This window comes from Oncorhynchus kisutch, linkage group LG30 (assembly GCF_002021735.2).
Source record: "Oncorhynchus kisutch isolate 150728-3 linkage group LG30, Okis_V2, whole genome shotgun sequence".
NCBI classification, from domain to species: domain Eukaryota; kingdom Metazoa; phylum Chordata; class Actinopteri; order Salmoniformes; family Salmonidae; genus Oncorhynchus; species Oncorhynchus kisutch.
Genome location: NC_034203.2, coordinates 27,039,394 through 27,183,572, shown reverse-complemented (window position 1 = coordinate 27,183,572; position 144,179 = coordinate 27,039,394). Strand labels below are relative to the sequence as shown.

Here is a 144,179-nt window from a genome sequence, read left to right as displayed (position 1 = left end):
GTAATTGGCTGAGCTGTGTGGGCGGAGGTTGCGGTACAGCATGGTCTGGATGGAGGAGCGTAGCTCCCACAGCAGCTCCCATGTCTGGACAGACAGCTCACAGCGTACCAGCGACCGCCCCGGGAACGCCACCTCCACACGGTCACCATTCACTGAGAGAGGCAGGAGAGTGTTAAAGAGAGGAAACAAGGAAATATCCCTTTTCCACTATTTGACTGGATTCTAACATCCTTTATAACAATTCCACTCAATAGTCATTGGTATCGATAAAGCTAGTGAGGCCCTCAATGACATATCTGTAGCGTCAGTGCAAGTCTACGTGCAGTAGTTGGTGAATGGTGAGATCTCTACAGTACCAGCAGTTTAATGCCACTCTAGGATTCATAAAATGTTACTGAATTGAATTATACCTCTCTCAGTGATGTCACAGTCGGTGAGCAGCAGTAGGGCGAGGGGGTGGGCTGCTGAGGAGTCTCTGATGAAGACGTTACCGTTGGACTTGATTGCACTGAAGAAGGTCAGCCAGCGACTGGGGAACTGCTCCTCTCCCCTGGAATAAGACAAGATTGGGTTCTTAATAAGCACACACACACTATATGTGGACACCCTTCAAATTAGTGGATTCAGCTATTTCAGCCACACCCATTGCTGACAGGTGTATAAAATCGAGCACACAGCCATGCAATTGGCAGTAGAATGGCATTGGCACTGATAGGATGGTACCTTTACAACAAGTCCGTTGGTCAAATGTCTGCCCTTCTAGATCAGCCCCGCTCAACTGTAACTGCTGTTATTGTGAAGTGGAAATGTCTAGGAGCAACAACGGCTCAGCCGCAATGTGGTAGGCCACACAAGCTAACAGAACCGGACTGCCGAGTGCTGAAGTGCGTAAAAATGGTCTGCCCTCGGTTGCAACACCCACTACCGAGTTCCAAACTGCCTCTGGATGCAACGTCAGTACAATAACTGTTCGTTGGGAGCTTCGTGAAATGGGTTTCCATGGCCGAGCAGCCGCACACAAGGCTAAGATCACTATGAGCAATGCCAAGCGTCGGCTGGAGTGGTGTAAAGCTCACCACCATTGGACACGCGTTCTCTGGAGTAATGAATCACGCTTCAGCATCTGGCAGTCTGACGGACGACTAGGTTTGGGGGATGCCAGGAGAACGCTACCTACCCGAATGCATAGTGCCAAATGTAAAGTTTGGTGGAGGAGGAATAATGGTCTGGCGCTGTTGTCATGGTTCGGGCTTGGCCTCTTAGTTCCAGTGAAGGGAAAACTTTACGTTACAGCATACAATGACATTCTAGGCGACTCTGTGAATCCAACTTTGTGGCAACAGTTTGGGGAAGGCCCTTTCCTGTTTTAGCATGACAATGCCCCTGTGCACAAAGCGAGCTCCATACAGAAATGATTTGTCGAGATTGGTGTGGAAGAACTTGACTGGCCTGCACAGAGCCCTGACCTCAACGAACACTTTTTGGGATGAAATGGAAAACCGACTGCGAGCCAGGCCTAACCACAAAACATCAGTGCTGACCTCACTAATGGTCTTGAGACTGAATGGAAGCAAATCCCCGCAGAAATGTTCCAACATCTAGTGGAAAGCCTTCCCAGAAGAGTGGAGGCTGTTATAGCAGCAAAGGGTGGGTGTCCACGTACACTACATGACCAAAAGTACGTGCCCAGACACAGAGCAATCACATCGTAACTAGAGGTCGACCGATTATGATTTTTCAACGCCAATACCGATAATTGGAGGACCAAAAAAGCCGATACCAATTAAAATCGGACGATATTTTAAAAATGTATTTGTAATAATGACAATTACAAGAATACTGAATATTTTAATATAAATACATCAATAAAATCAATGTAGCCTCAAATAAATAATAAACATCTTCAACACCTGCATGGCTTGGATTTCTGTACAGCACTTTGAGATACCAGCTGATGTACGAAGGGCTACATAAATAAATTTGATTTGAATTTGGTTTAAATAATGCAAAAACAAAGTGTTGGAGAAGAAAGTAAAAGTGCAATATGTGCTATGTAAGAAAGCTAACGTTTCAGTTCCTTGCTCAGAACATATGAAAGCTGGTGGTTCCTTTTAACACGAGTCTTCAATATTCCCAGGTAAGAAGTTTTAGGTTGTATTTATTAATAGGAATTATAGGACTATTCCCCTCTACACCATTTGTATTTCATTAACCTTTGACTATTAGATGTTCTTATAGGCACTTTAGTATTGCCAGTGCAACAGTATAGCTTCCGTCCCTCTCCTCGCTCCTACCTGGGCTCAAATCAGCAACACAACGACAACAGCCACCATCGAAGCAGCGTTACCCATGCAGAGCAAGGGGAACAACTACTAGAAGACTCAGAGCGCACGCTAACTAGCTAGCCATTTCACTTCGGTTACACCAGCCTCATCTCGGGAGTTGATAGGCTTGAAGTCATAAACAGCGCAATGCTTGACGCACAACGAAGAGCTGCTGGCAAAAGGCACTAAAGTGCTGTTTGAATTCATGTTTACGCGTCTGCCTCTGCCTACCACCGCTCAGTCAGATTATATGCAACACAGAACACGCTAGATAATATCTAGTAATATCGTCAACCATGTGTAGTTAACTAGTGATTTTAATTGATTGTTTTTTTATAAGATAAGTTTAATGCTAGCTAGCAACTTACCTTGCTTACTGCATTCGCGTCTCCTTGTGGAGTGCAACGAGAGAGAGGTAGGTCGTTATTGCGTTGGACTAGTTAACTGTAAGGTTGCAAAATTGGATCCCCCGAGCTGACGTGAAAATCTGTCGTTTTGCCCCTGAATGAGGCAGTTAACCCACCGTTCCTAGACCATCATTGAAAATAAGAATGTATTCTTAACTGACTTGTGTAGTTAAAAAAATAAGGTATAAATAAAATTTAAAAACATTTTAAATAAAGAAAATCAGCAAATTGGCGCCCAAAAATACAGATTTCTGATTGTTATGAAAACTTGAAACCGGCCCTAATTAATCGGCCATTCCGATTAATCGGTCGACATCTAATCGTAACACACACACTAAGAGCCAATTTATGCTTGATGCGAAAATGCGGTAGGAGACTCCATATGTGATGCATTGTGTGATGCAATTGCGGAGGCATGCAGAGGTCAAAATGAGCTCCGTACTGCATCGCCGAGTGCAACTCTAATTTTATAACAATGCAGAGGGCTCCGTAACTACCTGCCCTCCAGAACACCTACACCAGCCAATGTCACAGAAAGGCCATAAAGATCATCAAGGACAACAACCACCCGAGCCACTGCCTGTTCACCCCGTTATCATCCAGAAGGCGAGGTCAGTACAGGTGCATCAAAGCTGGGACCGAGAGACTGAAAAACAGCTTCTATCTCAAGGCCATCAGACTGTTAAAACAGCCACCACTAACATTGAGTGGCTGCTGCCATACATGGAAAAAATGTATCACTCGTCACTTTAAACAATGCCACTTAATATAATGTTTACATACCCTACATTACTAATCTCATATACTGTACTCGATACCATCTACTGCATCTTGCCGATGCCGTTCTGTACCATCACCCATTCATATATCTTTATGTACATATTCTTCATCCCTTTACACTTGTGTGTATAAGGTAGCTGTTGTGAAATTGTTAGGTTAGATTACTCGTTGGTTATTACTGCATTGTCGGAACTAGAAGCACAAGCATTTCGCTACACTTGCATTAACATCTGCTAACCACGTGAATGTGACCAATAAAACTTGATTTGATATAGGTCCGCATTAACATGTTTGGTTGACGGTAGGTGGGGGCGGGAGGTCCTGTATAAACACAAACTCACTTCCTTGACAACTTCCTTCACAACAGCTCTGCTCCACAAAGCGCAAGAAGTATGAACGCCCTGACTTCTGCAGAGGCCGTAACACCGTAAACGTTGCACGGCCAATGCAGACGTCAGATTGACCATGCAGCGCTTAACACACACCTGTTGACGGAGGAGCGGTGTATGAGCACTGGGCCACTCTGCGTACGGAAGGACAGGCTGTTGGGGCGGAAGCGACCTTTGGTCACTGCTCCCCTTTTCACCTGAGGCACAGAAACATAACAAGTGAGTCACGATGCTGAGTGCATAGTTTAAGCTATAGGAACCCGCAGACAGTCATTCTTCTGTTTGAGATTTAGATGTGTACCTGTATGAGGTTGGGGTAGAGTCCGGCCAGCAGCACAGCCTTGACCAGCTCGTCCTGGTGGCTGTGTTGGTTGTAGAGGGAGGAGGATCTCTGGCAGTCAGCTGAACGCTCCACCAGCCCAGCCTCAAGGAGGTTCTCACTGAACTGGGAAGTCAGACCTGGAACACACAAGACATCAATGATTAATAAAAACGTATGAAAATATATGGAATATGAATATCTATGGGAGACACTCAACAACCTGGGTCAGCCGGAGAACTGACTGAACAAATGACGAGGGCACGGAGTTTTACCTGGTCAGGTCACAAGGTAAGGAAAAACCCGACAGCCAGGAGTTTACCCAATGTCTCTGTCTCTCTCACCATTGATGAAGCGCAGGCCGGCTCCAGACAGTGTGTATCTGTTCAAGTAGTCCTGTCTGGTCTCTCTGTCCCTCTCTTGCTGAACACTCCTCCAGCCCAACACGGCTCGACTGAACACCAGGTAATCACTGTAGCTTGAACCTCCCAGGTCTTCCTTAGCCTGGAGGGAAGGAAGTAGAAAGAGAGAGGGAGAGAGATGGAGGGGAAGAAAATATTGATAAAATGTGACAGAAAATCAACTAGTGTAAATCAAAATAAAAGACTAACTTAGATCATAAATAACAGGTAAATGCTGAAATGACCAGCAGACATTTACACTGCAATAGAAATGTGAACTTTGCAGGTTGTTATGGATCTATAATTAAAACTGCCCAAGTGGACGTGGACTGAGTCAGTGTCTGACCTTAGAGACCAGGGCTCTGTTCTGCATGCTGTTGTGGAAAGGGTCTCTGGTGAGACAGGCTGTGACTGACAGCAGGGGCAGGACACAGCGGAACAGAGCAGCAAGCACCAGCACCTTCCCCAGGCGCGGGTCACAGGACAGACAGGCTACTCTCTCCCCCAGGGGAGTCAGGGCCTCTGTCTTGTCCAGAACACCTAGGGAGAGGGAGGGGAGAGGAGTACTAAGAACAAAACACCAGTAACACACACACTTATACTTGGCCTTTTGAATGATTTGTAAATCCCAACTGAAACAATGTGGATGAAAATGTTTTTCATCATGTGAAGACAGATCATTAGAGAGTCTCACCAATCTCTTGCAGGTTGCGAACAGCATCAGTCACAGCCTCTCGCTCTGGGCTGTCCAACACCTGCGATAAGAAATCCACTGCCTGGAGAGACCCACCAAGGGAACATCAATGTGTGACTACATGCAGAGACCTCACAATTACATTGACTGGCTCTTACACACCCCTACATCGTTCCTCTGTCAAATCCCTTCACCTTGCAGTGGGGGCTGTGGATCTTGGCCTGTACCACCAGGCTCTCCAGAGGGGTGCGTAGGATCTCAGGCACAGGGAAGGTCGTCATTGATTCCAGGCGTTGCCGTGGGAACAGGTGGTAGGCATGTCCGGGCTGGCATCGCCCCGCCCTCCCTCTACGCTGAGTGACGTTGGAGCGCGAGATCCAGACTGTGTCTAGACATGACACCTGGGGACCAGCAAGACAGAGGTTTGCAACACCACACTAGTATATTATAGCCAATCACCAGTTGTATTTGCGAACCCCAGCGTGGCGGCTCCTGTAAGTACTAGGAATGTTTTCCATACACAATCTTAAAAAATTGGGAACAGGGATTTTTTAGGAGAGCAATATTGTCCTCTATTGAGGTGCTTTAAGATACCGTTTCTGCATTAATGGCTATATTATCTATTCACTGTGACAGTGCCAGAAGTGACCGTCACCTACCTTGGTCCGTGTGTCGTAGTTCTGCTCCTTCTGAGATCCCGCGTTTACTACGTGAACAATGTCGTCGATGGTGATAGAGGTCTCAGCGATGTTGGTGGCCAGGACGATCTTCCTCCGGCCCTCAGGAGGGCGCTGGAACACGGTCTGCTGGTCACCCACCGACATACTTGAGTGTACTGGAAAGAGAGAACATGGGGTCACTAATATAAGAATATTTTGAAGATAAATAAACAGAGTTTGAGAGGATGCGAGGACAAGAGTACCAAACTAAATATAGTACTAATGGTTAATAGGGAATTGTAAATAGGAGTTGGGTCTCAGTTCAACAGCGGTTTAGAATCTCTGGAATGTCACTCCTGAACTCAGAGCTGCGTGTACCATGTCCTCTACATTGAGTCGGGGGCAGGATACTTGTTATTTGGCCAAGTTGTACTGCAAGGACTTCTGATTGGTCAACCCCAGGCTAGGGTGGGGGGATTTAAATGGCATCCTGTTCCTTCGTTCAGTGGGGAAAAGCTGAGAATAGGGGAGACTGAACATCTACCTCCCAGCATTACATCTTGATTTATCCTCTCTAAATAAACCTATTTTTCTCCCCCTGATTTGCTTTGGAGTTTGTTTATTGAAGAATAACAAATTGCTAACACTGACATACTTGAGTGTACTGGACAGACAGAGGAGGAGCAGAGACATTACTTTATTATAATCCAGTCTCAAGACCGTTGCTTGTGCACTACATTTGAATTAGGTTCAGAATTCTTTCCTTACTATGTCACATTGTGATCTGACCAGGAATAATACAGGTAGCATGTTGTGAATGGGCAGCAGGACAGAAACCAAAGGCAGACCCCTTATCCAGTCCTTACATGGTAGGATCATTTGAGAGCCAGACTGGAAGGTTGGCTTCTCCTCTAGTCTCTTCTGGACAGCCTTAATGTCCTGCCAACCTGGTAGGAAACACAGAACTGCACCTGTAAGAGAAATCATCAATGAATTAATCAACCATCAGTTGGATCAGACCTTAGCTTAACAGACATGGAGAGACAAGGGGAACAAAGAGTAAAACTAGGAGTGTTAAACTGTTGGTTACCTGGCTCTCCCTGTCTGTGGATGTGCTCTATCACATTAGCTACTAAGTCCAGGTCTGGCGTGGCATCATCCTTCTCCTAAAAAACATAGAAACACAGTCAATTTATGAACAAACATATACACTACCGTTCAAAAGTTTGGGGTCACTTAGAAATGTCCACGTTATTGAAAGGAAACGGCAGATTTTTTATGGAAAATCTACATAGGCGTACAGGCGCCCATTATCAGCAACCATCACTCCTGTGTTCCAATGGCACGTTGTGTTAGCTAATCCAAGTTTATTATTTTAAAAGGCTAATTGATCATTAGAAAACCTTTTTGCAATTATGTTAGCACAGCTGACAACTGTTGTTCTGATTTAACGAAGCAATAAAACTAGCCTCCTTTAGACTAGTTGAGTATCTGGAGCATCAGCATTTGTGGGTTCGATTACAGGCTCAAAACGGCCAGAAACAAAGAACTTTCTTCTGAAACTCGTCAATCTATTCCATGCGAGAAATTGCAAAGAAACTGAAGATCTCGTACAACGCTGTGTACTACTCCCTTCACAGAACAGCGCAAAGTGACCCCAAATTTTTGAACGGTAGTGTACATATGAAAGAAAACAGGCAGGAATGTAAAAGCGCCGTCAATTATTGAAAAACTACTAACGTCCACCCCTCAGCAGTTATCACCTTACTCACCCGCCCCTGCAGGTCTGTCCTTGCCGGGGGTAGCGGTGGTCTCCCCATCTCCCTAAGGACCTCCTCCAGGTACCGATCCCTGACAGGGTGCATGAACCCGGGAACACTGACCACGGGGCAGCCCCCGAAGTACTGTGCCAGCCTCTGGTTGTCCCCTGTGGCGCTCATCAGCACGACACGGAGGTTGGGGTTGTCCCTTAGGGCGGGTCGCAGCAGGGCCAGCAGCAGGTCCGTATTGACGTCCCTCTCGTGGACCTCATCTACCACCACATGGCTAACCCCCCTTAGGGAGGCGTTACCCTGCAGCTTCCTCAGTAACACCCCCACCGTCAGGAAGAGAAGGGCCCCACCGCTGTGCTCCGGGGGACGGCTCTCCAGACGCACCTAGAGGGTGGGGGGGTCATGGGAGAGTGAGTGACAGCGCGAATGTCCAATGAACGAGAGAAGCTGACCTACAGTAGAGGGAGTCACAGCTCAAATGTTAGTAGGGCGGGACGATACCACTATCGCAAAAAAAATGGCAAAAACGTAAACACGAAGCAGACCGAACTCTTCGGTCTTTTAAAATCTTGCTGTCTGTAAAATATTGTGTGCTACAGCTTGGAAAATAAATACATGTGACTGAATGACAACATAATGTTGCGTTTCCAACATCAGGGCCATGTTCCTAGAGGTTAAATCCAATTCATGTTATGTTTCCTTGCCAGGATACTAACGAGTATTGCAATAATGGTATTGTACCGGCCCTAATGGTTAGTTAGTGAGTGATTCTGGTGACAACAGCATTTGATCTAATTATAAACAGCATGCTCCCTGTAACTCACCTGATACCCTACAGAGCGTTTGAGGGCGGGGCCCATCTCGTGGGCAACACGGTGAGCCACTGACACAGCGCTAATCCTCCGAGGTTGGGTGACCAAGATGTTACACTCCGCTCCATCCCCGCCCCGCACACGCCCCTCCAGAAGGAAGCGCGGGATACGCGTTGTCTTGCCACATCCCGTCTCCCCAGCAACCACGATGACCCTGGAGGACTCCACCGCTGACACAACGCGTTCCCGGTGGTTGTCGACCGGGAGCTCCACCCCCAGGCCAGGCCCTGCCCTCTCCCACTCCTCCTGTAGGTCGGAGCTCAGCTGCTCGGCCTCCTGGGTAGAGAGGGGCCGGTATGGCCTGCCTGTGATGGCGTCTGTGACGAGGTCCTCTTCCTCCTCTTCGTCCTGCTGGTTCAACCTTTGCTGGCTTCTCTCCTCCTCCTCCTCCCACAGCTTCTGCATCTCTGTCGCCACTGGATACTGGACAATTCAAGACATGAGCACAAACAGAGGCAATGAAGTAAATTCCTGGCCAATGTCGTTAGCTACACAGCCTGATTTTCCAGTGTTGATGATGAAGGATAACCAACCTGTGTGAGGTATTCTCTGGTGCTATGCTCCAAGTACTCGGGTATCTCCAGATGGCAGGGCTGTCTGTCTCTCTGCCCCGCCTCACGCATCTCCTCCTTGTGGTACTTAGCATGGGTCAGAGGTTGGTTGTCCTCATCTAGCAGCTCCATTTCCTGGAGAGAGTATAGACAAAGTTGAGCACCAAACGGAACAAAATGGATGCAATAAGACACCTATAGTTGTATTCCTTTGGAAAATATGTTGTAACATAAACGTTCACTTCCATGCCTTAATGAACACAACCCTGGTATGGGAACGCATGTGTGAAAACAGAATCTAACAGACATATTATAAACAAATGCATGATTCATTCTCTGTGCTCTTTCATCTGTGGTCCTCACCTTCAGTTTGAGACAGGCCAGTGCAGCAGCTCTCCTCTCTGCCTCGACTCTGCGAAGAGCCGAGGCCACAAACGTAATCTCCTCTGGCCATCGCATGGTCAGCTCACACCTCTTCATCTTACCGCCCACCGTCTTGTACTGTACCAGCTCCTGTAGAGGAGAACGGGAGAGTGAGTGACAGTTCAGAGATGAGTGACTTAGCTTAGGACAGGTTGTATGATAGCTTATAACAAGTGTTATGACAGGCTGCATTATGGCACATGTTGGACCTATAGGAGACAGAGACAGTTACTGACCCTGAATCTGTTGGAGGACGTGGCCACCTGGATGACCCTGGTCAGCAGAGCTTTAGGATTTACGAACATGGAAAGAGCCTGGGAGAGCTCAGAATTCTCCTCGGGTGCCCTGTATACACTGACATGTGCAGCACAATAAACCAAACCATGAACTAAAAAGTGAATCGGGCCCCCTGCAAAATCAGCAAAGTATAAGCCATAATACATTGGTAATGAGTAGGATCCATAGTAACAGGAGGATTGTAATACCTTGATTGTATGCAAGGTTCCAAGGATCCATTCTGGAGGTCTCTTCTAGGCACATGGACATCTGTCCACCGACACTCCAGGTCCTGTAAGGCTGACAGTGGTGGTCCTCGCCCTCGTCCCACACTCCTCCTGGCCACCTGATTGTCTGGACCCAGCACACCCATCTCCTGCAGAGATGAGAGGGAGAGAAAGAAGTGAGAGACACTGACGAAAGCAATGCACAATACTCCTGGTACAAAGTGAGACAGGTCCTGCTGTAAGTATTTAAGGGCAGGGCTTTTCTCTTACCCTCAGCTTGTGACAGGCAGCAGCAGCAGCGTATCGTTCAGCATCAATCTTCTTGCGAGCAAAGCCCTCCACCTCCATCTTGCTGGGCCAGAGGAGTGTGACAGTGGCTCTCTGAAAACAGACACGTATAGCAACAGTGAAACAATTCTTAGACAATGGACTTTGTTTGGGAAAAGGCATCATCTGTCAAACAAGATGTGTTGCAATCACAGGTGGCTGGTGGCACCTTAATTGCGGAGGACCCGCTCATGGTAACAGCTAGAACGGTATCAATCACATCAAACACTTAAAAATATATATATTTTTAAATGTAACCTTTATTTAACTGGGCAAGTCAGTTAAGAACAAATTCTTATTTACAAAGATGGCCTACACAGGCCAAACCCGGACAACACTGGGCCAATTGTGTGCCACCCTATGGGACTCCAAATCACGGCCGGTTGTGATACAGCCTGGATTCAAAACAGGATGTCTTTAGTGACGCCTTTAACATTGAGACGCAGTGCCTTAGACTGCTGCGGCAATCAGAATTTCCATGTTCCATTCACTCCATTCCAGCCATTATTATGAGCCATCCTCCCCTCACCAGCCTCCTGTGGTTGCAATAGTCCACCTAATGCCTTGTCTCTCTGACCTTGAGACCCCCATCCTCTGTGCAATGGTACTGGATGTGTTGGGAGAGGTCAGACACCCCAAGCGACCGGGATATGGTGGTAAACAGCAGGCTCTTCGGTTCAGGGAACTCTTTCAGCAGCTCACTACCTGATATGAATGATGAAAGACGGAGGTCAATTACTCAGCTAGCTATCTTGACAACTTAGCAAGATATCATTGTCATACAACTTGAAATAGAGACATGTAGATAACTAGCTAATTACAATGTAAGCAACTTTTCGGTCAGTAAGCTAGCTAGCTTTTAATGATGATTACTTCTGAACGTATGTCTCAAGGTGCTTTTTCCGGCTTGGACCTAGCACCAGTCAAATCAATTCAACAGCATTTCTCACTCACCCCGTCTTGTCTGGCCCGCTGAGGCTGCAGTGTCCTGATTGCTCTTGGCTTTTGTCTTGTACCACCGGACCCGATTGTAATTGTGTCCAATTGTGTTCCCTGTATCCAAAGATTTCCCAAGGTTACACAACGCTCTGAGTCGCACGAGTACTGAACCGGGCAGCGCCATGTTTGAAATACAAACGCCGGCTGCTTCGCACTTCCTTAGTGACAACACGAAATAGGTAATGACACGTGCATACACTGCCACCATCTGGCGTGGAGTGGAAAGGTGCCACTCCACAATACGTTACTGCTGTAAAGTGGCATTTTACAAACAAAAAATGATCATTAAGAAAGTACAGTTAGTTTCTATTCATTCATTAACTCATTTATTTATTTAACCAGACAAGTTCTTAGAAGACCCCCTTAAAATTGCCCATAAGGCAATGCCAATGGACCTTAAATGACCATTGTCTTAAATGCCCACATGGCAATTATTATTACAGTTAGAAAATGACTGTATGATGCCAATCAGTCTTCAATGTGATGCCACCTGTCAGACACTGATAAGCAGCTGGAGAGTGGATGGACTCATCCCAGCCAGGGGTGGCAGGTAGCCTAGTGGTTAACGCATTGGGCCAGTAACCGAAAGGTTGCTAGATTGAATTCCTGAGCTGCCAAGGTAAAAATCTGTCATTCTGCCCCTGAACAAGGCAGTTCCCAGACAACCCACTGTTCATAGGCCATCATTGTAAATAATAATTTATTCTTAACTGACTTGCCTAGTTAAATAAAGGTTGAATATAAATCAAAAGGCCTGGTGATTAGAGGTTGTTGTGGGTATATAATGGTCTATGAGCTCAGACAATATACCCTTGACTGATGGAACTGACTCTTGTTTTAGGTGATTAGGCATTAGAACTATATTTTTAAACTGTTCATTCAAAAAGATGTAACAGAAAATGTACAGTGCCTTGCGAAAGTATTCGGCCCCCTTGAACTTTGCGACCTTTTGCCACATTTCAGGCTTCAAACATAAAGATATAAAACAATTTTTTTGTGAAGAATCAACAACAAGTGGGACACAATCATGAAGTGGAACGACATTTATTGGATATTTCAAACTTTTTTAACAAATCAAAAACTGAAAATTGGGCGTGCAAAATTATTCAGCCCCTTTACTTTCAGTGCAGCAAACTCTCTCCAGAAGTTCAGTGAGGATCTCTGAATGATCCAATGTTGACCTAAATGACTAATGATGATAAATACAATCCACCTGTGTGTAATCAAGTCTCCGTATAAATGCACCTGCACTGTGATAGTCTCAGAGGTCCGTTAAAAGCGCAGAGAGCATCATGACGAACAAGGAACACACCAGGCAGGTCCGAGATACTGTTGTGAAGAAGTTTAAAGCCGGATTTGGATACAAAAAGATTTCCCAAGCTTTAAACATCCCAAGGAGCACTGTGCAAGCGATAATATTGAAATGGAAGGAGTATCAGACCACTGCAAATCTACCAAGACCTGGCCGTCTGTCACGTTTCTTCAAAATCGAACCCAGAAGCAGACCAGGACAAGGAGAGTAGGAAGAAGGTGAGTATTTATTTACAAGTTAATGTGAGTGGGTAGATACATCCAGGTGGCGTAGCGGGCAGCGGTGGTGAGTTGATGGGAGTAAATAGGTGGATCCAATGGGGAAGCGGAATCCTCCGATGACCAGGCGGGAATGGGGTAAATGATCCGGGTGAGTAATGTTCATGGCTAACGATCCGGCAGGGAATGGATGTCAGGTCAGAGCTTTTGAAGGGGAGAGGTGATGATCAGGACAGGTGTGCAGATTACTGATGGGATACAGGTGCGGGTGAACATCGATCTCCCAACAAGCTAATCTGCCCGGCAACCAGACAGGGTGCGTTCCAGGACACCGGAAACACACTCCAGGAGAGAAACACAGGCAAACACAGACTCAGGAAGCGGGGTTCGTGACAGTACCCCCCCTCCGACGAACGCCACCGGGCGGACTACCTAGAGCGCCAGGGTGGAGGCGGTAGAAGTCACGAAGCAGGTCGTCATCAAGGATCTGACGCCGAGGAATCCAACTCCTCTCCTCTGGACCATATCCTTCCCAATCCACGAGATATTGGAAACCTCGACCCCGCCGTCTGGAATCCATTATGCGGCGCACCGTGTAGGCAGGACCACCTCCGATCATCCGAGGAGGAGGAGGACGAGGAGGAGGGGGCAACAGAGGACTGATGAGAACCGGCTTGAGGCAGGAGACATGAAAAGTGGGGTGTACTCGAAGCGTTGCCGGCAATTTGAGTCGGACCACAACAGGGTTAATGATTCTCTCCACCACAAACGGACCAATGAACTTCGGTGACAGTTTCCTCGACTCAGTCCGTAGAGGAAGATCCCGTGTAGCCAACCAAACCTTATCTCCGATGGTGTAAGCGGGAGCAGGAATACGGCGACGATTCGCCTGGATCTGATACCGGTCAGAAACTCTAAGGAGAACCTTCCTGGCCCGATGCCAGGTCCGGTGGCAACGACGAATGTGGGCCTGGACAGAAGGAACCGAAAGATCCCTCTCCTGAGAAGGAAACAAGGGAGGTTGGTATCCGTACAGGCATTGGAAGGGGGACATCCCAGTGGCAGATGAAGGAAGGGTATTATGGGCATACTCGACCCAGGGTAATTGAGATGACCAAGAGGTGGGATCAGAGGAGACAAGACAACGCAGCGTGGACTCCATCTTCTGGTTGGCTCTCTCCGCCTGACCATTAGATTGTGGGTGAAATCCAGAAGTGAGACTGACTGTAGCTCCAATGGCCAAACAGAAGGATTTCCAGACAGCAGAGGTAAATTGAGGACCACGGTCAGAAACAATGTCACTGGGTAATCCGTGGACCCTGAAAACCTCCCTAACAAGGATCTCGGACGTCTCCGTGGCAGATGGAAGCTTGGAGAGAGGGACAAAATTAGCAAACTTGCTGAATCTGTCCAATGGTCAGAATGACCGTGTTCCCAACAGAAGGGGGCAATCCCGTGACAAAATCCAGGGCCAGATGCGACCAAGGTCGCCGAGGAATAGGTAGGGGGTGAAGAAGCCCAGAGCTGGGCCGATTGGTACTCTTGTTCTGAGCACAAACAGGACATGCGGCAACAAACCTCCGGGTATCTTCCCCCATGGCAGGCCACCAAAATCGTCTGCGCAGTAGCGCCATAGTCCGAGCAACGCCAGGGTGACAAGCTATCTTGCTGGCGTGGGACCACTGAAGAACAGCAGAACGGACCGACTCAGGCACGAACAACCGACCGGGTGGACCGTTACCGGGGCCGGGCTGCATCCGAAGGGCCGCCATCACATCCTCCTCAATCTTCCATGTAACGGCTCCCACGACAAGGTTCTGGGGAAGAATTGTCTCAGTCTTGGACCCACTCTCATCCGTCTTGGAGAACATCCGGGACAAGGCGTCCGCTTTGCCGTTCTTCGACCCAGGTCGGAACGTCAGGGAAAAATTGAAGCGTCCAAAAAACAAAGCCCACCTGGCCTGACGGGAGTTGAGACGTTTAGCCGATTGCACGTAAGCCAGATTCTTGTGGTCAGTCCAGACCACAAACGGTTGCTCCGCTCCCTCCAACCAGTGACGCCACTCCTCCAAGGCAAGCTTCACAGCGAGAAGCTCCCGGTTACCCACATCGTAGTTCCTCTCAGCTGGTGAAAGACGACAAGAGTAGAAGGCGCAGGGATGGAGTTTACCGTCAGTGGAGCTACGCTGGGACAGGATGGCGCCCACCCCCACATCAGACGCGTCCACCTCAACAACAAACTGACGGGAAGTGTCAGGTTGCGATAGAATCGGCGCGTTGGTGAATCGGCTCTTCAAGTTCAGAAATGCTCGGTCTGCCTCAGGAGTCCAACAGAATATTCTGGTGCAAGACGTCAGAGCAGTTAAAGGGGCGGTCACCCGGCTGTAATCACGGATAAACCTCCGATAGAAGTCCGCAAATCCCAGGAATCTCTGGAGCTGCAATCTCGTACCGGGCCGGGCCCAATCCCGAACCGCCCGAACCTTCTCTTGGTCCATCTTGATCTCACCCCTGGAGATGATGTACCCGAGGAAGGATGTAGTGTGGGCGTGAAAATCACACTTCTCTGCCTTCACAAACAGACGGTTCTCCAATAACCGCTGCAGAACCTGTTTAACATGCTGGATGTGGCTGGAAAGCTCCTTGGAGAAAATCAGGATGTCATCCAGGTAAACGAACACAAACAGACCGATCATATCCCTCAGCACGTCATTCACCAAACCTTGGAACACTGCTGGAGCGTTGGAAAGTCCAAACGGCATCACCTGGTACTCGAAATGTCCCATAGGTGTATTGAATCCAGTCAACCACTCGTCCCCCTCTTTGATCCGAACCAGATGATACGCATTGCGTAGATCAAGCTTCGTAAACACAGTAGCACCCTGTAAAGAATCGAAAGCGGAGCTCATCAAGGGCAAGGGGTACTTGTTTTTGACCGTAATATCATTCAACCCCCGATAATCAATACATGGTCGAAGAGAGCCATCCTTCTTACTCACAAAAAAAATCCAGCTCCCAGGGGTGATGATGAGGGACGAATGAGACCTGCAGCAAGAGACTCCTTTATGTAGGTCTCCAGGGCTTCCCGCTCAGGTCGAGAAATACTGTATAACCGTCCCTTGGGAAAGGCAGCTCCAGGGAACAGCTTAATTGTACAATCATAAGGTCGGTGGGGAGGAAGTGACTGAGCTTTCTGCTTACTGAACACCTCACCCAACTCATGATATGTTTCAGGAACCAGGGACAAATCAGGAGGAGCAGACTCACTGACCCGACTGGGGACAGCATGAGAACAGGCAGTCCTGAGGCAGTTAGCATGGCACTCAATGCTCCAACTAGTCACCTTACCAGTCACCCAATCGAACGAAGGATTGTGTTCTCTTAGCCAGGGGTATCCAAGAACCAGAGGAACATGGGGGGAAGGCAAAATGAAAAAAGAAATAACCTCTGAATGATTCCCCGACAACAACATCTTAACCGGTTCGGTCCTCATAGTGATCCGTGCCAGACTACTGCCGTTCAGAGTGGTTGCTTCAATGGCTTCCGGTAGTTGCTCCTTGGAAAGCCCCAGCTGTTCCACTAAGTCGGCATCAATAAAGCTGTCATCGGCACCTGAATCGATGAAAGCGTTAATCGCTAAACTCTGATTCTTATTTATGAGGGTAGCAGGAAAACGAGGTCTGACAGGGCTCTTGAGAGATTGAAACTGGCTCGCTAACAAACCTCCCAAACTTAACGAGCCGAGCAGTTTAACGGGCGCTGAGGACAAACGGAGATGTAATGTCCCGAGCTACCACAGTAGAGGCAGCTGTTGGTCTCACGTCTACGTTGGCGCTCGTCCTTAGTTAACCCATACCGCCCCACTTGCATAGGTTCAGGATCTGGCGGCAGGACTCCTCCACTAATCCCGTGTGAGGGAAAATGATCAACCCGTTCTGGTCCACTTCCTGACCCGAATGGTAACCGAGTCTCAGATTGATTAGATGGACCCCACTGCTTCTCCCTCCTTCTCTCTCGGACTCTATTATCTACCCGAATAGCTAAGGTAACCAAACTATCTAGGTCACTAGGCTGGATAGGAGATCAGCTCGTCCTTGAGTTGCTCCGACAACCCCTGGTAAAAAACCGCTTGTAGTGATTCCTCATTCCAACCACTCTCCACAGCCAATGTCCTGAATTCTATCACAAAGTCTGCCACACTGCAAGCTCCTTGGCGAAGAGTGAACAAACGTTTAGCTGCGTCCTTACCTCGGACTGGATGGTCAAAAAGCCTTCTCATCTCTCCCGTGAATTCCTGGTATGAAGCCATGCAGGTCTCCTGTCGTTCCCAAACAGCTGAAGCCCATTCCAGAGCTCTTCCACGCAGCAGTTCAATAACAAAGGCTATCCTAGCCTTGTCAGTGGCGTAAGAATGGGCTGCAGATCAAACACTAACCCACACTGCATAAGAAACGAACGGCATCTTCCCAAATCCCCTTCATATTTATCAGGCGTCGGTACCTTGGGTTCACGGAAGGAAACCGCATCAGACACGGCAGGTGAGATGGGTGAAACAGGTGGTGAATGAATCGCCGGCAAACTGAGCTGATCCTGGATCTGTGTCAAGCTAGCAGATAAATTCTGGATTGCACCCGCTATCTCCTGTAGCGCCGTCTTGTGTTGTCCCAGTGTCTTCCCCTGCTGGGTAATGGCATGGCAAACGGAATCCAGGTCCGCTGGGTTCATCCTTGGCCGGATCGTTCTGTCACGTTTCTTCAAAATCGAACCCAGAAGCAGACCAGGACAAGGAGAGTAGGAAGAAGGTGAGTATTTATTTACAAGTGAATGTGAGTGGGTAGATACATCCAGGTGGCGTAGCGGGCAGCGGTGGTGAGTTGATGGGAGTAAATAGGTGGATCCAATGGGGAAGCGGAATCCTCCGATGACCAGGCGGGAATGGGGTAAATGATCCGGGTGAGTAATGTTCATGGCTAACGATCCGGCAGGGAATGGATGTCAGGTCAGAGCTTTTGAAGGGGAGAGGTGATGATCAGGGCAGGTGTGCAGATTACTGATGGGATACAGGTGCGGGTGAACATCGATCTCCCAACAAGCTAATCTGCCCGGCAACCAGACAGGGTGCGTTCCAGGACACCGGAAACACACTCCAGGACAGAAACACAGGCAAACACAGACTCAGGAAGCGGGGTTCGTGACACCGTCCCTCTAAACTTTCAGCTCATACAAGGAGAAGACTGATCAGAGATGCAGCCAAGAGGCCCATGATGACTCTGGATGAACTGCAGAGATCTACAGCTGAGGTGGGAGACTCTGTCCATAGGACAACAATCAGTCGTATATTGCGCAAATCTGGCCTTTATGGAAGAGTGGCAAGAAGAAAGCCATTTCTTAAAGATATCCATAAAAAGTGTCGTTTAAAGTTTGCCACAAGCCACCTGGGAGACACACCAAACATGTGGAAGAAGGTGCTCTGGTCAGATGAAACCAAAATTGAACTTTTTGGCAACAATGCAAAACGTTATGTTTGGCGTAAAAGCAACACAGCTCATCACCCTGAACACACCATCCCCACTGTCAAACATGGTGGTGGCAGCATCATGGTTTGGGCCTGCTTTTCTTCAGCAGGGACAGGGAAGATGGTTAAAATTGATGGGAAGATGGATGGAGCCAAATACAGGACCATTCTGGAAGAAAACCTGATGGAGTCTGCAAAAGACCTGAGACTGGGACGGAGATTTCAAATCAAATCAAATTTTATTTGTCACATACACATGGTTAGCAGATGTTAATGCGAGTGTAGCGAAATGCTTGTGCTTCTAGTTCCGACAATGCAGTAATAACGAACAAGTAATCTAACTAACAATTCCAAAAAAACTACTGTCTTATACACAGTGTAAGGGGATAAGGAATATGTACATAAGGATATATGAATGAGTGATGGTACAGAGCAGCATAGGCAAGATACAGTAGATGATAGTACAGTATAACATATGAGATGAGTATGTAAACAAAGTGGCATAGTTAAAGTGGCTAGTGATACATGTATTACATAAGGATGCAGTCGATGATATAGAGTACAGTATATACGTATGCATATGAGATGAATAATGTAGAGTAAGTAACATTATATAAGGTAGCATTGTTTAAAGTGGCTAGTGATATATTTACATTTCCCATCAATTCCCATTATTAAAGTGGCTGGAGTTGAGTCAGTGTCATTGACAGTGTGTTGGCAGCAGCCACTCAATGTTAGTGGTGGCTGTTTAACAGTCTGATGGCCTTGAGATAGAAGCTGTTTTTCAGTCTCTCGGTCCCAGCTTTGATGCACCTGTACTGACCTCGCCTTCTGGATGACAGCGGGGTGAACAGGCAGTGGCTCGGGTGGTTGATGTCCTTGATGATCTTTATGGCCTTCCTGTAGCATCGGGTGGTGTAGGTGTCCTGGAGGGCAGGTAGTTTGCCCCCGGTGATGCGTTGTGCAGACCTCACTACCCTCTGGAGAGCCTTACGGTTGAGGGCGGTGCAGTTGCCATACCAGGCGGTGATACAGCCCGCCAGGATGCTCTCGATTGTGCATCTGTAGAAGTTTGTGAGTGCTTTTGGTGACAAGCCGAATTTCTTCAGCCTCCTGAGGTTGAAGAGGCGCTGCTGCGCCTTCTTCACGATGCTGTCTGTGTGAGTGGACCAATTCAGTTTGTCTGTGATGTGTATGCCAAGGAACTTAAAACTTGCTACCCTCTCCACTACTGTTCCATCGATGTGGATAGGGGGGTGTTCCTTCTGCTGTTTCCTGAAGTCCACAATCATCTCCTTAGTTTTGTTGACGTTGAGTGTGAGGTTATTTTCCTGACACCACACTCCGAGGGCCCTCACCTCCTCCCTGTAGGCCGTCTCGTCGTTGTTGGTAATCAAGCCTACCACTGTTGTGTCGTCCGCAAACTTGATGATTGAGTTGGAGGCGTGCGTGACCACGCAGTCGTGGGTAAACAGGGAGTACAGGAGAGGGCTCAGAACGCACCCTTGTGGGGCCCCAGTGTTGAGGATCAGCGGGGAGGAGATGTTGTTGCCTACCCTCACCACCTGGGGGCGGCCCGTCAGGAAGTCCAGTACCCAGTTGCACAGGGCGGGGTCGAGACCCAGGGTCTCGAGCTTGATGACGAGCTTGGAGGGTACTATGGTGTTGAATGCCGAGCTGTAGTCGATGAACAGCATTCTCACATAGGTATTCCTCTTGTGCAGATGGGTTAGGGCAGTGTGCAGTGTGGTTGAGATTGCATCGTCTGTGGACCTATTTGGGCGGTAAGCAAATTGGAGTGGGTCTAGGGTGTCAGGTAGGGTGGAGGTGATATGGTCCTTGACTAGTCTCTCAAAGCACTTCATGATGACGGATGTGAGTGCTACGGGGCGGTAGTCGTTTAGCTCAGTTACCTTAGCTTTCTTGGGAACAGGAACAATGGTGGCCCTCTTGAAGCATGTGGGAACAGCAGACTGGTATAGGGATTGATTGAATATGTCCGTAAACACACCGGCCAGCTGGTCTGCGCATGCTCTGAGGGCGCGGCTGGGGATGCCGTCTGGGCCTGCAGCCTTGCGAGGGTTAACACATTTAAATGTCTTACTCACCTCGGCTGCAGTGAAGGAGAGACCGCATGTTTTCATGGCAGGCCGTGTCAGTGGCACAGTATTGTCCTCAAAGCGGGCAAAAAAGTTATTTAGTCTGCCTGGGAGTAAGACATCCTGGTCCGTGACTGGGCTGGATTTCTTCCTGTAGTCCGTGATTGACTGTAGACCCTGCCACATGCCTCTTGTGTCTGAGCCGTTGAATTGAGATTCTACTTTGTCTCTGTACTGGCGCTTAGCTTGTTTGATAGCCTTGCGGAGGGAATAGCTGCACTGTTTGTATTCGGTCATGTTACCAGACACCTTGCCCTGATTAAAAGCAGTGGTTCGCGCTTTCAGTTTCACACGAATGCTGCCATCAATCCACGGTTTCTGGTTAGGGAATGTTTTAATCGTTGCTATGGGAACGACATCTTCAACGCACGTTCTAATGAACTCGCACACCGAATCAGCGTATTCGTCAATGTTGTTATCTGACGCAATACGAAACATCTCCCAGTCCACGTGATGGAAGCAGTCTTGGAGTGTGGAGTCAGGTTGGTCGGACCAGCGTTGGACAGACCTCAGCGTGGGAGCCTCTTGTTTTAGTTTCTGTCTGTAGGCAGGGATCAACAAAATGGAGTCGTGGTCAGCTTTTCCGAAAGGGGGGCGGGGCAGGGCCTTATATGCGTCGCGGAAGTTAGAGTAACAATGATCCAAGGTCTTTCCACCCCTGGTTGTGCAATCGATATGCTGATAAAATTTAGGGAGTCTTGTTTTCAGATTAGCCTTGTTAAAATCCCCAGCTACAATGAATGCAGCCTCGGATAAATTGTTTCCAGTTTGCAGAGAGTTAAATAAAGTTCGTTCAGAGCCATCGATGTGTCTGCTTGGGGGGGGATATATACGGCTGTGATTATAATCGAAGAGAATTCTCTTGGTAGATAATGCGGTCTACATTTGATTGTGAGGAATTCTAAATCAGGTGAACAGAAGGATTTGAGTTCCTGTATGTTTCTTTCATCACACCATGTCACGTTGGCCATAAGGCATACGCCCCACCCCTCTTCTTACCAGAAAGATGTTTGTTTCTGTCGGCGCGATGCGTGGAGAGTCAGTGTCATTGACAGTGTGTTGGCAGCAGCCACTCAATGTTAGTGGTGGCTGTTTAACAGTCTGATGGCCTTGAGATAGAAGCTGCATCTACAATGGAATGGTTAAAAAATAAACATATCCAGGTGTTAGAATGGCCAAGTCAAAGTCCAGACCTGAATCCAATCGAAACTCTGTGGAAAGAACTGAAAACTGCTGTTCACAAATGCTCTCCATCCAACCTCACTGAGCTCGAGCTGTTTTGCAAGGAGGAATGGGAAAACATTTCAGTCTCTCGATGTGCAAAACTGATAGAGACATACCCCAAGCGACTTACAGCTGTAATCGCAGCAAAAGGTGGCGCTACAAAGTATTAACTTAAGGGGGCTGAATAATTTTGCACGCCCAATTTTTCAGTTTTTGATTTGTTAAAAAAGTTTGAAATATCCAATAAATGTCGTTCCACTTCATGATTGTGTCCCACTTGTTGTTGATTCTTCACAAAAAAATACAGTTTTATATCTTTATGTTTGAAGCCTAAAATGTGGCAAAAGGTCGCAAAGTTCAAGGGGGCCGAATACTTTCGCAAGGCACTGTACTAGGGCACACCGCCTCAGTGCCAACAGTATAATTCTGGTTCATAGGCACATTATTACTGCATACAATAACTGTAGGATCAACAGATGCATTCAGGGCAGTTAGGGGGACATTGTAAATTAAGTTACTTACAATGTGTCTACCAACGCTCCTGGGATAATGTACATATGCTCCAGCATTATGACAACTCAGCGACACATTGGTAGGGATTAGTTGAGCTTGTTTTGGGTCATTGATAAGTCATTATCTCAATGCAGCCTTGAAATGTGTGGAGTCCAGGAGTTAAGATGATTTGGATGGACTCCGTCATTCCTGTAGACCATCTTCTGTTTCCAAAAGCTGTCGAAGTTATCTATAAAAGTAATTCCAATAGAGTTACAGTAATCTTTTAGCCAGGTGTGTATTGCCAGTAACCTGCTGGATATTTCACACCTGCAGCCCAATGATGGTATAGGACCTGAAATGACTGGCAGCTTTTTGGAATCCTTCAGTGCTAAAATCAGTTATTTAAAATCAATTTTCAGAAGTTTTGAGCTAGCCCTCCTGATGCCGTTTGACCCCACATGGACCACGACAGCATCAGGTCCCGGCATTTGTCGAAGAATGATCGGAAACAGCCTTGTAATGTCCTGTACTCGTGCTCCAGGATAGCACAGGGTTTTTGCCTCGGAAACCAAGATATTTCTTCAAATCAAATCAAATCAAATTTATTTGTCACGTACACATGGTTAGCAGATGTTAATGCGAGTGTAGCGAAATGCTTGTGCTTCTAGTTCCAACAATGCAGTAATAACGAACAAGTAATCTAACTAACAATTCCAAAAAAAACTACTGTCTTATACACAGTGTAAGGGGATAAAGAATATGTACATAAGGATATATGAATGAGTGATGGTACAGAGCAGCATAGGCAAGATACAGTAGATGATATCGAGTACAGTATATACATATGAGATGAGTATGTAAACCAAGTGGCATAGTTAAAGTGGCTAGTGATACATGTATTACATAAGGATGCAGTCGATGATATAGAGTACAGTATCTACGTATGCATATGAGATGAATAATGTAGGGTAAGTAACATTATATAAGGTAGCATTGTTTAAAGTGGCTAGTGATATATTTACATCATTTCCCATCAATTCCCATGATTAAAGTGGCTGGAGTAGAGTCAGTGGCATTGACAGTGTGTTGGCAGTAGCCACTCAATGTTAGTGGTGGCTGTTTAACAGTCTGATGGCCTTGAGATAGAAGCTGTTTTTCAGTCTCTCGGTCCCAGCTTTGATGCACCTGTACTGACCTCGCCTTCTGGATGACAGCGGGGTGAACAGGCAGTGGCTCGGGTGGTTGATGTCCTTGATGATCTTTATGGCCTTCCTGTAGCATCGGGTGGTGTAGGTGTCCTGGAGGGCAGGTAGTTTGCCCCCGGTGATGCGTTGTGCAGACCTCACTACCCTCTGGAGAGCCTTACGGTTGAGGGCGGTGCAGTTGCCATACCAGGCGGTGATACAGCCCGCCAGGATGCTCTCGATTGTGCATCTGTAGAAGTTTGTGAGTGCTTTTGGTGACAAGCCGAATTTCTTCAGCCTCCTGAGGTTGAAGAGGCGCTGCTGCGCCTTCTTCACGATGCTGTCTGTGTGAGTGGACCAATTCAGTTTGTCTGTGATGTGTATGCCGAGGAACTTAAAACTTGCTACCCTCTCCACTACTGTTCCATCGATGTGGATGGGGGGGTGTTCCCTCTGCTGTTTCCTGAAGTCCACAATCATCTCCTTAGTTTTGTTGACGTTGAGTGTGAGGTTATTTTCCTGACACCACACTCCGAGGGCCCTCACCTCCTCCCTGTAGGCCGTCTCGTCGTTGTTGGTAATCAAGCCTACCACTGTTGTGTCGTCCGCAAACTTGATGATTGAGTTGGAGGCGTGCGTGGCCACGCAGTCGTGGGTGAACAGGGAGTACAGGAGAGGGCTCAGAACGCACCCTTGTGGGGCCCCAGTGTTGAGGATCAGCGGGGAGGAGATGTTGTTGCCTACCCTCACCACCTGGGGGCGGCCCGTCAGGAAGTCCAGTACCCAGTTGCACAGGGCGGGGTCGAGACCCAGGGTCTCGAGCTTGATGACGAGCTTGGAGGGTACTATGGTGTTGAATGCCGAGCTGTAGTCGATGAACAGCATTCTCACATAGGTATTCCTCTTGTCCAGATGGGTTAGGGCAGTGTGCAGTGTGGTTGAGATTGCATCGTCTGTGGACCTATTTGGGCGGTAAGCAAATTGGAGTGGGTCAAGGGTGTCAGGTAGGGTGGAGGTGATATGGTCCTTGACTAGTCTCTCAAAGCACTTCATGATGACGGATGTGAGTGCTACGGGGCGGTAGTCGTTTAGCTCAGTTACCTCAGCTTTCTTGGGAACAGGAACAATGGTGGCCCTCTTGAAGCATGTGGGAACAGCAGACTGGTATAGGGATTGGTTGAATATGTCCGTAAACACACCGGCCAGCTGGTCTGCGCATGCTCTGAGGGCGCGGCTGGGGATGCCGTCTGGGCCTGCAGCCTTGCGAGGGTTAACACGTTTAAATGTCTTACTCACTTCGGCTGCAGTGAAGGAGAGACCGCATGTTTTCGTTGCAGGCCGTGTCAGTGGCACTGTATTGTCCTCAAAGCGGGCAAAAAAGTTGTTTAGTCTGCCTGGGAGCAAGACATCCTGGTCCGTGACTGGGCTGGGTTTCTTCCTGTAGTCCGTGATTGACTGTAGACCCTGCCACATGCCTCTTGTGTCTGAGCCGTTGAATTGAGATTCTACTTTGTCTCTGTACTGGCGCTTAGCTTGTTTGATAGCCTTGCGGAGGGAATAGCTGCGCTGTTTGTATTCAGTCATGTTACCAGACACCTTGCCCTGATTAAAAGCAGTGGTTCGCGCCTTCAGTTCCACACGAATGCTGCCATCAATCCACGGTTTCTGGTTGGGGAATGTTTTAATCGTTGCTATGGGAACGACATCTTCAACGCACGTTCTAATGAACTCGCACACCGAATCAGCGTATTCGTCAATGTTGTTGGCTGACGCAATACGAAACATCTCCCAGTCCACGTGATGGAAGCAGTCTTGGAGTGTGGAGTCAGCTTGGTCGGACCAGCGTTGGACAGACCTCAGCGTGGGAGCTTCTTGTTTTAGTTTCTGTCTGTAGGCAGGGATCAACAAAATGGAGTCGTGGTCAGCTTTTCCGAAAGGGGGGCGGGGCAGGGCCTTATATGCGTCGCGGAAGTTAGAGTAACAATGATCCAGGGTCTTTCCACCCCTGGTTGCGCAATCGATATGCTGATAAAATTTAGGGAGTCTTGTTTTCAGATTAGCCTTGTTAAAATCCCCAGCTACAATGAATGCAGCCTCCGGATAAATCGTTTCCAGTTTGCAGAGAGTTAAATAAAGTTCGTTCAGAGCCATCGATGTGTCTGCTTGGGGGGGGATATATACGGCTGTGATTATAATCGAAGAGAATTCTCTTGGTAGATAATGCGGTCTACATTTGATTGTGAGGAATTCTAAATCAGGTGAACAGAAGGATTTGAGTTCCTGTATGTTTCTTTCATCACACCATGTCACGTTGGCCATAAGGCATACGCCCCCGCCCCTCTTCTTACCAGAAAGATGTTCGTTTCTGTCCGCGCGATGCGTGGAGAAACCCGCTGGCTGCACCGCTTCGGATTGCGTCTCTCCGGTGAGCCACGTTTCCGTGAAGCAAAGAACATTACAGTCTCTGATGTCCCTCTGGAATGCTACCCTTGCTCGGATTTCATCAACCTTGTTGTCAAGAGACTGGACATTGGCAAGAAGAATGCTAGGGAGTGGTGCACGATGTTACAATAGATCTGCCGATGACGAAAGCATGTTACTGTTTACAGCCATGTTTGGGGTTGCCACTTATTCTTAAGTTTCTCTTGAGTCATTGTTCCCCACCTGCGGACTTAGGCTCATCACGGATAACTGGGTCATGACAGATGCACACTGCATTACGTGAGTCCAGCATGCAACATGCCATTAAATTGGCTGTAGGATTTATATCAAATATAGTAACATACTAGGCATCTGAGGAGTAAACCCAAACAGATTGAACACCCATATATATCCTGGTGGTATATGAAACCCTTCCAAAGACTGTTTTCATATTGTTCTCCTAATGTTACCAAAGGAACACTCTTGCATACCCACCAATCTCAAGGCCACAGCACAAGAAACACTAACACTGATACTCTTTCTGTACCTCAGCCAGGATGTGGCACTGTAAAGCTATAGGCTCGCACGTCAAAGGGGGAAAAGCAACAAGACAGTTAGCTACACTGAACAAAAATATAAATGTAACATCCAACAATTTCAAAGATTTTATATGAGGAAATCAGTCAATTGAAATAAATTCATTAGGTCCTATCTATGGTTTTCTCATGACTGGGAATACAGATGTGCATCTGTTGGTCGCAGATACATTTAAAAAAAAAGGTGGGGTCCTGGATCAAGAAACCAGTCAGTATCTGGTGTTACTATTGCCTCATACAGTGCGACATCTCCTTCGCATAGAGTTGATCAGGCTATTGACTGTGGACTGTGGAATGTTGTCCCACTCCTCTTCAATGGCTGTACAAAGTTGCTGGATATTGGCAGGAACTGGAACACGCTGCCGTACAAGTCGATCCAGAACATCCCAAACATGCTCAATCGGTGACATGTCTGGTGAATATGCAGGGCATGGGAGAACTGGGACATGTTCAGCTTCCAGGAATTGTGAACAGATCCTTGCGACACGGGCCTCTGCATTATCATGCTGAAACATGAGGTGACGGCGGTGGATGAATGGCACAACAATGGGCTTCAGGATCTCGTCACGGTATCCCTGTGCATTCAAATTGCCATTGATAAAATGCAATTGTGTTCATTGTCTGTAGCTATTGCCTGCCCATAACATAACCCCACGGCCACGATGGGACACTGTTCACAACATTGACATCATCAAACCACTCGCCCACACAACGCCATACACGCTGTCTGCCCGGTACAGTTGAAATGGGGATTCATCCGTGAAGAGCACACTTCTCCAGCAGCCATCGAAGGTGAGCATTTGCCCACAGAAGTCAGCTACGACGTCAAACTGCAGTTAGGTCAAGACCCTGTTGAGGATGACGAGGAGGCAGATGAGCTTCCCTGAGACGGTTTCTGGAAGTTTGTGCAAACCCCCAGTTTCATCAGCTGTCCGGGTGGCTGGTCTCAGACGATTCCACAGGTGAAGAGGTGGGATGTGGAGGTCCTGGCCTGACGTGGTTACACATGGTCTGCGGTTATGAGGCTGATTGGACGTACTGCCAAATTCTCTAAAACGACATTGGAGGGGAGATTATAGTAGAAAAATGTACATTCATTTCTCTGGCAACAGCTCTGATGGACATTCCTGCATTCAGCATGCCAATTGCACACTCCCTCAAAACATCTGTGGCATTGTGTTGTGTGACAAAACTGCACATTTTAGAGTGGCCTTTTATTGTCCCCAGCACCAGGTGCACCTGTGTACTGATCATGTTGTTCAATCAACTTCTTGATATGCCACACCTGGATGGATTATCTTGGCAAAGGAGAAATGCTCACTAACAGGGATGTAGACACATTTGTGCACATTTTATAGAAATCAGCTTTTTGTACATATAGAACTTTTCTGGGATCTTTCATTTTAGCTCAAGAAATATGGGACCAACACTTTACATTTATGTTCAGTGTAGAAACATTAACTTTAATTCAAAATACAATATGATTTCTGGATGTCTTTCTCATCTGTGTGCTTCCATCTGTTCTGATCCAGGTTGCACATGTACAGACTGATCCTGGTGGAGCATGACATGAAGACAAAGGAAGGCTATGAGCAGTCCATCATAGCGGAAAAGATGATCTGCCATCCTGACTGAAATTATAATCGTCTTCTGTGGGTAAGAAAGAGCCATACAAGGACCTCATGATTTGCTCAGACATTCAGTATAGTGCAAACTGTTTCTAATAAAAATAGGTCTGTAAACTTTAGAGATATCACCACTGTGTCATTGGGAATAGTGACTAACCTAAGTCACTTTCATAGACATGCAGCTGAATAAGGAATGGCAGAAAGTGTTAACATAATAGAGACACACGTGATCATATACAAATGTAAGCAAAGTTTGAAATTGTTTTAGTCAAACATTCTAGATGTTATTAACTCAACTATTGACAATGTACAGTACATTTTTGTGTGATTTATGTATGCAGTAGCATCAGACATACTTCAGATTATTTTCAATGTGGCTACTTGCATCTTTCTATCTCCTCCACCCTGGTCTTTTTGTGTCTCCCCAGGATTACTCAGATGGGCACCTGAACTGTCAGGGTAGAGATGGTAGGTGGTACATCCAGGGGGGTTACCAGCTTTGTGAATGGTAAAGGCTGCAACACCACCCAAAAACCTACTGTCTTCACCCACAGTGGTTCTTTAATTCCCTGGATCAGTCAGGTGAGTTAGGACTCATCATTTATGAGGCCTCAGGCCTAGGCTGTGTAGCTGCTGAATAAGATCACATAGTTGAAATAATGGCACCTGAGACCTTGTAGGGATTAACTGACTGTACCATGGTGCAGCAGAACTGGTGCAACACATGGATGGTTAAGTGAGTTGGTGTAAAACAAGTGGTAATGCATGAGATTAATGTAATTTATCTTTCATTTGTAGACAATGGCTCAAAACAGAATAAACCTCCCATATACACTGAGTGTACAAAACATTAGGAACATGCTCTTTCCATGACAGATTGACCAGGTGAGACCAGGTGAAAGCTATAATTCCTTATTTATGTCACTTGTTAAATCCACTTCAATCAGTGTAGATGAAGGGGAGGAAACAAGTTAAATAAAGTTTTTTAAGCCTTGAGACAATTGAGACTGATTGATTGGGTACGCTATTCAGAGGGACATTTGGGCAAGAAACGATTTAAGTGTCTTTGAACGGGGTATGGTAGTAGGTGCCAGGAGCACCAGTTTGAGTAGGTCAAGAACTGCAACGCTGCGGTGTTATTCACACTCAACAGTTTCCTGTGTGTATCAAGAATGGTCCAGCACCCAAAGGAAATCCAGACAACTTGACACAACTGTGGGAAGCATTGAAGTCAACATCACAGGGCCAGCGTCCCTGTGGAATGCTTTCAACACCTTGTAGAGTCCATGCCCTTATGAATTGAGGCTGTTCTGAGGGCAAAAGGGGGTGCAACTCAATATTAGGAAGGTGTTCCTAATTCTGTGTACACTCAGTAAGTCCTAAATGATAAAATGTATTATAATAGAAAAGGTGCTAATTACTGTCCCTCTGTTTATTTATAAGTCTATTGAACAAAATATATCAACATAATGGTAACAATCTACAATACAAGATTACATTTATTTAACAAAGTGATATCATTGAACTCAAAATTGGTCTTATACTTAAGTGTTCTATTCGTGTTAGATCCAGCAGCATTTTCAGAGGTCCTCATAGCACAAAAATGGATCTTTAGCATTATAACCCTCACAGTAACCTTCACCTCAGATGCCAGAGGTCATGGGTCAACCTCAAAGGTTATAGGTCAGAGGGGTTCCAGGTGAAGAAGTCCATTCCCCGGAGCTCCTCAGGCAGGTAGTCCTGCTCCACAGGGGCACTGAAGGCAGGGTTGTACTTGTAGCCCTCAGCGTAGCCCAGGTCCTTCATGAGCTTGGTGGGGGCGTTGCGAAGGTGCAGGGGAACAGAGGGTAGGGGGCCCTTATGGTTCCTCAGACTGGCCTTCACGTTACCGTACGCCTTGTAGACTTCTACCGACTTAGGAGCCCTGGCCAGGTACACCACACACTGAGCCAAGATCACCTGAGGGTGGGAGGGAAGGAGTGAGGGGAGGAAAGGGAGTAGAGGGAGAATTACCTTTATTAGTGTTTTGATATGGCCAAATATCAAAAGGCATACCGGATACCATGGTCAGAAAATAAGGAGTTCCTCAGGTAAAATCCAATGTCTCTCTTTATTGTATCCACAACATAACAAAGAGCTGATATTTAACAGAGGCAGATGTAAGGACAACTCTTGGTTGCCCTTGGTGACAAGATTTAAGTCTCACCTCACACTCTGGCATCCCAATGAAGTGGCAGGCCTGGAAGGCAGATACAGCCTGAGGAAGGGCGGAGGGATCTGCCATACCTGAACAAAAGGGACAGGACATCCAGTCAGAACACACCATAACCTTGTCTAGGCCTTTGAGTTGTAAGGGAAGACTCCTTCCATGGCTCTGACAGGTGCAGACCAACAGAAAATAGACTCTGCATACAAATGTCAGGGCAAAAATAAGATTAGTCTGGGATGATACCAAAGACGCTAGATCATGTTTGTTGACAATAGTTTGGTACAGGTAATTAGTGCTTGACCAACATGTTTTTATAAAAAGCACATTCTCCTCCTTACAGTGTTTTCTGAGGTTGCGCCAATGCAATGGTTAATGTAATTGGGTCAATATCTGATTAAAACAATGGTTTGATGTAAACCTAGACGCATCACACACCCACGTCTTCACTAGAGAAGCGGACTAGTCTGCGAGCCACGTACAAGGGGTCCTCTCCTCCCTCCAGCATGCGGCCCAGCCAGTAGAGGGAAGCGTTCTCGTGGGAGCCCCTCATTGATTTGTGCAGCGCTGAGATGCAGTTATAGTGCTCCTCACCTTTATGTAACAAACAACAAAGTAGGGTTGGATGGGTGGGAAAATGACCATGTAGATCTAGAGAGAAATAGAAATGCATAGAAATACACTATATACAAAAGTATGTGGACGCCCCTTCAAATTAGTGGATTAGGCTATTTCAGCCACACCCGTTGCTGACAGGTGTATAAAATCAAGCACAAACACATGCAATCCCCATAGACAAAAATTGGCAGTAGAATGGCTGTAGAATTACTGAAGAACTCAGTGACTTTCAACTTGGCACCCTCATATATTAATGCCCATGATTTTTGGAATGAGACGTTTCGAGGAGTTGGTGTCCACATACTTTTGGTCATGTAGTGTACATATAATGTAGTGGACAAAAGGAGGGGAGGGAAGGGGTTAAGGTGGGGCGGGGATGAAGAAAAATAAGGGATCCAAAAATATATAAATAATACAAATGATTGTCTTGTTTTAGTTACACAAGGCCATATGTTTCTTATAATGTTTCTCCCTGGACTGGCAGACCTGGGTTCAAATACTATTATGATTTTTCGGGGCACAATGTAAACAATGAAATAGTCCTAAAAGTACAAACCCCTTGCCCCATCTGGCACTCCTGGCAAAATTCAATCAAATGCTCAAAGTAGCCTATTTGTAAGAGAAAAAAAGAAAGTATTTTATTCTTCTGATCCCTAGTGATCCATGGGAGGGGGGGGTGTGTTGCCAAGCTGCCCCTACGGTTTTCCATCCATCTCCCTCCAGTCCACACCCACATCAAATCAAATCAAATTTATTTATATAGCCCTTCGTACATCAGCTGATATCTCAAAGTGCTGTACAGAAACCCAGCCTAAAACCCCAAACAGCAAGCAATGCAGGTGTAGAAGCACGGTGGCTAGGAAAAACTCCCTAGAAAGGCCAAAACCTAGGAAGAAACCTAGAGAGGACATTCCATCCATCAAGCAGAGATAGTTGCTACTCAGAGTGACATGAGGCCTAAATTGGCCAGAGCTTCACTGGCAACTTTCCAAGGCAAAGAATAATAAACAAAAGTTACTGGTTAACTGTAGAGGGCTTAGAAACAAATCCAGACCAATGCCTGCTTGACACAAGTCATTTGTTTTTAGTTTCATAGATAAAAAAATGGCTTCATCAAAATATCTTTCACACTAACAAAACTTAAAAGAGCAGATCAGTTCACACAACAGAATAGTGGTGGAGGTCTACATGTCTTCTCTTGTGGACAGATTCTCATGAACATGAAACAACGAGAATCTGTCAAGGCTCACGTAGAATGTGACCACAAGCAGCAGTTGTTCCTGGTTTGGGGTTTTTGGCATGGATTATTTGGAGAAATCAGGATTGGGCAAAGGCGGTGAGCTTAAACTGGTACGTGGGTTGTCAAGCCTGTGTGAGGATAATGGTTTTCGTTTGCGAGTGAGGAGACTTTGCTTCCTTCCTTTACACAAAAAGGTAATCACAATTGTTATCGGCATTCCCTTCCAGATGTAAAACAGTAAATGACAAACTTTCGCGAAATAATTGTACTTCCGGGTAACTGAGATTAGTCTACATGCAATGATGTGAATGAATTTCATCACAGTTTTTTTTTAGGACAAAACATTAAATAGAGTAAATGTAGAGTTAGGCCTATAGCTGGTAAAACCATCTATCCTGGGTGTCTAGCTAGTTGACATAACAGTTAAGAGGCTGCTGGGCTGGGTCTAGGCTATATTTATGTTCCTGCTGTATAGTTGATGTACATTAATAATTTCTGGGGCATCTTCAGAGGAAATTCCGGTTAGATTTTAAATTTGGCTAGCTCCTTTAACCCCATAGGCTTAATTAGGTTTTGGATTCTCTCTGGAGGCCTCAGTCTCCCCAGACCAATTAACCCACCATTGCGGTGATGTTCTAGCCTGGTCCTGTCTGTTTGACCCGTCTTAGCATCATTGTAAGGTGTGACAATATGAGTTGACAAGACAGCACTAAACAGGACTGGGACCAGGCTAGTGAGGGTCTATCCCTTGCTTCCAGTGGGCAATGTCCCATTATGAGACAGGTTCGAATTAGGACGGCTATGTGTCATTTGTCACTCAGGTAGTCCCTCTTTCACCTCTCTCCACGATGGATAACTCCCCCACCTCAACCCTCCATATCCCATCCCACCTCCCGAGGCATTAGCCCACCTCCCGAGGCATTAGCCCACCTCCCGAGGCATTAGCCCACCTCCCGAGGCATTAGCCCACCTCCCGAGGCATTGGCCCACCTCCCGAGGCATTGGCCCACCTCCCGAAGAATTAGCCCACCTCCCGAGGAATTAGCCCACCTCCCGAGGAATTAGCCCACCTCCCGAGGAATTAGCCCACCTCCCGAGGCATTAGTGTGTTGACACAGCTATTTTGGATAAGGCTTCATCCACCTGGAGGCCTCCTTCAGCACCCAAAATAGGACACACGGAAACAAGGCAGGCGTCCTGTAAATCAACCAGGCCATGGAGGATGATGGAGCTCAGGGGGTCTCATAATAAATTGCCACGCCAGCTGGCACAAACTTTTCAAGCCCATGGCAGACAGCCCTCTGTCCCTGGTGGTGTGTTGGCAGCAGCAGTCAGAGTCAAAGGGTCCCCAGGATCCCCCCAAAAACCCATGTATCCTCTCATTTGCAAAAGAGCCATACACTCTATGGCATGTTTGAAGTGGTTGATCCATTTACTAGTAAAATCCTGAGAAGTTTGACAGGCAAGTGTTGAGAGGGAAAATACCAGGAATTTTGAGAAGACTCCTCTACCCATCCTCCACTGAGGTTGACAGAAAAAGTAAAGCTGAGAACCAGAGGTTAAAAGAAACTGGGATCAAGTCCCTTCACCTTGACTTTTCAGACACTAATGCACATAATAAGAGTTTTGATGGGTACTACATACTCTACGACCACACCAAAGAGTCTATCAATCTCCTAAGTGTCCTCTGACTAACATATTCTGGATATTCATTGATTCCAGTAAGATGACGCTGACAACAACCAGTCCATGCTTCTAAAGCATCAATCAAATGCAGTGAGCCACAATAGCACTTGGCAGGCTGGCACCACGGTGACATCACTTGTGCAGTCACTGTCTGAGGGTTTTAACCTAATTAGCACTAGCCGTCTGGCCTGAGTCAGCTAATGTAGGGCATATTGAAAGAGTCTACTGTACGTATTAGAGGGCAAATTGTTCTTTGGCTGGATCTGGCTGCATTTCTCAGACTCAGAGCAAAGGGGAAGTTAGCTCTACCAATAGGACCATCGCATTCACCATTTCACAAGAGACCTCTGAAATACACCTAAACTATTCACAGGTCCATTCCCATGAGCTGACAGACAGGCTGCTTGGGTTATTATCTCTGGGCTGCTGCTGTGGAGCCAACCAGACAGGATGTCACCACTCTGTAATTATCAAATTGAATCATGACAAGTAACATAATTTGTCATCGACATTTTTAAATGTCTGTCAGTCCAGTGAGGGGCAGTGTAAAAGAACATCCTAGAAAAATGTCAAATGTCCACTGACTACAGCTGAATCAATTGAAAATAATGTACTCTAATGTTATGGTTGAACCATTGAGGAGCATCAAGATCATCAGTATGCTGGAGTTTCAATTTAGTGTACAGTTTTTCTCCATGCACCTGTTAGTATGATACTCCTATACTCTTTTCTATTGAACCATTGGACTCACCTGCTTTGTCATAGAGGATATGGGACCTCTGAAGGCCCTCCTTCACATGCTCCTCCTGCACCACAATGTCATGTGGGGTACTGCCAGATCCTGATTGGCCAGGACGGGCTGCACCCACCCGGGCCTGGACAGCCAGCTGGAGTCCGTTGAGCCCCGCCCGGGCGTCGCCGTCACACAGGTGGGCTATGGTGTCCAGAGCCTTCTGCTCAATATAGACCTTTGGTCTACAAAACATGAAAACAGAAACGCATTCAATAATAACAAATAAGAAATGTTTAGCTCCGATTATATTAGGCCTAAATGGCACAGAGAAAAGTGACAATAACTGTGTCTTTTTGCTATACTGCACTTAGAAGCGTTTTCATCCAACATCAAATAGAGACCTTGCTGCTCAGAATTTGACTCCTGCAAACAGGGTGCTATGGTTTTTGGATGATCCTCCAGATCCCCCAGCCAACTACCTAATCGTTCATCCCCAGATCCAAACGGTTGACCCTGATGAAAAGCAACCGGTACGACGCCACACTTCGAGACCCTCTCACAGCGGCAGGCCCCCCCTGATGTATGGTGACATAAACCAGACCCACACGAGGGGCACTCTTCAATTTAGCCAAGGCATGATGGGCAGTGTCCTTGTACCAGCATCTGGTCTAATACCATGTGTCGTTCTCAAATAATCCCATCTCTAAAACAAGTACACAACAGAGACTTGATCGAGTTGGCCACTAGTGATGGAACAAAAAAAATGTGATAGTTACATATCAGGCAGATATATCGTATTGTTTTGACAATATCACAATATTATTTTTGCGCTAGTTGGCTGAACCGGCACCAAAATAAAATGACAGTACTGAATCGCAATACATATAGAATCATAATACATATTGCTTCGGCACCTAAGTATTGTGATAATATCGTAACGTGAGAGCTCTGGCAATTCACAGCCCTATTGGCCACTAAGGTGACAAATAAACAACACCTTACCAAAAACCACATTATGGAGTCAGCAGGGGAGCATCTTTATTGGACTTGGCCTGGGTGATAATGTCATTGCAGGAGCTGGAGAGAAGTTAGCCTGAGTGTTCTTCTGGTCTGGGTGTCAGGTTAGACAGTCAGGACAGTGTTGAGCCGACAGTCCTGTGACAACATGAGAACTAACGGGGAGAGTGGAACGTGGTCCCTGGTCCCCGGGCGATGCAAACACCCTCCACCAGCTCCAAGTGGGTCAGGACATGTAAACGTCTCTTGTTACCGATACCGACCCCCTTAATACTGATCCACATAACTCAAACCTAACCCACCATGCCAGGGACTTGCCACCTGAAAAACGCATAATTCTTGACTAGAATTTCAGTTTATTGAGTGGCCTCCAGAAACCTAATCATAACTAAATTTATCCATTTAATTTGGCATATATTCTAGTCGACATGTGTAATCATCTATCAAGTTGATTTATAAAGTTCATCTTTATAATCATTTGAGGTACCGGGAGGGTTACCGTTACGGTGACCGTATTATTAAGTGCATAGATCTATCTCGAGACATGATAATGGTCCATTCTAAATCAAAACAAATATCACACATATATTATTTGGTTTATGTAAAGACAAGATGAAATAAAGTATTGTCTGATGGGTGACAATATTAGCCGATCACTTGTGAATGATATATTATCACTTTTGAATGATGCCTAGCGTGAGGCAAGAAACATGCATAATTGCATTTGCGGTCACTTTTGACAATGGTGTTTTCCCGCTAATAGAACATTCGCTCTTACAGCCTACTGCCGTGTGCACATTGCTGCGATTAGAATGTGAAGAAATAGCCTAATAGTTTATCAACATTTTAAGCTAAATGTTCTGATCTGTGGCATCAGCCTCATTGCGTAAAAAATATATATTTTTAATGCTAATGGTTGTATTAATTTGGGATCAATCACGTCCCACAACTGTCCCAGACTATGTTTGGAATAATTATTTATTGCACAGAATAGATCAACTTTAGGACTATGGGGGATAGTAGATTGACATAGGCTAGTGCTTTTTCTGTTCGTTAGGCCTACTCATCTTGTTGGCTGACGAAAAGTAAATGTGGACAGTAAATGTGGACACCTCGGAATTGGATAAGGACACGCGCAGTTGCGTCCCGATGTGTCGGTCTTCACTTTTAGCTTGTGGGAAAGACCCGATCAGGTGATGGAGAGCCATGTGAGTGAGGTGCTTCGGGGCGCGCAGCACTCAGGGAGAAGGGAATTACAAGTATTATATTCAGCCCAAAGGCACAACAGCCACTGGCCGCAAAAGCCATGGGATTTTTTAGGGGGCATTACATCCACACAAATGCCGGCAGGAAATTTGAGGCATTATCAAGTGCTTGTCAAATTGTGAATGAGAGACTGTTGAAGTGTGTACAGCCGGTGCAAAAAACTAAGCAGAGCTCAAGCCTTTCAAGAAACTTTTTTCACATCATCATTAGTCACATCATGCAGTCTTAGAATGTATTGCAAATCTAAACATATAACCCAATGTTTGTAGAACAACTAAAGTTACATTAATACCACTAAATTAAGCATATAGGAGAACCTATTTCTTTGATAACCACAACACAGAATAGCCGCATGTGTGCACTCCCTCAAATCGTTTCTATTTTATACAGCTTTGTTCAATTGCATTCTTCATACTATAAAATCTAAAATAATGCCACGAAATTCAAAGCAAATATTGTCTGCTAAATGAACTAGTGTAGCCCACAGCCATATGGCATAGCCAGATCAGGACCTAACATAAGGACATCTCTGAGTATCCTATTCTGTTCTTCTGAAATAGACTACATGTTTCTTTAGACCTGTCTAAAATAAAATAAAAACTGGTTATATTGTGAAGGTGTAGGCATGGATTTATTATACTTTAAAAAATGTAGATGTTTCAAAGTTCTGCGGCTTGTAGGCTACATGTGGAATCCATACTGGTACCTGGCAGTTATTTGCTTGACAATCACAGACTGACAAAATGTTGTGACCGCCACAGCCCTAGGTACCAGTGTGCTGATTCTGATCCATGAGCCTAAATGAAACAATAGATCTATTTAGTAAATACCTGCGGGTAGATTAATAAAATATACTGTTTCAATGTTGACATTTAAGCCACTAAGTGTGACATCTGAACCGCATGCCATAGCTATGTGACACCAACAGCTCATTGGATACCCTACAAACCTTTCAATTCTATTCATGACTTTTGGCATACAATTAAATGATGTGAGGAGGGTGATAAGGGAGGGCACATACTAAACTAGTCTCATCTAGCTGTCCCAGTGGGACCTTCCTGTGAAACATACAGCCAAACATGCCTGTCTCCTCCCTTGGCTTGGACTCCAGACAAGACGATAGCCCCTTTTTAATTTGATAGGGGTGAGAGAGTAAAGTCAGGGCTGAGACCATTTTTTGCTGATGCAGTGTGGAAAATGTCTGGTTTAAATGTTCCTTGGAACAAATGAATAGTTTGATAAATTTGACAGAACAAGATCGGATGTAAAGATGTGATGTAATAGAAAGGGTTGGTCCACCTGAGCGTAAAGATCTGTACACAACCAAAGAGCATTTCACTCCATGGCTTGCATCTGTACCAAGATCTTTAAACACAAATATAACATCTAATGTTAGCTCAATCACCACCACCACTCAATCACACCCATGTTGACCATGAAGGCTTTCTGCCATGAATCTGGTACTGTTAAAACTGAGCCCTCATCTGCTGCCAGCAGTTAACAGCTGTCTCACTTAAACAGGCTAGGCTATACCGACACACTCCCCTACACCTCTGTCAACAGAGAGAGAAACAGATAGAGGAGAGAAAGGAGAGAGAGAAAAAGAGAAAAAGGAGAGCGCGAGCGAGAGGTTACTAGTTCATTTAGCAGACAAGATTTGCTTAGAATTCCATGGCATTATAGTATATTATTTTAGAATATGAAGAATACAATTGAACAAAGCTGAATAAAATAGAAAGGATATTTTCTCCAAGAGAGAAAGAGAGAGAAAGGATAGCGAGCGAGTGAGTGAGAGAGAGGAGAGAAAGGAGAGAGAAAAAGAGAAAGAGGGAGGAGAGAGAGAGGGAGGAGAATAAGGAGAGAGAGAGAGAGAACACAACTGCCAGGGCTGTCTGCCTATAGTCAGGCCTGCCAGGCCATAAATGACCTAAAGGAAAACATTTTAAGGTGGGCACGGAGTAGAGAGAGGACGTCCCCCTCGACCAATCAGGATTCAGGAATCCTAGACTTAAGGATGACGTGTCTACACGGCACGTTCCGTGATAACAAGGCGCTCATTCCGAGAGGAGGGGGTATCAGCTACTTACTCTGATCTGAGCTCGGTTGGGTCTAACTCGTCTTGATCTATGCGGTCGCTGAGATCTTCTCCCAGTACACTGATCCCCAGCGTAGCGACGGCCCTGAGCAGGATCAACCCCATTGCCTCCACAGACAGCTTGTCCAGAACCAGGACCCTGCACCTGCTAAGCAGAGCCGCGTTCACCTGGAACGAAGGGTTCTCCGTGGTTGCCCCGATCAGAGTCACTGTCCCACACTCCACATGAGGGAGGAAGGTATCCTACATACAGGCAGACAACAAGAGACATAGAAAGAGAGTGAAGAGAGACATGGGAAGAAAAGAGAAGAAGGTGTTGAGCATCCCAAAAGTGGTTCAATATCAAGGGTGAGTCACAGGGCTTTGATTACCTGTGCATGAAATACCATTTGCACTATACCTCACTGTACATTGGTTTAATAGGGTAGCTGTGTAAAAGCATTATAGGGTACATGGTTAAAATACAAATCTATCTCACGCATGCGCTATGATGGCTATGTTTTCCCTCTTAGCACCGCTTTAGCCCGAGCACGGTGTAGAGAGTCGGCCCTGGCTCTAACTGCCTGTTAATTGTTATCAGAATTTACACAGACACAATATTTATTATATTTTTATTTTACCTTTATTTAACCAGGCAAGTCAGTTAAGAACATATTCTTATTTTCAATGACGGCCTAGGAACAGTGGGTTAACTGTCTGATCAGGGGCAGAGTGACAGATTTGTACCTTGTCAGCTCGGGGATTTGCACTTGCAACCTTCCGGTTACTAGTCCAACGCTCTAACCACTAGGCTACCCTGCCTCCCCTATAAAAGGGTCGTCCTGTGCCAGTGAGGCTGCCGCCTTCATGGGGCGGCAGCGTAGCCTAGTGGTTAGAGCGTTGGACTAGTAACCGGAAGGTTGCGAGTTCAAACCCCCGAGCTGACAAGGTACAAATCTGTCGTTCTGCCCCTGAACAGGCAGTTAACCCACTGTTCCCAGGCCGTCATTGAAAATAAGAACATGTTCTTAACTGACTTGCCTGGTTAAATTAAGGTAAAAATTAAATTAAAATTAAATTCATATTACACTACACAAAATGAAGACAGTAACTGATAAGGATATTTATTGCTATTTCCAGAGTGATACTTGTTTACTATGTTATTGTTACTATAGTTTGTTAAACTTTGTAGGTATATTAAAACAATTGTGGCATGCTGTACGAAGCAATTATTTCAGATCGGATTTTCTATCAAAACCCATCTGTCCATTATAGTGCTGAGCGATTAGTTCTTTATAAGGTTGGTTCGGTTTCGGTTCGATTATAACTTTTTTTTAAAGACATTAACTGCACCATGCATTATGTGGGTTGAATGCTGTAACACAGAATAAGATCATTAATAAAAGCCCCATGATGCTAGTCACTGCTCTTACTGCTTATCACTTACTAACCATCATTTACTCACATTACTTTAATAAAATATTTCAGTTGTGTATAATACATTTGATGACTTTATTTCATTCCAAGTCATCATCTCATCTCTATAGAGCTGATGCCTACGCTGTCTGACAAAATCACTATCTCAGTAGTTCTTACTAAAGGTATACTTTTGACTGCTAAATACCAAATATAAATCACTTAGATCATATATTGAGAAGTAACTACTCTCAATCGCTCTTGATCGAGCGCTCTTATGTCTCTTCTCTCCGTCTCTGTGTCTGCCACATACAGACCGGACAAGTAGTTGGCTCAATGCATTATGCTCATTGTAGTTAATTACCATGTTTTCAGTGCTAAACTATGTAAATATTGGCCTGTTGGAAACTACAACTACATCGGACAGTTCAGGCTGGATCTGATTTATCTCTTGAAAAACAGAACGAAATGGAATTCATATATTTGAACCAAAAAAAAAAAAAAAATTCAGTTAATCATTCAGCACTAGTCCATTATGTTACATTTAGGACTAAATATGTTTTAGTCGATATGTACTGGTCAGGGATGTGGACCACAGATGCAGATTAAGTACACACCATGTTACTACAATGGTGTGTGGGTACTGTTACACAATGGTGTGGAGTTGTGAAAGAAAAGAATGGCCACTATCATTCAACATAAATCTGAAGCGTTATCTTGGCAAGTTAGGTGATGTGATACCATATTCTAATAGTAGAATTATGCAAACAATCTCTCTCTCAAATGGCTTCAGGGAATCTGATTGAGATGCTACTCTAAAAAAAGAATATTTCCAAGAATCTGTGGTAGATACAAAGAGGGTGGATAATGGGTATTGTTTGGGATCTATTTAGTCTATTTTGGGATCATGGGATGGATATTCCTATACTAGTGTGGTTGAGACCGCGCAGACAGACTAGCATGATAGCCAATCACAAGTGTACAGAGATTTCTGACAAATGTGTGGCTGTAGCTAGGCAAGGGCAACTAAATAATTTGGCCTACAACTCCATGGAGTACACTACTCATTATGAAAAATGTGATAAGACATAAGATGAGTGAAATTAGACCTACACATTTTCATAAAAATAAATGTCATCACCCTTTGTCATTATTATTGGCTGAAACCTGAGCCCAATTCTTCTTATTGGCTGGAGCACTTTGGTTGTTATTACCTGTTGTGACTTGTTGAAGCGATGGATCTCATCTATAAAGAGGATGGTCTTCCTCTTCATCAGTTTTAACTCATTCTGGGCCTTCTTAATGACCTCTCGCACCTCATTGGTGGATGTGCTGGTGGCAGAGAGAGAAACGAAGCGGGCCGTGCCCCTCTTCTTATTGCCGCTGGCTATGATGTGGGCCAGGGTGGTCTGGAAGGAAGGACAGAGATACATAAACGTAAGAGTTCATAGTGACACCATATCTAATTCTTAGAATTCTTATCCATCTGAATACTTGTCTCGTTCAAAATATGATTACTACTAATGATGAAGATAGATACATAACATGATTCCCTCTTATGTGTAGGGCCCTATGTGAAACTTATTTTTCTTCATTAAATCCTTGGGAATGCAGGCAGGCACCTAAAATCATGCATCTACTGATCCCGCTGCGTGCCACTGTCACAGCATTTCCATCTGTATTTTAAAGGCCTATAATGCATTTTCCAGTCCCTATAATCCACAGATGGAACCAAGTCCCCTGGTCCCTGCCTAGAAGACCCTGAAGACAAATTCATAAATCTAGCCTCCACTGTAAATCCTGGAGTCCAGCTCCATAAATCTCATGAAAACTGACCCATGACACCAGGGGGGCTGACAAAGAGAGTCAGCGAGAAAGGGAAAGTGTTAAGAGGCATGCTGTTATGGTGGCCAGTCAAGTCAGAGGTAGCTGGCCTATTATGGCGTTAACAGTGCAGATAACGCAAGACTCCAGCCAGTATCTAGGCCTAATGGGAGAATTTCAAGCAGTTCCAATTATGTGACTGCCATCCGTGGGCATTGCAATAATCACATGAACTCAGTCAATCATCATCAAAAAACTGCAGAAATGGCCTTATCTTTAGGCTTAACGTTATGTAGGCACTGGGCATATGCCCTATTGTTACATTCCAAGGCTGCTGCAAGGTCTTCCCTGCCCACAGGGGTCTCGTGTTCTTGAGCAACGACGACCTCAGGGGGATGGTTGGTTGAAATCAATATTTGTCTGCTTTATAGATTATTTTTCTAACAAGCTGCAACTGAGCAACACTAATTGGTCTGGTCTAAAAATAAAAAAAATGGCGCTGATGCTGATATGAGAAGTTGCTGTTGCTGCTGTTGTCAGTCCCACTTCTTCTTCGATGAATTTCACCTGTGGTTGGCATCCAATAAATGTTGCATTCCTGTCACCTACCAGACTGGAATACAACTCCATAATACTTTGCTGAAAAAAAGCATATTTTTAAAATACCCTACCATCTAACACAACACTCACAAAATATATATATATATATAAAAATAATACTCCACTATTTAACCCCTGTGTGGTGTTTGGGTCTGTGGGCCCATTTTCAATGTTTACAAAAATAAAAATGATACAATTAATACTTTTTTCAAACTGAGACTCATTGACCTTGGCTAATTTTCTGTGAAGAACATGTAAAATAACACATTTTCACACTGTGCACTCCCCTACACATTAATATTACATATGTGGTGTTCAGGTCCACTGGACCTGAGGGTAATAAAAGTGTGGGAAAGTGTGTGTGTGGGTGAAAACAAGTAAAAATTAAACAAAAATGTTTGCTGTGTGCCTTCAATCTGTTTTCCTCCTCTCTGGGCCTGCTGTTTCAACATAGCACCAAGAACCTGTCTGTTTCCCTGCCAGTCGCCCTCTTTTCTCACTCTTTACCCTTTGTAGTGTGTGAAACTACACAATGTCTTGTGAGAGAGAACATGCATAATGTTATTACAATATATTATTTTAATACATTGTAAATATTATTTCCCCAAACTCTACCCCAACCAGGTGCAAATTGGGGGAGGGACACAACAAATAAATAGCTTTGCATATGTGGCTACTTAACACAATCAATCAGTATGGCAAAAATTATCTCTGCTCAGAGGGCCTTAGACATTTTTTAGCAGAGAGAGAAGCTAGTGTGAAAGAATTTTGAATTTTGTCCCTGTCAATTCGGAGTCTGACAGGGAGTTGGATGAAGAGGATGAGACTGACAATAAGCCACCCCCACATTCCCAGTTGGTCAGAAGTTTACATACAATCAATTAGTATTTGTTAGCATTGACTTTAAATTGTTTAACTTGGGTAAAACGTTTTGGGTAGCCTTCCAAGTTGGGTGAATTTTGGCCAATTCCTCATGACAGAGCTGGTGAGTCAGGTTGAGTCAGGTTTGTTAGCCTCCTTGCTCTCACATGCTTTTTCAGTTCTGCTCACAAGTTTTCTATAGGATTGAGGTCAGGGTGTTGTGATGGCCACTCCAATACCTTGACTTTGTTGTCCTTAAGCCAACAACTTTGCCACAACTTTGGAAATATGCTTGGGGTCATTGTCCATTTGGAAGACCCATTTGCGACCAAGCTTTAACTTCCTGACTGATGTCTTGAGATGTTGCTTCAATATATCCACATAATTTTCTTTCCTCATGATGCCATCTATTTTGTGAAGTGCACCAGTCCCTCCTGCAGCAAAGCACCCCCACAACATGATGCTGCCACCCCCATGCTTCACGGTTGGGATGGTGTTCTTTGGCTGGCAAGTCTCCCCCGTTTTCCTCCAAACATAACAATGGTCATTATAGCCAAACAGTTCTATTTTTGTTTCATCAGACCAGAGGACATTTCTCCAAAAAGTATCATCTTTGTCCCCATGTGCAGCTGCAAACGGTAGGCTTTTTTATGGCGGTTTTGGAGCAGTGGCTTCTTCCTTGCTGAGTGGCCTTTCAGGTTATGTCGATATAGGACTCGTTTTACTGTGGATATAGATTAGAGGTCGACCGATTATGATTTTTCAACGCCGATACCGATTATTGGAGGACCAAAAAAGCCGATACCGATTAATCGGCCAATATATATATTTTTATTTGTAATAATGACAATTACAACAATACTGAATTAACACTTATTTTAACCTCTAGTGACACCCCATCCCGTGAACGGGACCGTTGTCACCATCTGACACTAATTAGCATAACACAACGGACATAAATATTACTAGAAAATATTCCTATTCATGAAAATCACAAGTGAAATATATTGAGACACAGCTTAGCCTTTTGTTAATCACCCTGTCATTTCAGATTTTCCAAATATGCTTTACAGCCAAAGCTAGACAAGCATTTGTGTAAGTTTATCGATAGCCTAGCATAGCATTTTGTCCAGCTAGCAGCAGGTAACTTGGTCACGGAAATCAGAAAAGCAATCAAATTAAATCGTTTACCTTTGATGAGATTCGGATGTTTTCACTCACGAGACTCCCAGTTAGATAGCAAATGTTCCTTTTTTCCAAAAATATTATTTTTGTAGGCGAAATAGCTCCGTTTGTTCTTCACGTTTGGCTGAGAAATCGCCCGGAAATTGCAGTCACGAAAACTGTGAAGAATATTCCCAATTTTCTCCATAATGTCGACAGAAACATGGCAAACGTTGTTTATAATCAATCCTCAAGGTGTTTTTCAAATATCTATTCGATAATATATCCATCGGGACAATTCGTTTTTCAGTAGGACCGATTGGAGTAATGGCTACCTCTGTATTTTACGCGAGAATCTCTCTGGGAGCATCAGGTGACCACTTGCGCAATATAGCCGCCTACGGGTATTCTTCAACATAATTTATTTGTATTTTTTTTTACCTTTATTTAACTAGGCAAGTCAGTTAAGAACAAATTCTTATTTTCAATGGTGGCCTAGGAATGGTGGGTTAACTGCCTGTTCAGGGACAGAACGACAGATTTGTTCCTTGTCAGCTCGGGATTTGATCTTGCAACCTTCCAGTTACTAGTCCAACGCTCTAACCACCTGCCTTACATTGCACTCCACGAGGAGCCTGTGTGGCAGGCTGACTACCTGTTACGCGAGTGCAGCAAGAAGCCAAGGTAAGATGCTAGCTAGCGTTAAACTTATCTTATAAAAAACAATCAATCTTAACATAATCACTAGTTAACTACACATGGTTGATGATATTACTAGTTTATCTAGCGTGTCCTGCGTTGCATATAATCGATGCGGTGCCTGTTAATTTCTCATCGAATCGAGGCGTACTTTGCCAAACGGGTGATGATTTAACAAGCACATTCGCGAAGAAAGCACTGTCTTTGCACCAATGTGTACCTAACCATAAACATCAATGCCTTTCTTAAAATCAATACACAAGTGTATATATTTTTAAACCTGCATATTTAGTTAATATTGCCTGCTAAGATGAATTTATTTTAACTTGGGAAATTGTCACTTCTCTTGCGTTCTGTGCAAGCAGTCGGGGTATATGCAGCAGTTTGGGCCGCCTGGCTCGTTGCTAACTGTGTGAAGACCATTTATTCCTAACAAAGACCGTAATTAATTTGCCAGAATTAACATTGAAGGTTGTACAATGTTACAGCAATATTTAGATTTAGGCATGCCACCCATTAGATAAAATACAGAACGGTTCAGTATTTCACTGAATGAATAAACTTTTTGTTTTCGAAATCATAGTTTCTGGATTTGACCATATTAATGACCTAAGTCTCGTATTTCTGTGTGTTATTATGCTATAATTAAGTCTATGATTTGTCTGACTGAACGGTGGTAGGCAGCAGCAGGCTCGAAAGCATTCAGTCAAACAGCACATTCGTGCGTTTGCCAGCAGCTCTTTGCTGTGCTTCAAGCATTGAGCTGTTTATGACTTCAAGCCTATCAACTCCCAAGATTAGGCTGGTGTAACCGATGTGAAATGGCTAGCTAGTTAGTGGGGTGCGCGCTGATAGCGTTTCAATTGGTGATGGAAACAGGTGGCTGTAGACAGTGAGCGTCATAGCGTCATTTCCGGTCACAACTTGCAAACTTGTTTACGTGCTGCTATGCGGTCTGTTGCCAACCGTACTTTGCTACCTGACAACTTTACGGTTTTTACTTTTAATTAACGTTTATATTTTTAATTTTTCCCTCACTCAACGTTTTTTCCGTTCAACTTTTTCACTCCGGACGTTTTATCTGGACATAGTTCATCAGGACTTCCAACAGCCGAAGCTAAGTAGTAACATTAACATGATGCCTTCTAATTGCAGTCGCTGTACTCATAATATAAAGGAGAACGATCGCCTTATGGCGAGGATAGCTGTGCTGCAAGTCCAGCTTCAGATGCAATCGTTAGGCAAGGGTAATTTCAGTGTGCAACCAGTAAGTACAGCATCTGTGCCACCAGTAAGTACAGATAGTAACGTTAGTATAAATCCCCTTGCACGGTCCCCGAAGCCGGACAACTTTCTCATAGCTTCTGGAGGGAAATGCTGTAGGAATGCTCAACCGGTGTCGCTCATTCAGCCGACAGAAACTTTCAACCGGTTCTCCCCATTAAGCAGCGAGTCAGAGGCCGAGCCTTGAGTATTTGTCTCTGGCCCCTTCCCAGTTAGGGGGAGTGATGAGCTCTACAGCAGTCTCACAACTCAATCGCTGGTTGAAAACTGTTTTCTGCCGCTGCCAAAAGATAGAATTTGTAGATAATTGGCCCTCTTTCTGGGACTCAACCACAAACAGGACCAAGCCTGGCCTGTTGAGTAGTGACGGACTCCATCCTAGCTGGAGGGGTGCTCTCATCTTATCTACGAACATAGACAGGGCTCTAACTCCCCTAGCTCCACAATGAAATAGGGTGCAGGCCAGGCAGCAGGCAGTTAACCAGCCTGCCCGCACAGTGGAGTCTGCCACTAGCACAGTCAGTGTAGTCAGCTCAGCTATCCCCATTGAGACCATGTCTGTGCCTCGACCTAGGTTGGGCAAAACTTAACATGGCGGTGTTTGCCTTAGCAATCTCCTCACTAAAATAAAGACCTCCTCCATTCCTGCCATTATTGAAAGAGTGTGTGATACCTCACATCTCAAAATAGGGCTACTTAGTGTTAGATCCCTCACTTCAAAGGCAGTTATAGTCAATGAACTATAATGTTGACTGATCATAATGTTGATGTGATTGGCCTGACTGAAACATGGCTTAAGCCTGATGAATTTACTGTGTTAAATGAGGTCTCACCTCCTGGTTACACCAGTGACCATATCCCCCATGCAACCTGCAAAGGCGGAGGTGTTACTAACATTTACGATAGCAAATGTCCATTTACAAAAAAACAAACACCGTTTTCGTCTTTTGAGCTTCTAGTCATGAAATCTATGCAGCCTACTCAATCACTTTTTATAGCTACGGTTCACAGGCCTCCTGGGCCATATACAGCGTTCCTCACTGAGTTCCCTGAATTCCTATCGGACCTTGTAGTCATATCAGATAATATTCTAATTTTTGGTGACTTTAATATTCACATGGAAAAGTCCACAGACCCACTCCAAAAGGCTTTCGGAGCCATCATCGACTCAGTGGGTTTTGTCCAACATGTCTCTGGACCTACCCACTGCCGAAGTCACACTCTGGACCTAGTTTTGTCCCATGGAATAAATGTTGTAGATCTTAATGTTTTTCCTCATAATCATGGACTATCGGGACCACCATTGTATTACGTTTGCAATCGCAACAAATAATCTGCTCAGACCCCAACCAAGGAGCATCAAAAGTCGTGCTATAAATTCTCAGGCAAGCCAAAGATTCCTTGATGCCCTTCCAGACTCCCTCTGCCTACCCAAGGATGTCAGAGGACAAAAATCAGTTAACCACCTAACTGAGGAACTCAATTTAACCTTGCGCAATACCCTAGATGCTGTTGCACCCCTAAAAACATTTGTCATAAGAAACTAGCTCCCTGGTATACAGAAAACACCTGAGCTCTAAAGCAAGAAAAATTGGAACGGAAATGGCGCCACACCAAACTGGAAGTCTTCCGACTAGCTTGGAAAGCTAGACAGTACCGAAGAGCCCTCACTGCTGCTTGATCATCCTATTTTTCCAACTTAATTGAGGAAAATAAGAACAATCTGAAATGTATTTTTGATACTGTCGAAAAGCTAACTAAAAAGCAGCATTCCCCAAGAGAGGATGGCTTTCACTTTAGCAGTAATAAATTCAACTTCTTTGAGGAAAATTACGGACTCCTCTTTAAATCTGCGTATTCCTCCAAAGCTCAGTTGTCCTGAGTCTGCACAACTCTACTAGGACCTAGGATCAAGGGAGACACTCAGTGTTTTAGTACTATATCTCTTGACACAATGTTGAAAATCATCATGGCCTCTAAACCTTCAAGCTGCATACTGGACCCTATTCCAACTAAACTACTGAAAGAGCTGCTTCCTGTGCTTAGCCCTCCTATGTTGAACATAATAAACGGCTCTCTATCCACCGGATGTGTACCAAACTCACTAAAAGTGGCAGTAATAAAGCCTCTATTGAAAAATCCAAACCTTGACCCAGAAAATATAAAAAAATATCGGCCTATATCGAATCTACCATTCCTCTCCAAAAATGTTGAAAAATCTATTGCACAGCAACTCACTGCCTTCCAGAAGACAAACAATGTATATGAAAGGCTTCAGTTTGGTTTTAGACCCCTTCATAGCACTGAGACTGCACTTGTAAAGGTGATAAATGACCTTTTAATGGCGTCAGACCAAGGCTCTGCATCTGTCCTCGTGCTCCTAGACCTTAGTGCTGCTTTGATACCATTGATCACCACATTCTTTTGGAGAGATTAGAACCGGACAAGTTCTGGCCTGGTTTAGAGCTTATCTGTCAGAAAGATATCAGTTTGTCTCTGTGAATGGTTTGTCCTCTGACAAATCAACTGTAAATTTCGGTGTTCCTCAAGGTTCAGTTTTAGGACCACTATTGTTTTCACTATATATTTTACCTCTTGGGGATGTCATTCGAAAACATAATGTTAACTTTCACTGCTATGCGGATGACACACAGCTGTACATTTCAATGAAACATGGTGAAGCCCCAAAATTGCCCTCGCTAGAAGCCTGTGTTTCAGACATAAGGAAGTGGATGGCTGCAAACTTTCTACTTTTAAACTCGGACAAAACAGAGATGCTTGTTCTAGGTCCCAAGAAACAAAGAGATATTCTGTTGAATCTGACAATTAATCTTGATGGTTGTACAGTCATCTCAAATAAAACTGTGAAGGACCTCGGCGTTACTCTGGACCCTGATATCTCTTTTGAACATATCAAGACTGTTTCAAGGAGAGCTTTTTTCCATCTACGTAACATTGCAAAAATCAGAAACTTTCTGTCCAAAAGTTATGCAGAAAAATGAATCCATGCTTTTGTTACTTCTAGGTTAGACTACTGCAATGCTCTACTTTCCGGCTACCCGGATAAAGCACTAAATAAACTTCAATTAGTGCTAAATACGGCTGCTAGAATCCTGACTAGAACCAAAAACTTTGATCATATTACTCCAGTGCTAGCCTCCCTACACTGGCTTCCTGTTAACTTCTTATGGCTGCAGGGGCAGTATTGAGTAGCTTGGATGAAAGGTGCCCAGAGGTGCCTAGAGTAAACTGCCCGCTCCTCAGTCCCAGTTGCTGATATATGCATATTATTATTAGTATTGGATAGAAAACACTCTGAAGTTTCTAAAACTGTTTGAATGACGTGTGTGAGTATAACAGAACTCATATGCCAGGCAAAAACCTGAGCAGAAATTCAAACAGGAAGTGGGAAATCTGAGGTTGGTCGATTTTCAACCCAGCCCCTATGGAATACACAGTGGGATATTGCTTGTTGCACTTCCTAAGGCTTCAGCTAGATGTCACCTGTCTTTATAAACTTGTTTGAGGATTCTACTGTGAAGTGGGACCGAATGAGAGAGGAATGAGTCAGAGGTCTGCCAGCAGTCACGCGCTGGTGACACGCATTTCACTTGAGAGGTAGCTGCATTCCTTTGCTTTTCTGAAGACAAAGGAATTCTCCAGTTGGAATATTATTGAAGTTTTATGTTAAAAACATCCTAAAGATTGATTCCATACATCGTTTGACATGTTTCATCCAATAGTCAAAGGTATATGAGATATAAATGGTATAGAGACATAGTCCTATAATTTCTATAATAACTACATCCTAAAACTTCTTACATGGGAATATTGAAGACTCATGTTAAAAGGAACCACCAGCTTTCATATGTTCTCATGTTCTCATGTTCATGTTTCATTATTTATTTGAAGCTAAATTGATTTTAATGATGTATTATATTAAGTTAAAATAAGTGTTCATTCAGTATTGTTGTAATTGTCATTATTACACATTTTAAAAAAATCTAAAACGTCTGATTAATCGGTATCGGTTTTTTTGGTCCTCCAATAATCGGTATCGGCGTTGAAAAATCATAATTGGTCGACCTCTAGTAAGAATGCTGTTCATCGATTACAGCTCAGCATTTAACACCATAGTACCCTACAAACTTGTCATTAAGCTCGAGACCCTGGGTCTCGACCCCGCCCTGTGCAACTGGGTCCTGTACTTCCTGAATGGCCGCCCCCAGGTGGTGAGGGTAGGTAACAACATCTCCACCCCGCTGATCCTCAACACTGGGGCCCCCCAAGGGTGCGTTCTCAGCCCTCTCCTGTTCTCCCTGTTCACCCACGACTGCGTGGCCATGCACGCCTCCAACTCAATCATCAAGTTTGCAGCCGACACTAATGGTAGGCTTGATTACCAACAACGACGAAACGGCCTACAGGAAGGAGGTGATGGCCCTCGGAGTGTGGTGTCAGGAAAATAACCTCACACACAACGTCAACAAAACAAAGGAGATGATCGTGGACTTCAGGAAACAGCAGAGGGAGCAGCCCCCTATTCACATTGACGGGACAGTAGTGGAGAGGGTGAAAAGTTATAAGTTCCTCGGCGTACACATCACAGACAAACTGAAATGGTCCACCAACACAGACAGTGTGGTGAAGAAGGCGCAGCGGCGCCTCTTCAACTTCAGGAGGCTGAAGAAATTTGGCTTGTCACCAAAAACACTCACAAACTTTTACAGATGCACAATCGAGAGCATCCTGTCAGGCTGTATCACCGCCTGGTACAGCAACTGCTCTGCCCATAACCGCAAGGCTCTCTAGAGGGTAGTGAGGTCTGCACAACGCATCACCGGGGGCAAACTACCTACCCTCCAGGACACCTACACCACCCGATGTCACAGGAAGGCCAAAAAGATCAAGGACAACAACCACCCAAGTCACTGCCTGTTCACCCCGCTATCATCCAGAAGGCGAGGTCAGTACAGGAGCATCAAAGCGGGGACCAAGAGACTGAAAAACAGCTTCTATCTCAAGGCCATCAGACTGTTAAACAGCCATCACTAACATTGAGTGGCTGCTGCCAACATACTGACTCAACTCTAGCCACTTTAATAATGGAAAAATTGATGTAATAAATGTATCACTAGCCACTTTAAACAATGCCACTTTATATAATGTTTACATACCCTACATTACTCATCTCATATGTATATACTGTACTCTATACCATCTACTGCATCTTGCCTATGCCATTCGGCCATCACGCAATCAAATATATTTTTTATGTACATATTCTTATACATTCCTTTACACTTGTGTGTATAAGGTAGTTGTTGTGAAATTGTTAGAGGTTAGATATTACTGCATGGTCAGAACTAGAAGCACAAGCATTTCGCTACATTTGCATTAACATCTGCTAACCATGTCTATGTGACAAATAAAATTTGATTTGATGTGTGTCTGACTCTTCTACCTTGGCCCGCTGTAACTATATATGTGAGTGAGATGTTAGTAAAATTCCTGAACTAAGTGTTTTCATCATTCTAGATTGCAGCCGGTAGCAACATGAAGAAGCGCTGTGATGTGCGCGGACCCAAAGACAGGAAGACACAGTACACATGCATCAAGTGCAAGAAATACATTTGCAACACACACACACAGCAAAACTCTGTCCCTCGTGTGGTGTGTAGACCAGCCTTAATTTGTGTTTAAAAAAAAAATCACATTTTATTTTTTAAATAATGATAGCGCTTTAATTGATACATTTTACCTAGCAGAGGTAAATGGCAAATATTAACTATGCTGTCAATATTTTTTACATTTAACCTTTAACTAGGCAAGTCAGTTAAGAACAAATTCTAATTTACAATGAAGGTGTATTGCTTGTAATTGATGCAAGTCAACATCTATGTATTAAGTAATTTTACATAAATTGTTATGGCTGTATTGTTTAAAAACCCAATAATGTTTTGGGTCCATCAGACCCGCGAACATTGGGTGAATAACAAAAACATTAACACCACACAAGGGTTAAATCTATTTAGTCCTACTTCAGGCCAACAGCCTGAAAGTATGAGCCACCACCAAACACACCCTGTACCTCTTCTGACATCAAACCTAGCACACCCAATTACCTCTCTGCAGCTGCCACCACAACCTCTATTTTCTGCAATTTATGTTCCATCCCTGCAGGACAGTTGATAACCATTGTTATAAATGCCAGAATTACAGTCTTACTGAAACATATCACTTGGTTTATCCCTCCGTACTGGTACAGATCTACTACTCACACCACACCTCTCAGGATCCCTCCCCCTTGACCCATCTTCCTTCACTGCCTCAGCATATGACAACTTCTGCTCGTCAGTCACAAACTTCATCATCACTCACGTGTTACTTTCGTTTACAACATGGAAATACAATCTAGATTATATGTGTATGTTTACAAAGTAGAACACCACACCTTCCCACATCCAGGTGGTCCCCAAAGGATCAATGACGGTATCTCCTGAGAATCCAACAGCGACCTGAGAAGGGTGTGTTCTCCTACTACTTTGTTTTGGCCGAAATATTCCTCTAGCGTGGTTGGTCGCAGTTTCTCCGCCAGCGGCTTATCGATATTCAGCAATGCGCGCACAGGTGTAGTATCACCCGGGGTCTTTATCAGTGTGTTCGATGCAGGGGGGTCGATGCAAAACTGTCCCATCGCTTTACCTGCCCCCATCTCGTCCGGTGAATGACGTTTCGTTCCTTTGCTGACAGCAGTGCTGGCAATCGGTTTATTCGATAAAAATGTATTTCGTTCACTTTGAACTGGACCCTTATTTATGTTGGTCTGAAACATCCTGAAAATCGGAGAGGGCGGCGCGGTACTTTTCCTCGCCTCCGACGAGTCTGTTGTGTTGACTGTTGGACTAGACGCTTCGCTAGAAATGCGAGGTTTCTTGAGAGGTGGTCCGTTCATGTCTTTACTGGTTGATGTCGGACAACTGTCATTGTTTAACAAACATCTGTCCAGATGGGCATTGATTTCTGACGCCGCGAAATCCTTAAAACAAACGGGACATTGTACTGGCTCCGCAACGCTACCTGCTACTTCGCTCGCCATGTTTTCTTTCCCGCTAAACTTGACCTCACCACGTGACCATAACACCGACACTTTATAAAAATATAATATTTTTACATTTATTATAGCAGTTTAAAAAATAAAAAAGATCACTTAAGATTTGTGTTCACTTGTAGCATGTGAGCCATTTCTGTCTGCCTAGGACGGGGTCAGAATTTATTTGAAGCATTATGGGATTTGTAGTTTATGGTCTGCAGATAGTGGGCTTCTGGGCTACAGTCGATAAATCAATTAAGCCACTTCAGTTTTACAAACAAAGATGCAATGGAACAGGTGACAGATGGAATAAATCAATTCTCATTTTCTCCATTATCCAAATGTATATCAACATCTCTTGCCAGGAGTAACATAGCCTGCATGCATGTCTGACTGTCTGTATTTCCTCTCTTCAGCTCAGACAAGACGCCCAGCAGCCATGAGAGACAGGCACCAGAGGTCCCTCTGCAGAGGAGGACAGAGAGGGCCCACCATAGTTGGGGTCTGCCAGCTTGCTGAAAGCCAGAACAACGTAGCCAAGCTGGCCTTCTTCTACTACCTGGAGAGGGCGGAGACCAGGATGCCTCATAATAATGTCTAGAACAGAGCGAATGGAATGGCATCAGCTATTTGGAATGGCATCAGCTATTTGGAATGGCATCATCTGTTTGGAATGGCATCATCTGTTTGGAATGGCATCAGCTATTTGGAATGGAATCAGCTATTTGGAATGGCATCATCTGTTTGGAATGGCATCATCTGTTTGGAATGGAATCAGCTATTTGGAATGGCATCAGCTATTTGGAATGGCATCATCTGTTTGGAATGGAATCAGCTGTTTGGAATGGCATCAGCTATTTGAATGGCATCAGCTATTTGATACCATTCCACTGATTCTGGTCCAGGCATTACCAGGAGCCCATCCCCCCAATTAAGGTGTCACCAACCTCCTTTGGTAGGCATATTATACACTGACTATAGAAAACATGAGGACCACTTTCCTAATATTGAGTTGCACCCCTTTTGCTTTCAGAGCAGCCTCAATTAGTTGAGGCATGGATTCTACAAGGTGTCGAAAGCATCCCACAGGGATGCTGGCCCATGTTGACTCCAATGCTTCCCACAGCTGTGTCAAGTTGGCTGGATTTCCTTTGGGCGGTGGACCATTATTGAAACACATGGGAAACTGTTGAGCATGAAAAACCAGCAGTGTTGCAGTTCTTGACACTCAAACCGGTGTGCCCTGCACCTACTACCATACCTCGTTCAAAGGCACTTCAATCTTTTGTCTTGCCCATTCACCACACATACACAATCCATGTCTCAATTGTAAAATCCTTCTTTTACCCTGTCTCCTCCCTTTCGTCTACACAGATTTGAAGTGGATTTAACAAGTGACATCAAAAAGGAATCATAGCTGTCACCTGGATTAGCCTGGATTAACCTGGTGATATGATATGGAAAGAGCAGGTGTTCCTAATATTTTTTACACTCCGTTGCCGTGTCTTTGGCTATGCCGGAATAAGTGATATGACATGCTATTCTATAAAATAATTTCTCCGTAATTAATATTACCTGATTGAGCTAATCATGTAAATGTAATTAACTAGAGAGTCGGGGCACCACAAAATAATATTTATAGAGCTGTTATCTTCCGAATAAACTCTTAAAGACCTAGTAATATTTTACATCAATAGCAGTCAATATTAATCGTCATCTTAATTCAGTCTCATCTGAAAGTTGTAAATTCTTGGTTATCTGCACGAACCCTGGCTAACAAGTTGAATCAGCAATACAAAATTGGGTTTCATTATTTATTTACTAAATACCTAACTAATCACACAGAATTACACATACACATAATTAAATCATAACTTGATTACAAATTACGTCATAAAGGAAAACGTCCCTAGTGGGCAGAACAGATATGACAGCTGGTTACACAAAAGAAAAGGGCTGAGTTTGAGTGAAAGAGCGGGAATACTGAGGAACAAAGGGCGAAGCTGTGCTATCGTAAATACAGAATCTTATGCATTCTAAATTACCGCCCATTTGGAAGAGGAAAATGCAATAAATATTTACTCTGAGCTGCGCTTCGGTAGGTTGGTGGTAGATGGAAGGCCGTGTTGCCCAACCGAGTCCTTTGAAGAATGTCTCTGCTGGTAAATTGAATACGTTGTACCACGTGTGTGGTAGATGGGATACTCTGTCTGTTCCTTCCTAACCTGCGTTTGCAGCTGCTGTTGCTAACTCAACGGCTAGGAGTTATCACTTCTGTAGTAATAAGAGTTCAACGTTCATACCATTCGCAACCAAAGCTCACGCTGATGTTGGCTTCGTTCTGTAGTTATTATCTGAACCATTCTGACATCGGACCGTCGTCCTCACATCCTCGGAACAGGAGGTTACATTGTCGTCAAGGCTTTATATAGGAAGGGAGAGGAGGGCGTGTTTGAAAAGTTTTATAGCCCATGTCCCTTCACAGGGGCGGGCCACTGATTGAGCATAGCCCAAACCTTATGAAAACCCAAATCTCACATTTTAGAAGCTAAAATCACATTTCATCCCATCACAAATAATTTCATATTCAAACATTTAATTTGAACAACAATTCCATGTGAATCCGATAACTCTGATGTGTAGACTTTCCACTGTAGAGTTTATGTCATCTTATCATTGATGAGAATGTTTCAGATGACAAACGAAATGACATCATATTCTTTAAGTACCACCTCATATGTTCAATTGGTCGGATTACCAGAATATAGTTAATTTCCCCCCACCTTCTGATGTTACCAGAATCTCTATGTTAACCAAATGGTTTGTAAATGTAACATCAGTAGGGTAGAGAGAGGAAAAAGGGGGGAAGAGGTATTTATGACTGTCATAAACCTACCCCCAGGCCAACGTCAGGACATGTATATAGCAGATTTAATGCGTCCTTTTCCTTTGTCACGCCTATGAAGTTTATGGTTGATTGATACCATCTAGTGTCATAGTCCCTTCACTGCAGCATGCTGCAATCTACTGTGTCACCAAGAGGGGGCTTTAACACAACCCCCCAAAAAGAACAGAACCAAGATGCAGTCAGCGTTTTAGCCACAGGGTGGCATCTCTCTCCACTTTGAAAAAGGAGCCAATAGTTTGACTCCATACTCTGCTGTACGGTTTAGTTCGGGTTTGATAAGAAACCATTATGCAGTATCCCAAAATAGAATAATATACCTGTTACATAGAATTAATTTGTGCACTATACTGCATTCTATAAGTAGTCAAAGACCAGTGCTATGGGTCACAAGCTTATAGTATAAACGCATTTTAGAGCAGTCCTCAATTTCACCAGAGACAGCAAAAACTTTAATGAGTTTTTATAACATTTTTTGTTTCACCTTTATTTAACCAGGTAGACCAGTTGAGAACAAGTTCTCATTTATAACTGCGACCTGGCCAAGATAAAGAAAAGTAGTGCGACAAAAAACAACAACACAGAGTTACACATGGGATAAGCAAACGTACAGTCAATAACACAATATAAAAATCTATGTACAGTGTGTGCAAATGTAGTAAGATTTTGGGAGGTAAGGCAATAAATAGGCCATAGTGGCAAAATAATTACAATTGACCATTAACACTGGAGTGATAGATGTGCAGATTATGTGCAAGTAGAGATACTGTGGTGCAAAAGAGCAACAACAAAAAAATAACAATATGGGGATGAGGTAGTTGGGTGTGCTATTTACAGATGGGCTGTGTACAGGTACAGTGATCGGTAAGCTGCTCTGACAGCTGATGCTTCAAGTTAGTGAGGGAGATATAAGTCTCCAGCTTCAGTGATTTTTGCTATTCGTTCCAGTCATTGGCAGCAGAGAACTGGAAGGAAAGACAGCCAAAGGAGGTGTTGGCTTTGGGGATGACCAGTGAAATATACCTGCTGGAGTGCGTGCTACAGGTGGGTGTAACAATGGTGGCCAGTGAGCTGCGATAAGGTGGGGCTTTACCTAGCAAAGACTAATAGATGACCTGGAGCCAGTGGGTTTGGCGACGAATATGTAGTGAGGGCCAGCCAATGAGAGCATACAGGTCGCAGTGGTGGGTAGTATATGGGGCTTTGGTGACAAAACGGATGGCACTGTGTTAGACTGCATCCAATTAGCAGAGTTGAGTGTCGGAGGCTACTTTGTAAATGACATCGCCAAAGTCAAGGATCGGTAGGATGGTCAGTTTTACGAGGGTATGTTTGGCATCATGAGTAAAGGAGGCCATAATTTGCAAATAAATTCATAAAAAATTATACAATGTGATTTTCTGGATTTTTTTTCTCTTATTTTGTCTGTCATAGTTGAAGTGTACCTATGATGAAAATTACAGGCCTCTCTCTCGTTTTAAGTGGGAGAACTTGCACAATTGGTGGCTGACTAAATACTTTTTTGACCCACTAGGTATTTGTACTTGTCCACATATTCTAAGTCAGAACCGTCCAGAGTAGTGATGCTAGGCGGGCGGCAATCGGTTGAAGAGCATGCATTTAGTTTTACTAGCATTTAAGAGCAGTTGGAAGCCACGGAAGGAGTATTTTAAGCTCATTTGGAGGTTTATTAACACAGTGTCCAAGTGCAGTTGATTGGGGTAGGCTGCTATTCACCAGACCAGTGAACTCTTTTGGCCTGTGGCGAATGCAAGGGAATCCAGGGTCTTTTCCAGACATGCCACACATTGCCACGGTTGTTTTGGTATCTCTGCTACCATGCTACCCACCAGTGTCAGGCTGGCAGCGTTAGCCAGATGATGTGGTGCCAGCCTCCATGTCCTTTCACAGCCAAAATGTGTCATTGTTGAGCAGCTCTGCTTTGCTGATCATATGGGAGTGTGTTTTGAGGCAATCACTTTATAGAGAGATTTTACATTTTAAATACAGCTGCCTGACATTAACAGACACCACAGGGGGGAAATAATAATAATTTATATAATAATAATTTATACATGGGGAATTTTGTAATGATATGCTATTTAGTGTACATTATAAATTCTCCGCCATTGGTGTGTATTGAAAGCAAATCTAATGATGTTGAAGTACGTGAATACAGCCCAACTAAAGAGAGTCCCCTGATAATCGTTCATTGAAGTGTAAAGGTCATGGTCCAATCAAAACACGTGCGACATTTACAACAGTTATCCAATAGCGCTAGCTATTTACACCCGGACCCAAGTCTCCAAATTTGCAAGAAAGCTACAGAACCCCAATAATCTCAGATTCGCTTACTTGTATGTCATGTTTTGCCTCAGCTCTTGTTAGTTTTACGAGTTACTCTGACATTTGTTGACATGTTGTTTTTATCTATTAATCATTCCCTTGTGCTATTATCATCACCTCTACTATGGCAACCAGTGATTTCTACCCTTGCAAACCAAGATCATTCTCATGTCTGCTGACATACTTAGCACCCAAACAGGCCATTTGTACACACATGCCAAAGAGAGCTGACTGTCTGATCAGAAAGTATACAATGGTGAAAGGCAGAGAGAGAGTGAGGGAGAAGGAGAGAGAGGCGGGGTGTCGAGAGAAAGAGAGAGAGGCGGGGTGTCGAGAGAAGGAGAGAGAGCGATGGAGAGAGAGAGAGAACGACCTCTCAGCAGGTGTGTCTCTTAGACACCCTTTGCTGTCACCTGTCACTCTTTTGTCAGTGGGTCAAACCCTCCTGTCCTTTGGGCAACATGGAGCTGAAGGGTGGGGGTTGACAGAGTTGGAGCGGTGGAGCAGAGGTAACGGTGTAGTAATGTTTGGGCGTTGCTAACCCTCTCTCACTCTCTCCTAATCAGTGTACTGCTGCCATCTCTCTTAACCTTCCTCTCTGAAGCCTCTGAATTCTCTCTCTTCGAGAGGCTCCCGTTGGTCACTGAGATTAAAGACAGAGCGTAGACTGGAAAGAAGAGAGTGAAGAAAGGAAAGGGTAAAAGCAGGTGGAAGTAGAGGAGTGCAGACATGGAGAGATTCTTCAAGGGCAGGGACATTTGGCTAGTGAGCAGTATGTGTCTGATGGCTTCATACCTCTGGCACAGGCTCTGGGATTTACTCTGGTACAGGAGGACGGCTAAAGAATCCATTCCCTCTAATGTGCAGGTAGAGAAGAAGGCTTTTTGATGTCTTGTAAATAAGAAAAGTGTGGAGTCTGCGTTATGACAGTGGTTGTTGTGAAAATGCTACTCGTTGCTATCTCACAAAGCACTGGAAAGCATGCAGCACCTGGGTCATGTGACCTACAGATGCAGGATCTTAATTTGATAACACTATTGTTAGTGAGAGGAAATGCAGATGAGCTGTGTGATTTATATAAATTCACTGAAAATCCACACTAACACACGGTTTTATTAACAGTATTGTACAATCACCTACATATTTAGGACTTTAGCTAGAAAGGCATGGCTTTGGAATGTTGCTTTTATACTATTTCAGTTTGTTCATTTGAGCAGGGCATGCTGTTACTGTAGCTTTAAAACAGTATGAAACCCCCCACAGTTCTGGCACAGATATGATGTTCCATTGCATACAAGTCTGAAGTAGAACACAGCCCACCGGTACCTGTCAGCACCGTAGTAAGATATGAGAAGGCCTTAGGCATTGGAACCTTACACTTTACACGTAATATGACCACATGTTGTTTCACCAGCTTATATTTCCACTGAAAAACTTTCCAGCAATTCCGTGACAGTTGTAGATGCCCCAGCATTTCTCACTTTCAACACTAACTTAAGTGTATTAAAAATATTTAAGGGGACAAGACAAGCATGTTTTTTGTATCATGTAGGCCTACACACTGAGGAAACATAGGAAACATAATTCTGTGTCCATTCATTTAGCCCGGAATGGTAAGAGTTTCAAGTTGATATGGACCCATGACGGAATGATGTAATGGAACATGATCTGTGGTGGCCCGGCTATGAAAGATGCAACTGAAGTATATGGAGGATAGCCCCTCAGCTGGTTGGAGAGTATAAGAGTTATGTCTTTGACATTATGGACATAAACATAATGGTAAATGGGTGACTTGGAAGAGAAAAAGACCATTGAAAAGATAGAAGCCTACAGTTATATCTCTGTCTCTCTCTTTCAAGGCAGCTGGAGTAGTACAGTACAGTTTTGTAGTGGTTGTTAGCACCTGGCATCACGTTTAATATCAAATCAAATCACATTTTCTTGGTCACAGAGATGAACTACTAGTAGCATCATTAGGAACATAAAAAAAATGAAATTTCAAGACTACTGTGTGATAGAACTAAGATACCTGCTGACATAGTTCTGTCATACCCACAAGATACCTATGTTTATACAGCCATCCCTTCTGTTTATTGACGTAATGAGACACTTGTTGTATCCTTGTTTGTATCCTCATCTCCTCACAGTTGTTACCATGGTAAACACAAGGGGGGGGGTTAAAGAAAGTAACTTTTGTAGTGCTCAATGTCATGTGGGTTAGTTAAAGCAGTTGAGCAGGAATATACCTGTTGTCCATCATCACCCGCGGCCATATAGTTAGAGTGGTGCCTGTCAGATGGCAGTTGCGTGGGTATGAAGCCCTTTAGATCACCCAATTTGCATCAGTGGAGGGGAAAAGGAAGCTGTGCTCTGAGGGGGAACTAGGATTAGAGTTTGTATTTTATTATAGCATCAGGTGTTGTGATACAGTGCAGACAGAGGAGTGGGATCTCCTGTGGCATAATCACAATACCCTCTACTGCCTGGCAGTTACCATCCAGCCACCAAAAACAACTCTCCAGGGAATGTCACTGTATTTAGTTCCTCTGTAGTGTGGAACTAAATACAATGACATTCCCTGGAGAGTTGTTTTTGGTGGCTGGTTGGTAAAACATTTGAACTTTTTAAAATGTAATCATTATTTAACTAGGCAAGTCAGTTAAGAACACATTCAAATGTTTATTTACAGATGGTAACTGCCAGGCAGCAGAGGGTATTGTGATTATGATAGGGTGATTAAAGAGGAAACCCATTCCCCGCTGCCACAGGAGATCCCACACCTCTGTCTGCACTGTATCACAACACCTGATGCTATATTAAAATACTAACTTTATTCATAGTTACCCCTCAGAGCACAGCGTCCTTTCTCTCCCACTGATGCAAATTGGGTGATCTCCAAGTACACGTCCTTGTTCTCCTCACGTACAGTACAGTTATCATTGCCCTGAAATGACCAGGGTAGACATTCCTATCTTTACTTGAAATTGGCCTATACTCCCAGATCAATCTCTCTGCTTCACTCTGTTGTCCTAATCACATCTCTGATACCGCTGGTAACCACCACAGCTCTGCTGGCTGGGTGTATCATATACTGGAACATTTTGTGCCTCAGCTAAATGTCACATTCAATTACTGAGCTCAACACATTGGATGGGGTTGATTGAATGTGTGGTAGTAGTGTTGAAGAGTAATGTGAGCTGAGAAGTCCAGCAGTGAATGGATTTTAAGCCACCTCACTGTACAATAGGCCTTTAATGTAGGAGTATGTTGGTGAAGAAGAAGTACGAGTATGTTGGCTACTACAGAAGTTATGATACTTGATTCCATAGTTATCACCAGTTGAATAGTTTTTCATTGCTAAAAACATTTAATTGAAATGACGTGGAAACAACATTGATTCAACCAGTGTGTGCCAGGTGGGAGGGCTCCGTTCATGTTACGGCATTGCAGCATCTGTTTTTTGTAAGTGTGTACTACATCTCATTGGTCTGTACGGTTGTGCACCGGCTGTTTTTGACAGTGTCTCACTGTGTTTCTGTAACAACAAAGGAGTAGATGGCCTCCCTCAAAGCATTTTTTTACGTAACTGAAGAAAACCAATGACAATAGATTTAGTGTTGCCTATCGTTACCCCAGAATAGTATCTCATTATCAGTCTGTGTCCTATAGTATCATAAATAGTTCAGACTCTAAACTTAGATAGCATTGAGGCTCCATAATCGCACACAGGTGAAACTTAATTGTTTTCAAATAACTGCATCCACCGATTAATCATTCTTAATCTAGGCGCTGATTTAGTTGAAGTTGATCAATGACGCAGCCAATCAGTAAAGCTTCAAAGACAAGATGGAGATCTATCACCTTCTCCTGTTTCCCTCTCTGGTGTGGTATCTGGAAGATCTGCAGCACTATTAATACATGTGGCTAAGCTTCCAATATGGAACTCAGAACATCCAGTCGACTCGCTTGTTACAAATGAACAGTGTCTGCGTTTACACAGACGTATTCTGATCTTTTTTTCACTAATTGGTCAATCAGATAGGCTCTGAAAAAGATCTGAGGTGAAAAAATCTGACTGGATTGGTCAAAAGACCAATTAGTGTAAAAAAGATGAGAATTGGGCTGCCTGTGTAAACGCAGCCAGTATGGGGTCCTCTATGGTAGATGCCTTACATTTCAGACTGGCCACTATCTTCTAAACATGCCAGTGAGTAGTATTTCATTCATTGCGTTCTGTACCCTTTTTTGATCGTTTGTCAGCCAAACTGAGTTTTTCCCCATATGATCTAGCAATATTAACACATTTGGACTGCCCTGACTCATCAAAACCATATCGATGTCCTTGGGCCAATCAGAAATGAGTCTCCTTTTAGCTTAACTAAGAGCACCACCTGCTGTCAAGTGTTGAGAAATACAGAATTTGATCAAGCAGAATGTGGCACTTCTAAATCACCAACTACCATTTACTTGGTTTTGCATGATGAAATAGTAATGATGTCATAATAACCTAATAACACGTAATATGCCTTCTTGCACAATCAACCAAAAAATGTAATGTCCTAACAATACACATTTAGCATAAAACATAAATAATGTGTTTATTGAATTTAAATTCTTTATTTTACATTAAATTCTGCTCAATTTTATACTCATCTTGTCTTGGAGACCATGGCCTAGTGTTTCACCCCACAAGGTTTACACATTTTAGTCGAGAGAACGAGGGAACACTGGGGTGTCGGGAGAGGGAACAGAGGGGACGTCTCAGCTGTTAACAGGTGTTACGTTTCTTGGCTGCCACGCACATTTCTGCCCCTTACTTTCCAAGAGACAGACAGGAATGAGAGAGAGTCGGCAGGCTGGATGGTGTGACGGGGGGACAGGGCCATGGGAGAGGAGGGGGCTAGGTGTCCAACCACAGGCCCCCCCAGAAGGCAGCACACGACCCTGGAGCGTCCCAGGACAGTGTGTTCTGGGTGAGGGAGGCAGAGGTCCATTTATAACGGTGAAGTTTGTCACCTTGCCAAACAAACACCCCTCTAATACCACACAGGTCACTCCACCACACAGTATATTCCCCGGCAGAGATTGTTTATCCTGCTAAGTATAGCGCTTGGTTAAAATTAACTGTATTTATGCAGACATTAGCATTATATAGATTGTGAGTGTGCATGCAGATGTGTGTGTGTTTGTGCCACGGCTTTCATGCTTGCCCTATTAGTGTCATGATATAAGTACTACAGTTCTTGCTAATACTCACTACTAATAAGGAGTGTAATGTGATTTAGCAATATCAGTTGAAAGTTCTTTCCTTTCTGCATCTAACAATAGAGACAATCTGTGTCTTTTGCAAGTGGGTAATTGGGATGTGAATAAGAATATGTAGGAATGACAGTTTGGCTTTGCAGATTCTATTTATGTGACAAGCCTTCAGGGTATATCCATTTACCCCAATACTGTCTTACAGCTGACCTAGAGAACTGTTTGTTCTTAGTCTGTGGACCAAGTGAATAGGTGTTCCAAATCTACAGGGTCAATCAGGACACGCTCACACACACAGTCACTCACAGACTCACTCACAGACTCACTCACACACACACACACACACACACACACACACACACACACACACACACACACACACACACACACACACACACACACACACACACACACACACACACACACACACACACACACACACACACACACACACACACACACACACACACACACACACACACACACACACACACACACACACACACACACACACACACACACACACACACACACACACACACACAAGCACACACACCCTTGTGTGTGTGTGTTGGTGTGGCGGATGTTGTAAATGCTCCACACATAGCACCTCCATTTGGCAGACACTGAGAGGGTGGGGCGGGACTTGAGTTTGGGCTCTCTGACGGCTATTTCTCCAGTTTCAATGTAAAGTGTCAGTGAGATGAACTCGATCTCTGGTTTATGTAATCAGCCCCACTACTGAAGCCTGTTACTCCTCCCGGCCTCACCCACAGTTAAATGGCCTTACAGTGCCCCTGGCCTCGAAGTGATATGAAGCACTATTACTGGGAAGCCATATTGACTTTAGGGGTAGATCTGGACACTGTTCGCCATATCTGGGAAAGCTTTCACAGTTTTTCTCAGTGTTTTGTGGTGCGCTACTTCGAGATGGAGTTTACAGCATGCTCCTCCTAGGCCTGTATTGGAGGACAGACATATTTGGGTAAATAATATCCACTGTATATTCTTCAGAGCTCTATATTCTCAGATGTACTATTGAGTTCCACTGTTGATCAACCACAGTGTTAAATTAAATTAGTCAGTAGTGTGAGTATTTTAATATCCAAAGTTGATTTATGAGCAATGTGTGTGCTGTGCAATAATCCTCTGAGGCAGCCTGGACTTTCCTTTCCCCTTGCTCACTTGCCGGCCAGCTCAATGGAAATGTTTTACTCCATGAAAGTGTTGCATGCGTAAGGTAAGGTAAACCTCTACGCTTCTCAAAGTGACACGAGCTGAGCCGAATGACCTACATTGTCGAAATTCATCTGTTGGTGTCCAAGGACAGGTGCTAGTCCTGCAAATGTGAGCCCAGCTTATCTGGATGTCTCCTTAGTCATATAATTTCTGGATCTAGGACGGGCTTGGAGGGCATTAGTTGGCACACGTGTAAATGATACAACAATCATTTAAAGTGTCCTCTTTGGTGAATTCAAGTTGCATGGTTAAAAATATATTACCTATCTACCACTGAACAAAAATATAAATTCACCATGTGAAGTGTTGGTCTCATGTTTCATGAGCTGAAATTAAAGATCCCAAGAATGTTCCATATGCACATGAAGCTTATTTCTCTAAAATGTTGTGCACAAATTTGTTTACATCCCTTTTAGTGAGCATTTCTTCTTTGCCAAGATAATCCATCCACCTGACAGGTGTAACATATCAAGAAGCTGATTAAACAGCATGATCATTACATAGGTGCAGTTTTGTCACACAACACAATGCCATAGATGTCTAAAGTTTTGAGGGAGCGTTCAATTGGCATGCCAGAGAATTGAATGTTAATTTCTCTACCATAAGCCGCCTCCAACGTCGTTTTAGAGAATTTGGCACGTCCAACTGGCCTCACAAACGCAGACCACGTGTATGGCGTCGTGTGGGCGAGCGGTTTGCTGATGTCAGCATTGTGAACAGAGTGCCCCATGGGGGTTAGTGCACGGGCAGGCATAAGCTACAGACAACGAACACAATTGCATCACCTTATGTTTCAGCATGATAATGTCACATGTCGAAAGGATCTGTGCACAATTCTTGGAAGCTGAAAATGTCCCAGTTCTTCCAAGGCCTGCATACTCACCAGACATGTCACCCATTGAGAATGTTTGGGATGCTCTGGATCGACGTGTCCAACAACATGTTCCACTTTCTGCCAATATCCAGCAACTTCACACAGCCATTGAAGAGGAGTGCGACAACATTCCACAGGCCACACTCAATAGCCTGATCAACTCTATGCGAAGGAGATGTCGTGCTGCATGAGGTAAAAGGTCACACCAGATACTGACTGGTCTTCTGATCCAAGCCCCCTACCTTTTTTTTTTAAAGGCATCTGTGACCAACATATGCATATCTGTATTCCAAGTCATGTGAAATCCATAGATTAGGGCCTGATGAATTTATTTAAATTGACTGATTTCATTATTTGTTATATTTTTGTGTTTTTTATTTAAACTTCATTTAAATAGGCAAGTCAGTTCTTATCACTAAATTCTTATTTACAATGACAGCCTACCAAAAGGCAAAAGGCCTCCTGTGGGGATGGGGGCCTGGGGTTAAAATAAATAAATAAATACAATATAAATATAGGACAAAACACACATCACAACAAGAGAGACAACACTACATAAAGAGAGACCTAAGACAACAACATAGCAAGGCAGCAACACATGACAATACAGCAAGGTAGCGACACAACATAACAACAACATGGTAGCAACATAACATGGTAGCAGCACAAAACATGGTATAAACATTATTGGGCACAGACAACAGCACAAAGGGCAAGAAGGTAGAGACAACAATACATCACACAAAGCAGCCACAACCATCAGTAAGAGTGTCCATGATTGAGTCTTTGAATGAAGAGATTGAGATACAACTGTCCAGTTTGAGTGTTTGTTGCAGCTCGTTCCAGTCATTAGCTGCAGCGAACTGAAAAGAGGAGCGACCCAGGGATGTATGTGCTTTGGGGACCATTAACAGAATATGACTGGCAGAACAGGTGTTGTATGTAGAGGATGAGGGCTGAAGTAGATATTGCAGATAGGGGGGGAGTGAGGCCTACGAGGGTTTTATAAATAAGCATCAACCAGTGGGTCTTGCGACAGGTATACAGAGATGACCAGTTTACAGAGGAATACAGAGTGCAGTGATGTGTTCTATAAGGATCATTGGTGGCAAATCTGATGGCCGAATAGTAAAGAACATCTAGCCGCTCGAGAGCACCCTTACCTGCCGATCTATAAATTATGTCTCCGTAATCTAGCATGGGTAGGATGGTCATCTGAATCAGGGTTAGTTTGGCAGCTGGGGTGGAAGAGGAGCGATTACAATAAAGGAAACCAAGTCTAGATTTAACTTTAGCCTGCAGCTTTGATATGTGCTGAGAGAAGGACAGTGCACCGTCTAGCCATACTCCCAAGTACTTCAATGAGGTGAATATCTCAAGCTCTAAACCCTCAGAGGTAGTAATAACACCTGTGGAAAGTGGGTCATTCTTCTTACCAAACCACATGACCTTTGTTTTGGAGGTGTTCAGAACAAGGTTACGGGTAGAGAAAGATGGTTGGACACTAAGAAAGCTTTGTTGTAGAGCGTTTAACACAAAATCCAGGGAGGGGCCAGCTGAGTATAATACTTTCATCGGCATATAAATGGATGAGAGAGCTTCCTGCTTGAGCTATGTTGTTGATGCAAATTGAGAAGAGCATGGGGCCTAGGATCGAGCCTTAGAGTACTCCCTTGGTGACAAGCAGTGGCTGAGATAGCAGATGTTCTGACTTTATACACTACACTCTTTGAGAGAGGTCATTAGCAAACCAGGCCAAAGACTCCTCAGAGACACCAATACTCCTTAGCCGGCCCACAAGAATGGAATGGTCTACCATATCAAAAGCTTTGGCCAAGTCAACAAAAATAGCAGCACAATATTGCTTATAATCAAGGGCAATGGTGACATCACTGAGGACCTTTTAAGGTTGCAGTGACACATCTATAACCTGAGCTGAAACCAGATTGCATACCCGAGAGAATACTATAGACATCAAGAAAGCCAGTCTGTTGATTATTGACAAGTTTTCCAACACTTTTGATAAACAGTGTTGGAAACAAAATAGAAATAGGCCTATAAGAGGTAGGATCAGCTTGATCTCCCCCTTAAAATAAAGGACAAACCGTGGCTGCCTTCCAAGCAATGGGAACCTCCCCAGAAAGGAGAAACAGGTCAAAAAAAGTTTGGAGATAGGTTCGGCGATGATAGAGGCAGCAACCTTAAAGAAGAAAGAGTCTAAACCATCTGACCCAGATGTCAAGTTTTAAGGAGCTCCATTAGCACCTCGGACTCAGTGACTGCCTGCAGGGGAAAAGTTTGTAGCTGTGCAGGGGAAAAATCATCAGTGATAGTCCCATTAGAAGGGGTGGGAGATTAGGAAATATTGGACAGGCAAGGAGACATGGCAGAGTCAAATAGGAATCCTGACTTAAAACCTCTTATGCAAGGGGACAGTATTTTCACCTTCGGATGAAAAGCGTTCCCAAAGTAAACTGCCTGTTACTCAGGCCCGGAAGCTAGAATATGCATTGGATAGAAAACACTCTAAAGTTTCCAAAACTGTTAAAATAATGTCTGTGAGTATAACATAACTCATATGGCAGGCAAAAACCTGAGAAAAATCCAACATGGAAGTGGGCAATCTGAAGTTTGTAGTTTTTCATGTGATTGCCTATCCAATATACAGTGTAATTGGGGTAATTGGATTGCACTTCCTAAGGCTTCCACTAGATCTCAACAGTCTTTAGAATGTTGTTTCAGGCTTCTATTGTGAAAGGGGAGCGAATAAGAGCTGTTTCAACCAGTGGTCTGGCTGAAAGCCTTTAGTTTAGTCACGCGCGTGGCCCGTGAGCACGAGCACGAGCTCCGTTCCTTTTCCTTTCTAATGACAAAAGAATTGTCAGTATGGATTATTATTGAAGATTTATGATTTAAAAACATCCTAAAGATTGGTTATATACATCATTTGACATGTTTCTACAAACTGTAATGGAACTTTTTTGACTTTTCGTCTGGACTTAGTGCCCGCGCCTTGTGTATTTGGATTACTGGACTAAACGCGCAAACAAAAAGGAGGTATTTGGACATAAATGATGGACTTCATCGAACAAAACAAACATTTATTGTGGAACTGGGATTCCTGGGAGTGCATTCCGATGAAGATCATCAAAGGTAAGTGAATATTTATAATGCTATTTCTGACTTTTGTTGACTCCACAACATGGCGGGTATCTGTATGACTTGTTTTGATGGCTGAGCGCTGTACTCAGATTATTGCATGGTGTGCTTTCGACGTAAATCTTTTTTGAAATCTGACACAGCGGTTGCATTAAGGAGACGTTTATCTTTAAAACTATGTATAACACTTGTATTTTCATAAACGTTTATGATGAGTATTTCTGTAAATTGATGTGGCTCTGCAAAATCACCCGATGTTTTGGAGGCAAAACATTACTGAACATAACGCGCCAATGTAAACTGAGATTTTTGGATATAAATATGAACTTTATCGAACAAAAATACATGTATTGTGTAACATGAAGTCCTATGAGTGCCATCTGATGAAGATCATCAAAGGTTAGTGATTTATCTCTATTTCTGCTTTTTGTGACTCCTCTCTTTGGCTGGAAAATGGCTGTTTTTTTGTGACTAGGCGCTGCCCTAACATAATCGCATGGTATGCTTTTGTTGTAAAGCCTTTTTGAAATCGGACACTGTGGTTGGATTAACAACAAGTTTATTTTTTAAATGGTGTATAATACTTGTATGTTTGAGGAATTTTAATTATGAGATTTCTGTTTGAACTTGGCGGCCTGCACTTTCACTGGCTGTTGTCAAATCGATCCCGTTAACGGGATTTGAGCCTTAATGAAGGCTCAAATGAAGTGGTGATTAAAGAGCTCAGCCATGTGCTTCTTGTAAATAACAACCACACCCTCAACATTAAGGGACAAGGTCAGCTGTGAGGAGGAGGGTTTATTCTCCAGATCTTTAACCGTTTTCCAGAACTTCTTGGGGTTAGACCCACAGAGAGAGAACTGCTCCTTAAAGTTACAAACTTTAGCCTTCCGGATAGCCTGAGTGCACTTATTTCTCATTTGCCTGAACAATAGCCAGTCAGCCTGAGTATGCGTGTGCCGAGCATTTCGCCAAATGCTATTCTTGGGGTGGAGTAACTCTGCAAGATCACGGTAGAACCAGGGGCTGAACCTGTTTTTAATTCTCATTTTCTTTTTGGGGGCATGTTAACAATACCACTGAAAATATAAAAAAAGAAGGTTCAAGCGTCTTCGACAGAGGGAATCAAGCTGATTCTGTACCATTTTACAGAGGTCAGTTAAATAAGGAAGGCTTGCTCATTGAAGTTTTTCAGCAAGCGCCTATGACGAATCAGGAAATGTCATTTCAATAAGCAGCCATTACAGACACAGGCTGTAAAACAGTGATCGCTAAGGTCATTACAGAAAACACCAGACTGATATCTATTAGGATTATTTGTGAGGATAACATTGAGGAGAGTAGCCTTTTCTGGGTGTTTGGAGTCACTTTGTGGGATTGGTAATAATCTGAGAAAGATTTAGGGTGTCCCATTGCTTTAGGACTTTGTCAGGTGGTTTAAGCATGTCCCAGTTTAGGTCTTACATAGCAGGACAAATTCAGGCTTAGTGTAAGGGGCCTGGAGAGAGCTTAGGGCAGGTAGGGTACAGGTCAGTGCTAATGGAGGACGATAGCACCCAGCAACAGTCAACAAAGAGCTATTTGAAAGTTGAATGCTTAAAACCAGCAAATCAAATTGTTTGGGGACAGACTTGGTGGAGACAACCGAGCACTGAAGGTGATCCTTGGTAAGATTGCCACTCCCCCACCTTTGGAAGATCTGTAAAGTATATAACCAGAAAGGTTAACATCAGTGTTCAAAACGCTCTTCCTTAACCACGTCTTAGTAATGACCAACACATCTGGATTGGAGCTGTGAACCCACACTTTCAATTGATTCATTTTTAGTAATAAGCTTCTAGTGTTAACGTGCAGAAAACCCAGGCTTTTACGAGAGCAGAAATCAGTGAAGCAGATATCAGAGCACAAGTCAGAATTGGGGCTAGCAACAGTAGATGGGCCAGGGTGTACATGCACATCCACAGTAATACAATCAAGACACGGCATAGTACAGGGAGAGCTCTGCAGTGCTGATTTATGACATCTGAATGTGCATCAGATGGCAACAATATCATATTGTACAGCAATTTCATCAGGTAACAAGAATCCAAAGCCGGCGAGAGGTGGTTAGAATAGGATGGGAGGCCAAAAGTCAGTGTAACCAATAGTGAGTCAGAGTCCTGAGTGTGGGAACAAACATAGTCTGTCCCACAGTTGGGTAAAGACAGTTTGTAGTCAATTTTGCCTCATGCAGGAGTCATGAGAAAAGAAAAAAATGAAATATATAACGACTTGGGGCCATTGTAAGTTCAGAGTCACTCGCCCCAACAGTGTGTGTGTGTGCTGGAGGTGAGCGAAAGCTCTGGAGAGAGGGGGGAGTGTGGTGGAGGTACCTGTACCAGACAGGGGGAGCCAGGCCAGGGCCGACGGTGAACAGATCGCCAGGTAGAACCCCAGCAGCAGGCAACAGGAGTAGGTCTCACACCCACTTGGGAGAAGCTTTTATTTCTGGAGGCAGATGTCTTGTAGAAAATGCCAGTGGACGGTCTTTGAACAGCAGGAGGGGGCTTCAGAGGGCGCTTCAAAGGGTCCTGCCACTTGTTGGGCCCAAAGGCCTCGATAACCTTTTACTTCACACCTTGGTGCTAATTGAATTTGTATCTGGACTGTCCTTGCAAGCCTGGAAGCCTTAACTCAGCATTCAGTCCCCATAAAGTAAAATATATAAAAAAATCTAAATAATAATAATACATCTTTGTAATGTACTTTATTTTTCTTCTTTGCTTTCAAAATAGCATCAGACCAAACACTACACACTCAGTTCCAGGTTGGATGGTGTCCTCAGGTCTCTACTTATATGAACTGTAACTCAGTAAAATGTTGAAAATGTTGCATATTGCGTTTATTTTTTGTTCAGTTTATATAAGAATAACAACATAATATGTTTATCTATAGATAGAGTGTTTTTCACGTAGCCCTTTCCTGCATTCAAATCACCCTCTAATGGCCTCATGGGTGTTATGCTTTTGATATTTTTCATAATTAATCAACATTATTTAAAAAGAAAATATCAGAAAATCCGGTGTTTCTATGTCAAAATTTTGTTGTATTTTAGTCTTCTGAGATGTATATAGTGTAATATTGGGATGCAAACTCAAAATGTAATACATTTCAACTCTATATCTGACATGGTACAGAGGTGTCTTCTTTTTGTTAAGACCATAATCATGTGTGTGAGGTGTATACTTTTGATTCAAAGTAGATTTGTTTAAGAATACCAAGAAACACAGAATCATATCATTTGTTTTGGTACTGCCCATATGAAGCTTGTTTTTGGTCACTGGTCCAGGAATGATTGAAGAATTGCAAAATGTACCTGGAGCTAACTCTGCAGATAGCACTACTGGGTGATTTGAAAAGTCATATTCAATCTATCAATAATATAATAATACTTTTAGCAAAACATTTTATCTTTAATTTACAATCTGTAGAAACTATGAGAATAGAAAGGTTCCGAAATTTTGTAAAACATTGTAGTACAGTTGAAAAATATATGGCAAGTAGAAATTCAATATGGATGGTGTTAAGAGAGAGATGGGAGGGGTTGAGGGGAGCTGAAGGGTAGGACTAATGACAACAAGATAACTCATGTAAAATATACTGTGTCCGTAAAATACATATACAGTAGCTTAAGAACTTTTGTGAAACAGCACAGTTGAAAATATATGGCAAGTAGAACTGGATGGACATCAGAAATAGATGGGAGGAGTTGAGGGGAGCTGAAGGATAGAAGTCAAAGCAAACAAAGGATAACTATTGCTAAATAGATTGTGTCCGTAAAATTGACAGCGCATGTCAGGGCAAAAACCAAGCCAAGAGGTTAAAGGAATTGTCAATAGAGCTCCGAGACCAGATTGTGTCGAGGTACAGATCTGGGTAAGGGCACCAAACATTTCTGCTGTATTGAAGGTCCCCAAGATCACAGTGGCCTCCATATTTCTTAAATGGAAGAAGTTTGGAACCAACAAGGTTCTTCCTAGAGCTGGCTGCCCAGCCAATCTGAGCAATTGGGGGAGAAGGGCCTTGGTCAGGGAGATGACCAAGAAACTGATGGTCACTCGGACAGAGCTCCAGAGTTCCTCTGTGGAGATGGGAAAACCTTCCAGAAGGACAACCATCTCTGCAGCACTCCACCAATCAGGCCTTTAAGGTAGAGTGGCCAGACGGAAGCCACTTCTCAGTAAAAGGCACATGACACCATGCTTGGAGTTTTCCAAAAAGCACCTAAAGGACTCTGACCATGAGAAACAAGATTCTCTGGTCTGATGAAACCAAGATTGAACTCTTTGGCCTGAATGCCAAGCGTCACGTCTGGAGGAAACCTGGCACCATCCCTACGTTGAAGCATGGTGTTGGCAGTATCATGCTGTGGGGATGTGTTTCAGAGGCAGGGACTGGGAGACTAGTCAGGATCAAGGGAATGATGAACAGAGCAAAATACAGAGAGATCATTGATGAAAACCTGCTCCAGAGCGCTCAGGACCTCAGACTGGGCGAAGGTTCACCTTCCAACAGGACAACGACCCCAAGCACACAGCCAAGACAACGTAGGAGTGGCTTCGGGACAAATCTCTGAATGTCCTTGAGTGGCCCAGCCAGAGCTAGGACTTGAACCCGGTTGAACATCTTTGGAGAGACCTGAAAATAGCTTTGCAGCAACTCTCCCCATCCAACCTGACTGAGCTTGAGAGGATCTGCAGAGAAGAATGGGAGAAACTCCCCAAATACAGGTGTGCCAAGCATCATACACAAGAATACTCTATGCTGTAATTGCTGCCAAATGTGCTTCAACAAAGTACTGAGTAAAGGGTCTGAATACTTGTGTAAATGTGATATTTCAGTTTTTTGATTGTAATACATTTGCAAAAAAATCTAAATCTGTTTTTGCTTTGTCATTATGTGGAAAAAGTCAAAGGGTCTGAATATTTTCCGAAGGCACTGTAAGCTGGAAGTAGAAGCCTAAGTGTTGTTGTTCATTAGTTTGCTCCAATTAGGGGAGGGGGGGGGGTAGAGTTAGAGTTAGTGGAAAATAATAAAGGAAAATATATTGTAAAAATATATATGCATGTATATTTGAGTGTGTGTGTGTACACCTCATAGCCTGGTTCCTCTCTAGGTTTCTTCCGAGGTAGTTTTTCCTAGCCAACGTGCTTCAACACATGCGTTGCTTGCTGTTTGGGGTTTTATGCTGGGTTTCTGTACAGCACTTTGAGATATCAGCTGATGTACGAAGGGCTATTTAAATACATTTGATATGATTTGATTTGAATGTGTGTATATATATATACATATATATATATATATATATATTTTTTTTTAAACATGTTTTTAAATGTAACCTTTATTTAACTAGGCAAGTTAGTTAAGAACAAATTATTGTTTACAATTACGTCCTACCGGGGAATAGTGGGTTAACTGCCTTGTTCAGGGGCAGAACGACAGATGTGTAGCTTGTCAGCTCGGGAATTCGATCCAGCAACCTTTCGGTTACTGGCCCAACGCTCTAACCACTAGGCTACCTGCCACCCCAACTCATGTGTATGAGTGTATATACAGTACCTATCAAAAGTTTGGACACACCTACTCATTCCAGGGTTTTTCTATATTTGTCCTATTTTCTGACATTGTAGAATAATAGGTAATACATCAAAACAATTAAATAACCCGTATTGAATCATGTAGTAAACGAAAAAGTGTTAAGATTGAGATTCTTCAAAGTAGCTGCCCTTTGCGGTATACAGAAGGTATACAGAAGATAGCCCTATTTGGTAAGACCAAGTCCAAATTATGGCAAGAACAGCTCAAATAAGCAAAGAGAAAAGACAGTCCATCATTACTTTAAGACATGAAAATCAGTCAATCTTTGAAAGTTTCTTCACTTGCAAAAATCATCAAGCTCTATGATGAAACCCCCTCAGAGTTACCTCGGCTGCAGAGGATAAGTTCATTTGAGTTACCAGCCTCAGATTGCAGCCCAAATAAATGCTTCATAGAGTTCAAGTAACAGACACATCTCAACATCAACTGTTCACTGTGTGAATCAGGCCTTTATGGTCAAATTGTTGCAATGAAACTACTACTAAAAGACACCAATAATAAGAAGAGACTTGCTTGGGCCAAGAAACACTCGCAATTGACATTAGACCATTGGAGATCTGTCCTTAGGTCTGATGAGTCCAAATTTGAGATTTTTGGTTCTAACCGCCATATCTTTGAGAGACGCAGAGTAGTTGAACGGATGTTCTCTGCATCTCTGGTTCCCACTGTGAAGCATGGAGGAGGAGTGATAGTGTGGGGGTGCTTTGTTGGTGACATTGTCCGTGATTTATTTAGAATTCAAGACACTCTTTACCAGCATGGCTACCACAGCATTCTGCAGTGATAGGCCATCCCACCTGGTTTACGCTTAGTGGGACTATCATTTGTTTTTCAACAGATCAATGACCCAAAACAGACCTCCAGGCTGTATAAGGGCTATTTAACCATGGAGAGTTGATGGAGTGCTGCATCAGATGACCTGGCCTCCACAATCACCTGACCTAAAAAAAATTGAGATGGTTTGGGATAAGTTGGACCGCAGAGTGAAGGAAAGGCAGTCAACAAGTGCTCAGCATATGTGGGAACTCTTTCAAGACTGTTGGACTAGCATTCCTCATGAAGCTGGTTGAGAGAATGCCAAGAGTGTGCAAAGCTGTCATCAAGGAAAAGGGTGGCTACTTTGAAGAATCTGAAATACAAAATATATTTGGATTTGTGTAACACTTTTTTTGGTTACTACATGATTCCATATGGGTTATTTCATCGTTTTGATGTATTCAATATTATTTTACAATGCAGAAAATAGTAAAAATAAAGGAAAACCTTTGAATAAGTTGGTGTGTTCAAACTTTTGACTGGTACTGTATATATTTAAAAAAATCTATATGGAGGATTGGATATGATCCAGACAATTATATTGGTGGAAGCTACAATCTATCTGCAATATTAAATCTGATATATCCCATACATTTTTTTATAATTAAATAAACACTCTCTGACCCTGATTTAGCCCAGTGCAGTAAAAGGTTAAATTAATGTATTATAGTTTATGACAGTTTGTCCCAGACAGACCACTTCATCAAGCACGTTTGGATAGGTTTACAGGGTACACTGTTGAGGGGTCCAATTACCAGGCCCTATGTTAAAATGTATCCTTAACTGTCTTAACTCTGTATGAGTAGGCTAAGTGTGTGTGATGGTGTGGGAAGGATCTGACTTGATGTGTTAGTCAGAGGAGAGACACAGTATTATCATGGCTGTTACCCTTCTTCTATTTAAGCACAGAGGCTAAAGACCTTAAGCTCTTTCTCAGCCAGGGGACTACAGGCTACAATCTGAACCTTTTTCTTGCTCCTTCAATGGGTGGGCGCAAGTTATAGCCGTTTCGCAGCCAGCAAAGAGCTTTCCGTAGCAGTATACAGTGCATGTGGAAGGTATTCAGACCCCTTGACTTTTTCCATATTTTGTCACATTACAGCCTTATTCTAAAATTGATTAAATATATATTTTTCCCTCATCAGGTAGCCTAGTGGTTAGAGCATTGGGCCAATAACTGAAAGGTTGCTGGATCAAATCCCTGAGCTGACAAGGTAAAAATCTGTCGTTCTGACCCTGAACAAGGCAGTTAACCTGTAATGGTTTTCCTCCTCTTCTGAAGACGAGTATGAAGGATCGGACCAATGTGCAGCGTGGTAAGTGTTCATGTTATTTTATTGGAACAGAAACACTAAACAAAAAACAAAGAGAGTGAAACGAAAACGAAACAGTCCTGTAAGGTGCAGCAACACAAAACAGAAAACAACTACCCACAACCCATAGTGGGAAAACAGGCTGCCTAAGTATGGTTCTCAATCAGAGACAACGATTGACAGCTGCCTCTGATTGGGAACCATACCAGGCCAAAACCAGAAATACAAAACATAGAACAAAAACATAGAATACCCACCCCAACTCACGCCAAGACCAAACTAAAATAGAGACATAAAAAAGGAACTAAGGTCAGGACGTGACATAACCCACTGTTCCCCCGTAGGCCGTCATTGTAAATAAGAATGTGTTCTTATCTAACTTGCCTAGTTAAATAAAAGTTAAATATATATATTTTTAAATCAATCTATACACAATAACTTTTTGTAATTTTTGCAAATGTATATTTTTTTGTAACCTTATTTACATAAGTATTCAGAACCTTTGCTATGAGACTTGAAATTGAGCTCAGGTGCATCCTGTTTCCATTGATCATCCTTGAGAGCACACAGCCAAGGCAACACAGGAGTGGCTACGGGACAAGTCTCTGAATGTCCTTGATTGGCCCAGCCAGAGCCCGGACTTGAACCCGATCGAACATCTCTGGAGAAACCTGAAATAGCTGTGGAGAGACGCTCCCCATCCAAGCTGATAGAGCTTGAGAGGATCTGCAGAGAATGGGAGAAACTCTCCAAATACAGGTGTGCCAGTCTTGTAGCGTCATACCCAAGAAGGCTAGAGGCTGTAATCGCTGTCAAAGGTGCTTCAACAAATCTCAAGTTATTAATTTTTTATAAATTTGCAATGTATACAAAATGTATACAAACTGTTTTTGCTTTGTAATTATGGGGTATTGTGTGTTGATTGATTTAAAAAAATTTTTTGAATAAGGATAAATGTAATAAAATGTGGAAAAAGTTAAGGGGTCTGAATACTTTCCGAATGCACTGTACGACTGTCTTACATACTGAGACTCAATACTCACATGCAGTTATTTCCCTGATGTTATCACAATCATTATTTTTCCAGCCACTCGTAAACACTGCGAAGCTGTTAATTACTATGCCAGTCATTAATACGGATCTAATTTAAAAAGTTCCCTTTTTTGCAAACACAGCTGTTCTGTGAGAGTGGCACTTTTGACATGATTGTTGGATATTTTGAGTTGACTTAAAAATGTCCCTGACCGCTTATAAATAAAACAGGTCAGTGACCCCCCTCTCCATCTGTAAGCACCTGCTCAGGCTAATCATGGTGAAACAACCAAGTGAGACTGAAAAGTCTATAACCATTTACATGCAAATAAAGTAAAAAACGAAACAAAGTGTCTAGCGTCGTCCCAGACAACTTTCCACTCTGCCTCAGAGAGAGGAACTGTGTACACTGGCCATTTTGACACTTGGCAGGTGGGCCAGAGACTGGCTACGGTGGTGGGCTTAACATTTAAAGGCGCTCAGATGTCTGACAGCCCCTCCAGAGCCAAACTGCTGCCCCTCACGGCCTCTCACAGCCCCCCGCCCCCCTGGCCGGTCCCCTGCTGACGTCGGCTGTGCCGTTTACATTTATGTAGACAGGCTTATTCCATTCTTAATACCACCTCCAGTAAGGAGAAGAGCAGAGGTGTCAAGCAGTAGGTGAGAGACAGGGACAATCTCACGACCGGATGACTGTTAAGTCAGAACTCTGAAGGTGTTTCCACAGGTTACACTGACAGTTACTGGCTGTATTTTTCTGTTTTCACTCTTTATGGATTTTAATTGAGTTAGTTTGATTTTCTTCATTTTTGTTGTTGATAAATTAGCATTTTATTCACATATCCTTCGTTAAATCAGCTTGTCTGTACAGTTGAAGAGGAGCACATAGGGATAAGGCTGGCTGCGTTTTTCAAAAAAGTTGTCCCGTCTGTCACTCGGACGTTGGTCATCAACCTTTCTGTGACCCTTTTTCTGTCTCGATTGGGTGTCCTAACGTGATTCGGTCATGAGTTCAAAGATAGTGAACTCTAACTCAACCCCTGGAAAGCCAAGCACGATGGATAACCTAACTGACTGCACTGGTGCCGGCTTGGACCTCATTCAGAATCGCATTGAGTCTCTGAGCAGTAAGATGGACAGGCTCATCAACATCCAGGAGAAGGTCCTCAATCGGCTGGACGGAATAACCCAGGACATCGATGGTATCGAAAGGGACGTGGAAACTCTGAAGGTGGACAACGAGGAGATCCATATACCTGCAAGAGCCCTAACTCTTCCCCTGGCTCAAACCCAGGGTACAGGTGTGGTGGGCGAGGTGAGAGAGATGTGTCATGAGATGAGCTCCATCATGATGGCGTTGGACCAGCGCTCGGAGAAGCAGGCTGAGAAGCTGGACGGGATGGAGAATCTGGTCCTCAGCATCCAGCAGGTCATCAGATTCATCGGGGAGACGGTGAAGAGCTCCCGGGTTATGGAGATGATGTTTATGCGTCCTGCAGCACACAAGGCCCCCAAGTCCAAAGACAGTAAGGGCAAGGTGGACGTTAAGAGGCAATCGTCTGCAGAAAAGAGCGAGAGCTCAGTTACTAAGAAGACTGACAAGGTGAGACAGGAAGCTCAAACTGCACTAACCAAAGAGGTGTGTTTGTGCAGGTCTATGTAGACTGTATTAAGGGTTCTTTATTAAGGCACTTTATGAACTCTTTACTTAACAAAACTCTGGATTATGTTCATGTGAATTTAATTTGTGTTGAGATGATTGAACTTGTGTTCAGGTGTTCATTTAGAATGGATTGATGTTATGGATGTTTTGATGGGCAACGTAGGTTAGATTAATTGCTGGGTTCACTGTTTCCTCATGCTCCTGCAAATGACATGTCCTTCAAAAATGTGCACATTGTATTCAGGCTCGGAGATAAGGTGCTCCATGTTTCCATGTTTGGTTTTTGATTTGGTTTAGTTTTATGATGTTGGCACTGCAGAGGAAAATGATCAGAGCAGCAAAGCTGGCTAGTCAAGTAGAGATCTGTTTCCTAAGGAAGGATTGTGGCTTGGCTCATGCTGTTTTTCCTCATGAAGTGGTGGAAGATGTGTCAAAGCAATATGACTTTGGGACATAGCGATCTCCACTGCTTGTATAGTGCCATGCAGAGCACGCCATATTGTATGGAAGGAGCCAAAGCCTTGACACTTACACCCAGTGTTGGAATTGGTGGGGAACATTCCACCACCTCACAATCAAGTACAGTGGTATAAGAAAAACAACATCTGTTTACAATGCCCAACCAAAAGGAGTCAAATTTGCCCCCACCTTTCACCACCTACAGTAATACACTTATTGCTCTGCTCATACTGTACATTAGCCTACATTCTACATTCGTCCTTGGCCTATAATGTGGCCACCGGCATCTGGGGTGCTGAGTGTAAGGACTCCCCCCTCTCTCTTTCTCTCTGTCACTCTCTCTATCTCTGTCTCTCTCTCTTGTTTTCTGTATATCTTTCTCTCTATTGCGGTATTTCTCTCTCACCCTCTCAGTCCTGTAATGGCATGTTGAGAGGTCCCAGCGTGGATATACTGTAGACGTACTATGGTTTCAGTGATGTGTATTGATATCTGTTACCTATATATGCATTACAATTCAGAGCATCCCCCATGTACATTGTTTCAGATAAAGCTATTCATAACTCTTCATTAGAAATCCAGTCATGGCAACAGTGTCAAACAGCCATTGATTTAAAGGGTCTAGTAAATGATTGTTCTTCACACTGCGTGCTACATTTGAGGCTGGCACAGAGGCTGGAACAGAGGCTGGAACAGAGGCTGGAACAGAGGCTGGAACAGAGGCTGGCACTGCTTCAGATGTGGGTGGCACAAAATAAGCAGGAGATGATTGACCTGTATAGGACAGTGTGTTTTTAATGGTGGAGTGGTTGTACCCTGTAGATGCTTTATTCAGGTGATCGGTCTTACTTGGGATGGAAGGTTGGGCCAGTAAAATAAAATATCTTAATTTGAACAGTGTCTCGCAGCAGTTAAATAATCCTGCAGCAACAGGAATGTCAATTATTATGTGGATTATAATTCAATGACATTTTTTTAGGGGTTGAGTCTGAAATTCTAAAGTGGAAATGAAAAATGTTTTAAGCCTAGTTAAACCTTGCATGTACTATACATTTGCATTTCCTGCTACGCAGGAAAGTTCTCTGTGACGACAGAGTGATCCAATTAAGATATTACATCTGTATGTACTAGCAAGCATGTGAAACTAGCTAACGACTCAGTGATCTTAGGGAAGTAACTAGAAGCATTTGGTACTGGATTGATTAGGTTACAGAAAGAGAAGAATTTGAATCATAATGTCAACTGTCCAGTGCACTGGGTTAAGTAGTCCAAGCACAATGAGTAGCACTGTTTTTGTTGTAGAAGGTTAACTTAAACCCAAATCCTCTAGGCTTAAGTCCCAGTCACTTCCTTCCAACTTCAACAAGCACTTCAAGTTGTTGATTCAATGTGACCAGCAGTAACACACTGAGAGTGGTCTTAGACACAGAGACACTGAAGGTCAATGGCTAGTACTGTCTGTTATTAAAGCCTTAAGCGGGACTTATAGGTACCTCAAAGCCAGTTATCATCCCGTTCCATTACTGGCATGCCTCTTAACGTCCACCTTGATGGATGCCAGATTGGTATCTGTTTTCATGCCCAAGGTCTATTACCTGCAAGCAGAGACCAACTCATTTAGATGGTGAATGAGATACATTGTAGTGTAAGAGTTTCCACATGTCATGGTGTATAGTAGTGTGGAGTATGTGTACTAGGAAATTAGGAAAGCAGTCCTGTAAATAGGTACTGGTGCAGTATCTGATAATTGCAATGTATTCAGACCCTTATTTAGTGAGTTAAGGGTGTTTCCATTTCAACACAGTTCTAGCACAAAACCTCAAACTACGATACAGACTTGACATTTTCAGCTTGACTTGAGGTTAGAACTCAAACAGCAACTAAGGGGTCATATAAGTCCACACGTAAGGGCATACATACCTCTGTGATTGTCTATTGGCTACTGTATGACTCAGATCACCAGGAATTCTCGTTGTCGTCAGAGCTCTCGCCAGGCGGTGGCTCCAGCCTCCGGCCGTCTCCATTCACCTCTAAGGTGTGAGATGACTGTCTACCGCAGACATTTGTCAATGTGGTCCCCCCCACACACACCACACAAACCACACATATATCAAACCACACACATATCGTACCACTGTGGAAATCCCCATCCTCAAAATATCTCCTCTGCCTTACTACTGATCAGTGCTTACCTCACAACCAACAACACGCCTTGAGACATTTTTTAAGATGTTGACCTGCTCATTAAAGGACTGGAGTGTTTACTATAGTACTGGGTAGCCCCTCGGGTTCGAAGTCTGTTTGAGAAGACTTGTTTGGTTGGTTGCGGGCAATTTCTCCGCTTAGGGTCAATATTGCATTCCATCGCTCACTGTTACAAGTGATTAACTATAAATTCACAGCCTCGCACATATGTACCAACCTATCTACACATCTGCTGTGGACAGTCAACATCATGCTTTGACTGAAACAAGTTTGGCTTTGTAGTTTGTATTAATGCAGTACCAGGATGCTAACTTGAATAAATCAACTGATCAGGCTAGGCTATCTGTTTTGAAGGTTACATTCATGTTCCTTTCATCTTTAACATCACATCACATTCAGTCATTCATTTGATTAATTTCACATATTGTAACACGTGTTTTCATTTTTCATACTGTAAAATGTTCATGTTCATTTGTAACCTACCTCTCTCACTACCACTCCCTGTTCTCCTTACCCTCTCTAACAGTGTCATAATCCATCTCATGTTGCAGACCATTCACCATTGTCCAACTAGCATTGCCATGTTGTCTGTCTCCTAAACAGAAAACTACCTCTACTAAAGCCACTAAAGGGACTCAAGGGATGATAACCACTAAATGTGAACCCAAACCTAGTAGACCGGAGACCACTCACAGTCACAAGACAACTAAGCTCCACGGACCAAAGCATTTTCTCACAATCCGCAAACTCTGCGGAAACTTTGTACGTGTAAACTTGCTCACAGAAAACATGTTTATCATGAAGTTTCTGTGCAGTGAATATTGTAATTACATAGTGGTAGCGGTTTCAGGGAAATATACATATTTGACCTCGTTTTGAAGAATGTTGAAATGTAAACCAAATGCAGAACGTGATGATCTTATCTTTCGTTCTTCCCTTCCTTTAGTCAAAAGATCACAAGGGGAAGGATGGGAAGGAGAAGTCCAGTCTGAGCACAAAAGGTCTGAAAACACAGAAGAAGAAACCCCCAGATACAGCAGGTGTTCACAGTACATTAAAATGTGTCAACAATAGCTCACAGCCGTACAACACACACACAGTGACCTTTACCAGTCAAAACAAACTAACTCACACACAGCAGCACTCACAACATGTAACATGTGAGATGTAAACAACATGTGTTCTGAAAGCTTAGAGAGCGGGAGAAGAAAATAGACTTCCTTGAATGATACTATCTTGGAGCCACACAAAAGATAACCAACCGGCTAGTCACAGCAGTCTTCCTGTCAGATGTAAACAACAGTATTGCGCTAACAAGTACATCGTGAAACCAAAATATCAAAGAGATTTAAAAAGATCAGACTGACACTTCAGACAACCACCTGCCATCATCTTACGAGGATACTAGGAGTGTGTTGACATTCTGAGATATTGTGCAATCATCTGATTATAGTTACTAAAGTGAAAATCTTGCAGGTGGTTGAATTAATTATAACTGTATCCCCTTGGCCATTCTGTTTGTTCCAATGCAGACACCATCTCCCTGAGGAAGCAGGCGTTGCTGCTAAAGGAGGTTCAGAAGCTCAACAGGGAGAATGCAGAGAGATCATCATCAGGTCACCAGCAGCAGCCTACCCCTGATGGCGTCTTGGACCTGGAGGCTGGATCTGGAATGGCCTCAGAGGGGTTGGGGTCATCACAGACTGGGTCCCTCAGCCCGAACCTGCTGGACTTGATCCTCGAGGGCCCCAAGGCCCCTGTGACCGAAGAGGAGTCATTGTCTGAGGAGGAGAGGGAGGCAGCAGGAGATGGACTAAAAGTGGAGGAGAGGAAGGAGGAAGAGGAGGTCATAAAGAAGCAAGAGAAGGAAGACCACCTCAGTGAATCGAAGTTCAAGGAAGAGGAGCGAGAGGAAGAGCTGTTGAAAATCACTGAGCAGCCTGAGGAGGTTAGAGGAGCAGAGGAGAGAGAGGGGAACAAAAAGGAGGAGGACAGTGCAGGCCCATCAGAAGCTGCTGATATGTCAGTTAAGGATCTCCCTCCTCTCCCACCCTCCCCTGAAGCTCCAGGAGAGACTGGCTCTATTCCAGAGAGGTAGAGTATCCCCTCTAACCTCCTCAATCAATTATTTGATTTGATGTATTTCTTTGTTTCGTTCTCTGTCTCTCACTCTCTGTCCCTCTCTCTTTATTTCTCTCTCTACTTCAGTACCATTCACTCTGTGATCCCTGTCTTTCAAATACACACACTAATTTCTAAAATAAACTCAGCAAAAAAAGAAACGTCCCTTTTTCAGGACCCTCTTTCAAAGATAATTCATAAAAATCCAAATAACTTCACAGATCTTCATTGTAAAGGGTATAAACAGTGTTTGCCATGCTTGTTCAATGAACCATAAACAATTAATGAACACACACCTGTGGAGGCACTCACAGCTTACAGACGGTAGGCAATTAAGGTTACAGTTATGAAAACTTAGGACACTAAAGAGGCCTTTCTACTGACTCTACTGACCAAAAGAAAGATGCCTAGTGTCCCTGCTCATCTGTATGAACTTGCTGCAGATGTGGCCAGGGCAATAAATTGCAATGTCAATACTTTGAGACACCTAAGACAGCGCTACAGGGAGACAGGACGGACAGCTGATCATTCTCGCAGTGGCAGACCACATGTAAAAACACCTGCACAGGATCGGTACATCCGAACATCACACCTGCGGGACAGGAACAGGATGGCAACAACAACTGCCCGAGTTACACCAGGAACACACAATTCCTCCATCAGTGCTCAGACTGTCCACAATAGGCTGAGAGAGGCTGGACTGAGGGCTTGTAGGCCTGTTGTAAGGCAGGTCCTCACCTGACATCAGTGCCTATGGGCACAAACCCACCATCGCTGGACCAGACAGGACTGGCAAAAAGTGCTCTCCATTGACGAGTCGCGGTTTTGTCTCACCAGGGGTGATGGTTGGATTCGCATTTATCGTCAAAGGAATGAGCGTTACACCGAGGCCTGTACTCTGGAGCGGGATCAATTTGGAGGTGGAGGGTCCGTCATGGTCTAGGGCGGAGTGTCACAGCATCATCAGACTGAGCTTGTCGTCATTGCAGGCAATCTCAACGCTGTGCATTACAGGGAAGACGTCCTCCTCCCTCATGTGGCACCCTTCCTGCAGGCTCATCCTGACATGATCCTCCAGCATGACAATGCCACTAGCCATACTGCTCGTTTTGTGCGTGATTTCCTGCAAGACAGGAATGTCAGTGTTCTGCCATGGCAGGCGACGAGCCTGGATCTCAATCCCATTGAGCACGTCTGGGACCTGTTGGATCGGAGGGTGAGGGCTGGGGCCTTTCGCCCCAGAAACGTCTGGGAACTTGCAGGTGCCTTGGTGGAAGAGTGTGGTAACCTCTCACAGCAAGAACTGGCAAATCTGGTGCAGTCCATGAGGAGGAGATGCACTGCAGTACTTAATGCAGTTGGTGGCCACACCAGATACTGACTGTTACTTTTGATTTGGACCCCCCCCCCCCCTTTGTTCAGGGACACATTATACAATTTCTGTTAGTCACATGTCTGTGGAACTTGTTCAGTTTATGTCTCAGTGGTTGAATCTTGTTATGTTCATACAAATATTTACACGTTAAGTTTGCTGAAAATAAACGTAGTTGACAGTGAGAGGACATTTTTTTCTTTTCTGAGTTTATGTTTGTCTATTCCAGTTGTGAAGTCCACAACCGAAGTGCCTCCTCTCAGTCTCTGGAAGCTGCAGAACAGGACCAGATTGAAGAGTGCAGCACCAGCAGTAAGCGTCGCGTGGCGGAGGAAGACCTGGGAGTGGAGGACCACAAGAAGAGTCGGGTGGAGGGAGGAGCAGGAGAGGAATATTTGAGGCAGGGGGAGAAGGAGCAGGGGGAGAGGCAGGAGGAAGAGGAAGGAGAAAGACCAGAGGATGAGGATGAGGGATGGGGCATCTTCAAGGCAGACGGGGTGGATATCCGTGTGGAACTGAAGGAGAGGATGGGAAAAGAGAAGAAGCCGGATCAGTCTACAGAAGTCAGGCAGTCTACTGGGGAACAGTTCTTCATTGGTGAGGACCAGCATTTTTATGGGGCACTGTGGCTTTAAGTCTGGGGGAAAGGTGATAAGTACTGAGGGAGGAACTTGAAATGTGCACACTCAACTCAACGATTCCATAAATCACACATTAATCTCAGTGGAAAACTGGAGTTACGCAAACAAATATTAGGATTTGTCCTGATATGAAGTCCAATAGATTTTTGATATGGTGGCTATTCTTTCTCTTTTTGTAGAAAATGTTCATAATCATATTGAATTATGGTATAAAAAGCATGCTTCCTAGGAGTAACAAAGTACGAGAGTACTGTCGTCTGCATAACCAACATTGTATCTCCTTTCTCATGTTTACCACAGTGTGTTAGTTAGCACAGGATGATAACTTGATTATGAGGTACCATTAATAGAGCCACATGCTAACTGATTAACAATACAGCTTCTATTTCCCCTCCATGCTACTGTTTGCCAGGGCTCACTTGAAAAATAGATGTCAATCTCTATGTGACTTCCATGGTTAAATGGTTAAAAATGAAATCATTTTGTATCATATCTCCTTTAAGATAAAAGCTCTCCTCCTCCGGCTCCATTCAACCATCGGATGGTGTCAGCCAAACCGAACCAGATCAGCAACTTCTACACCATCAACAGAGCAGAGGTTCTCGGAGGGTAAGTGTACCTATCCTGTTCCTAGCGATACATAATGATTTGAACCACAAGGTCAAATTTGAAATGACTTTTCAACTGTTTAACTTCAAATTCAAGAATAATTGTATCCATCCGCTGTGACCATTGTGAGGTTCTAAAGAGTAACCTAAAATAGTGCCTGCTTAGGCCGATCGCTCCCCAGAGAGCACAGGCCATCAACGACTCCTCTCCATCGAGCTCTTTCCTACATTGTACTGAGTTATTAGACATTTGTCAATTATTAGTCGATTCTCCATTGTCTTTTGGAACCAAACTCATGGAACAAATTATATCTCACCTAAATCATAGACAGAGAGGAACAGAGGTCCTCAACAATGTTGAGTTCTGTAACCCTCCTCTCCTCTCCTCTCCTCTCCTCTCCTCTCCTCTCCTCTCCTCTCCTCTCCTCTCCTCTCCTCTCCTCTCCTCTCCTCTCCTCTCCTCTCCTCTCCTCTCCTCTCCTCTCCTCTCCTCTCCTCTCCTCTCCTCTCCTCTCCTCTCCCCTGGTTCATTACTCCAGAGTCAGGGCAGTTATTTTTACTGAAGGCCTTTGGGGTATGTGAAACCATACCCCCACTGCCAGCTGTGAGCTAATCTCTAAGTGTTAATCTACATTTTCAAAGAGAGGACCCTTACTCTCATTTAATGAAATAAAGGTGAAATGAACAATACAATTCCTTCACAAAATTATGTTACTTTCTTGTATTGGAGGAGAACTGATTTAGTATCCGAGGACATACTGATGAAATAGTTTTGATAGTTCAAGTAGTTCATCTTCTGACTGTGCAATCCCCCTCCATTCAGGGGACATATTACCTGGATGAGTAACATTATAGGATTTGTGACTTACAGGTGATCGTTGTGCCAACTCTTAGTCAGAGGGAGAGGGAGTAAGGTTACGTTCTAAAAAAGAAAACAAGTCAGAAACTGAAGACACCTTACTTATTTTTCCGTCACTCTCTTAGAGGTCGTTTTGGCCAGGTGCACAAATGCATGGAAAACTCCTCGGGTCTCACCCTGGCTGCCAAGATCATCAAAGCCCGGAGTCAGAAAGAGAAGGTACTAATTCTTAATGAGTAAATGTACTTGGAATATAAACTGAATAAACTACACTTGTTAAGGTTTAAAAATGTATCTTTGAAGGCTATGTGCGTTTTGCATGCATATAAAAAACCTCTACACACCTTGCAGCTTCCTTGAAAAAGTAAGTTATTTTGAAATACTTTTTGAGTGCAAACCTCCTGTATTTAATTATTTTTTAAATGTGGAATTAGACATCTGAACATAACACTCTTAAAAACCTTTTCACTCTAAAGAAGTGGATGGACGGGGAATATGTTTCTTCCTCATTTTCTGCTAAATGTTACAGAATAGAAGAGCCGTACACTGCTTGCTAGCTGCAAGCGAACATCTGACACCTCTCATTGTGTGGTTGGTGTGTGTTTGGCATGTAGGAGGTGGTGAAGAATGAGATCACGGTCATGAACCAGCTGGACCACGCCAACCTGATCCAGCTCTACGCCGCCTACGAGTCCAGGAACGACATCATCCTGGTGCTGGAATAGTACGTTCCCTCCACAGAACTAAATAACACATATCAGCATTTTATTGTACACTATATATACAAAAGTAAATGCCCCAATCTATAGGGCCAACTGTAAAGTTTGGTAGATGAGGAATAATGGTCTGGGGCTAGCTAGCTGCATTTGCTAGCTCAGTAAGTGAAGCTTAAAGTGCTTGTCCTTCATTTTGGAAGAAATTGTTTTGTTCAAAACTGTTCAGCTATTGCCTTTCTCACTCTTTGATTCAACTACTCACCACATTTTATACACTGCAGTGCTAGCTAGTTGAAGCTTATGCTTTCAGTACTAGATACAAGAGCTCTGATAGGCTGGAGGACGTCCTCCGGAAGTTGTCATAATTAGTGTGTAAGTCTATAGAAGGGGGTGAGAACCATCAGCCTCCTAGGTTTTCTATTGAAGTCAATGTACCCAGAAGAAGATGGAAGCTAGCTGTCCTCTGGCTACACCATGGTGCTACCCTACAGACAGCGGTTGAGGCTACTGTAGACCTTCTTGGCAAAGTAGTGTTTTAATCAGTTATTTGGTGATGTGATTATTTTTAGTATAGTTTTATCTAAAAAGGATAACTTTTTAAATGTTTTACAATGACATTTTTCATGAAATTTCACTGAGGAGGATGGTCCTCCCCTTCCTCCTCTGAAGAGCCTCCACTGGTGGAAAGCCTTCCTACGAGAGAGAAGGTTGTTATAGCAGCAATGGAGGGACCAACTCCATTTTAATGCCCATGATTTTGGAATGAGATGTTCAACAAGCAGGTGTCCACATACTTTTTGTAATGTAGTGTATGTCTATGGTTCTCTGCCTCGCTGTCTGTTCCTTCCCACAATGTTTTCTCAACCCTCATCTTTAAGCTTAAATTCATTTGACATCATTTTTATGCCATGATGCCACTGTAGATAGAGAATACACGATAGGTCAGTGCACTGTCTTGTAGTATCTTTAAATAAATGGATTTTGAGGAAACTTGAATGAAATTAAATTATAGTGAATGTGTTCAGGAAAGTACAGCAGCATTTTGAGTCTACTGATTCAGATCATGGCACATGCAGTCTTTACTTCCTAGCAACCCCAAGCTCAAGTCCTGTTTTTGGGCAATTTGCTTCATACGTTTCTGCAGCATCCTAATGTGTTTTTGTGTGTGTGATTGTAGTGTGGATGGAGGGGAGCTCTTTGACAGGATCATCGATGAGAACTACACTCTGATGGAGCTGGACACGGTGCTGTTCATCAGGCAGATCTGTGAGGGCCTGCAGCACATGCACAAGATGTACATCCTCCACCTGGACCTCAAGGTAGACTACCACACTGTGTTTGACAGGGGTGGTGAGCAAAAAAATATATACTTATTGCTTCAGATCAGTGTTAATGTGCCAGAGGTCATTGTTTTCCATAGCCACTGATGTTATTGATCGCATATCAGATTCTACACAACAGGCAACAATGGTTTCTATATACTACTGTGTTGCTATTGTTTCACCTTTTTCAGCCAGAGAATATTCTATGTGTGAGCAGAGTCACGAATAAAATTAAGATCATCGACTTTGGACTTGCCAGAAAGTAGGTTTCATATTCACATGAATCGTCCACTTGAATTAGCATAATTGTATATCATATATGATGTATCAGTGCATGCAGCATTAAACTATTGTATTTGTATTGATAGATTCCCAATAAAAATAAGCATGTATTCCCCCTAGATACAAGCCCAGAGAGAAGTTACGAATAAATTTCGGCACCCCAGAGTTCCTGGCCCCAGAAGTTGTCAACTACGAATTTGTGTCATTCAACACCGACATGTGGAGCCTGGGAGTGATTACATATATGCTGTGAGTACACATGCACACTCATTTATTGATTTAACCTTTATTTAACTAGGCAAGACAGTTATGAACAAATTCTTATTTACAACGACGGCCTACCCTGGCCAAACCCTAACCCGTAAGGTGCTGGGCCAATTGTGCGCTGCCCTATGGAACTCCCATAGCATTGACGCCTCTAGCACTGAGATGCAGTGACTTTAGACCGCTGCGCCACTCAGGAGCCCAAACGTACACACACACACACACACACACACACACACACACACACACACACACACACACACACACACACACACACACACACACACACAATAAAGATTATTCCTCTTCTTCCACAGGCTAAGCGGTTTGTGTCCCTTCCTAGGTGACGACGACAATGAGACTTTGAATAACATTCTGGCCTGCCAGTGGAATTTTGAAGAGGCAGAATTTACAGACATCTCAGAGGAGGCCAAAGACTTCATCTCCAAACTCCTCATCATCAATAAAAGGTATCATACATCTGCTTGATTTCAAAATACTGTGCATTCGGAAAGTCTTCATGCCCCTTGACTTTTTCCACATTTTGTTACGTTACAGCCTTATTCTAAAACAGATTAAATAGTTTTTTCCCTCATCAATCTACACACCATCATGACAAAACAAAAACAGTTTTTTTTGTTTTTTTTGCTAATGTATTAAGCTGGAAGTAGAGGCCTAAGCATTGTTGTTTACTACTTTACTCCAATTAGAGGAGGGGTGGTAGGGTTAGAAAGTAATACACACGCACACACACAAAAGACACACACATTGCTCAGTTTGGCGGGGCAGCCAGCTCTTGGAAGAGCCTTGGTGGATCCAAACTTCTTCCATTTAAGAATGATGGAGGTCACTGTGGTCTTGGGGACCTTCAATGCTGCAGAAATCTTTCGGTACCCTTCCCCAGATCTTTGCCTCAACACAATCCGGTCTCTGAGCTCTACGGACAATTCCTTTGACCTCATGGCTTGGTTTTTGCTCTGACATGCACTGTCAGATGCGTCTTTATATAGACATGTATGCCTTTCCAAATCAAGTTCAATCAATTTAATTTACCACAGGTGGACTCTAATCAAGTTGTAGAAACATCAAGGATGATCATGGAAACAGGATGCACATGAGCTCAATTTCGAGTCTCATAGCAAAGGGTTTGGATATTTATGTAAATAAGGTGTTCTGTTTTTCATTTTAAAACATTTGCCAAAATTTCGACAAAACCTGTTTTCACTTTGTCATTATGGGGTATTGTTTGTAGATTGATGAGGAAAACAATGATTGAATATATTTTAGAACAAGTCTGTAATGTAACAAAATGTGGAAAAAGTCAAGGGGTCTGAATACTTTCTTGAGGCACAGTATATTGCACCACGTATACTGTATATTTTGCAATAACAATCTAAAATCTATTTTTCTTCTATGACATTTTACATCTGTTTGTATATATATCTGTGTGTTTGTGTGTGTTTTTCTGCAGTTGGAGGATAGGTGCCTCTGAAGCGTTGAGACATCCTTGGCTCTCTGACACAGTCCTCCATCACCGTCTTCATGAAAAGGTACAGGGCACCCACTCACTTCTTATAGACAGGATAGGATGGGATCACAGCTCTTATGTTGCTACCATATTATGAAGTGGTGTAGTTCTACTGATTGGTTTGCTCTCGTTTAGAAGTTTTTTTAAATTGTTATTGACTTATCTTTGTGTTTTGCCTCGGTTTTACAGAAGAACATGTGTAACCGCTCACGCAGATCTTCATGCGTACCCACCACAGATAGTTGAGGTAAGTCTCTAACCCTTCCTTATCAAACCTCACATATTTTCTCCACTATGACACAATCCTACTGCATATTTAAACATTTGTGCAAATACCTTATATAATCAAAGGGGATGTTTTACCTAAAAGATATTGTTATATCCCACGTCAGGATTCAGCTCTCAATCTCAACAAAACAGTAATGTCTTCCTAGAGACCACCAGGTGTAGGCTTGTTTCAATATTTTCCCATGACAAGAAAGTCAGATCAGATTTAGCCCAGAAATTTTGACATTGCTGAAACTGAATTGTTTTCTATCCCTTTATGTTTTGAGCAGCATGATGACTTGACGGAGCCAGCGGTGGCCACTTGGACCAAGCCTGCTGTACACCTGTAGAACTACCAGAGCTTACCTGTATGAACACATTTAAACTGTTAAAACTCTGTAGGTGGAGGAGTGTGTCATGTGTGGTAGTGCAAAACCAAGAGACAGACAAGGCAATTCAGCACTCAAAGAGGATTTATTAACTGGTAAAAAAAAAACAAGGCCAATAATCAAAATCAACAGCTGGCCCTTTATGGCAATAACTGAATGTAATTGTATTCTTCCCCCGTGATTTATTTTCTCCCAGGGCAGAGAGAGCTTCAAACCGTCGTCACTGACTGGTCCAATGGTTAGGCGTGTCCTCCTCACTGCTTTCTCTCTCCCTCTCTGAATGCCACTGCCTCCCCATGTTCTGCCACCCTAATTGCAGCCAGCTGTTCAAGATGTGCAGCTGCAGTCAATTAAGTCTCTGTGGAGAGATGCCACACCTTGTAATGAGTTGTTTATCCACCAAGTGGGGCCAAAAGCCGGCCTTTCCCACCCTTACACCCCTCGGATGCTCACACACCGCCCATCCCTGCTTCAACTTGTGGTTTGTACAGGCCAATGCCCCGATAGAGTCAACTCTTGACCAGGCATCTAATCCAAGGCCATGGAGGTACACCCCAGGACCTCTAGGGGTCATACAACAAAGGTTGATGTTCGTCATCTCCATGGTTCACCCTCTTCATGGTTATTGAGAGGGGGAAGGCTCTCACCTCCATGCGTCTGTGCCTCCTCACCAGCTTTCCCGTTCTCCTTTGAATGACAGCGGCTCGCCTTTTTCCACTTGGGCCTCAGGGTTTCTGCAAAGTCTTGGGTTATTATCACAGAAATGTTCAAAAATGTTTGTTTTACCTCAGTTTTACCTCAAGCCCCTTTTCTTTCACAGGGCATTTCTTTTGGTCACCTCCAGCCCTTCTTGGAAAACCATGCTTCTTCAACATTTTCAAAATAGAGCACCCCGACAGCATGCCACCTGCCTCAGCTCTGGTCAAAGGACATTTGAAGGTCCATGCCAGGAGTTTGAGGTTTCTCCATTTCTGAACATCCCTTTTCATTGGTCATACTCACCACCACAGTGCCGTCTTGGACCTTTACCTCATGGTAAAGGTGGGGCTCGCTGTCCCCTGGTGGTGTACCTGATGGTAGTTGACCAGTTTCTGTGGAGTTGGAAGACTCTCCCTGAGGCCCCCTGGTAACCAAGAGCTTGGCAAAGTCTTGGGTTACCATATAACCATCATCCATCTTAATGAACTTGCCCTCTGACTCCCAGGCCCACTCTCCAACACTCCACCACTCCTGGAGAGGCTCAGTAACATAGTTGGTTTGTCAGGCTTACCCATGTCTTGTAGCTCTTCCATTCACGTTTGACTGGGTGGATGACTGGCAGAGTTCCACTGCCTCCTTGGCCTCTTCCTGTCTTTAAAGGGGATTCTTCTTCTCTGGCTGTGACTTTTTCCTCTGCGTCGTGTCAGAGGTTTGACCTGAGGGTGAGCTAGTTGCCTCAACCGCCCTGTTGAGTTCTTTGTCTCACTGCCTTCTGTGCAAGTGATACACCTGCTGGCAGTTCTGTCTTCTGGGTTTTGGAAAGAAGACTCACGTCAACCATGGTTAGACACTTCAGACTTTAAACCTCTTCACTTCTGAATCACAATTCAACCTTCCTTCAGACCTCTTAACTCATGACGAAACTTCACTCACCAAAGTATTGGGCTGCTTCCCTTTTGGCTGGTAGTGCCCTTCTACGGGCTCACCCCAGTCTCCCCACCAGTTTTTGATTTTGGAGCACTGGAACTTCCCTGGTCTCTGCTGAATCCTTTGGACCGCCATCTCCCTGTCACCACTTCACCATCAGGGGACCTTGAAACCTCTTCTGGGGAAAACAAAGTGGGAGAGTCATCAGTGGAATGTATTTGGACTGACATTCTTGTTGGTGTGGTTGTCCTGGGAACCCTCTGTGTAACCATGCTCTGGTCCAGGTTTTCTTTTTCGGGGTTCCTTTAATCTTCTCTGGCCATGGGTTCTGGACATACAGGCTGTTTTCTCTTCGGTCAAGGGGCTGTTCAGAGGTGTGGGTAAACAACTCACACGAAGGAGCAAACATGTCCCCTGAAATGGAGAGTGGGATTTGATCCCACCAGAGCTCCGTCTCCCCCCTAGTCCAGGACTTGCCTCAGCAGATGGCTGTGTTGATGCTTTTCACGCAGTTGCACCTCAAGGCTACTTAGCCTCTCCTGCTCCTTTTTGAGCAACAAGAAGATCTGCTCCCACTTGGCCCTCGAGGCCATATTAGATGTCTCCAGCCTTTGAACAACATCCTGCATTTACTGAGCCTCATTGCGTTTTCCACTTATGATTGCAATTCAGAGGCTTCACCTGCCAGGGACATCTTCTCCTCCATCAATTCCACCACTCTCTGCTTGGCTTCCATCGCTGACTTCTTTGCCATCTCTTCATTCCTTTTCAATTCACTTATGAGGCTCTTCACTGCCTCCTGCTCAAGCCTTCTTGCTGCCTGCTCCTCTTCCAGACAGGCCTGCACATTGTTCCTCTTCATTGCTTCTCAATTACCTGGGCAGTTCCTGCTCTTACTGCTTATCCAGCACCTTTGTGGAAACCCCTGTTCGTTTTGAACTGGGGTGCAGCTTTTCTTCCAACAGGGCCAACATCCCAGCCTGGGCTTCCCCTTGTAGCTCTGCCCTCTGCCGGCAGATCTCTAAATTCTGGGTGCTGGCTACCTGCTCCCTATGCTCATTTTCTGCACACTCGTGAGCTACCTCAGAGACCTCCAGGACCCTCTTCAGCTGCAGCTTTCCTGCCTCTAATTCTTCTCACCTGAGCTTTTCCTCTGAGCCGAGCATTACTTTTCATAAGCTTTTCAGATTCCTCATTTGGCAGCGTGAACTACCTCTTTAAGACAAATGTTCTCGATTCAGAACAGTGACCTCTTCTTCCAAAGTCACTACAACATCCTGGCACTTAGTCTTTACCTTCTCACCTCTTCCCCTTGGTCCCTGCACTTCTCCTGCAGGCTGAGGACCATACTTGATTCTCTTTCAGTTGACTTTTCAGCCAGGTTACCCTCTTCCTGTTGCTGAAAGTCTCCTCTTGCAAGGTGGCCAGCTGCCTTGACTTCTCATGGAGCCGTTTGAGGCCATGACGCAGACAATGCTGGGCCAATTGTGTACCGCCCTTTGGGACTCACAATCACGGGCGGATGTGATACAGCTTGGAATCAAACCAGGGACTGTAGTGATGCCTCTTGCATTGAGATGCAGTGCCTTAGAACGCTGCGCCACCCGGGAGCCGAGAGTTATTTATGGCCTGTGAGAAACTCAAGACTACCTTCAGAGCTCTTCAGTGCTCCCTTATGTGTGGTGCTTAGTCCCCTCCGTCGCCAACCACCTCAAGTTTGAGGGACTTGACATCCATTCTTCTGCCAGCAGCATTTTCTCTTGTAAAAACCGACTTAAAAAACCCTGTCCTCACAGCCTACAGGGCACCATAACTTGTCTAAATGGTTGTCTCAGGTTTCATTACCACACGGGGACACTCACATTCTCCACCAGTGTAACAACTCCGTAGATGGAGGAGTGTGTCACGTGTGGTAATGCAAAACCAAGAGACAGACAAGGCAATTCAGCCCTCAAAGAGGATTTATTAAATAAATAAAGGGTTCACAGGTAGCTTGGGGAATCTTCATGTCCCAAAATAATGTTCTCACAAAGAAATGAGGCCAATAAACAAAATCAACAACTGGCCCTTATGTCAGCAACTGAACATAAACATAAGTCACTGGGGAAGATAATCTTTTACCCCAGGGCAGAGAGAACTTCAAACCTTTGGCATTGGGTGCAAACTGGTCCAATATTTGCGATAAAACTTTGGTGTGTCCTCCTCACGGCTTTCTCTCTCCCTCTCTGAATGCCACTGCCTCCCCATGTTCTGCCGCCCTAATTGCAGCCAGCTGTACAAGATGTGCAGCTGAAGTCAATTAAGTCTCTGTGGAGAGATGCCACACCTTGTACTGGGTTGTTTAGCCACCAGGTGGGGCCAAAAGCCAGCTTTTCCCACCCCTACACCCCTCGGATGCTCACAAAACCTACACCTATTGAACTACACCTGTAGAACTACCAGAGCTGTGTGATGAATGGACAATACATGTTATCTTACTTTTACAAAGTAAAAGTACTATTCCCACAGTTTAGTGTGAAAGTGTAGAGCCCTTGAAGACTGGAGGGTGTAGTGAAAGATATTTTGCTAAATATGTGAATGTAATCTACAATGCAAGACAGTATAACAGGACACCAACACCTAACTGCCCTGATCTTGTAAATACTTTGGGGATTTTGTCAGACAAACTAGCTGAACTTTTATCCAAAGTGTGTTTGTTTCCCTGCTCATACAGTTTTACTGCTCTCTTCCTTCATGTGTGAATTCATTTTGATTCACACATCAGTTATCCACAATGCACCTCACAATATATGCTTCGATGTGACTCTGATCTCTTTTTAATTTCATTTTCTGCTAATGTAAAAGGGTTCCATGTTGAGTACTGTACCCCACTTTTCCTCTGAATGTGAGTATATTCATGCAAACCGAGGGATTTTCCTGTTTAATTTGACCGATAGATAGACCAATGTCATATGTTTGTTGTTTGTTTTGTGTTCTCGTGACATTTGGCGTAAATAGATCAAATATGCAGATGTGTGCTTAAACCCTTTAATGCGGATCTGGAGTACTTAACACTTTTTCGGTGGCATTAGTCTGGGAAGGCATTGTTATCCTGTTTTCATTTTCTTAAAATCATTTGATCTGTTGTTTTAATTGCCGTTGATATATTCTATATTGTATTTTTGGAAAAGCTGTGCTTTCTCTAAGGAAAGAGTTGTACAAATGGAAATGGTTGTGAACAACGTTTTGTAACAAGATGATTGGCAAAGTAAAAAAATGCCTCCCAGAATCAGAGTCTGCATCTAAGGGTTAAGTTCCAGAGACAGCTCGTTATGATTTCACAATTCACACACACACACACACACACACACACACACACACACACACACACACACACACACACACACACACACACACACACACACACACACACACACACACACACACACACACACACACACACACACACACACACACACAAACAATTGGTGTGGTCTGTTTTCAAGCTCTAGTATGTCCACTTTATATTGTTATTTATTTAAATCAGATGAATTCATCAAACTAATCATAGCATTGAAGGAAAAATACCTTGTTAGAAGTGACATGTTCCTATGTCTGTAGTCATGTCCTACATTATACTTGTTCATGTGTGTATAAAAAAACACATTTTTACTTTAAATTAAAATAATCCAAGTCTTATCATTTTTTTTCTTTGTTTCATTTAAAAACCTTTGTTTAAGACTAAGCAGGTCATTTTTTATTTGGCCTTTGTTGTTCATTTTAATTGATGAAAGCATGTTTTTGGCTTGCATGTGCTCAGTAAAACCAATATAGTACATATAAGACACATGATGCATCATTATTTCAATGTGTAGAGTTGGGCTTAATAATTTGCATTGTTAATATTGTTGTTTGTTAATGCTTGTCTGCATGTTATCATATTGTAATCAAATCAAACGACTTTATTACCTTCCATGAAGGTTGCCTATTGGAAAGTATACTACCTATTAGATTCAAATATTGTTAGTATTGAACGTTTTCAACTTTTTATCATTTCCTCTATGGTATATATATTTTCTCAGGTTTACAGATGTATAGACCGTGGAATTGCTTTCTCTTGTCCACTGAACATTGATCGTCATTGTTTTGAAGGTTAGAGTAGAATAGATTCTGTAAAATCTTTTCTATAAAAAACATTGTCCTTTTTCTGATCCAAGCAACAGAGTGAAAAGCATTTTGAATTGGATATGCATTTGGAAGTGTTGTCGCATTAAAAATGAAATAAATATTACAGAGAAAGGAAAAACACCTTTATTATCACAAGTGTCTTTTCATTGAAATGATCTGTAAAGCAAAACTGCGCTGTATTGCCAATGTTAAATTAGAATACATCTCTAGATCTGAGTCCCGTCACTCAGTGTTGGTGGGTTCCTGAATGTAGCTCCTGTAGCTCAAGGCTCAACCAATTCCTATGGGTTTCTGATAATGTTGCCCACATGTCCAGCAGAGGGCAGTGAAGCTAGGAAATAAATCAGTATCCAACTCACAATTTCAATATATACTGAACAAAAATATAAAAGCAACATGCAACAATTTCAATGACTTTACTGAGTTACATGTCAAATTAGGAAAGCAGTCAATTGAAATAAAATAATTTAGCCCTAATCTACGGTTTTCCCAAGACTTGGCTGGGGCACAGCCATTGGTGGGCTTGGGAGGGCATAGGCCCACTCACTTGGGAGCCAGGCCCAGCCAATCAGAATGAGTTTTACCCCAATAAAGGGCTTTATTACAGACAGAAACGATGGCGCCAGAGGGGAGGGCTGCCGTCTTATCGGCTCTTAACCAACCATGCTATTTTGTTAGTTTTTTGCGTTGTTCGTAACTTGATTTGTACATAATGTTGATGCCACCATGTCTTATGCCTGAAAAGAGCTTCTGGACATCAGAACTGTGATTGCTCACCTCAAACTGGACGAAGAGTTCTTCAATGAGTCGGACGGGAGGGATATACTACTACAGACACCCGACCAGGCCAAGATCCCCGTGATTTGCTGGAGAAGGAAACTGAGATTTCGTGGAAAAAGATCAGGGTTCCTTGCAAGGATCAGGTGACGAGTGAAAGCACGCACCAACGGGACATTACAATCTTATGTTTCACCGAATCGTGGCTGAACAACAACATTTAGAACATACAGATGGCGGGTTATACACTCCATTGGCAGGACAGAACAGCAGCCTCTGGTAAGACACGATGCAGGGGCCCATGCATATTTGTGAACAACAGCTGGTACACAATATCTAAGGATATCTCAAGGTTTTGCTCGCCTGAGGTAGAGTATCTCATGATAAGCTGTAGACCACACTATCTACCTAGAGAGTTTTCATCTGTATTTGTCATAGCTGTCTACATACCATAGCTGTCTACATACCACCACAGACCAATGCTGGCACTAAAACCGAGCTCAATGAGCTGTATACCGCCATAAGCAAACAGGAAAACATTCATCCAGAGGCGATGCTCCTAGTGGCCGGGGACTTTAATGCAGGGAAACTTAAATCAGTTCTATCAGCATGTTAAATGTGCAACCAGAGTGAAAAACAATTCTAGACCACCTGTACTCCACACACAGAGACGCGTAAAAATCACCACATCAGTCACTGGCTTTATAAATAAGTGCATCGAGGACATCATCCCCACAGTGACTGTACGTACATACCCCAACCAGAAGCCATGGAATACAGGCAACATTCGCACTCAGCTAAAGGGTAGAGCTGCCGCTTTCAAGGAGTGGGACTCTAGATTATAATAAATCTCGCTATGCCCTCCAAAGAAACATCAAACAGGCAAAGCATTAATACAGGACTAAGATTAAATCGTCCTACACCGGCTCCAACGCTCGTCGGATGTGGCAGGGCTTGCAAACTATTCCAGACTACAAAGGGAAGCACAGCAGAGAGCTGCCGAGTGACACGAGCCTACCAGATATGCTCGCTTCGAGGCAAGTAACAATGAAACATGCATGAGAGCACCAGCTGTTCCGGACGACTGTGTGATCACGCTCTCTGCAGCCAATGTGAGTAAGATCTTCAAACAGGTTAATATTCACAAGGCCTCAGGGCCAGACGGATTACCAGGATGTGTTCTCCGAGCGTGCGCTGACCAACTGGCAAGTGTCTTCACTGACATTTTTAAACTCTCCCTGTCCGAGTCTGTAATACTGACATGTTTCAAGCAGACCACCAGGTTGAGAGTTTCAAGTTCCTTGGTGTCCACATCACGAACAAACTATCCAAGCACCAAATGATCAAAGCACACCAAGACAGTCGTGAAGAGGGCACGAGAAAACCTATTCCCCCCAGGAGACTGAAAAGATTTGGCATGGGTCCTCAGATCCACAAAAGGTTTTACAGCTGCACCATCGAGAGCATCCTGACGGGTTGCATCACTGCCTGGTATGGCAAATGCTCGGCCTCCGACCGCAAGGCACTACAGAGGGTAGTGCGTATGGTCCAGTACATCACCGGGGCCAAGCTTTCTGCCATCCAGGACCACCCTGGGACACCAGGTGAGTGCAATTAATTATCAGATAAAACAGAAAACCAGCAGTACTTTGGACCTCGTAGGGTAAGATTTGAATACCCCTGATTTAGACCATTGAAATGGTATAGCATAGGCCTACTCTGTCATGCTCATCAGGCTCTTGTCAACAAAAGCAATCTTGAAAAGTTGCAGCAGGTACCTTAAAATCCAGGTCTGATGGTATAGGTTTGTTTACCCATTAGGGTCTCCTTTATTTAATGGGTTGTCAATAGACATTTGTTCATGGCATGGCTATCGTTGCTATAGCATGTATCATATATCAAAGGCAACAACATGCCTCTTCATTCTTTAGTTCAGATTATGTGGCTAGGATTGCTATTTGGCTACAATTCCATTCCATTGTTGGGTAACACTTTATAATAACTTTCATGAATAAGCATTAACAAATTATATATAAACCATTAATAAATACTGTAGATATTTTATAATTTGTAAGGAATAAGCATGCACACAAGCACACACACACACACACACACACACACACACACACACACACACACACACACACACACACACACACACACACACACACAAGCAGATTAAAGCACAGAAGATTCCAGGAGCCTAATTAAAAGCAACTGAGGAAGCCACTGTGTGATACAGTTTGTTCACCTGAAAAAATAAACAGAGGACTAGAGTGTGTGGGGTGGGGTGGTGGAAGGGGTTTAGCTGAGCTATGCTGGGAAAAAGCGGGAATCAGGGATTTTTAACAGGGGTCAGAGGAAGGGCTTAGAAACACAGAATGAACAGAAAGAGAGAGGGAAAGAGAAAGAGAGGTGTGTGTGTGTGTGTGTGTGTGTTGTAAATGTCCACTTGATGTTTTATTTTCAGTACAGTTCTAGCCTTTTAAATATGTATGGTAATGTTTTTACTGTAATGACAAACACACACACAAGGGTGTGTGCATGCGTGTGTGTTACAGAAATTGCCTCTAGGTTGGTCTGGAGGTCGAAGGAGTTCTTATGGTATCTCAGATCTCCTTCTCCGATCTGCTGCTACTTAATCTAATCCACATAACTACCTTATACCCTCCGTCTAGTTTTGCTATCTCTCTCTCTCCATTTTCCCACAATTAGGATTTAAATTTAGCTTATAATAACCGTGCCTGAGTAGAACTGGACTTGGCACTTAGCTCAGTGTTATGTGCTATGCTCTTCGTCTCAGCCGGGCTGTAACACACAAGTAGAGTTAATCAAAGGACAACAATCAACCCTGTCCGCTCCAACACTTAGCCTGCTAGCCCGGCCAGCTCTGATTGGCTCGTCGGTCCCGATGATGTCATGAGAAACATGATTGAATTAAGAGGACAGCCAAGGCGAGAGAAACATTAGCGTCTAGTTTTAACTGGGGCTGTGTCCAATTGTTGTTATGAATTGATTAGTCTGGTCTGGCCTGTGTTTATGCTTCCTATATGCGGCATTCCCCTGGCTGGCTGCTGTCTGGACAGTGGGAAATATGCTGATAATGGCAACCATTGTTGGATTCATACTCTGGTAGCTAAGAAAGAAATGAAAAAGGTAGAGCCTTTTGTTATTGGTTATATAGTAGTTATTGTTATCATCTGAATGTTGTCTGTATTCTTAGCCATATCTTTGTGTTTGAATATCAGTGCCTTGACATTGGGTGAGTTCCTCTGCCCAGGCGTTGCTGACACATGCCAGATCTTTCAACACCTGGATAGGTATTTCCCGTCGTATCAGCTAACCACATCATATGATATAGCAATCTGGTACCTAACGGCACAGTCGATGATGTGGCACCCAACCATTGGTTGATGCATGCAACATCTGAGCAGGGGAATGGGACCATTGTAGCGATGTTATGCTGCGTTCAAGACAACTCCGAACTCCAAAAACTCATTGTAGAATGATGAAGTACGGGTTTCCCACTTGGAAAGTATCAGAATCAACCAACAGGAAGCTCTACTCAAAAAAACATATGCAAAAAAGCATACATGCTGCTAGCCACCTGCTAGCCTAGCTACCTTCTACCTGCTAGCCAGCTAGCCCCTAGTGGCGACCATCTTTGCCATTCATCCAGTGTGAATTTTCCTACCAAGACAGAGTGAAGCCCTCAGGTAAGGCCCTCTCTCTCCAGAACCATAACATTATGTAGTTGAATGTTAAATTGTGATAATGACTTGGAAAGTTCTGCCTGATTGAAATCAAAGACGAGATCATAAGTATAATTTAACAAATATCAATATATATCTTATTGTCTTAAAACCTAATTTAACTTGTTTTCATATTTGTTGATTATTTCACCACAAGACAGGGAGGGTTCAGAAAGAGTTCAGATATGCAAACCAGAGCGAATCCGATCTGGATAATAGGTCATATTACACTTTGAACATGCAGTCATTTGGATAAACAGGTGAAACTGATTTCTGTCCAGGTTTTTTTTGTTCTAGTTGCATTTGAGAGCCTGAGGGCTGGGAGCAAGCTAAACAGAGAGTTCTATGTGACAGGCTCAAGAAGCCCTAGATCCCTGGTCCAAGGCCCAGCCTGGGATGGTGAGAAATTCAATTTAAGACTGAGGAGAAAAAAGCCCCCCACTCCCACCCCAGAAATCCCCCTCCCCTCCCCTCCCCTCCCCTCTCCCCCTCCCCTTCGTCCCCTCCATCCCCCCATCCACATCTCCAGGGGCGATGTGGAGGAGCTAAACCAGAACCAGATGTGCTTATTGGGCCTAAAGATAACAAATAGTGCCTGAGTTCCTGTCAGTTACAGACCACCGGAGCAAAGACACAAAGAGTGAAACAAGCAGCTTTACTTACATGATGTATGCCTCTTTGTCGTTGTTTGTTAAATATGAAATGTCTTCTTGTGAATAAGTCTGAATGTCTTCACTGGAGCAGAGTGAGGGACGGGGTATAATATAAGTGGCTCATTCTGTCGAATCCCATGATCTCCTGGTGGGTGTTGGGGGCCAGCTCCACTGAACTGCTGCGGGGTAGCGTGTGTGTTATTGTGTGTGTAGACTGGTTGCTGTTTGAAGAGGCTGGAGGGTGTTTGTTATGTCAGGGCAGGGGATGGTGGTGGTGAGGGTGCAGGTTGAAGGTGGAGGTGGAGGGGAGTCACTGAGAGGCCCAAGTGCCATTTTGGTTCTGAGAAAGCAGGCTGTCAGCAGTGACCCAAGGCCCCTGGGTGGTACGGTCCACAGTCTGTTGGCCAATATGCCTATACCACCCGCCCACACACACAGAGAGGAAAGATAGGGAGTGGAGGAAAGGGCAGAGGGAGGGGAAAGGTGAAGAGAGAGATAGAAAATGGGAGAGATAAAGATATGGAGGGAATGACAGAGAGGAGAGAAAGAGTAAAAAAAGAGCAAAAGAGAGAGAGGACAAGTCTCAACCCACATAGCCTTCCCACGGATATGCTAAGTGTCCTTTGTAACAGGAGTTTCCTGTACGTAATTAAACAATATTGTCTCTCTTCATAAGGGAGGAGAGACTGGGAGGCCAGGGCAGGTTGAATGTGAGTGGGAACATTCTCTTTCCCTCCCCCTGTTCAGTTCATAGAAGAGCCCTGGAGGTAGCCCCCGACGTTTGTCCAAGCAAGAGTCTCTCTCAATTCAATTTCAATTTAATGGGCTTTATTGGCATGGAGGAAACATATATTTACATTACCAAAGCAAGTGAAATAGATAATAAACAAAAGTGAAATAAACAAGAAAAAATGAACAGTAAACATTACACTCACAAAAGCTCCAAAAGAATAAAGACATTTCAAATGTCATGTTATGTCTATATACAGTGTTGTAATGATGTGCAAATAGTTAAAGTACAAAAGGGAAAATAAATAAACATAAATATAGATTGTATTTACAATGGTGTTTGTTCTTCACTGGTTGCCATTTTCTTGCGGCAACAGGTCACAAATCTTGCTGCTGTGATTGTTGACTGTGGTATTTCACCCAATAGATATGGGAGTTTATCAAAATTGGATTTGTTTTCGAATTCTTTGTGGGTCTGTGTAATCTGAGGGAAATACATGTATCTAATATGGTCATACATTTGGAAGGAGGTTAGGAAGTGCAATTCAGTTTCCACCTCATTTTGTGGGCAGTTTGATGGCCTTTCTCAATAGCAAGGTTATGCTCACTGAGTCTGTACATAGTCAAAGATGATCTTAATATTGGGTCAGTCACAGTTGTCAGTTATTCTGCCTCTGTGTACTCTCTATTTAGTGCCAAATATAATTATAGTTTGCTCAGGTTTTTTGTAAATTCTTTCCAATGTGTCAAGTAATTATCCTTTTGTTTTCTCATGATTTGGTTAGGTCTAATTGTGTTGCTGGGGCTCTGTGGGGTCTGTTTGTGTTTGTGAACAGAGATTCAGGGCCAGCTTAAGGCGCTCTTCTCCAGGTTAATTTCTCTGTAGGTGATGGCTTTGTTATGGAAAGTTTGGGAATCGCTTCCTTTTAGATGGTTGTGGAATTTAAAGGCTGTTTTCTGGATTTTGATAATTAGCGGGTATCGGACTAATTCTGCCCTGCATGCATTATTTGGTGTTTTACGTTGTACACTGAGGATATTTTAACAGAATTCTGCTTGCGGAGTCTCAATTTGGAGTTTGTCCCATTTTGTGAATTCTTGGTTGGTGAGCGGACCCCAAACCTCACAACCATAAAGGGCAAAGGGTTCTATAACTGAATGAAGTATTTCCTAATATCTATGTCGAATTTTCTGTTCCTTTTGATGGCATAGGAGGCCCTTCTTGACTTATCTCTCAGATCGTCCACGGCTTTGTGGAAGTTACCTGTGGCGCTGATGTTTAGGCCGAGGTATGTAGAGTTTTTTGTGTGCTCTAGGACAACGGTGTCTAGATGGAATTTGGATTTGTGGTCCTGGCAACTGGACCTTTGTTGGAACACCATTATTTTTGTCTTACTGAGATTTACAGTCAGGGCCCAGGTCTGATAGAATCTGTGCACAAGATCTAGGTGCTGCTGTAGAACCTCCTTAGTTGAGGACAAAAGCACCAGATCATCAGCAAACAGTAGACATTTGACTTCTATTAGGATGTTCTAGTGCCCTCGCCAATTCCTTATATATATATGGTGTGGGGTGGCATATATACAGTATATATATATATATATATATATGTATATATATATATATATATATATATATATATATATATATATATATATATATATATATATATATATATATACACACTGCTCAAAAAAAATAAAGGGAACACTTAAACAACACAATGTAACTCCAAGTCAATCACACTTCTGTGAAATCAAACTGTCCACTTAGGAAGCAACACTGATTGACAATACATTTCACATGCTGTTGTGCAAATGGAATAGACAACAGGTGGAAATTATAGGCAATTAGCAAGACACCCCCAAGAAAGGAGTGGTTCTGCAGGTGGTGACCACAGACCACTTCTCAGTTCCTATGCTTCCTGGCTGATGTTTTGGTCACTTTTGAATGCTGGCGGTGCTTTCCCTCTAGTGGTAGCATGAGACGGAGTCTACAACCCACACAAGTGGCTCAGGTAGTGCAGCTCATCCAGGATGGCACATCAATGCGAGCTGTGGCAAGGTTTGCTGTGTCTGTCAGCGTAGTGTCCAGAGCATGGAGGTGCTACCAGGAGACAGGCCAGTACATCAGGAGACCTGGAGGAGGCCGTAGGAGGGCAACAACCCAGCAGCAGGACCGCTACCTCTGGCCTTTGTGCAAGGAGGAGCAGGAGGAGCACTGCCAGAGCCCTGCAAAATGACCTCCAGCAGGCCACAAATGTGCATGTGTCTGCTCAAACGGTCAGAAACAGACTCTATGAGGGTGGTATGAGGGCCCGACGTCCACAGGTGGGGGTTGTGCTTACAGCCCAACACCGTGCAGGACGTTTGGCATTTGCCAGAGAACACCAAGATTGGCAAATTCGCCACTGGCGCACTGTGTTCTTCACAGATGAAAGGAGGGTCCCACTGAGCACATGTGACAGACGTGACAGAGTCTGGAGACGCCGTGGAGAACGTTCTGTTGTCTACAGCATCCTCCAGCATGACCGGTTTGGCGATGGGTCAGTCATGGTGTGGGGTGGCATTTCTTTGGGGGGCCGCACAGCCCTGGGTTCCTCCTAATGCAAGACAATGCTAGACCTCATGTGGCAGGAGTGTGTCAGCAGTTCCTGCAAGAGGAAGGCATTGATGCTATGGACCGCCCGCTCCCCAGACCTGAATCCAATTGAGCACATCAGGGACATCATGTCTCGCTCCACCCATGTCTCGCTCCACCCATGTCTTGCACCACAGACTGTCCAGGAGTTGGCGGATGCTTTAGTCCAGGTCTGGGAGGAGATCCCTCAGGAGGCCATCCGCCACCTCATCAGGAGCATGCCCAGGCATTGTAGGGAGGTCATACAGGCACGTGGAGGCCACACACACTACTGAGCCTCATTTTGACTTGTTTTAAGGACATTACATCAAAGTTGGATCAGCCTGTAGTGTGGTTTTCCACTTTCATTTTGAGTGTGACTCCAAATCCAGACCTCCATGGGTTGATAAATTTGATTTCCATTGATCATTTGATCACAACTATGTAAAGAAAAAAGTATTTAATAAGAATATTTAATTCATTCAGATCTAGGATGTGTTATTTTAGTGTTACCTTTATTTTTTTGAGCAGTCTATATATATATATATATATATACGTTGAAGAGGGTGGGGCTTAAGCTGCATCCCTGTCTCACCCCTCAGCCCTGTGAAAAGAAATGTGTGTTTTTGTTGGCAAATTTAACCGCACACTTGTTGTGCAGGGTGAATACGTAGTCTGTTGTACGGTAATTTGGTAAAAAGCCAATTTTACATTTGCTCAGGACATTGTTTTCACTAAGGAAATGTACGAGTTTGCTGTTAATGATAATGCAGAGAATTTTCCCAAGGTTGCTGTTGACGCATATCCCACTGTAGTTATTTTTTCCACTTTTGTGGATTGGGGTGATCAGTCCTTGGTTACAAATATTGTGGAAGATGCCAGAGCTGAGGACGATGTTAAAGAGTTTAAGTATAGCCAAATGTCATTTATGGTCTGTATATTTTATCATTTCATTTAGGATACCATCAACCAGAGGTGTGGACTCGAGTCACATGACTTGGATTCGAGTCACAAATATGATGACTTGCAACTCGACTTTGACTTTAACACCAATGACTCGTGACTTGACTTGGACTTGAACCTTATGACTCGACCTGACTTGATACCTTCCCCAACTTGGTACCCTCAATGGTTTTAGGAACTGCTGTTCCTAAAACCATTGACATACATTAGCGTACTGTAACCACACACAGAGAGAGTGTGTGTGTGTGTGTATGTGTGTGTGTGTGTGTGTAAGGTTGAGCGATTGTGTACAAGCCTACATCGCCCGATTGCTCCCCATAGCCATCCTCGATAGTAAATCTTTTTTTATTTCACCTTTATTTAACCAGGTAGGCTAGTTGAGAACAAGTTCTCATTTGCAACTGCGACCTGGCCAAGATAAAGCATTGGCGCCCTTTATTGGGGGGGATTTTATTTATGTATTTGCATGGAAATATAAAGTTTATTTGGAAAGTAATAAATATATAGATATTTTTGAAAGCATTCATGATTTGCGTAAATGTAATATACTAACGATTACTCTTGTTAAATATATGAAATGGTATTACATTTGGTGAAGAGCACACTTGTTTAGGACTCGAACCTTTACTTTATACTTGACGGTCTTGACTTGAGACTTGACTCGGACTTGCCTGTCTTGACTTGGGACTTGGGACTTGAGTGCTAAGACTTGAGACCATTTGTCATTGTTGTGACTTGTAAAACAATGACTTGGTTTCACCTCTGCCATCAACCCCACAGGCCTTTTTGGGTTCGAGGGTTTGTATTTTGTCTTGTAGTTCATTTAATGTGATTGGAGAATAGTTGATTCTAAGTTTTGTATTTGATCATGTATATGTTTTTGCTGTTTATTCTTTGCTATATAGACAAAAAGATTGGCGAAGTGGTTTATCCATACGTCTCCATTTTGGATAGATAACTCTTTGTGTTTGTTTAGGGTTTTCCAATTTTCCCAGACGTGGTTAGATCTATGAATTCTTCAATTACAATGAGCTGGTTTCTGACGTGCTTTACCTTCTTTTTCCGTAGTCTATTTCTGTATTGTTTTAGTGATTCAACATAGGGAATGCGTAGGCTCAGGTTTTCTGGGTCTCTATGTTTTTGGTGGATAGGTTTCTCAATTTATTTCTTAAGCTTCTGAATTCTTCATCAAACCATTTGTCATTGTTGGTAATTTTCTTATGTTTTCTGCTTGAAATTTTTAGATTTGATAGGGAAGCTGAGAGGTCAAATATACTGTTTAGGTTTTTACTGCCAAGTTTACAGCTTCACTATTACTGTGAAACATGTTGTCCAGGAAATTGTCGAGAAGGGATTGAATTTGTTGTTTGCTAATTGATTTTTGGTATATTTCCACACTACTTTCCTTCCATCAATAGCATTTCTTAATATTATTCAGTTGCTTTGGCTTTGATGCCTCATCATTGAGAATAGCTCTGTTCAAGTAGAGTGGGATTTTGCTGTGATCTGATAGGGATGTTAATGGACTGACTGTGAATGAACTCAGAGACTTGAAGCCTACCATTGACTATGTACATACCCAGCATCCAACAGAGCTGCAGGAGTTGTGACCCATTTTTTTTTGTTATGTTGTCGTAGTTGTGTCAAGGGGGGAATACGGGGAGGGAATGCTGTCACCTCCAGGTAGGTGTTTGTCCACCTGTTTGCTGAGGGTGTCAGGTTATTGTCCAGTTCTGACATTTATGTCACCACAGACTAGTACATGTCCCTGGGCCTGGAAATTATTGATCTCCCCCTCTAGGATGGACAAGCTGTCATCTTTATAGTATGGGGATTCTATTGGGGGATATAAGTAGTATACATGAGGAGATTTATTTTTCTCTGTTGAGATAATTTCCTTATTATTGTCTAGCCAGATGTAAAATGTTCCTGTTTTGACTAATTTAATAGAGTGGGTCAGGTCTGCTCTATACCAAATGAGCATACACCCTGAGTCTCTTTCCTGTTTCACACCTGGTAGTTTGGTGGATGGAACTAACAGCTCTCTGTAACCTAGAGGGCAACCAGTGGGTCCGTCTCCTTTATACCATGTTTCTTGTAGGATGACAATGTCTGTATTTATACATTCTTTGATGAAGTCTGGGTTCCTGCTCTTTAGGCCAAAGGCAGATGACCTCAGATCTTGTATATTCCAGGATGAGATAGTATAAGCTTTGTGTTCCATCTTGTATAGTGTTGTTTTTGTGTGGTTTAGGCCCGGACCATCACAGTAGGTGCGAGCAGAGCATGTTGAGCATCTGATACATACCTCTAAGGTCACAGGACGGGGCTTGGCGGGTATAATAGTGGGGGGTTTGGCATATTGCTCTGCTGATGGACATATGTCCTTCTGTCATGTTAAACTACTTGGCACCACACGTCCCGCTAGGGCACCTCCCCCCACTGCTCAACTGACACAGTAGCACACAGAACGCAAAAAATATTCTTAGAAATATTTAACCTCCACACATTAACAAGTCCAATAGCTCAAATGAAAGATAAACACCTTGTTCATCTAGCCACCAAGTCAGATTTCTAAAATGTTTTACGGCGAAAACATAGCACATATTTATGTCAAACCACCACCAAAGATAGGCTAATTTACATAGCCATTTTGTAGAACAATAGATGCAATCACAAAAGCAGGATTAAAAGTAAAATAATTCACTAACCTTTTGAAAATCTTCATCAGATGACAGGAATAGGACATGTTATACAGTACATTTATGTTTTTTTCAATAATATGCTAATTATATCCATAAATCACGGTTTACATAGAAGGTCATGGCTAAAAAATGCTACAACAATGCCTGGAGAAATTATGGTAACTCTGCCAGATAACAGAAATACACATCATAAACGTTGACTAAATATACATGTTCTACATATACTTAGAAAGATACACTTCTTCTTAATAAAACAGCTGTGTTACATTTATTTTTAACGTTACAGATTTCGTTCACTAGGCTATAATGTGAGTCGGCGCTCAGGAATTAGCATTTTGGCTCCTCCACAGAAACCCAAATTTAACACATAAATATTCCCTTACCTTTGCTGTTCTTCCATCAGAAGACCTGGAAGGGTTTATACTTACCAAAAACAGCTTTAGTTTTGAAGTCTGTGTCTTTCGGTTATCAAACACGACATATTTCGGTTGAAATGCAGCCAAAAAGTAAAGTTAGTTCGCACCAAAACGTCGAAATTACATATTATATGTCGACTAAACTTGTCAAACTTGGTTCAGAACACAGCGTTAGCATGCTATATAGCTTCACCGCAATTCTCAGGACAAGAGAAACACACGCATCGTTTAATCAATCTTGAAAGAAAGACACCACAGGCGCAGAATGCGCGTGAGATCTCGCGCGACCGAAAGGATTCGGCCCGTCATTAATCTCGTGAGCTCGCGATGCACACAATGAGAAGCCCCATTGAAAGCGGACACCGTGCTGAAGGCATAGGAACTGTTCCCAGGACCGTAGGTGCTTGGGAAGGGTGGGGGCGATGACGTCAAAGTTGGGCCAACTTTTTGGATGACAAGAGAGAGTTTGGGAGAATGAGTGCCCTGAGAGTTCTGCTTTACTTACAGACATAATTTAAACGGTTTTAGAAGCTTTAGAGTGTTTTCTATTCAATAAATCTGTGTCCATTGCTCTATTGCTCCTGTGTAAGGTGCTGGGGCTACGGTTGATGGTGACGTCCTTCAGGATCTCTCTCTCTCTCTGTCTCTCTCTCTCTCTGTCACCTTCTCTTTTTTTCTTGCTCTCTCGCTCTCGCTCTCTTTCTATCACCCCTCTCTCTGTCTCTCTCTCTCTCTCTCTCTCTCTCTCTCTCTCTCTTTCTGTGTGTGTGTGTGTCTGTCTCTCTCTCTCTTTCTCTTTCTCTCTCTTTCTGCTCTGTTCTCAGGGCCCTAGGGAAGGTGGTTCTGATTTGCGTGGGGGGAGCAGGAACAGACAGAACAGAATTTATGTTCAGTTAATGGCAGTACACGTGTCCCGTCCAGCGCTGGGTACACGCTGGGTGACTGATCTGTTTTTAACATTGCTGAGGTTTGCCACCAATGAGAGAGCACTGTCCAATTATCCCTTTCAGACCACAACCTCATTTATCACCTTTCACCTGGATATCTCCCAGTGACAATGTCTGCACTGTTGTAGCACGGTGTTCTAATAAAGATATCACTGTTGGAATTATGGCATTCTATACATTGCTCAGTGAATTGAGATTGCATGACAGCAGAAGTTAAAATTAGGCCAACCTTTGAACTTGGAAAGATTGCTGTTGATTATATTTGTTTAACCATCATTAGCAAGATGGATTAAAAAAAATCTTACTTTACCCATACCCTCAATGTTGTTAGTACATGGCGTTACTTTTATGTATGAGCAAGCCGCCTTTCAAGAATGGTTGAAACATGACATGAAATGAAAACATCCGCCTCCCCCCACCCACACACAGATTGATTTGCATTCCTAGGGGAAACACAGTGGCTTGCTGTGTCCAGTGTTTTCAGAGCGCTAATCAAATGGTCGAGACAAGGTTCCCTTTAATGATCTGGGAGGGTCGCTGCTGCTGGGTCACTCACCATTGTGGCTCCATATCATCTCTAAGCTGGGCCCTACCTCTTGTTAGGGGCCCCTTTCAATGTTTACCCGTCCCCCTGTCTAACCCCTAGGCCTGTCCGGGGTCTCTGTTCTGCCAGCCATGTTGAGAGGCCTCTGAGCAGCACGACAGAAGGGAGAGCTGGTTCCATCCATCATGGGCTGTTATGTGGGCTGAGGTTCAGGCATTGGTCTGCTTTGTTATGGGTCTGGTTGCTTCATCAAAAGAGCCCAGGCTGCAGGATGCTAGTGGAGGCCAATCCTCAAACTCAAGGCAGTCCAGAGGATTATGTGTGTGTCAAATAACATTTTATTGGTCGCATACACATATTTAGCATATTTTTTACGGGTGTAGCGAAATGCTTGTAATATGTGCGTTCGTGTGTATTCAGCTCAGAACTACTGAGCTGAAGTAGCCATCTCTCATCTCTCTGACCTCCTACCCATGTCCACTTATCCTGGCCACGAACATACCCCTCTGTTGTGTTTGGTCGAATCACCCACACACACGCACACACACACACACACACACACACACACACACACACACACACACACACACACACACACACACACACACACACACACACACACACACACACACACACACACACACACACACACACACACACACACTGGTACATAGGCTACATAAATACAGTACATATACATACATCTCTCTGTTATATCCTCCCATCCCACCCACGGAGGCTGTTCTCCCTCCCAGTGCTGAGTGATCAATGAGCTGAAGCTCTCTGCTGCAGGGACCATAAGTACGGAGGGAAAAAACCTAGCTCCAGCCTGTTTTCTGTCTGCATGACTCACAAAAACATCTCCCCCAGCCAACACAAACACCATGTACTGTAAGGCACCCAATGGCAAGCCCAAGCCGACTGGCCTGACCGGCCGCTGCTATTGTGCCGTAAAAGGTTCCCCACGAAAAAAGTCAGACAGGAGAGGAGGGTCCTCCAAATTTCTAGACAGCCAGACAGACAGACAGACAGACAGGAGACATGGTGATTTATATCCCTTTCATACACAGACCAATATCACACTATTTTACCATGCCTGCTTTTTATACCAGCTTTTTTTTCTGAAAGGGGTTTGGGGGTAAAAAACATGGCAAATTAAAAACCACGAATACCTAATTCACATAGGATTTACCGTATGTTGCTTGAAAAAGATATTGAGCAATGTTCATGGTCCCCTTTCAAAATCTTGCCGGCATTCACCTTTTATATCACCATTACTTTTGCCAGGAAGGAGCAAGAGACATTCAACTTTGACCCTGTTGCTGTGACTGTTGTCATGGAAACCTGAGTGACAACAAGCTCTTGACAGACAGCAAATTCCTCTTACAGAAATACAGCCCTGCTTTCATTTCTTCACATTCACAACAGTAAGTTAGCAGCTCGCCATACTTGTAAATAATTTGTAAATAATTACCTGTTAAGTTGAATAAAAAGTTGGCCACAGTTAAACTGAAAATGTTGTCAGATATATTCTGGTAATTATATGATCTGGTTAGCAAACTAACATTAGCAAGAACAAGCTAGAAAGTTGAATGTTTAGAAAGTAGTTTTTAGTTGTCTTGCTTGCTAGATTGACATATCCGTAATACATTTTTAAACAGAAAATGCCACCTCAGCATTAGGGCTGCATTTATATTAAGCCGTAGGCAGAACTTTACCCGAAATGATTACTAGGTTCTTTGCCAGAAATAAAAGTTTGGCTTTGATACTGACAATAACTTTTAGATATAAAGAAAAGGCGGAAAATAGTTGGAGGTATGGTGAAGTTAGCAGAAAAACGTCTTAGTATGAAAGGGACCTAGTCATGACCACAAAATGTAAAAACCTCAAAAGTTGCTACACCACTATGTCAACAGAGTTCAGTGCTTATTATCGGATGTATGATTCAGATCATGAATAATCATATTTTTGGGGGTAAAATGTATTTTATAACATAAGGAATGCAATTTCATCCCCCAAAATGTGGACACCCTACCCTGTAACCAAAATACAGGTATCGGGTATGTGTGAATGGTTCTCTGCTTTTTTTGCAGGTAAGTGTATTAACACTTCCATTGTTTAACATCTCACTAATTTGAAATACAAACAGCCCCCATGGTTTAAAAAGACCCCCCACCCCTACCAAATTGCCAGTTACCAACTAATATGCAAGAAAGTGGTAAATAAGGGTCTGTTTGAAAGGGGGTCATATAAACATAGCATAACATATAAACATTCACAGGTAATATACCACATCTTCTGTCTGAAATGGGTATGACACAAGTTGAGACAGGGTCAGAGTGAGAATGGGTTGAGGTGGTGGAGAGATGTAATGTCAGAGATCACTGGTTTTAATTGGTTTTTACCTCAGACCAATTTATCCCTTGTTGGCACTGCGGCCTTAAAACGGCATAATGATATCTCACTGGAATGAAACCTTTTGCACCACAGTCCACAGCTTTTGTTACTAAAGCACTGTACCCTGCAGTTCTATTGGGGAGCCAAACAACCTTATTATTTTGTGTTCCAGATGCCAAACAGAATATCGAACGTTTACCATGTTGGATGTGATTGGTCTATTTTTATAGTGATGGACACACACACACACACACACACACACACACACACACACACACACACACACACACACACACACACACACACACACACACACACACACACACACACACACACACACACACACACACACACACACACACACACACACACAGTGCGGGTAGAGGGGTTAGTGTGGGTCGTGGGAAAGGGACAGGGGGATACCTACTGTAGTAAGTTGTACAACTGAATGCATTCAACTGAAATGTGTCTTTCGCATTTAACCCAACTCCTCTGAGTCGGAGAGGTGCTGGGGACTGCCTTAATTCGACATCCACGTCATCAGTGTCCGTGGGTTAACAGTGGGTTAACTGCCTTGCTCACGGGCAGAATGACAGATTTTACCTTGTCAGCTCGTGGATTGGGCTTTTGGGTGGGATCACTGATCTTTGGCCATACCCTCCTGACAGAGTGAAAGCAGGTTCACAATTCATAGCTGGTCTTTTCTTGGATTGGCATTTCTGGTCAGACCAGGGTCCACCCTGCTTTTATACAAGGAAAACAGGAAAAGAGCCACACAGTTCTGCGGTTCATTCTTTAGACCATATTCACTTGACCACACAAAGGCAGCCTGTGTGAGAGAGACATTTATGTGTTGTGTGTGTGTGTGGCAGAACAGACATAAAGATGTAGTGTTCTGTGTGTCTGATCTGTGGCAGTTGTAGATGATGATCTTACTGTTATTTATACATAATGGGGATGAGGGGTTTAGTACTGTTGGGAAATACTGTTTTTATTACTACATGCTAGTGGTGTGTGAGTCAGCTGTTTGTTCACCCGCAATTGCTAATAACCCATTTGCAACTGCCCTACTATGGGCTTATGTGATAAAATGAAACTCTAACCCGTCTTCCATGTTGACACAAGACTAAATAAACCCTTATTCACCAGAATAATGTAATTCTACATTTTTCTTATATACAGGGGGTACCGGGACAGAGTCAATGTGCGGGGGCACAGGTTAGTTGAGGTGATCGAGGTAATATGTACATGTAGGTAGAGTTAAAGTGACTATGCATAGATAATTAACAGGGAGTAGCAGCAGCGTAAAAGGGGGGGGCAATGCAAATAGTCTTGGTAGCCATTTGATTAGCTGTTCAGGAGTCTTATGGCTTGGGGGTAGAAGATGCTAAGAAGCCTTTTGGAAGCTAGACTTGGCACTCCAGTACCGCTTGCCATGCGGTACCAGAGAGAACAGTCTATGACTAGGGTGGCTGGAGTCCTTGACCATTTTTAGGGCCTTCCTCTGATACCACCTGGTATAGAGGTCCTGGATGGCAGGAAACTTGGCCCCAGTAATGTATTGGGCTGTACGCAGTACCCTCTGTAGTCTACCCTAAGTAGTGCCTTGCTGTCGGAGGCCGAGAAGTTGCCATACCAGGCAGTGATGCAACCAGTCAGGATGCTCTCGATGGTGCAGCTGTAGAACTTTTTGAGGATCTGAGGACCCATGCCAAATCTTTTCAGTCTCCTGAGGGTGAATAGGCTTTGTCGTGCCCTCTTCACAAGTGTCTTGGTGTGTTTTGACTATGATAGTTTGTTGCTGATGTGGACACCAAGGAACTTGAAGCTCTCAACCTGCTCCTCTACAGCGCCGTTGATGTGAATGGGGGCATGGTGATGATCACTGCGCTGTAGTAAATTAATAGCATTCTCACATAGGTGTTTGTCCAGGTGGGAAAGGGCAGTGTGGAGTGCAATAGAGATTGCGTCATCTGTGGATCTGTTGGGGCTGTATGCAAATTGGAGTGGGTCTAGGGTTTCTGGGATAATGGTGTTGATGTGAGCCATGACTAGCCTTTCAAAGCATTTCATGGCTACAGACGTGAGTGCTATGGGTCGGTAGTATTTAGGCAGGTTACCTTAGTGGTCTTGGGCACATGGACTTTGGTGGTCTGCTTGAAACATGTTGGTATTACAAACTCGGCCAGGGACAGGTTGAAAATGTCAGTGAAGACAGTTGGTCAGCGAATGCTCGTAGTACACGTCCTGGTAATCCGTCTGGCCCTATGAATGTTGACCTGTTTGAACTCAGTCGTCCGGAACAGCTGACGCTCTCATGCATTCAGTGTTGTTTGCCTCGAAGCAAGCATAGAAGTAGTTTAGGTTGTTTTGTAGGCTCGTGTCACTGGGTAGCTCGCGGCTGTGCTTCCCTTTGTATGTGACCAATAAAATGTCATTTGATTTGAATTAATGCTTAAATTTAGTTGGATTACCAGGACGTGTACTACGAGCATTCATTTCTCTGTCATCTATGCTTCTTCTGAGGAGGGACCGGGTAGAAAATGCATAAATTCAACAACAATTTTGTGCAAAATGTTCAAATTACATCATGTTGTAAGGAAATAGAAAGATGTGAAAAGGACCCATCATGTTTCTGATAATATTTCAGTTGAGTTTGGATGCAATATCTGGTTGAAATAGCTTTCTATGAGCTTTCATGATGATGATAAAGATACAGTTGAAATCGGAAGTTTACATGCACTTAGGTTGGAGTCATTCAAATTTGTTTTTCAACCACTCCACAAATTTCTTGTTAACAAACAATAGTTTTGGCAAGTCGGTTAGGACATCTACTTTGTGCATGACACAAGTCATTTTTCCAACAATTGTTTACAGACAGATTATTTCACTTATAGTTCACTGTATCACAATTCCAGTGGGTCAGAAGTTAACATACACTAAGTTGACTGTGCCTTTAAACAGCTTGGAAAATTCCAGAAAATGATGTCATGGCTTTTGAAGCTTCTGATAGGGTAATTGACATCATTTGAGTCAATTTGAGGTGTACCTGTGAATGTATTTCAAGGCCTACCTTCAAACTCTTTGTTGGACATCATGGAAAAATCAAAAGAAATCAGCCAAGACCTCAAAAAACATGTAGACCTCCACAAGTCTGGTTCATCCTTGGGAGCAACTTCCAAATGCCTGAAGGTACCACGTTCATCTCTACAAACAATAGTACGCAAGTATAATCACCATGGGACCATGCAGCCATCATACCGCTCAGGAAGGAGACAGATGTCTCCTAGAGATGAACCTACTTTGGTGCGAAAAGTGCAAATCAAGCCCAGAACAACAGCAAAGGACCTTGTGAAGATGCTGGAGGAAACAGATACAAAAGTATCTATCAAAAGTATCTATCAAAAGTATCTATCTATCTATATCTATCTATATCTATATCCAAGGACAACAAAGCCAAGCCCGGACCTCAGAAAATTTGTGGGCAGAACTGAAAAAGCGTGTGAGAGCAAGGAGTCAGGAGGAATGGGCCAAAATTCACCCAACTTATTGTGGAAGTTTGTGGAAGGCTAACCAAAACATTTGACCCAAGTTAAACAATTTAAAGGCAATGCTAGCAAATACTAATTGAGTGTATGTAAACTTCTGACCCACTGGGATTGTGATGAAAGAAATAAAAGCTTAAATAAATCATTCTCTCTACTATTATTACTGGTATTTCACATTCTTAAAATAAAGTGGTGATCCTAACTGACAGGGAATTTTTTACTAGGATTAAATGTCAGGAATTGTGGAAAACTGAGTTTAAATGTAGTTGGCTAAGGTGAATGTATACTTCCGACTTCAACTGTAGCACCTCTATAGACAGTCCCTAACTACACATTCACATTCTCCTAGGATGCTGAAAGAAAGAAATCATATTTCTCCATTTGTTACGTTGGTATAAAGGGATCGGGAGACAGGCGCAGGAATGCGTAACAGGGTTTTTTATTGACCCAAATTACAGCGTGCCATGTAAAGGCACAGACCTCACAAACATGTATACAAAACACAGGGTTGAAACCCAAACAAAAGAGTGAGGAGTACCTTGAATAAATACACCGGGGTGAGACCCGTAACATACACACACACAATGATTCTACACGGGACGAGACCCGTAATCATCTGCGCAATACAATCGGCACGAAAGCCAAAAACAACACAGCACAGGTACTCACACGAACAACGGACATTATAACAATAATCGACAGGACAATGGTGAACAATGGGCACACTTATCCAATTACTAATCAATGGGAATAGGGACCAGGTGTGCGTAATGACAGTTCCGGAGGGATCCGTGACACCAATCCTGTTCCCGAGTCAAAAATGTGCCTCTATTTGGTGTATAATTTTACTGCAAGAAACGCTTAGTTCTGCAGGAGTTAAATTCAGAACCTCCTAAAGCAGTGGGCTAAATCAGGGTCACTCAGAGTGTTTCTTGGTAGTCTTAAACAAATCTCTTTGAAAAACAAAAGTTTACACCTCACACACATACATGGTTATGGGCTTAAAAAATGAAGACAACTGTACCATGTCAGATATTGAGTTGAAATGTATTCAATTTTGAGTTTGCATCCCAATATTACACTTTATACACATTATAGAAACTGAAATATAACAAAACCACTTCACCAAATCTTTCCCAATTTCTCAGGTTTTCTCTCATTGAATGAAACTCCGATATTGTCCTTTTTGCCTCTGTGGACTGGATCAACGGTAACGTTTTCTGCCCATTCCCAAAAGCATTTGGCGACTGGCATGTAGGCTAGGCTATTTGGCGTGCATACAGTTAGGCCCACAGTTTATGCTTATGCACTAAAATATTGAAAGAAAACCTCAATGTAGCATATAGATATAAATTGCACAAGAACTATGCATTTATGGATTTTTTAAGGTATTGTTTTCTCTTTATTCAACCTGCCCGCGACCCACCCGCTCTTCATCCACACAATATTTCTTAAATCCTCAACCCGCCCGCCTCTGACTGCAGGTTATGAGTCAACCTGTGCATCACCACTAAGTGCCTTATGCATGACAGCTGTTGTAATTTACATGCGTGACCTTTTTTTCTCTCCCCGTGACATGAAAATGTAACATAAATATAAATCATAAATCTGTTGTTTATTTTAATTATTAGATCTGAATAAAATTAGGCCTATTTAGTGCTATTTTAATAGAGGTGCCTATTAAACTGCTTATTTATAATGATTAAATACCGGTGTTGGAGAAGATACTCTGAAAATATAGTTTAGCAAGCGACCAATTACTTCACAATAAAATAAGCTACACTAAAGCTACCCTTAACAAAAAAAATGTTTACTTAACTAAAGCTACTTAAAAAAGTAGTTAGCTACATAAAAAGTAGTTAGCTACATAAAAAGTAGTTAGCTACATAAAAAGTAGTTAGCTACATAAAAAGTACTTTGTGAAAAACTGTGATATCTAAATAAACCATTTCATAGAATACAAATGGCAAGAACAGTTCACTCTGGAGTCAGATGTTAACACAATGTGTAATTTAGCCTATTAAACAAACTAAATGTTTCAAGTGAGATTTAGGCAGGTCTGATGCTGAAAAAGAAAGTCAATTGTTGCCTCCTTCACCTATATTTTATTTGAAGTAAAAACAAAAAGTAGTGTGCAGTTCCGATAGATACACTACTACATGGCAAACATGTATTTAACTACTGAAAACACTACCTAGATTTGAATTTATTTGAACTGCCACCAAGCTACTACAAAATGTAGTTTAATTACTAATTGAACTATACTGAACAAAAATATAAACGCAACATGTAAAGTGTTGGTCCCATGTTTCATGAGCTGAAATAAAAGATCCCAGTAATGTTCCATTATTTCTCACACATTTGGTGCACAAATTTGTTTACATCCCAGTAAGTGAGCATTTCTCCTTTGTCAAGATAATCCATCCACCTGACAGGTGTGGCATATCAGCAGGATCATTACACAGGTGCATCTTGTGCTGGGGATAATAAAAAGGCACTCTAAAATGTGCAGTTTTGTCACACAACCCAATGACACAGATGTTTCAAGTTTTGAGGGAGGGTGCAATTGGCATGCTGACCACAGGAATGTCCACCAGACATGTTGCCAGAGAATTTAATGTTCAGTTCTCTACTATAAGCCGCCTCTTGTCATTTTAGAGAATTTGGCAGTATGTCCAACCAGCCTCACAACCGCAGATCACGTGTAACCACGCTAGCTCAGGACCTCCACATCTGGCTTCTTCACTTGCAATACCATCTGAGACTAGCCACCCGGAGAGCTGATGAAACTGAGCAGTATTTCTGTCTGTAATAAAGCCCTTTTGTGGGGAAAAACTCATTCTGATTGGCTGGGCCTAGGCCCTCCCAAGCCCACCTATGGCTGCACCCCTGCCCATTCATGTGCAATCCATAGATTAGGGCATAATGTATTCATTTCAATTGACTGATTTCCTTAAATGAACTGTAACTCAGTATAATTGTTGAAATTGTTACATCCTTGTGTTCATATATTTAGTAAATACAGTAAATACATTTGATTAAAATGACCTATAATCATCTATAAATCTTAAGCGGGGCGGCAGCGTAGCCTAGTGGTTAGAGCGTTGGACTAGTAACCGGAAGGTTGCGAGTTCAGACCCCCGAGCTGACAAGGTACAAATCTGTCGTTCTGCCCCTGATCAGACAGTTAACCCACTGTTCCCAGGCCGTCATTGAAAATAAGAATGTGTTCTTAACTGACTTGCCTGGTTAAATAAAGGTTACAAAAAAAATAAACAACAGGTGTTACATGTATCTTACTTAATTATATGCTTAATAAACCATGCAATTGTGTTTTTGACAATTTTATAAGCAGTTTATAAGAAAGTATTCCTTAATGCCATTGTAAATCATGAATTGTTGGTAGTTTGAAAATGTCAAACAAGTTGGAACACACGGCAGTGCATGTGTGTGTGTTGTGGGCTGGGAGGTACACCACGTGACCCCTGGGAGAGGAGGAAGTGAAGCCGTAGCACTGAGGTAGAAGTGAGGAACAATGGCCCACACACATCCTGATCCTGTGGCTGTCACACTCACAGTCACCCTACACTTGTGAGTCAAGAGACACAATTCCCCCTTCTCCCACTGTTCTAGGTTTTTGTTTCAGGCTATGTTACTGGCTGGGCTTGTCTCTTTGGCTCAAATGCTTTTCTTTCCCTGAAAAGTATCTTGTTTATTTTTTGTAGCTTTTTAAAATGTCTTGTGTCCCCCTAATTTGTCAGAGTCGGGGTGAAAGCATCCAGGCTGCGTAGAGGACAACCACAATGACAGGTAAAAGTAGTAGAAGCTTCCTGTCTGGAATTTCAGGGTATTTGGTGCTTCTACACCTGCATTGCTTGCTGTTTGGTGTTTTAGGCTGGGTTTCTGTACAGCACTTTGAGATATCAGCTGATGTACGAAGGGCTATATAAATACATTTGATTTGATTTGATTTGATTTGGAGCCGAATGGAATGTTGAATATTCTCAGAACATGAAAAATGGGAATACAGTCCACTTGTACAGACAGACGGACCACTTTGGGACACTTTCAGAGTCAGTTGGTGTGAACACTGTACTCCCAGAAAGTATGTAAAAACACAAGCAGGATTTGTAAGTTGGAAAACAAGCTCCAGCTGCTTCTGACCTCCACCCTCCATGCTCTCCACTCCTGTGGCACTTGCCTTCCCCCCTCACCCCCAACCCCCTCAAGCCCCAACGCTGTCTCAGCAGACCCCTCTCTCTCCCCTGCCCAATCTGGCAGACCATCAGGAGGACATCAGGACCTGCGGGCCCACGCAGCGGTGCACCAATCAGCAGAGGGGGAAACTTTCTGCTGGTTACCTCTCTCTCTCTCCCTCTCTGAAACCCACCTTACAGAAACTCAGCAGAAATGAGTGCAGAGTTAGGGGCTAATGTACCCACACATGTATCCTTCCCTCAAACCCTTTATCCCCCTGCAACCTTCCCACCACCATCCCTGTCTGTTTGGATATCTGGCTCCTCTTCCTAAACCTAGCTACAAACACCCTGATATCCAGGACAACTCATTCCAATAGAAAAAGCTAAACACCCCCCTATTCTAGCAGCACCATTCATTCGTCATTTCCTCAATGGCAGTATAACTTCTGGTTGAGAATAGAATGTTCTGGCAATGAATTGTTGTGAGGAAAGTCCTCAACATTTTCATGCTCCGTTTGCTTTGCCCAGGCCAGGGCTGTTTTCTTTGATGAGTCCTTGACAGACTGACCCCAGTGGAACTCTTTTCACTGCAGAAGACTGAAATGCAGACTCAGAAGACTGAACTGGAGCTTTGCTGCTGTCAGGAGTTCAACAATGTAAAGAGGCGCCAGGACCACCCATGACTTCGGCCGTATAGGCAAAAATAGATAGGCTGCGATGGAGCTAGCTGTGGTCCCATTTGCGGTAGCTCACTGAACAAACACACTAAAATGCTGACAGACTGAGAAGGGAACACACAACACTGTTACTCTTACTTCTACCAGTAGAGGGTGACAAAGGCTCTGGAAAAATAACAGCCAACATGACCTCCTGTTTTCCCCTAGTGTCCAACATAACATCTTCAATTACATTCATAACTAAAGTGGAAATTTAAGCAGGGAGTTAGGAACACTTTCTGCCAACCAAGCAGAGAGCTGTAACAAAATTTTATGGGAAAGGTCGGGGATAAAATCTGCTCATATTGAAGGATTGTGTGAGAGAGAGAACCACTAAATGTTAGATTGACAGGAAAGTGGCATATCTTTCAATAATTGCATTTTTAACTTATGTCTTGGATTTCAACAATAAATTCCAGAACTGGCCATTGTGTGTTTGCCACGTGATGAAGACAATGAACCCATAGTGAAGCCGTATAGTTCTACAAAGAGGTCACCCCACCACATGCTCTACTCCCATACCATCCCCAATGTTTTGTGGACGTCAGGGACTGGTCTTAGTTTAATCATACCTTTCCTTCCTCCCTGGTCCTCGCCCCGGTCCAAAACGTAAAACAACCTCACCACTAAGCGACCATCAGCGCCACTCCTCCGCCCACTCCGGCACCTCTCCCTGCCATTCCCATGGCGACGGCAGCTAAACCGGCCAATCCCACGCAGCTGTTAGGACCTTGGCGGTCTTGAGTGACTCCGAGGTGGCATGGCCGCAGGGCTGCACAGAGTAAACAGGACGCTGGGGGATGGAGGGATGAGAGTGTGGAGTCAGCAGCCTGCCAGGGGTATAGAGGAAAGAAGGCAAAGCCCACAGATTCAGTGCTCACAAACAGAGAGGGCCGCACTGAGCTTAGTGAGGAGGAGAGGAGAAGGCTTTGGCCTGAGGTGGGTGAAGGGGGAGGCAGTCAGTCTTAGTGCTGGGGAATTAACTCCAGAAGAGTTACAGTACATTACACTGTATCATAGTGTAAAATTTAGTGTGTTTGAATGACTGATCAATAAATGTATTTCTAGCTAATTGTGTGTTGGGTTCCGTCAGGGGTGCACATTACGTACCTCGTAATAGTGACATATACTTGCCAAACCCAAGACTGAAACAAAAAAACATTTTCTCATTACTGTCCCCTAAATGATGTAGATACAGTGCATCAGATCACACCAACTAACTGAAATCCTAGAATACTCTTTCGTGTCCAGGATCCTCCAGGGTTAGATGGATGCTAAACGGCCCTGTCATTTTTTTATATCACACTGTCCTCCACCAAATAAAATACACTTTATATCTATAAAGAAGTCTTGAATTCACCCATTCTCCTGCCTAGAGGTACTGGTTGAAGAGAATGAGTAGCCAGTATTCACATGTTAAACACACCGCCTGTTTCCAATAATATGACCGTCGTGGGTGACGACAGGTTGAAAAGTGATTTACCGGAGCAGACTTTTATTACAAATCTTTTTTTGCACCATTCCCTATGCTGCTTTAAGGCATCTATCCTGGCTGTTCCAGGCTGGTGCTGGAGTCCTATACTAAATAGACCTGTTGGCTTCCGACTGCTTTCTCTCTGACACCAGTGATAGAGATAGATGAGGTAGAATGAGATGGAGGATTAGGACTAAAACTATCCCTGGGATGAAGTGCTTATAAACTGGTTTATAAAAACGTTGGGGTCAGTTTAGTTTAGCCTCACTGACTTTAGGTGATTATAATGATTTCTCATAACATTCAGTACTTAGTCATACCTGACTTGCCTAGTTAAATAAAGGTTAAATCAAAACAAAAAAATACATGATTTTGAAAACATGTTTTTTGGGGGGGGGGTTAACATTAACAATGTATACTTCAATTGATTTATAAAGGGGTTTCTGGGTCATTTATAAACCATAGATTATTTGTTTATAGATCATTTTGACTGTAAAAAAACATTGGTTAAAATAACCTTTTTATAAACCACATTATATAAGTATTTTGAAGTATACTTTATTGTCGTGTTACCCTTTTAGTAGCTAACGCTCTAAGACGAATAATGTGGTTTCTAAGCAAATAATCTCATATTGCACAGTACCACAAATTGGTGACAACTCAGAAAATACAAGAATAAAACAGTTCTAAAATGAATAATAGATATTAATGAAAAAACATAAGAAGACAACCAAATCACAATTCGACAGAGCAGAGCATGACAGCAAAACCGTTTCTTTTCAGTTTTGGAGAAACCATTTTCCACCAGTGGTTTTTTATTATTTTCTTTCAGAATCCACATCCAAAGCAGTGTACTTACTCTGTGTTTTGATAGATTTTGAACCAGTCATTTGGCTTTTGTCTCTGTGTTAAATACGCCAAGGGGAGAGACGAGAGAAGGAACCAGTTCAACCAGGAAATAAAGACATACTCTGTAATATCCAGCCTGATGAACTAATGACACACCTGTCTTTCTCGTCCAGCTGGAGGGAGAAATACATCACGATGGGGGTTGCCTGTGTGCTGCTCTTCCAATAGGCAGTTGAGCTAGAAGACATAGAGACATAATGTAAACTGTTTCAGTGGACACTACCTTGTAAAGAAAACATCTGATGTATATATAACATGTGTAAAGTACAGTTATGCTGTTAAAAACCAGGAGAGAGTTGTTTGATTAACCCAAAGTGAATTAGTTGATTAATGAATTACTTATATATTTTACCTCAGTGTGCCTCAGTGTAGAAAGTACAGTAACGATATTATACTGTATGTGAATCAGGAGAGAGTTACTGTAGTTGTGTGAGTGTTTCATAGAAACGTTTAAAGGATGGATGGAGAAACGATCCGTTCGAGTTCATCTGAAATCGATCTTATTTCACCCGGACATGTGCTTCCCCTTTCCAGGATTACTGATGCATGTAATAAAAGGCACACTGTTAGAGGGGCTTCCTCTGAACCCTACAGCCCCAGAAACAGCCTGTAATATGATGGGAATGCTTTCATGAATTCCATATTTCAGTCAAGGGCAGAGAACCGTAGCAGGACATGTAGACAGGTAGAGGGGCCAGGAGACCTGGGGATTACAGCATGGCTACAGTATATCAGTGTGGCTGATATCCTCTCAGAAATGACAGGGATTCATGTTCCTAATAATACTTATATTATCAGTAGTAATATAATATAGGCTTGTATGTGATCTATGGCATTATTGTCCATAGTAAAAAGTTGTTCAAAAGGGGTATTTATTGAGATGAAAAACGAACTGGATTAAAAAGCATGTAATAAAATTATTGGTAACACTTTACAATAGGTTACATGAATTAGGGAAAGGGGATACCTAGACAGTTGCACAACTGAATTCATTCAAACGAAATGTGTCTCCCACATTTAACCCAACCCCTCTAAATCAGAAGGCTTATGCAACATGAATGCGTCTAGTTCACCTTATAGCAACTGCTCCAGATGGCTTTATGGTCCACAAGACTGCATGTCTGTAAGTGGGGAGAGCTTTAGGTTTTCATAATCACTAACAGTCCAGTTAGGGAGTATAATTAACATAATGGATGCAAGCGTCATTAAGATTGTGATTTGGGCAATCTATTTAATGAAACAGTGCTCTGGCTTGTGTCCAGTGGGTTTATGACTCTGGAGAGTTGATGGTGGGGTAATTCAGAAGACACTGACTTGGATAGCATAGAAAAGGTAGGCCTTCCTACCTACATCAATGGTATTGATACGTCCTAGGTTTATATTGTCTTTAAAGCAAATTATACACTGAGATACTTTTCCCCTTAGGGCCACTGTACTGACCACTGGATCTGATTAGTCTAATAAGTCAACTTGGATCCCCCCGTAAATACTATAACATGTTTCAACTGAATTGATTTCCGTTATGCACAGTGTGCAACAATCACTGATAGCGGTACGTAATCCCATAATAAGCACAGACATCCAACCATTGTTCCAGATAAGCATGCAGTTTCAGTTAAGGTGTGTTAGTACCTTCTGTCGAGATCATTTCCAGTTAACAATTGTCTTTGCTTCATCCATTTGTCTCAGGAAAGAGGAAGGAGAGGAGGGGTTGGTGGGGTGAGGGGAGTAGGCTTGAGAGCCAGGGAAAATTAACAGCTGTGTTTCATAGGAGAAAGAGCAGAATTTGAGGCATGCCTGATTAGAGGGCACATCAATTACTTCTCTTTCTGGTGTGTGGGGTCTGTGCTGGACTGGCCCCTGGTGTACATGCTGAAGCAGCGAGCATGAAATGACTCTAAATTGGCCGTGTTTGCCCTCAGAGGAGCGCTCTTTTAGATGGTATCCCGGTCCCACAGGGAGGTGGTCCACAGGGTCACTGCTTATTCAATTAGTCCTGAACCCACGGCTCCACAGCTCCCAAAACTGGCTACAAACTGAACAGAACAGGGGAGGGGGGACCGGCAAAGAGTGTGAGAGAGAGAGGAGAGATAGTGTGGAGAAATTGGCGCATTGGGAAGTGGTGGGTGGGCAGTTTGAAAGTTATGTTCAGTGTGGTTTTATTTATATTTTTACTAAAGAGCGATGAGTGAACAGAGGAGCCGAGAGCAGAGAGAATGCTGGGGATGTGTATAACTAAGCTGGTATTACCTACAAACTACAGAGAAAACATACTTTTTTCTGGCAATAATTTAGGTCAACGACATGATAATATTTACTAGAGTCTTCTGTATATCATGCCATTGTCATACACTGCAGCACTGGATTTCAGCTATGTGCTATTGTCTCATATCAGTCATTACCCAGTGCAGGTTGGGCCTGTAACCAGAGGGTGGCGCTTTGATGACACATGTTAACTGGCTGTTTATGACTTCAAAGCCCAGATGATGAGAGGTGCACTGATTCCAAGAACCAAAACATTATTCTTCCTTCTGCGAAGTCCACCAGATTATAAAGAACATGTGAAGACAATTATATAATTATATACACAGACATTGCAGTTTACAATATTCGTCATCTGTGATTCAGAATTAGAAGTTTTAAATGCAGTAATCCCATTTATACTGTACCCCTGAGAATCTAATATAGTTTGGTTAGAGATGGTTCCAGAGAGGTTCCATTTTTTTCTCAGGGGAAGTTCTCAGCATCACCCTGAAACACCAAATAGGATGTGAATAGCAATATATAAAAACAATGCTTTCCCATCCCACCTCAGCCAACAGCCAATCTCACATCCCAACTATAACACACAGACTGTCTCAGTCTGGATGTCATTGCCAAAGGTCTGCTCTTTCGCTGGCTGTAGGAAAGATATGAATATTCTTGTGCAACGGACGATTAATTTATAGACATTAACACTTAGACTAAACAAGGTGGCGGTGATGACAGGGTCTGTAGAATCTGACCGTAGATGGTCATGGTTCATCCTGCCTGCCACCGGTCTATGTCACTGTATGGGTAAATAAATGCCTATGGCCGTGGCATTCTAGCTGTCCTGTGCCACGTATACCTACCTCTGCTATAGTACAAAATATGTCGTGGACAGACGCACATAATGTTTCGTGGACAGACGCACGTACAATCAATGGCATCGTAGCGCCTGTCAATGGACTGTGAGATGCGATGACTAACAAGGAACTTTGTTCTGGTACTCAGATTTTTCGTCACGATTTCGCAGATGCTCGCATCTTTAGAATTTTGGAAGCGGAGGGAACATTTGGCCCGAAGACTTGCCTGAAACTTGCATAGACATGAGGGCAAAGTTGCCGCCCTGTTTCCGCTCTTCATTCTAATATATTTTCAAACGCTTCTGCCCACAGAACAGTGCAGTCAAAATTCATTTTTTTAAAGTGTGATTTTTATAATCAGTGTTATTTCCAGACAGCTGTTGGTTGAAAATACAATTTACACAAAATGTTTGCCTGGGCGGGAGTTTCGGCTTGCCTGGTAAATTGGTTAATAGACCAATAACAGCTAATTTTACGTTTTCTGCACTCAGACCACTCCCAGACATTCAAGTTTTGCTTGAGAAATAGATTTTTTTTGCTAAAAAGCTATTTTTGTCAATTTTAATGGAAAACTATTACAGTAGGTACTTAATAGATGGGTTAGCTGACAACGTCACAGAAACTATACACACATTTCAATGGGGCAGAAGTCTGTACAAATAGCTAGCAACAATGACAAGAAAAGTATTAATAGGATCATCATCTAATTGGCCTTCTCATAACTCTTACAGAATTTCCACATGGATGGGATATTGGAAATTTTATCAGTTTACTGGAGAATAATTTATTTTTAACTCAAGACAAAATCATTTATAACAAAATTTTTCCAGTGCAATAAAGATTCAGCAAATCCCCTTAATGTTTGGGATACCTTTAAATGTACCTTCAGAGGTCGTTCAATTCAATATTCATCAATACTAAAAAGCAGTTTCTGTCTAAAGAGACAAGACTAACAAGGGAAATACATGAACTAATAGTACAGGTAGATTGCAATAAAAACGATACTACAGAGATACAGAATAAGTTGGAGGAAAAACAAAAAGAACTGGAGGAACTTCTTCAAGAACGATCTAATGTAATCTATTACAGAAATAAAGCAAACTGGATGGAAAATGGAGAAAAATGTACCAAATTCTTCCTGAATCTCCAACACAGGAACGTTACCAAAAAGAATTTGTAGAAATAATTTGTCATCTATGATTCTCTGAATTATATTTTAAAAGAGAAGCTAAATATTTTCCTTCTCATCTTCAACCAACTGAGTGACGATTACTGTAAGGAATTATTTCCTAATAATAAAAAAAGGGAAATTAACAAATGTACAAAAAGATCAGTGCGAATGACAAATTACAGAGGAATAACCTTTTGAGGCTATTATATACTTTTTTATACTTTTTTATACTTTTTTATATGCTCCATTGTTAGATTGTTTTAACTACTCCTATAGAAATGGTAGTCTGTCAGGTACTCAGCAAGAAGGTCTGATTTCTCTATTATTAAAACAAGACCCAGCTGGCAAATATAGAGACCTGGTCTATCTAAAAAACTGGAGGCCCCTTACACTTCAATGTTGTGATGCAAAAATACTAGTGAAATCTATCAAATCAAATCAAATTTATTTATATAGCCCTTCGTACATCAGCTGATATCTCAAAGTGCTGTACAGAAACCCAGCCTAAAACCCCAAACAGCAAGCAAACAGCAAGCAAAGCAAAGCACGGTGGCTAGGAAAAACTCCCTAGAAAGGCCAAAACCTAGGAAGAAACCTAGAGAGGAACCAGGCTATGTGGGGTGGCCAGTCCTCTTCTGGCTGTGCCGGGTGGAGATTATAACAGAACATGGCCAAGATGTTCAAATGTTCATAAATGACCAGCATGGTCGAATAATAATAAGGCAGAACAGTTGAAACTGGAGCAGCAGCACAGTCAGGTGGAAGTTGAAACTGGAGCAGCAGCATGGCCAGGTGGACTGGGGACAGCAAGGAGTCATCATGTCAGGTAGTCCTGGGGCATGGTCCTAGGGCTCAGGTCAGTTGAAACTGGAGCAGCAGCATGGCCAGGTGGACTGGGGACAGCAAGGAGTCATCATGTCAGGTAGTCCTGGGGCATGGTCCTAGGGCTCAGGTCAGTGGAAACTGGAACAGCAGCATGGCCAGGTGGACTGGGGACAGCAAGGAGTCATCATGTCAGGTAGTCCTGGGGCATGGTCCTAGGGCTCAGGTCCTCCGAGAGAGAGAAAGAAAGAGAGAAGGAGAGAATTAGAGAACACACACTTAGATTCACACAGGACAAAGAATAGGACAGGAGAAGTACTCCAGATATAACAAACTGACCCCAGCCCCCCGACACATAAACTACTGCAGCATAAATACTGGAGGCTGAGACAGGAGGGGTCAGGAGACACTGTGGCCCCATCCGAGGACACCCCCGGACAGGGCCAAACAGGAAGGATATAACCCCACCCACTTTGCCAAAGCACAGCCCCCACACCACTAGAGGGATATCTTCAACCACCAACTTACCATCCTGAGACAAGGCTGAGTATAGCCCACAAAGATCTCCGCCACGGCACAACCCAAGGGGGGGGGGGCGCCAACCCAGACAGGATGACCACAACAGTGAATCAACCCACTCAGGTGACGCACCCCCTCCAGGGACGGCATGAGAGAGCCCCAGCAAGCCAGTGACTCAGCCCCTGTAATAGGGTTAGAGGCAAAGAATCCCAGTGGAAAGAGGGGAACCGGCCAGGCAGAGACAGCAAGGGCGGTTCGTTGCTCCAGAGCCTTTCCGTTCACCTTCCCAATCTATAGCCCTCCAGGTATTGTTCATCCTGATCAGACAGGTTTCTTACATGGACGATACATTGGAGATAATATACGACAACTACTAGAAATAATAGAACAACATGAATCATCTAAGAAGCCAGGCCTGGTATTTATAGTGGATTTAGAAAATACCTTTGATAAAGTAAGACTGGATTTTATTTAGAATTTGGATTTTTTTAATTTTGTAAAATGGGTAAAAGTAATGTATAGCAACCCCAGGTGTAAAATAGTAAATAGCGGCTATTTCTCAGAGAGTTTTGAAATGTCAAGAGGAGGTAAACAGGGATGTCTGCTGTCACCATATCTATTCGTTATGGCCATCGAAATGTTACATTCAGATCCAATAACAACATTAGAGGATTAGAAATCCATCCTTAAAAACAAAGCTGTCCATGTATGCCAAATACTCAAGTTTTATATAAGTCTGCAAGCTAGATTCCTGCAATGTCTCATTGAAGATATAGATAACTTTTCTGTACTCTCTGCACTAAAACCTAATTATGATAAGCGTACAATATTATGTTTGGATCTTTCAAAAATACTTTTACATTACCCTGCAGTTTACCTATAAAATGGGCATACTTGGTATTCATATCACAATAATATATAAATAAGCTCTCCACAATGAATTTGAATTGAAAACTTTAAAAATAGTCAAGATCCTGCAACCATGGAGAGGTAAAAACCTGTATATTTATGGAAAAATTGGCCTGATTAACTCCCTAGTCATATCTCAGTTTACCCACTTACTTATGGCGTTGCCTACTTCTGATGATTCATTTTTCAAATCATATGAGCAAAAAGATTTAGCTTTATCTTGGATGCTAAACCAGACAAAATAAAGCATGCCTATATATTTAATGAATATGAATTGGGTGGGTTGAGATTATTAAATATAAAAGCACTAAACCTCTCTCTAAAAGCTTATCTTATTCAAAAGTTTTAATTGAACCCTAAACGGTTCTCAAGTAGATTACTAAGAAAAGCTCATCCATTGTTTAAAAATGGCCTTTTTGCCTTTGTGTAGATTGCCATGTCTCATTTTCGATTTTCGATTTTTTTTCAAAGTATCTCTCTTATTATTGTACAGAATTGTTGCCACCAACAAAATGTTGAATATTTGGAGCGTACATTCATTGCTGCTCTGCAGATTTTGATACAGGATACAGAATCAATAGACCATTTATTTTTTGTACTGCCCTCAGGTAGCCTGTCTCTGGTCTCAGGTTCAGGAATGGCTGAAAATGCATAACATTGATCTAAAATTGACCCTATAGTTTTGTTGGGAGATCTGGAGAGACCTGGTCAGTCAATGACTAATATACTAATACTCTTAGTAAAAGTATTTATCTTCAACTCGCAATCTGTGTATTATTTTCGATTAGATAGATTCAAATTGTATGTTAAACATCACAGTATAATTGAAAGATACAGTTGAAGTCGGAAGTTTACATACACCTTAGCCAAATAGATTTAAACTCAGTTTTCCACAATTCCTGACATTTAATCCTAGTAAAAAATCCCTGTTTTAGGTCAGATAGGATCACCACTTTATTTTAAGAATGTGAAATATCAGAAACAATAGCAGAGAGAATTATTTATTTCAGCTTTTATTTATTTCAGCACATTCCCAGTGGGTCAGAAGTTTACATACACTCAATTAGTATTTGCTAGCATTGCCTTTAAATAGTTTAACTTGGGTGAAACGTTTCGGGTAGCCTTCCACAAGCTTCCCACAATAAGTTGGGTGAATTTTGGCCCATTCCTCCTGACAGAGCTGGTGTAACTGAGTCAGGTTTGTAGGCCTCCTTGCTCTCACACGCTTTTTCAGTTCTGCCCACAAATGTTCTATAGGATTGAGGTCAGGGCTTTGTGATGGCCACTCCAATACCTTGACTTTGTTGTCCTTAAGCCATTTTGTCACAACTTTGGAAGTATGCTTGGGGTCATTGTCCATTTGGAAGACCCATTTGCGACCAAGCTTTAACTTCCTGACTGATGTCTTGAGATGTTGCTTCAATATAGCCACATCATTTTCCTCCTCATGAAGCCATCTATTTTGTGAAGTGCACCAGTCCCTCCTGCAGCGAATCACCCCCACACCATGATACTGCCACACCCGTTCTTCACGGTTGGGATGGTGTTCTTCGGCTTGCAAGCCTCCCCCTTTTTCCTCCAAACATAATGATGGTCATTATGGCCAAACAGTTCTATTTTTGTTTCATCAGACCAGAGGACATTTCTCCAAAAAGTATGATCTTTGTCCCCATGTGCAGTTGCAAACCGTAGTCTGGCTTTTTTATGGCTGTTTTGGAGCAGTGGCTTCTTCCTTGCTGAGCGGCCTTTCAGGTTATGTTGATATAGGATTCGTTCTACTGTGGATATAGATAATTTTGTACCTGTTTTCTCCAGCATCTTCACAAGGTCCTTTGCTGTTGTTCTAGGATTGATTTGCACTTTTCGCACCAAAGTACGTTAATCTCTAGGAGACAGAATCCATCTCCTTCCTGAGAGGTATGATGGCTGCGTGGTCCCATGGTGTTTATACTTGCATTCTATTGTTTGTACAGATGAACATGGTACCTTCAGGCATTTGGAAATTGCCCCCAAGGATTAAGCAGGTTGATTTCTTTTGATTTTCCCATGTCAAGCAAAGAGGCACTGAGTTTGACATCCACAGGTACGCCTCCAATTGACTCAAGTTATGTCAATTAGCCTATCAGAAGCTGCTAAAGCCATGACATAATTTTCTGTAATTTTCCAAGCTGTTTAAAGGCAGTCAACTTAGTGTATGTAAACTTCTGACACACTGGAATTGTGATACAGTGAATGATACGTGAAATAATCTGTCTGTAAACAATTGTTGGAAAAATGACTTGTGTCATGCACAAAGTAGATGTCCTAACCGAGTTTTAATGACTCCAACCTAAGTGTACGTAAACTTCCGACTTCAACTGTATGGTGCTTAGAAATCCGAAGAGGGTGTCCAGCAGAGATAGGTGGGATGGGCTGAGGGAAGCTGAGGGTTGGGATGTGGAATTGGAGACGAGTGGGAGTTGCTGGGCGGGGGATAGAATGACGGTCAAAGATAAAAGTAAAAAAATAAAGTCACAATAAAACAGAACAAGAAGTAAGTTTGAGTGACACTGAGGGACAGTGTTTTTACAGATAATACCTGTTTGCCTGAGGCTGATGCAGTGCAGTTGTTTGTACACATGAATATACACACACTCTCATTCAAAAGCACACATGTGCACATACAAGGACACACACACATGTAAATAGTGCTATACATGCACTCAGACAAAGTCAGTTGGCCTTGATGTCTTTTGTTTTTGGTTGCATGCTTGTTTTCAGTTTTTTCCTTTGTCTTTTCCTTTTTTCTCTTTTGTTCATTTTGTTATTTGTTGGTGCATTGGAGGACAGGGGCGTCTCAGATGGTTAATGGGCAGCTCTTGGGGAACTGTGGGGGGGGGATTTTGGAGGGCTGGTGGCCTGGTGGTTGGGATTGTGGTTCGGTGGCTGATAGGTCGCTGGTGTCGGGTCCACATTTCTGACCTCGTGGGAGATCTGTTGAAGTGCCCTTGAGCAGGACGCTGACCCTGGTTGCTTCTGTGTGTTGCTCTGAATGGGAGTCTGTTAGATGACTAATGTGATGTAGTTGTTGAGCTGCTTCACTGCAAGTAGATTGTACGTTTAAATATTCGATAATAAAAAATAACAAGAATGACAAGAAACTGCCATGTGGGGAATCGAAAGTGACTAGTTTCAACTAGTTTCATCTTGTTCTTGATACCATGTCTTGTTTTAAGATGTTTTGACCGATTTCATGTCAATGCTAATATGGCTAAAATTCACTAGCTAGCTAACCAACAACTGTAACAATGTATTTGAGAGACAACAAGTGCTCATTGTGCAAATGTATGTATGTTTTCAATAAAAATTGCAGACAAAATATAGTTTACATGTTATCAACAATCTAAGCCAACACAGTTTGTTTTGCCCCATAGTTGCACACGCGTCAGTTTGGTTGCTAAACAACTGACCTGTCAATTGTTACACAGAAGTGATTTAACATTGATATAAAAATGGCTGCATTGGGCCTTTAATCAAGCATCTGATGCAATTATGCAAGATTTTTGTTCTGTGTTTCCAAGATTAGGTGCTGTGACAGGCAGAGTGCATCTGTTTACTTTCCCAAGCATTTGAGTCCATCAAGAAACAGTGATGTCTAGCTCTAGACTCAATCTATGATACATTCTCAAAAGTATGAGATAATGAGTCAAAACCCTGCGTGTGTCTGCTCTGTTTTTAATCATATTCTATTTTTATCACTGCAAGTGTCTGGAAAACAAGCTTTGAAAAGCAAAAATCCACTTTGGATTACATTAACCTGCCTGCACTGTTGGAACACTGTACTTTCTATGGGAAAATCAAGGAAAAATGTTGAGCTGTTACTTTGCAGCAAGCAGCTGAATCATCTGAATGAGAAGACTAGAGAAACCCCATCAGAATGAAGTACAAATGACCGTGGTCCCGGAGAGCCAAGTTTGAGGTTTCATTCAGTGGGGGAGGCCAGAGTCCAGCCAAGCAGCCAGACTGTGTCAGAGGCAGACTGGGCAGTCCAGAATGCAGTACTTACCGGAAATCATGGCAGTTATGATTGAGTTCCTGGTGTTGACAGCTTTTTTTTCCAGTAGAGCAGGTTTCTGCCAGGTTTCTTTTTTTTCTCTGGCAGCATTTAGAACACAGAGCACAGAACGACCACTGTGGACGCCGTTTAGTAGTGTGCTGTGGGCCACTAGAGCACTGGGCTTCGCACCAATCCTCTCAACCCCAATGTTATATTGTATTCTTTACTGAACAGGGTTCATATCATATTTTGTCCCTAACAGTTCTGTGGTAAATCAGTCTTGTTTGCTGCTAAGGTTCTGTGACATCTGTGAACACAGCATCATTCACATCACAAGTTCCATCACACTCCCTTATAGTACAAACAGGGGAAACATCTCCCTTTGGCCCCACCATCTGTACTCTGAGGATCTCTACAGTAGAGCCCCACCAGCTGTACTCTGAGGATCTCTACAGTAGAGCCCCACCAGCTGTACTCTGAGGATCTCGACAGTAGAGCCCCACCAGCTGTACTCTGAGGATCCCTACAGTAGAGCCCTCCTGATTGTACCGGATCCTGAAGGCCTTGCAGTACTATATGAGGAGATCTCCCTAAGCCCTGCTAGCCCCTGCTGTGGCTTCTGTTCACAGTGGAGCTGGCCGGCCGCAGAGCCCAGAGGATAGTAAATCATCCAATAGAGATGGAAACATTGCAGTTGGGAGGAGGAAGGCTAACTATGTGGGATGGGGGGTTAGAGGGTGAGAGGTACTCTACTGTAGTAGGCGTATGCTGTTGGCTACTCTCCCAGCCACATACACACACACAGTCCAGACGGTGCTGGTGCCTGAAATGAAATATGTTTGTGTGTGTGTTTGTGTGTGTACGCCAATGGCCTGAAAGTTGTGTTTGTTGTACCGTATGTTGTAGCTAGCGCAAGCTGTTGCCGTCTGGGTATAGTCCCCTGGTCACAGCTGCACAGAAGTGTGTGTGGCCCTCCCTGCCAGAAATAATAATAATAATAAAACCAAGAGGCCCTTCCATAAACTGTACTCCTTCCTCTCCTGAGATTAATTCTGTGGAGAAATTATATTTCAAGTTCTGAAAAAGTTTAGATAAGTAGCAGTTTTTTTCTTCAGAATGTCACATTCGAAAGCATCTAACATATTTAGTCCATTTGTTGGAACCCCTGGGGGTTTGTTGGGACCCCTGGGGGTTTGAGCTGAAATGCAATGCATCTTATTTTTTGGGTTGTTCAAGCTGGGTGGGAGGAGGCTACATACAGTGGGGCAAAAAAGTATTTAGTCAGCCACCAATTGTGCAAGTTCTCCCACTTGAAAAGATGAGAGAGGCCTGTAATTTTCATCATAGGTACACTTCAACTATGACAGACAAAATGAGAAAAAAATCCAGAAAATCACATTGTAGGAGTTTTTATAAATTTATTTGGAAAATAAGTATTTGGTCACCTACAAACAAGCAAGATTTCTGTCTCTCACAGACCTGTAACTTCTTCTTTAAGAGGCTCCTCTGTCCTCCACTCATTACCTGTATTAATGGCACCTGTTTGAACTTGTTATCAGTATAAAAGACACCTGTCCACAACCTCAAACAGTCACGCTCCAAACTCCACTATGGCCAAGACCAAAGAGCTGTCAAAGGACACCAGAAACAAAATTGTAGACCTGCACCAGGCTGGGAAGACTGAATCTGCAATAGGTAAGCAGCTTGGTTTGAAGAAATCAACTGTGGGAGCAATTATTAGGAAATGGAAGACATACAAGATCACTGATAATCTCCCTCGATCTGGGGCTCCACGCAAGATCTCACCCTGTGGGGTCAAAATGATCACAAGAACGGTGAGCAAAAATCCCAGAACCACATGGGGGGACCTAGTGGATGACCTGCAGAGAGCTGGGACCAAAGTAACAAAGCCTACCATCAGTCACACACTACGCCTCCAGGGACTCAAATCCTGCAGTGCCAGACGTGTCCCCCTGCTTAAGCCAGTACATGTCCAGGCCCGTCTGAAGTTTGCTAGAGAGCATTTGGATGATCCAGAAGAAGATTGGGAGAATGCCATATGGTCAGATGAAACCAAAATATAACTTTTTGGTAAAAACTAAACTCGTCGTGTTTGGAGGACAAAGAATGCTGAGTTGCATCCAAAGAACACCATAAATACTGTGAAGCATAGGGGTGGAAACATCATGCTTTGGGGCTGTTTTTCTGCAAAGGGACCTGGATGACTGATCCGTGTAAAGGAAAGAATGAATGGGGCCATGTATCGTGAGATTTTGAGTGAAAACCTCCTTCCATCAGCAAGGGCATTAAAGATGAAACGTGGCTGGGTCTTTCAGCATGACAATGATCCCAAACACACCGCCAGGGCAACGAAGGAGTGGCTTCGTAAGAAGCATTTCAAGGTCCTGGAGTGGCCTAGCCAGTCTCCAGATCTCAACCCCATAGAAAGTCTTTGGAGGGAGTTGAATGTCCGTGTTGCCCAGCAACAGCCCCAAAACATCACTTGCTCTAGAGGAGATCTGCATGGAGGAATGGGCCAAAATACCAGCAACAGTGTGTGAAAACCTTGTGAAGACTTACAGAAAACCTTTGACCTCTGTCATTGCCAACAAAGGGTATATAACAAAGTATTGAGATAAACTTTTGTTATTGACCAAATACGTATTTTCCACCATAATTTGCAAATAAATTCATAAAAAATCCTACAATGTGATTTTCTGGATTTTTTTCTTCTCATTTTGTCTGTTATAGTTGAAGTGTACCTATGATGAAAATTACAGGCCTCTCTCATCTTTTTAAGTGGGGAAACTTGCACAATTGGTGGCTGACTAAATACTTTTTTGCCCCACTGTATGTGATGAAAAAAAAAATGAGTCAGATTTTTGCCTAGAGACAAGAAGAGTTTCTGTACCGGGCTTCACTCCCCTGACTCCAGCTGCTCTGAGGCTGCTGACTGCCGCCCGGCCCGAGTCAAATATTGTCCCAGTAATGCAATCCCTCCTTACCCCCTTCACCTTTCTCCCTTCCCCATTTCCTCTCCGCCCACTCCCCTCTCCCCTCCCCTCAACACCCTACAGGCCTGATATTGGGACATTATAAACACCATATCTGCTCTCATTATCATCCACAGGCCAGATGGTGCACGTGTTTCTGCTATTCAGATTAACTATCTAGACAAACTACCCCATCCTCCCCACCCATATCCTCATCCCCTTTCCCCTTCCGAACACCTTCCCGGTCCATTCCAGCGCTGTCTGGCTTCGTATGGAGGAAGTGGGACAGATACAGTATGGGTAGTACATTACTGGACTCTCAGGTGGGGCCAGCTACAGAGATTGTGTGGTGATTGCAGAGAGGCAGTTGGTGGTTGGTCGACAACATAGGGCTCTGTTCAATTGGTATCGTGGAAGTTCAGCGTTATAGAGTGATTGCAATTTAAAGGCAATGTTCCCTTGTTAGCGCAGATGGCGTTCACGGTAAAAGGACCCTTCCATTTCTAACGCTTCAGCGATGCAGATTCAATAGAGCCCATAGAGTTGTCATTGTGATGTGGGAGCCACTGTGTTCTTTTACCTGTATTCTGTCTGTCCAGCATGACCTGTGGTCTACAGGGGCAGGGTTTCATGGCATAGCAGGGCACAATACATTTTTATGACAGTTACAGTGGTCCTCAGTGTAAAGAATATACAGTACATCGTCATTTTCTCACAAATTCTGAAGCCAAATAGCAATTCATCCAATTGATACAATTCAATAGACTTTTAGACTCAACCATACCCATCAGTATGATCAGTGTCATCATTAGGTCCTATCATGCCTACTTCATGCCTACTGATTTCCCCACCATCCTGGTGAAGCATGAAGCCACCTGTTTCAGCAAACACAGCTATCCATTAAGCCTTAGCCACTGGTGCTGATTGCTTTGCCCCTGACCCCGGGTGCTTGTTTTTTCAGGGCATGTGTGTGTGTGTGTGTGTGTGTGTGTGTGTGTGTGTGTGCGTGCGTGCTTGTTGTTTCAGGGCATGGTTGCCAGTGGGGTCCATGGAGTGGAGGGGAATAATTAGAATTCCATTGAGTTGGGTTGTGGTAGAGGTGCGCACGCACGCACCACACACACACACACACACACACACACACACACACACACACACACACACACACACACACACACACACACACACACACACACACACACACACACACACACACACACACACAAACAAATTCACAGTCAGTCTGTGTAATGGGATGAGGCCAGGCCAGGCTCTTGACACACCATCGGCTCAGTGCCTGGGTAGAGCCTGGATGTGTTGTTACAGCTGGGGCAGGCAGAGGTGGCGAGAAGTCAAGTGACTTAACTGGGGTCAAAGCACCTCTCTCTCTCCGACACAAACGTACATGCATACGTGCGCGCACACACACACACACACACACACACACACACACACACACACACACACACACACACACACACACACACACACACACACACACACACAAACCTTAATTATCACACTGTTTAATCACTGCTTCAGATTTCTCTCCAGACAGACTAACTTATGGTCTGCCTTGTTTCTTTAACCGACAGTTCTGGTTGGCAATCTGAATATGGAACACCCTGAGTTTGCCTCGCTGGCTTCCTTAACACGTTAAACCATAATTTCAACGAAGCCATAAATAAAGGCTGCCTCTTGTCCTCTCTATAGTTTCACCTCTCTTGTTTCTTTAGTGGACTTAGTCTTTGTGAGAGCCAAGAGCTGCTCAGGAAGTCAAACAGGGTCCAGAGGAAGCCAATGTTCTGTGGTCTGTCAGTAACATTGTGGTTGGAGGTACCACTGTCAACCAGTAGGGGGCATTCTGCCAGGGATGGCAGTGGCACTCATCGGCATTGTCACTACAGTGTTGCTCTTTATCTCTCTCTCTTTCTCTCTCCCTCTTTCTCTCTCTATCTCTCTCTATGTTCACAATGTTTAACCTCAGTGACATACTACTTCTGTCTTAGTACCATCCCCATCATGCTATTCATATAAATCGCTGTCTGTCTCTGTCTGTCTGTCTGTCTCTATCTGTCTTTCTCCCTGCAGAGGGACCAGCCGAGGTTTGGTTTCAGATTCAGACAGCTCACAGAGCAGCCAGGCTCATATTGTACAGACTCTGGTTCTCCATCTCTGTCTGTCTGTCTGGGGCTGTGTGTGTGTCTGGCTTCTGCCAGTGTGTCACAGGGCCCACCTGTTTTTAATCCCAGGTCTGAATAGTCCCAGAAGAAGATTGATGAGCCCAGTTATGTGTCCAGATGAATAGGAACAGGAACTGCAGTCAGTCATACCAGAGGCAGTGTGTGTGTGTGTGTGTGTTTACCAATCAAAGCCTTACTTTACAGGTGAACACTCCAGTCCTCTCTCTCCAGTCTGCAGTGAAACATTTTCACAAACATTCATCTAGATATTACATCCCCTTGACAAATACCGCTGTACTTATTCTGCAGTTATTCTCCTCCTGGTGTGGCAGACAGCGGGTCAAAGAATTCTTACCACACATTCATGGCAGCCCATTGTCTGGTTTCAGTGCCTTGACCTGTTTTTGATCACCTACTCCATCAGGGACACAGCACGTCTGGTCTGACTGTGTGTGAGAGGGAAATGCTGGCATTGGTCCCTGGGTAGTACTGGGCACTGAGGGAAATCTGGTTTTATCAGTAGCCAGGTCACAAGGCAGGCTGGTGGGGGCAGGGGAGGTAGGGTGTGTGCGTGTGTGTGTGTGTGTGAGCGTGGGACTGCTCTGTGCTCACCGCCGGTTGGTTTGTTCTCTGGAGCCCCTGCTGTGCTGAGCAGGCATGCTGAGGCCAGATAACCGCTGGATGAATGGAAGTGAAAAATAAAATAAAAAGAGAACGAGAGGAGAACAACAACATGGAGCGGTGGACTAATCTCCACCCAGCATGATTCGAAACAGAGTCTTGAAAAAAATTGGGTCCTCATTGTTTTTTGGGCGGTGGTGGGGCCAGTGGTGTTTTTGAGGGTGACGCCTTATTCAAAACATGCCGATCCAGACTCTCTTTCACTAATTAGAACATTTGACAAGGACCAATTGAAGAGTTTATTTTCAAACGCTATATCCAACTATTTTTCGCATTGGTATTTTTTTCACGAGAAATGATTGCTTATGGGTACCTTCATGTGTGTGTAAAATATTATTGTTCTCAGATTTTTGATTCCTATATTTTAGATGAGTATGAAAATGAGTTTTTATTGCAAAATGCTATACATCAATTGTTTAGCTGGAATGGAATGTTCATAGTTGTGGTTGTCTCATCCAGCTAACTTCAGATGAAGTAACTAACTGTAAGTCACTCTGGATAAGAGCATCTGCTAAATGACTCAAATGTAAATGTTTTACATACAGATCTCACATTACTGCATTGAATTATTATTATAAAAACATTTTAAACTATTGATGTCACAAATGTATAATTTGTACAGTTACATTTGACTCTAAAAACTGAGCAATGCTATTTATCTGAGTGAGGCAGAGACAGTTGAAGTCGGAAGTTTACATACACTTAGGTTGGAGTCATTAAATCTCATTTTTCAACCACTCCACAAATTTCTTGTTATCAGACTATAGTTTTGGAAAGTCGGTTAGGACATCTACTTTGTGCATGACACAAGTAATTTCTCCAACAATTGTTTACAGACAGATTATTTCACTTATAATTCACTGTGTCACAATTCCAGTGGGTCAGAAGTTTACATACACTAAAATGACTGTGCCTTTAAACAGCTTGGAAAATTCCAGAATATTATGTCATGGCTTTAGAAGCTTCTGATAGGCTAATTTAAATAATTTTAGTCAATTGTAGGTGTACCTGTGGATGTATTTCAAGGCCTACCTTCAATCTCAGTGCCTCATGGGAAAATCAAGAGAAATCAGCCTAGACCTCAGAAATAAAATTGTAGACCTCCACAATTCTGGTTCATCCTTGGGAGCAATTTCCAAGCGCCTGAAGGTACCACGTTCATCTGTACAAACAATAGTATGCAAGTATAAACACCATGGGACCACGTAGCCGTCATACCGCTCAGGAGGAGACACGTTCTGTCTCCTAGAGATTAACATACTTTGGTACGAAAAGAGCATATCAATCCCAGAACAACAGCAAAGGACCTTGTGAAGATGCTGGAGGAAACAGGTACAAAAGTATCTATATCCACAGTAAAACGAGTCCTATATCTACTTAACCTGAAA

At 43.4% G+C, this 144,179-nt stretch overlaps 3 protein-coding genes and 1 long non-coding RNA gene across 12 annotated transcripts in view; 2 read left to right on the top strand and 2 right to left on the bottom strand.

Annotated features, from left to right (window-relative positions):
* The window catches only part of dhx30 (DEAH (Asp-Glu-Ala-His) box helicase 30), a 14,179-nt gene extending 2,607 nt beyond the window's left edge, over window positions 1–11,572 (bottom strand). Inside the window, exons 1-20 of one of the 3 annotated variants that reach the window (XM_031810804.1) lie at window positions 11,376–11,568; window positions 10,999–11,126; window positions 10,365–10,475; window positions 10,077–10,243; window positions 9,828–9,945; window positions 9,532–9,681; window positions 9,151–9,303; window positions 8,570–9,040; window positions 7,737–8,129; window positions 7,064–7,139; window positions 6,840–6,944; window positions 5,974–6,149; window positions 5,509–5,715; window positions 5,315–5,396; window positions 4,967–5,160; window positions 4,564–4,723; window positions 4,202–4,359; window positions 3,997–4,097; window positions 411–550; window positions 1–152 (exon numbers count right to left, since the gene is read on the bottom strand). The exon at window positions 1–152 is cut by the window's left edge and continues 2,607 nt beyond it. In XM_031810804.1, coding sequence (XP_031666664.1) covers window positions 1–152; window positions 411–550; window positions 3,997–4,097; window positions 4,202–4,359; window positions 4,564–4,723; window positions 4,967–5,160; window positions 5,315–5,396; window positions 5,509–5,715; window positions 5,974–6,149; window positions 6,840–6,944; window positions 7,064–7,139; window positions 7,737–8,129; window positions 8,570–9,040; window positions 9,151–9,303; window positions 9,532–9,681; window positions 9,828–9,945; window positions 10,077–10,243; window positions 10,365–10,475; window positions 10,999–11,126; window positions 11,376–11,544 — 3,411 coding nt within the window. In that variant the 5' untranslated portion in view covers window positions 11,545–11,568. Of the gene's footprint in view, window positions 153–410; window positions 551–3,996; window positions 4,098–4,201; window positions 4,360–4,563; window positions 4,724–4,966; window positions 5,161–5,314; window positions 5,397–5,508; window positions 5,716–5,973; window positions 6,150–6,839; window positions 6,945–7,063; window positions 7,140–7,736; window positions 8,130–8,569; window positions 9,041–9,150; window positions 9,304–9,531; window positions 9,682–9,827; window positions 9,946–10,076; window positions 10,244–10,364; window positions 10,476–10,998; window positions 11,127–11,375 lie in introns of all 3 variants that reach the window. The other 2 variants (XM_031810805.1, XR_004206425.1) reach the window with 2 other exon arrangements.
* Window positions 4,358–6,575, top strand: LOC116358654 (uncharacterized). Of its 2 annotated transcripts, none has more exons than XR_004206428.1 (3): window positions 4,358–4,510; window positions 5,328–5,736; window positions 5,951–6,575. It is a non-coding gene; the product is annotated as an uncharacterized LOC116358654 (long non-coding RNA). The 2 variants fall into 2 exon arrangements; XR_004206427.1 differs by having other exon boundaries at window positions 5,328–5,808.
* An 18,017-nt stretch (window positions 11,573–29,589) lies between the features above and the next one.
* Window positions 29,590–53,999, bottom strand: wrnip1 (WRN helicase interacting protein 1). Of its 2 annotated transcripts, none has more exons than XM_020467647.2 (7): window positions 53,315–53,999; window positions 41,643–41,837; window positions 39,026–39,276; window positions 34,674–34,897; window positions 30,817–30,972; window positions 30,379–30,458; window positions 29,590–30,131 (listed from the first exon to the last, which is right to left on the bottom strand). In XM_020467647.2, exons 1-7 carry the CDS (start codon window positions 53,957–53,959, stop codon window positions 29,850–29,852), a joined length of 1,833 nt encoding a protein of 610 aa, XP_020323236.1. In that variant the 5' UTR covers window positions 53,960–53,999; the 3' UTR covers window positions 29,590–29,849. The 2 variants fall into 2 exon arrangements, with proteins under 2 accessions (XP_020323236.1, XP_020323237.1); XM_020467648.2 differs by having other exon boundaries at window positions 30,821–30,972; window positions 53,315–53,998.
* Window positions 54,000–59,812: 5,813 nt separating this feature from the next.
* LOC109874826 (myosin light chain kinase 2, skeletal/cardiac muscle) lies at window positions 59,813–99,154 on the top strand. Of its 5 annotated transcripts, none has more exons than XM_020466838.2 (15): window positions 79,168–80,136; window positions 83,464–83,622; window positions 83,807–83,861; window positions 84,393–84,954; window positions 86,583–86,950; window positions 87,498–87,603; window positions 88,587–88,680; window positions 89,076–89,185; window positions 90,355–90,496; window positions 90,691–90,761; window positions 90,902–91,030; window positions 91,363–91,515; window positions 92,517–92,595; window positions 92,763–92,820; window positions 93,131–99,154. In XM_020466838.2, exons 1-14 carry the CDS (start codon window positions 79,540–79,542, stop codon window positions 92,817–92,819), a joined length of 2,682 nt encoding a protein of 893 aa, XP_020322427.1. In that variant the 5' UTR covers window positions 79,168–79,539; the 3' UTR covers window position 92,820; window positions 93,131–99,154. The 5 variants fall into 5 exon arrangements, with proteins under 5 accessions (XP_031666303.1, XP_020322427.1, XP_020322426.1 ...); XM_020466837.2 differs by having other exon boundaries at window positions 83,807–83,900; XM_031810443.1 differs by lacking the exons at window positions 79,168–80,136; window positions 83,464–83,622 and adding an exon at window positions 59,813–60,071 and having other exon boundaries at window positions 83,807–83,900.
* The last annotated feature ends 45,025 nt before the right edge of the window (window positions 99,155–144,179 follow it).

Bases quoted from the DNA above. Each gene is read 5' to 3' on its own strand.
- wrnip1 (XM_020467647.2), bottom strand. From the start codon at position 53,959: ATGGCGAGCGAAGTAGCAGGTAGCGTTGCGGAGCCAGTACAATGTCCC. The intron at 41,838-53,314 runs GTGTGGTGTTCT...CCTTCCTTCCAG, and splicing joins GACCACCTGGATGTGGGAAG to ACCACCCTGGCCCACATCAT. The intron at 39,277-41,642 runs GTAATAACAACC...GCCTGTATGTAG, and splicing joins GCTTCAACAAGTCACAACAG to GATACCTTCCTCCCTCATGT.
- LOC109874826 (XM_020466837.2), top strand. From the start codon at position 79,540: ATGAGTTCAAAGATAGTGAACTCTAACTCAACCCCTGGAAAGCCAAGC. The intron at 86,951-87,497 runs GTGAGGACCAGC...ATCTCCTTTAAG, and splicing joins TGGGGAACAGTTCTTCATTG to ATAAAAGCTCTCCTCCTCCG. The intron at 91,516-92,516 runs GTATCATACATC...GTTTTTCTGCAG, and splicing joins CTCCTCATCATCAATAAAAG to TTGGAGGATAGGTGCCTCTG.